The sequence below is a fragment of the Brienomyrus brachyistius genome, unplaced genomic scaffold (assembly GCF_023856365.1).
Source record: "Brienomyrus brachyistius isolate T26 unplaced genomic scaffold, BBRACH_0.4 scaffold98, whole genome shotgun sequence".
Lineage (NCBI taxonomy): Eukaryota > Metazoa > Chordata > Actinopteri > Osteoglossiformes > Mormyridae > Brienomyrus > Brienomyrus brachyistius.
The window spans coordinates 573,949-678,555 of record NW_026042373.1 but is presented as its reverse complement, the minus strand read 5'-3'; the positions used below and the strand labels follow the sequence as shown (position 1 = coordinate 678,555).

The following is a 104,607-nucleotide window of genomic DNA, read 5'->3' as shown; positions in this document are numbered from 1 at the left end:
GGGGTATATCAGACGTACTCATCCGCCTGGGCTGAAACAACCAAAATGAAGGTTGTCAGTTCAAGTCCCAGTGAGTTTGACCTAATTCTTGTACCCCAGAGTAAGGTCTAAGCTATATGTGTATGTATTAAATTCCGAATGGCTTTGATTAAAATTGTCTTAAAATGCATAAGTAAGGGTTTTTGCTTGTGTTTAGGGGCTTGCTTATGGCGATGGCGTCGGGACCTGGGGGGCTTGCTTATGGGATGGCGTTGCCGGGGCGGCAAGGCCCAGGCTCACTGGCTGCCTGTCCTGTTCTCCGTAAATGTCAGGCGTGAGGAAAGTAAAGGTCTCCTCCATTTATCTTCCCCTTTTTCTTGTGCCGAAATCCAACCGATTCCACGGTGTCAGCAGTGGGGGCGCCGAGCGGACCAGGGAGCCCGAAAGCCATTAATCACGGAGAATGGGAGCCCACCCCCTGCTCTACCAATCAGGAGCTTTTAATGTCAGGACAAATGATTTCATTAATGCGGTCGGAGGTGGTCAGTGAAGACGCTGTTATGTTTTGGAGACCAATCTCCTCACCTGACCTCTGAGTGGGGTGGGAATCACGGGGGGGGGGGGGTGGGGGGCTCTTGGCTGAAGGAGGAACAGTTCTCATCACCATGCTCAATGCTGGCTGGCTTTCCCAGCGCCTCCTCCGCAGCAGGAGTGCTGGAAGGGTATGGGCCGGGGGGGGGGGGGGGGCTGTCCCCAGGATCCTACTGCTCTCTGCCACACACAGGAAGTGTGTTTAATGGCCGGAATGATGGCGTCCATTCATCTGTAGTGGATTAATGTGGCACTCGTGCATTTTGGGTGCTACGTTTTCCCACCGTCAGGGATACAGCGAGTCCATCTTTCCTCTGCCGTGCTCTGCAGCGTCATGGTGTCATGCTGGCGTGCTGGAGGCACTGGGCCCCCGTCTGATCCCTCCCCCTTATCCTGGGCTGGCTTTGATTTGTACTCGAACCTCCCCACCAGGGTAAACTCGGGGTGTCAGAGGGGTGGGTGCCACGCGCTCACAGGAACTGGGTGAAGGTTAGGGCCCCACCCCCCCATCCCACCACTTCAATTCAGGTCCCCCTTATAACGTGTCATCTCCCCCCTCCCCCCCCCCCCAGGTGTAAGAATAAGCTGTACCCGGACGAGCTGCCTCGCACGAGCGTCGTGATTGTCTTTCACAACGAGGCGTGGAGCACCCTTCTGCGCACCGTGCACAGCGTCATCGACCGCTCGCCACGCCGTCTGCTGGAGGAGCTGGTGCTGGTGGACGACGCCAGTGAGAGAGGTGGGCACTGTGGGCGGGGTCTCCAATGGGGGGCGGGGGCACTGGACACTGTCACTTCTTATTGGATTACACACAACACACACGCATTGTTACATTCCCGTTTAAAGAGCTTCTCTACTTCAGCATATTCATACAAGCAGAATTATTTTCCTCATCCTAACCAAAATTACTGCTTCTAGTTTCTTTTTGACTCCAGTTTTTGTCAGAATGTTTCAGACTTTATCTCGCTACTGATATGCATGGTTTCCCTTGGAAGGAGGTCAGTCTCACACTAGCAGCCAGTGTCAGAGTAGTGGCAGTGAAGGGGGTGGCTACTCCCCAGGACTCACCATCACACCCAGAAGGCGCCACTGAGACCTGAATATAAATCCAGTTAATAAACCCAGATTTGAAAAAACGGTGCCAAAAAACTAGTAAAAAAAAAAGAAAAGGTTGAACTAACTAACTGAACCCCTTGGAAACATAAGCAGGACCACATGAGAGAGGCAGAAAGCCCTCATTATTATTAATACCCAGTGACTTTGCTTTGCCCTTGTTAGTTAAAAACAGCCAAACACGCCATTTTTAAAAAGACTGTGAAATAAACTAATCGATACGGACAGAAATTTGAACAGTCCCCGGAGCGGTCAAGCGGGGAGTGGAGCCCTTCTGGTGTCATGGTGCTCAGCATCGATGGGCTAAAGATTTCACCGCTCAGCTGTTTGTTTGTCCAGCTGGCAGTGTGTATGTTTAGGGGTGTAAGTGTACCATTTAAGCAGAGTGCACCAGAAAGGGGCTGTGCTTCACCCAGACCCCTCGTCTCTGTGCTCTTGGCGGAGCTGTATGTGGCAGAAAGCGGGCAGACGGAAGACACGTGGCCCCGCCCCTTTTACACTTCATACCTCTGCTGATTGGTCCAAAGTCCTTCATCGCTGCCACATTTGTTGCTGCACATTTTACTGACGTGTACACCTTAGGAAATGTCATGTCTTGGGTGGGAGTTCGAGTTTGAATGGATAAGTCAACCCCAAAAGCAGATGATCTTAGAATGTCGGATCAGGGGGACGTCAATGGGACGGCCATCATGCCAGGCCAGAAATTATTTCAGTTCAGTTAATAACCAATGATAGCATGGAGGCAGGTGGGAGTGGCATCAAATCTTGTGTCTGATTGGCTGCCACAAGTTCCAAGTCACTTATGCATGAATGCTCTGAACTGTATGAATTTTCCCTCATAGAGGATGGAAATTTCCCTCTGAAATGGTTGAGCATATTGAGAAAGCAGGTGTTGCTCTTTTCCCTTTTCCCTTTTCATCCTCTGCCTCAGCCTTCGAGGGGGTTGCTCCGCCCATCAGCGACAGCCTTTATTGAAACTGAAAGTCGCTGTGATTTCCCCTCCCCAGGGGCGAGTGTGATAAACAATGCAGCTTTGTGCTTCCTCGGGCTCCTCTTCCAGCCAAACCTTCAGCCGCTCGCCGGCTTTGAATGAGCTCCACGTTGGTAACGCCATGCGGGGAGGAACTCTCGATTTCAGCCCGCTGCGAAGCCACATTAAATAGGACTTAGATCCTCATTGTGACGCTGACTCAGTGAAAAGGGGGCGACCTGCTTGTCGACGGCCTCTAACGGGGAGAAGAATGGTGGATGTTGCTGATCCTCCACTCTGCAGCTCTGTCCCGACACCATGCGGTGATGTAAATCCCTGCAGATCACTGAATCTCAGGCTTAATGTGACTGCGGCAGGAATTAAAATCCGGGATTTGTCCCCTCTAGCAGAGCTCCTGTTCTCGGCATCGCTGGAGGTGTCACTGGGGAAAGACCTTCTCCATGTGTAGCGTAGCTGACTCGGAGGGTGAAGCTGGGTATGCAAATATTAGGTCATATGATGGAAGCTCTTGACAGCCCCACAACAAACTGATGATTGATCGGGGTCGTACCTGGGGGTGTTCCGGCTGCTGAAGACTCTTTTAAGTAGCGTTTTTCCTTTGGTTTGGTCACGTGTTCGCGTCTAACTGTGGAGTTGCTCCGGCCCCTGGAGGGAATGCAGAAATTAGGGCAGCACGGCCGGTCTGGGATGTAGGGTACCGCTTGACCATCTATGAACTGGATCCCGACGCAAGCCTGCACCATCCACTTCAGGAAGTGCCCCCCTCTCCCCGAAGCAGGGGCAGCAGGTTTCATTGGTCTCGTTACCCTCCCGTCCAGCAACCCTTGACGCTCCGATGGATTCCCGGATAGCATCTCGCTCTGGTTTTGCTACTGGGCTTCCCCCATGAATCCCGCCCGTTCGTTTCGCTTTACACTCGCCAGCACCCATCCCACGTTTCAGGGTCTCATTTGAATCTTTAAAAATGTACCGATAACCTCAGGGAAGTGGGACTGTCTGGTTTCAGCATGACCCATTTTCTAATGATCCCCCCGCAGCCACGCCATGACAGATGGGCTCTGACCAGATTCTCTCTTTCCCAGGGCAGTGCCACTTTGGAGGGTGGGGGGGGCATTACAGCAGCTGACAGTGGGCCCTCGGTGCTGGGTGGCTTTTCGATTCCACCACCTGAGCATGGAGCTTGCTTAAGTCATGTATACTGACTTCTCTGCCTGCCTTGGGTTTCTTAGTTGGGCCCCAGCTGCAGGCTCACATGTAAAGTAGGTCCCCCCCCCCCATGGATCTCACAGTGGAGGGGGTCCAGAAGGTCAGGTGGATCATTATAAATGCTCACTTTGTATGAGTGGGGTCTTTTCTGCCCCGGTGTCACATGCACAGAACATACCGGTATAGCTAGGTGCTCTCACCAGGAGGGTGAAACAGGATTTGATGTTGCCCAGGGATGTATGTCTCAGAACGTAATTCCTACACTCCCGCTGGCCATTTATGCACGGTGCAAAAATAATAAGACCCCCATTAACATCCTGTTTTTTTTTTCTTCTATTTTTGGAAACTTATTACACTTTCTTTCCCTTCACCATCTCAGTGTACGGGTTTGTGTAAAAAAAAAAAAATGTTTCCACTTGCACAATGGACCAGCATTCTTTCCGCTCGTGACTCACTCTGTGTTTTCGGCATGACGACAGGTTTACGCTCCGTCATTCTGATCCCAGACGTTTCCTTCTGTACTGTGAGCTTTTGCTTTGGCTCTTCGTCCTGCTGGCATGGTGCTGGCATGCGTTAATACGTTGACTTGGGTTCAGACAAGCCAGATTTCCTAAAATCTGGGTCTCACTGTGAGTGTGTTCGGACGCTTGGAGGAGTCCGCTTGGAGGAGTCCGCTTGGAGGAGTCCGCTTGGAGGAGTCCGCTTGGAGGAGTCCGCTTGGAGGAGTCCGCTTGGAGGAGTCCGCTTGCCTGCTCCTCCTCTTCACTAAGGGTTTAGGCCAAGAATTTGAAACTTCAGTCTTCCTGCAGAGACTAGAACTGCAGACCTTCTCGGGGATTTGAAATGTCCTCCACGTACTTTTTGGTGCTTTTGATGGCCTTGTTGCTGCTCTCTGTTCAGCATCAGCGCAGAAATGTTTAGGGTAAGACTCGGATCGTGGAGAGCCAGCTCAGACTCAATCGTTCTGTGGAGGGCATGTTTCTGTTCAACGTGATCGTTTTCGCGTCCCGAGTTCAGTTAAAAAGATAAATAAAAACAGAAATCCCTGTTTGCTGTGCATGCTGTTACTGGCACAGTCTGAAACGCACTACATGGTAATCCATGGTCCTGGCAGGAATACTAAAGCACAGCATGATGGGATATCTGAATGAGCCCTTGTCCTTGCACTACTTGCAAAAAGTCACAGCTTCGAATGCTAACAGCCCGCTGCCGAACTTGCTCCTAATCAAACGGTTATCTCCACCGCTGTTTGCTTTAGGAAAGCAAATGTTTAAAATTGAGCCACTTTAACTCCCTTGTACCTCATTAGCAATGGCGCCAAAGAGATAAGAGAGTGGGGGGGGAGACTTCCTATCTGAAGGCTCCCCTGAGGTGTAAATGCCCTGTTGATGTTTGATGGAGCTGGGCAGTCGTGTGGAGACGTCACTGCTCACTTCGCTGTTATTCTGCAAAAGTTCAGGAGGTTAAATGTCAGACAGTCTGCGTGATTAATGGACCTGTATGGAGACGCTGTCTTGTCGCTGTATGTTTAGGTCTGCCAGTTTTCTAGAGCACTTAGCGTACAGGTTCCAGTGATATGGAAGCAAAGATTTTTAGAGGTTACAGCTTCATGTAAATGGCAGAGTTGTCGGACATTCTGTAGGACAAGGGCATAGGTTTGGTTTAAACATTGGTAGGGGCCAAATCAGCCCCGGCCTGCCCGCCCCTTTAACAAACACTGTACTCTCAGTGTCATTGGGGAAATGTCCCCATCGTCCATACCCAAATCCACGCCCCTGCTGTGGGGATGTGTCATATCTTGTTGGGGGTGTATGCAGTAGAACATTGTGGGTCAGTCTGAGCTCGGGGACCAGCCCCAGACCTACTGGAGATGTGGGACATTCCCCAAGGCAGAGCTGCCTTCACATGGTCTCCATGACTTTCCACTCTTCTTGGAGTCCCCTCCAATTTTGGATCCCAGAATGAGGTTCGCCTCGTCCTGCAGGAAGCTACCAGAAAGCATCGCCGTCATGGAGGAACGCCGTTCAGCTTCTTTCTCATGGCATTGTGACTGGGCAGGTAAAGACATAGAAGATGCTCCAGGCTGTGTTCGCCAGGTTTATGACCTGGTTTTTAATTAGGGTTAATGAGTATAATAAACCTTTGGGGGGGGGCATATTTTAAGGGGAGGAGGGACACCATATCCACACATTATCTTTGACACGTCCTTCAGTCCAAAGACCGTCATTATCCTCACTGGTTATATCATGGTGTAGACCTCCCAAAAAAAAATGACCCAGATAGACGTCCGGCGATAAACGGAGGTGGGGGGGGGGGCGAGGACGCGCTCCCATCATGCTGCTTGGGCAGAGTGTGTCACCCCAATTTGGTACAAGCTTCTCTCACTGCAGGCTGCAAAACATGAGCTGGGTCATTCAGACTGGTGTTTTTACGTACTAAAGCCCCCTGTAGGTTTTAGTGCAAAAATAATTTCTCCATTTCTGTGGAAATACAATACTTGACATAATTGATTCCTTGGCTTTCAATGCATCGACGTATAGGGTAAATTGGCTCACTTTAGTCGGGATATCCTATAACAAAGACGTCAGTGTCTGCGCTTCCTGGGAATGAGGTCGTCAAGGTAGTTCGCTGCCTGTAGGTAAATCTTGTCAGTGACTGCAGTGAGCGTGTCGGGCTTTGCAGTGGGAGGCTTGGGCTGTCTGCGCATCTCCAGCTTGAGAGTGAGGAGCTCCGGGCCTTGGGATCCTGCTTATCTCACCCTGCAGCTGCAAAGCCCATCGATTTAGCCTGCAGGCTGCCGGCATGCTGACGCACGCGGGACGATCCGGGACGATCCGGGTCCAAGGAGTGCGCTGGTCATTCGGGGAATACGAGTTCCTGCTTATGCGGAGTGTTTTTATTGCTGCTCTTGTGTGGCGTTACTCATATGGTGCAGGCTGAGCTGGTGAGCAGGAAGCCAGCTGTGCTTAGTTATCTGATACCTCAGAATGCATCTGGCAATGTTGCATCATTGGTTTTTATCACACCTTGCTATAATAAATATTTGGACTTTGCTCACCCCAAAGGCCAACTTTGACTTTGCGAACCAGGAGTTTTCTCCATAGAATGGCTGTCTAAGGACTTGGTTAGCACCAATCAGTCTTTTCCAGAGCCTCGACTCCATGAAACGCACTTGCTGGAAATAGCAAACCTTCTCGATGCTGGTAGGTGTTGATCATGTGGTCTCTGCTGGTGCCGTTGAGGGGGGCAGGACGCCCCCCTAATATAATGGTAGGGGAAACACTGTGTCCCGTTCTTTAACTTCTGCTTTACCGGCTATTCCCAACACTCGGCTTTTGCTTGAGGAGCCTGACTGTCTACCTGCCCGCGACCCCAGCTGTGCTGCTTGACAGCTCGCTTCTTCGTTCATTTGCCCTCTCGTCTGGTCACTCGGTCTGCTGCCTGACCTCAGAGGCATCCTCTTTATTCTTGATGGTCCAACTCCAGTAGATTAATCGGGCCACTGGGAATATGAATCCAAGCTCTGTGACATTTCCACGTGCATGGAGTGCTGATAAGACGTCCAGTAGATGAAAATGTTGTGCGGCGGGGGTCATGACATAAATGACAGTGGAAACCTTCCCTCCATTCCTGTTTAACTCTGGATTCCTTTATGGCTTTGGGCTGTAAGTGGACTTGTGCCTGTGAGTAGTTGTTATTGGTTGGGTTGGGTAGTTCTCCTTGAATTCACTAAGCTCACTCTCATGGCGAGCTCTGCCGGTGTGCTCTTTGTTGGATTCTGTTCCCCATTGATTTCTGTCTGGAAGGAAACCGCCTTTGGCGCTAAAGGACACTACAGTGTGACCCTGGTGTCCTTGGTAGCAGTGCATTGTGGGTTAGCCTTGGGCTGTGACTTCTGTGCTGTGATCTGCTGTTTATACTTATAAAAATGAGTCTCAGCGCTTAAGAATATGGGTTCTTTATGATAATTATGCATCCATCAGAATAAGCAGCTCAGACTTGGCTTGTTCTACCCATCCTGAATATGCCTCCTAAACAGGATTCACTTGACACACTAGCACCATTCTTAGTGCACATGCCCATGAAGAGCCCACACATCCATGCAGCTATCCATATGTCCTACGGCCTGTCCGTCTGGTAGGCCGCCCACCCCTGTCTCCTCCCATCAGTCCATCTGGTAGGTCGTCCACCCCTGTCTCCTCCCATCAGTCCATCTGGTAGGTCGTCCACCCCTGTCTCCTCCCATCAGTCCGTCTGGTAGGTCGTCCACCCCTGTCTCCTCCCATCAGTCCGTCTGGTAGGTCGTCCACCCCTGTCTCCTCCCATCAGTCCGTCTGGTAGGCCCCCCCCCACCCCTGTCTCCTCCCATCAGTCCCTCCTGTAAGTTGGTCTTCTCCTGTCTTCTCCCATTTAATCTTCTGACTAGGCTATCTATCCCGGTCTCCTTCTGTCCAACTCGCCCGTGTCTTATCCTGTCCACCGTGTTCTTATGTGCTAGATTTCCTGAAGCGCCCGCTGGAGCAGTACGTCCGCAAGCTGGAGGTGCCGGTACGGGTGGTGCGGATGGAGCAGCGGTCTGGGCTAATCCGTGCTCGGTTGAAGGGGGCCTCGCTCTCCACAGGCCAGGTCATCACCTTCCTGGATGCCCACTGTGAATGCACCGTCGGCTGGCTCGAGCCCCTGCTTGCCCGAATCAAAATGGACAGGTACGTGGGCCCAGGAGCCCGGGTCTGCCTCAGCTCATATCTACTGCTTACCTAACCACTGCTTTCAGGTCTGCCATCTCTTTGATGTTAAAATTCTGTGACTTTCTGGTGTCCTGAATCACACTTCTCACTAAATTCGCGTGATCCTTTATGTTTTAGAACGGCATTAATTCTGTTTAAATCTTGGATTTAGGATCTAGACTTAAGAGTTTTCATCAGATGAGGTGGAATTGAGAGAGGCTGGTGGCCATGGGGATTTAACTAAAAGCGGATTTTTCTTTTGGGGCGGATGTCTACAGCATCCTGTTTCCAATCTGCCATGTTCCCTTGTTGCGCAGCTCTTCATATCTCTGATTCGCCACGCTTTACATGTCCCCTCAGGACTAGGCAGCGAAGGCACAGCCTTAACCACCTGCTTCCATTCATTTTGTTGCCCTAAAGACTACAAAACTCAGAATGCAACGCTTGCCTCTGTCACTGAGCAGATTGCATCATGGGACCTTAGTCATTCCGCCTAAGAGAAGGAAAAAAAGGCAAATGATAAAAGTGCAGGCGAAGAGTGGAGCGACACGGCGGAGGCCCTGATTAAAAGTTTCTGCCGAGTCTGTCATCGTCCCCTCCTAAGCAGTTCTAAGCCAGGTTCGGAGAGCGCCCTCCGGCAGGAGATGGAAGACTGAGGTGTTAAAGGTAGCTTTCATCTTCTTCGCTCCTTATAAGGAGCACATCCTGGCTTGCTTCTGACAGAAATGTTCGTCGTTTGTGGTAAAGCCAGGATTGGAGATATGAGCAAGGAGCACATCAGCGAGGAGGGCAGGCTCTCATCCCGCCCTCGCCTCGTTCCTCAGCGTGACTCGAGAGGAACCGCGACTCGCCTCTGCTTGTGTGGTAACAAGCGCGTCGTCGGAGCCTCCTGCAGGACTGGATGGCTGTGGGCACCAGGTCACATGGTACAGGAGCATTTCTCCGCAGGAGCCAATAGCCCAGACATTCTGGGGGGGGGGCTGCTGACAGAATGCAGATGACCCCCACCTTCTCACAACACAGTGAACTATTTTCATATGAAGTTTTGATTTTGGCACCGCCAGTGCTAAAATGTCACTTGACTTCGGTAATCAGAGAGCAGATTGACATCTTGTGCTGTGTGGGCGGGGCCTGCAGACGGTTCCCCCAGATGCTACATCCGCTGTGCTCCTCGTAACAAGCCTCCGCCCCCCTGCGGGCGCTTCGTGTGGCTGCCAGCATGGAGCCCCTCCTCCTATTTGTTTCACTCTGCTAATTACCTTCTCACCCTCTCGGTGTGTTATGCTGTAATCACCACCCACACTGTGTGTGGCAGCCTGTTCGCCCACAGTTTTCCTTTGAACTGACATGTTCTGGACTGGAGTTTGTGATTGGCTGCTGTGATTTCCCTGTTCTGGGGTCAGCCTGTAGGGTGGGACTGAGGGGAGCTGTGATCGGCTTCTGTTTTGGCACCGATTTCCCTATTCTGGGGTCAACCTGCAGGGCTCTGCTGAGGGAAGCTGTGATTGGCTGCTATTTCACCACTGATTGCCCTGTTCTGGGGTCAGCCTGCATGGCCCTGCTGAGGGGAGCTGTGATTGGCCACTGTTTCAGCCTATAGAACTCAGGTTGTTTTCTTAGCTTGTTGCTGCTGCTGTTGGTATCCAGGAGCATCTTATCCTCACTCTTAGCACCTCGCTCATGCGGATGAGTGTGTGTGGAGTTCTGTGCTGGGATCAGTATTAACTGGGATAGTGCAACTTATAATGACATTGGAAATGGTCTCACTATAGACCCAACCTCGATGGAATCAGTCAGTCCAGAAGACAGATGGAAAAAGTGTGGCCTTACATGGTGCACTGGTCAGCCATGCAGTGGGTGCGGTCACTCTATAGTCACATAATGGGGTAGCTTTGGTGGGGCCTTACATGGTGCACTGGTCAGCCATGCAGTGGGTGCGGTTACTCTATAGTCACATGATGGAGTAGCTTTGGTGGGGCCTTACATGGTGCACTGGTCAGCCATGCAGTGGGTGAGGTTACTCTGTAGTCACATGATGGGGTAGCTTTGGTGGGGCCTTACATGGTGCACTGGTCAGCCATGCAGTGGGTGCGGTTACTCTATAGTCACATGATGGAGTAGCTTTGGTGGGGCCTTACATGGTGCACTGGTCAGCCATGCAGTGGGTGAGGTTACTCTATAGTCACATGATGGGGTAGCTTTGGTGGGGCCTTACATGGTGCACTGGTCAGCCATGCAGTGGGTGCGGTCACTCTATAGTCACATGATGGGGTAGCTTTGGTGGGGCCTTACATGATGCACTGGTCAGCCATGCAGTGGGTGCGGTCACTCTATAGTCACATGATGGGGTAGCTTTGGTGGGGCCTTACATGGTGCACTGGTCAGCCATGCAGTGGGTGCGGTCACTCTATAGTCACATGATGGGGTAGCTTTGGTGGGGCCTTACATGGTGCACTGGTCAGCCATGCAGTGGGTGAGGTCGCTCTATAGTCACATGATGCGGTAGCTTTGGTGGGGCCTTACATGGTGCACTGGTCAGCCATGCAGTGGGTGAGGTTACTCTATAGTCACATGATGGAGTAGCTTTGGTGGGGCCTTACATGGTGCACTGGTCAGCCATGCAGTGGGTGAGGTCGCTCTATAGTCACATGATGCGGTAGCTTTGGTGGGGCCTTACATGGTGCACTGGTCAGCCATGCAGTGGGTGAGGTTACTCTATAGTCACATGATGGAGTAGCTTTGGTGGGGCCTTACATGGTGCACTGGTCAGCCATGCAGTGGGTGAGGTTACTCTATAGTCACATGATGGGGTAGCTTTGGTGGGGCCTTACATGGTGCACTGGTCAGCCATGCAGTGGGTGAGGTTACTCTAGAAAAGAAAACCGGCGTTTGTGTGTCTTACCGAGTTGTCGTCATAGCGACTGTAGTGCTGGGGTCGCACCCCATGAGTGTGGAAATGATGATGTAACTGTGTCCGACGTGATGGTGTTTAAGGCTCCTCCATGTCACGTCGATTGTACACTTGCCGAAGGTCATGTGCTCCTTGCTTGCAGGAGGACCGTGGTGTGCCCCATCATCGACGTGATCAGCGACGACACCTTCGAGTACATGGCCGGGTCCGACATGACCTACGGCGGCTTCAACTGGAAGCTCAACTTCCGCTGGTACCCCGTCCCGCAGAGGGAGATGGATCGTCGGAAAGGAGACCGTACCCTGCCTGTCAGGTACGCACAGTGCCGCCTGGTGGGGGGGGAGTGAGGTGGGGAAATGGACATTTCATAGAGTGTGTGTGTGTGGGGGGTGGAATGTGGAAAAGAGGGAGACGGGCAGAGTGGTAGCATGGGGGAGGGAGGGACAGACTGGGGGGGGATGAGAAATGGAGGGAATAGACTGAGCAGCTTTGCGAGCCTGGGGGGTCTAGCCAGGGAAGCCTTGGGGATGGGGGGTGTCTGTACCCGAGCTGGGCTGCCATGGGGGGGGGGGGATCCCCTCCCATTACAGCCACTTTTCTGTATTCTGATGATTCTGTTCATGATTAAATAATGACACTGACTGATGACAGGAAGGAGAGCAGGACCCCAGTATCATTAACTTACTCTTGTGGTGTTTGTCGGTCCTGCGGACTCCGATCCAAAGTTGGAGCCGAAATCTGTGCAGGCCTGTTTGGATACCCCCCCTTGGGAACAGGCGGCCACCCAAAGTTCCGGTACCCTACCTTCGCATAGCCTTCATGGGGGGGCCACGTGGCCCAGGCTGAACTGTCTGGGTTTGCCTTCAGCCTGGGAGCTGTTGGGACTAATTAATGGAATCGTTAGGCTGCTGGAAAGCCTGGACTGGAATAGGGATCCTGTTATTCCTCAGCATGGCCGTCCATAAGCTGGTCACACCACACGTAGGAGCAGGAAGTCTCAATGGCTCTGATCAACACGCAAACTGCACAGTGCTTAGAGCTTTGGGGTGTCAGTGTATGTGAGTTACTGTGACCCCTCTGACCTGAGGAAGACTGGGAAGCGGTCAGTCCATCAGTGATGTCCCTAAACAGCTGCTCCTTTGTCTTGTTTGAGTCCGGGGCCTCTGAGAGGCTCTGCGCGACCCCCCTTCCTACCGGTGCGTTGGGTAGCCCTGCTGTAAACATCCACACTTCCTCTCATTCGTCATTTCAAAGCTCCAGTGTTCCTGTTTGTCACAGTAACAGGTTGTGTGTGAGATTGAGCTCGGGAAGAGGGTTTGGGAAGGAATCGATTGGGAAAACCGGATAGGTGCAGGAACACTGAAGAAAGGTGCCGCTGCACTGCTGTCCAGTGGCGTGAAGTCCAATGAACAAAAGCCATCGCCCCGCTCTGGGCAGGGTGACATGGCCTCTCCCGCTGCCCAGAGGGCCACACGGGGGGCACCAAGCTCGGCACTTGAATGGGGGGTCCTGGGGTCGGCCGGCCCCCTCAGGCCGGACGTGTATAATCACAGCCTGCCCCGGTGCCCCGCGGCACTGTGCTGTGCTCAGATATGCTGTTTGTTTTTCTGTTTCTAAGCTGATGGATGTTGGCAGCTGAGAGAGAGAGAGAGAGCGTGAGCGAGAGAGAGATGCTGTTCTGAATATGGATGGTCTGCCGGCACTAATGAAGGCTGCTGTCAGCCCAGCCGGACTGGGGACACAGGCAGTGCCGCTGGGGGGCCACGGGGACCTGACCCTCATAACCCCCCCCCCCCCCCCCCACACACACACACACACACACACACACACACACACACACACACACACAGAGACCCTCCCAGGGTACATCTCTGCAGACAAGCACCTCCCAGATGTTCCAGGAGGCTCATTTTGGCCTTCTTTCATCCTCTGGTTACTCTGGAAATGGCCTCTGTGGTTGGCCAGGCCTTTTGGATAGGGAGTGTTGCCATTGGCTACTCCCTCCCGCCGCGGCCTCTCAACTTCTACTGATTGGCCATTGACCCACTGTCTCTGCAAATCACACAGACACCTTTACAGGCAGGGTTTATTACTTTACACTTTTAAGTTCCCCCAGTGTCCTGCCCTCATGAATCATTTATATGCTGGTACCTGCACGCCTCCACACCCCCCATTTTCTCACGCTCATTCTGAGCGGATACAGCTCAGGTAGCAAAACGCTTGGATGTCTGTGTTTGTGCAAACCTCAGAGTCTGCCGGCGATGCAAGTCATTAAGTTTCAACACCCTTTAACAGAGGAGGGAGACACACTGATTAAAGAAGCTGTGATGAGATCAGAGATGTCCAGCGCAGAAGTGTGTGTGTGTGTGTGTGTATGTGTGTATGTGTTCGTTCCCCCCATCTCTGTTCCACACAGAGCTATGATATGCTAACTGCACTGAAGACACAAACAGGTTAGACAAAGCCATGAGCCCCTGTGCTCTGCGAAGGCTGATGTCAGAATCGTAGATGTTGTGCTCGGATTAGGCCACTGTAACGTCACGCCTGAGGAGAGGAGAATCACGGTCTATCGCTGGCCACAGCGGACTTTCCTGGTGATTGGTTCGGTTAACGGGGACGAGGGGGGGGCTCTACCCTGCCCCCCATTCTGAGTACTCTTCTCTTTGGGCACCATCTCAACAGTTGATCGAGACCCAAACAGTAACTCTACGCAGCTCGAGCTTGAGTTGTTGATGATGCTTGCTCACAGACCCAGCAGATACATTCGCTAATAAATCAGGGTGTCCCTGGGCGTCCGACTGCAGAGGGGGGAAAGGCTGTGCCACGCTCCTCGCACCTGTCTGGTGTTTCGAGCCAGACTTCCAGCTAGAGAAGCTGCAGTTTGACTGTCGACTCGCTCTTGTCTCCCGGCAGGACGCCCACCATGGCTGGGGGTCTCTTCTCCATCGACAGGGACTACTTCCAGGAGATCGGCACCTACGATGCGGGCATGGACATCTGGGGAGGGGAGAATCTCGAAATCTCCTTCAGGGTACGTGATGTTTTTTTCCCCTCTTTGGTTAGGGGCCAAAGTGGAAGCTGCTTAGATTAGAGGACGTCCTCCAGATGAATTTCTGAGTGGGTTTATATAGACATCTTGGGGGGTGATGTTTGGTCTGCGGAGCTTGTCGGCCATCTCTGCCCACCTCATCGGGAAATTAGGCAGTCGCTGTTTTTTCATGCTTCTATTGGCTTCTGCAGTAAAGGACTGTTCTCAGTCTGCCCCCTGGGGGGCGGAGATCAAAATATCCCTGCAGTCCTCTGGAAAAGTGTCAGCGAGGCCGGGCTCATGGTGTAGCTCCGGAGTGCCCTGTGACAGTGCTGAGGTTCCTCCGAGGGGGGTGCAAGTCTCAGGAGGCTTCTGAAGACCTCCTAATGACATGTGCTCTATGGAGACACGGCGGGTGGGGGCACAGGGTGGGGGCACGGGCTGCGTCCCACTTCACAGCTGCTTGTGATGCCGCCTCTTTCTCAAGGGAAGCTTTTCCGTTTCATTTTATATGGATGACAGACCAAGCTCTGTTACATCTTAAAAATGTACTTTTTGGGTAATTATTTTTCTTTTGCAGGAACCGCCTGACTAATTTCTTTTTCCTACTCAAAATATTGTCATTAGCTTGTTAGAGAGGCAGTACACTATCAGTCAAAAGTGTGGACACACCAGCTTTTAATACGTTGGTCTAGTATTGCTGTTCTTCACCTTATAGCAAAAGCCCTTGACGCTGCAAGGGCCAGGAGAAGAATCTCAGAACCTTCTCATATTTTAGGCGCTTGGGAGTAGATCTCCAGTGCCTTGGTGACTGCACTGCAGGACCTCGGCCTTCCAGTGTCCAGAAGTAGCCACCTGCAGTGTTGCTGCGTCTCGCCTCAGTTGCGCTTTTCCCGTTTGCCCCTCGTTGGTGCAGATCTGGCAGTGTGGCGGGACCCTGGAGATCGTCACGTGCTCCCACGTGGGTCACGTGTTCCGCAAGGCCACCCCCTACACCTTCCCTGGGGGCACGGGCCAAATCATCAACAAGAACAACCGTCGGCTGGCCGAGGTGTGGATGGACGAGTTCAAGAACTTCTTCTACATCATCTCACCTGGTAGGAGTTTGGGTGGAGCTGCAGGGGCACCGTAACTACACCTTCAGAGACCCACCGCCTTGATTTTACACTCCTGTACCGCTGTAATGTACGCAGTGTCTCATATTTAATATCTTTCAAATTTCAGTCTCTTCCAGTGTCTGTGCTACAGAATGTTCTAGATTTGTTGGCCTTCATAAGAGGTAGAGGTTATTACTGCGGTACCTATCAGAGTCTATCAGAGGGCTTTTATAAAGTATTCAGGCACCATATGGTAACAGCTAGTGAATTTCTGCTGTCATCTGCCTCCCCACCTCTTCTGGAATATTGTGGTGAGGGTGGGGGATGTTCATTCAGATGAACATGTATATTTTTAGTCGCGTTATCCCGATAATGGTCACCCCATCTCTCTCATCCTGGCTGCTGCAAGCAGGACTCTTCGATTAAGGATTCCGGTAGCTTTGGCCTGTCGGTGGGGGTGGGGGAGGGACAGTATCGACTTGGTATACTATTCAGAGGATAATGGATATTAATATCCCTGCCAATAGTGTGTAGAGCTTTCCTGCACCCTCAAGCTCATTGAGGGAGCCTTGGCTGCAGGGCCCTGTGTGTGCTGGGCTCTCTCCGTGAACACGATCCTGCACAGTGTGCATTTGTGCCGGAAGTCAGCCCAAGGAAAATGCCAGAGGAAATTAAAAAATGCTTAAAAACAGACGTAGCCCCGTGCCCTCTCTGCAGCAGCAAACGGCTTCCAGACAGCAGCCGTCTGCAGACTCCAGGGCTCTGTGTCCTCAGCAGGTCAGGGGATGTAGTCAGACCTGCTCCTGAATCGCTAATGGTGCTCCTGGGCTGTGATACACTGCGGGGGCCTGATTAACTAATCAGCTGTGTTAATAACCGACCCTCCCTGACCCGACATCAACAATACATACGAGCAGCATCCATCCCCTCACTGCCGCCTTCATAGTGAAACGTTTTTATACCCCAGCTTCTTGGTAAAGGCGTAACTGTGCGGTGGGGGGTAATGTCAGTGTGACAGAGTGATGTTGCCACGGTGACATTACCGAGCAGAGTGGAGCTCCTAGCGACAGAGCAGCGATGGTAATTTCATGCTACAGAGCCTCTATTAACCTTCCCCGATGCACCCGGGTGGGAGCGGCAGACAGCTTGGGGGATTATGGGAAAGATCCGGCTGTACTCCTGCCGTTAGCCATGCCGTAGGTCCGCGCTTTGGCGCCCCCCTCATGCCGCTCCTGGTACCGACACTCATGGTCACCTACACCACACTACGGTCCGGGCAGATCTTGCTACATTTGTTATGGATTTATAGGGAAGAAACCAGCCTGTGTTGTGCCAGCCGTGGGTTCCAATGGACCAGCTGTCGGTTCCAATGGACCAGCCGTCGGTTCCAATGGACCAGCTGTGGGTTCCAATGGCCTTGGGGTTCTTGCTCGGTTTTCGGTAATTCCTTTAGTGGGAGGTGGCGTGGAACATCGGGCGAGGTGTCCGACTGGGAATAACGACCACAGGCAGAGTGAGGAAGATTGGATAGCAAGCCGGCCGAAGCCAGCAGACCTTGGGGATGGGAGATGCGACAGACAGGCAGCCCCAGGACCATGGCTGGTGGGGGAGGTTTCGCTTCCCGAGACTAATTATAAATCTTGTCTCGGCGTCTATTGAATGACTCCCAGTGCTTGATTTCCAGCGCTCTGGCTTGTCAGTCTGTAATTGAGTTTTTATTCTCGGACGGACATGCTTCAGACATGGTGTAGCTCTTGAGAGCCAAGGGAGGCATGCCAACCCTGGGAGGGGGGGCGTCCGCCGAGGGAACACGGCCATGGAGCTTGTCAATGGTCCTCCTCTTGGCTGAACTCCATCTGAACTGAAAGGCGTAATTCCCGTCAGCGTAGCCTTCCCGGGTGGCGCCGAAAATGGGTCGTGTCCATTGATTTGCCATGAGTCCCTCAGCCTGAATCTGATTCGTGAGACGGATCACCTGCCCAATATCTGCAGGTTAACTTCGTTGTTCTGCCCTTTGCTGGTTGGAGTTTAATCTAGGCTCACTGTCGCTGCTTTGGTGGAATTTGGGGTCCCTGGTAGTCTGAGGGATGAGGGAGCGTTGTAGCCTGTAACTGCAGGTCATAATTTTACATTCCTTAGAGTTGTCCGAATCCCAAAACAGAATGTTGACGACAATATAGAAAAGTAGCCGAATTAGAATCATTTGCTCAGTTGACAGGTAGTCGAAATGATTACTGTGGACAGCAGGTGGCGTACTGGTTAAAGCTCTGAACTTGCAGGTTTGAGGGGTAGGTGAATGAGTGGCATGTGAACCTCTTTCAGAGCCTCCCCTGATGGGTTGGTATGTGCTGTCTGTTCCCAGAATGCTCTGGGACCGTAGTTCTGCTGTAGTTTACTCTTGCCACGCTGCTTAAGGTTATGTAAGCTTGCCTGTCATGCTGTCCCTCCCCCTCCCTTGATACTAAATTAATTGGAGGTCAGTCAGTGGCCCATTAATGTTTGCCGCTGCTTGCAAACTGGGTCTCGCTAATTGAATTGAAACAGCACAACCTCCTAGCTACACCTGGGTGATTTTTTTTCTCCAGTATAAATTCATCTGTTTATTTTTGCGTGTGTTTAATAATCTTTTGGAATCCTTACTAAATCCCTATTTGTTCATTTCATTGTGAATGATTGTTGCTTTATTTTTGGTATTTTTATTGCGGGGGAGGATGCCTCGAAGTCTGGCCTCTTCCTCCAGTCTCCCCCAGTGAGTCGTGATGGTGTCCCAGAAGGCCGTGCAGTTATTGGCTGGTTTACCAGTGGCTGCACTACATGGCGCGTATCACACTCTTTACCTTGAGAAAATGGCCGGGTCTTGCTCTCCACTAGCAGGTCCCGAGGGACCAGCAGGGAAATGGGGGGGGGGGGGGGGTTCGGTTACCACATCGGAAACATCCTGTGACATGATCTCTCTGTTCTCGGCTTTCCCAACGCTGCTTCCAGCTCCTGCCAGCTCAGTTTCGATGGGGGGGGGGGGGGGAGTGATATGAAGTGGACGGGTTTAAAGGCGGGAACCAGGGGGGAGTTCAGGATGGGTATCATCTGTTTGCCCCCCTGCTCCCCCACCCTAAGAAAAACATCGTGGCATCACTATTTACTCCTGATTATCGATCTGCCTTGGAACCAGGCCAAGCACCCTGCCTGGGCCACGGTCTACCCCAGCCCTGCCCCCCAGCGCCCCCTCCTGGGCTGCTCGCCAAGTGGAAATCAATCAGCCCTAGGGTCTGTGAGTGGCAGCTTTACTGCCAGGTCAGTGTCAGGGCAGGCATCACGGGACATTAACAGTTAAAGGGTTTGCTTGTGTTTCGCATTTGTGGGTGTGACCGTCCATCAGGCAGATGGAATCTGTACAGGGATTAATATGTTGGAGGAGGAGAAGTGAGAAGCCCAGGAGAAGTGAGCACAGTGCTGAGGCTCCAGTGTGGCGTTAAAGCCTCGGCTGAGTGCTAAGGATTTGCTCTGGCTGGGATTATCTGAACTCACAGTTACGGGGCTCTGTCTGTATGGGTGAAAAATAAGCCCATGTTTGCTTTGGGTTGTTGGTTCTGATCCTCATCCAGTTGGCAGTATGATTAACTTACTTTTTAAAAAAATTAAAATATTTCATGGGGATGGTGACAGTGGTGGAGGGGGGGGGGGGGGGTTCGTTTTGGTCCAGACTCTGCCAGATTAGTACCCTTGATATGGTCAGTAGATTTGCCTTTACATGACTGACTGTTACACAGAATAATTTATTGGGCTGGTGGGGGGGAAATGGTGTATTTTCAAAGGAGGTTTTGTCATTTTTTTTTCTCTTGGGCAGGGGGGGCTGGAATCCATGTTAATCCTCTGATAACTCGAACCCTGGTTATATATACCTGGATGTGATAGAACCCTGGTTATATATACCTGGATGTGATAGAGCCCTGGTTATATATACCTGGATGTGATAGAGCCCTGGTTATATATACCTGGATGTGATAGAGCCCTGGTTATATATACCTGGATGTGGCAAACGAACGTTTAGCAGGGACGACTCACACTTTCATATGGGGGGGTTTGCTTGCCAGTTGCTGGGTCCAGGCTGTGCCCACGCCCTGGCTGAGGCCTGTCTGCCATTTCACAGGTGTGACCAAGGTGGACTATGGTGACATCTCCACGCGCACGGCACTGCGGCAGAAGCTTCAGTGTAGGCCTTTCTCCTGGTACCTGGAGAACGTGTACCCCGACTCACAGATCCCCCGACACTACTACTCGCTGGGAGAGGTGAGCCGCCCGCAGTCCAGGATCGCGTGTTTAGGTGGTGTGATTGATATTTGTTCTGCTGGCCTGGTAACTGCAGATTGGACAGAATCTCAGCTTAGAAGCTAAGGGCTTCTGCTGTACATGTCCATATTAGAACAGCTGCAGATGGCTGCTTATCTGATTTGGGGAGCCCAGGCACTCACACTCTCTCTCTCTCTTCAAGTATCTCCCCCAGGTCTGTCTGTCTCTCTCCCCAGGTCTCTCCCTCTCTCTCTGTCTCATTCTCTCGCTCGTTCTCCCTTCAGGTATCTCCCCCAGGTCTCTCATTTGCTCTCCATTCATGTATCTCCCCCAGGTCTCTCTCTCTTTTCAGATATCTCCCCCTGGTCCCTCCCTCTGTCTCTCTCTCTCTCTCTCTCTCTCTCTCTTCAGGTATCCTCCCAGGTCTCTCGCTCACTGTCCCTTCAGGTATCTCCCCAGGTTTCACTCTCTCTCTCTCTCTCTCTCTCTCTCTCTCTCTCTCTCTCTCTCTCTCTCTCTCAATGTCTCATTCTCTGTCTGTCCTCGGGCATCTCCCCAGGTCTCTCTCTTTATGTCTCGCTCTCACTTTCTCACTCTCTCTCTTATTCTTTCAGTATCTCCCCAGATCTCTCTCTCTCTCTCCCTCCAGGTATCTTATCTTCAGGTATCTCAGGTCTAAGTAGATAAAAAAGATATAAAACAACAGCTTAAATCAGAGGAAAAACATCCAGCAAACTGCCAGGTCACGGTAAAGCAGCCCTGTAATTAACTGCTGATTTCCTGGTGGGCTGTAGCGCTCAGAGACGGAGGATATCCCATCAGCCCCGGCACATTAACATGCACAGGACCGTTTTCTCTCCATCGCCGGTTTCAGTCACACAGAACAGTGAAAGCTTTCGGAAATCTGTTTAAAATTTTAATAGATTTTTCCTGAGCAGGGGGGCTGGCACTCTGTAAGGTGTGTAGATGAGTGCAGCTCATTAGCTGGTCTCGCTCTCACTCCCCAACACGTGGTAATTACAGCGCAGCTGTTCCCAAACGAGGGCCACGCAGAGAGCGCGCTCTGCATGGCGCGTACAGCTCACCCGGGGTGCCGGCCCACACCCCCCACCCCCCGCTCACGCTGGAGCAGCTGCATAATGCTCTTTTTAATGGCGGGATCCCTATATGCTCTGTGGAGAATCAGCTTTGATTTGTGTATGGCTGGGATCCTGACCACTTCCTCTCCTCACAGCCCAACCTGTATTCATAATGGGAAGCCACACATCTGCATGGTTAGTCCTATTAAACTGCGATGGGGGGGGGCACAGTGCTTAACAGGATGGGGCACTGGCTGGCTTCCTGTTAACCTACTGTGGAGCAGGTTATTACTGGGTGTTTAACTGGGATTCAGCATCTCCCTCAGCGGTTGTCAGGGGGGTTAATGGTGATACCATGGCATGCACACTATCTCATGAATGAGCCCCCTCTCGGGCAGGCCACGCCCCTCTCGGGCAGGCCACGCCCCTCTCGGGCAGGCCACGCCCCCCCTCTGCCCGTACAATCTCAAATAGTGTTCCTGCCTCACCCTCAGATCCGCAACGTCGAGACCAACCAGTGCCTGGACAACATGGCCAGGAAGGAAAACGAGAAAGTCGGCATCTTCAACTGCCACGGAATGGGCGGCAACCAGGTGAGCCTCCGCTTGCAGGCGCGTCTGGCTGAGCGTGCTGTGGGGGTGTGACGGCGGCGCTGGGGGTAGTGGGGTGTGCTGCGGGAGTGCCTGCAGTGGAGGGGGGACTTCTTCCCATGGGTGGACAGACTGAAATGGCATTAAACTGATACTGTAACATGTGACTGTGTTTAAGGGGGGAGGGATAATGAAGTAGAGACAGCATTCAACCTAAAATCAGTTACTGGGGTAAATGAGTCCTCACCTGTCCACACCTGGCCAGGGTATGTTGCATTGAGCTGCATGCTGTGATTTCCTGTGTGGCCAGTCTGGTTCTGCTCCCTTCACCACTGGGAAGAGCCAGAGGAAGCTGGTCATTGGATATTCACTCATGCCACTCATTAGTCCCACCCTCATTGTGGGCCCAGGCTATCATTGGCTGGGTTTTGATTTTATGGATGAATTATTTAGATGAAAAGCTAACTACTTCCACCCCCACCCCACCCACAGGTGTTCTCCTATACGGCCAATAAGGAGATCCGCACGGACGACCTGTGCCTGGATGTGTCCAAGCTGAGCGGTCCGGTCATGATGCTGAAATGCCATCACCTGAAGGGCAACCAGCTGTGGGACTATGACCCCGTGGTGAGTGCCATTACCCATAATTCCTTTTGCAGGGGGCAAGTTTGCCTTCAAAAAAGTAGCCAGTGTGATTCAGGGAAAACACAGCATGAGACCTAAATACCCTGAATGCACAGCACAGTATTGCAATAACTGTAGTATAAGTTTGCATGCCACATGGGCAGGGCACTGCTGCCAATTACATGGAGGTTAGGGCATGTGTCTTACTGCTATTCAGTCTTGCCGCAAAGGGGGTGGGCTTCCGAGGATGAGCATTTTTTTTCATTTACCTTTATTTAACCAGGCAAGACAGATTAAGATTAAGCACATGTTTCTTATTTACAACTGTGGCATCCAGGGATGAGCGTCTGGGGGGCGAGATTCCAGGGATGAGTGTCTGGGGCGAGCTTCCAGGGATGAATGTCTGGGGGGCGAGCTTCCAAGGATGAGTGTCTGGGGGGCGAGCTTCCAGGGATGAGCGTCTGGGGGGCGAGCTTCCAGGGATGAGCGTCTGGGGGGCGAGCTTCCAGGGATGAGCGTCTGGGGGGCGAGCTTCCAGGGATGAGCGTCTGGGGGGCGAGCTTCCAGGGATGAGCGTCTGGGGGGCGAGCTTCCAGGGATGAGCGTCTGGGGGGCGAGCTTCCAGGGATGAGCGTCTGGGGGGCGAGCTTCCAGGGATGAGCGTCTGGGGGCGAGCTTCCAGGGATGAGCGTCTGGGGGGCGAGCTTCCAGGGATGAGCGTCTGGGGGGCGAGCTTCCAGGGATGAGCGTCTGGGGGGCGAGCTTCCAGGGATGAGCGTCTGGGGGGCGAGCTTCCAGGGATGAGCGTCTGGGGGGCGAGCTTCCAGGGATGAGCGTCTGGGGGGCGAGCTTCCAGGGATGAGTGTCTGGGGATGAGCCCTTGCGCAGACCGTGCTGTCGTATGCTCCAGTGCAGCAGGAGTCCATCACATGCATGTTTATATACAGTGTAGAGCAGAAACCTTATGCAGTAGCTCCTGTGTTGTCATGCCTCTTGTTAGGGGAATGAAAACAGCAGCAGGATCTGCTGTGAAACCATTCAGTCTAGAAACCCAGGTGGATCCAGTATTTACACAGAACTACCAGAGCATCTGGGTGGAGGCGCCATCGAGCATCCGAAGCAGCAGAACAGACCTCCAGCCAATTAGCTGCTTTGTTTACAGATGAAAGCCTGTTGATTGGTGCATTCAGAGACTGAAAGTCACTGATATCACGGCGAAATGAGAAGGGGCGGTATTGTTACTGTGAGGGAGACCTATTGGTCACAGAAAGGATCTTTCCAGTCCTTCTGTCTTTAGTGAACATTCCCTGAGTATGAGAGAGCAGAAGTTACGCCTGCCATTCTACCCCTCCTCTGCATTAGCTGACATAGAGAGGTGCTTGTGTAGTACCGCACTCAGAATGCCCCACACCCTGCATTCGCGTAGAAGAGCTGAGCACTCATTCCGTACACTTTTTCTCATTTAAATATCCAAACTGGGAAGTAGTTAACCTGAGGTGGAATATCCCGACTGGCCCCCTGGGGACTTCAACTGGCAGCTTTCTTTAGTACCTAAAACCAGTTCTGTCTTCTGCCACCGTATCATTGAGGATGAACTCTCGAACTCTCACTGCGGTCACAGGAATGGCACGATATGAGGAGAAACAGACCGTGCCTCAAAAAAAGGAGAATGCACTGCTGCTGAACACCAGCCAGCAGGAGATTACTGGGAACGAGCCTCCGAGGCCAACAGGAGCCATCGCAGCTCTCAGGACGGGCTTCCGCTAACCACTCCGAGCGTTTCATTCCGTTATTTCCTCGGAAAGTCCCCTGGGGCCTGACTCTGCTGTGTAATTGGTTCTCTGTGTCTGCTCACCAACCTCCCCCTCGCCAGCATGGACCTGACTGGGACCGCTGGAGGCCTCCAGCACTCTCTCGGCACTGTCCCAGGCGCAAATGCTGTCCTGGAACGAAGACCGGGGATTAGGTATTCTGGAACTGGAATTTGGAATTCTCATAGTTTCAGAAGTGAGCCAAAAGCCACCGCCTAACGGCAGCTGTGGAGGTGGGTGTGTGGGGGTGTGGGGGGGGGGGGGGGGCCATGCCAGCCATTAGTGTCCGATCAGCACACCTGCGCTCATCCGGCAGAGAACGTGGTTAAAAGCCTTTGCTAGGCTCTAATGGTGTTAAAAATCACACCCTGGATGGTAAACGAAGGGCATCATGTTTCATGGAAGGCCTCCCCGCCAGCGCCTCTAGTGGTGATCTGAGAAGTGGCGCCGGCCCAATCAGGCGTGGCCGGTGCACACCGCGCGTGTGGAGAACTTGCCGAGGGGCTCTTAATGCCTTCGGGATCGCAGTCTCCCTGGAAACTGCCAGCGGCCCACATAGACACAGCAGCTCTTTCGCTCGTTCGCTGGCTCTCGCTCATCCGCTAGTGGCAGCTGTGCACACTGCAGCCTCAGGCTTGGTGCATTGACAGAGAAGCCCCTCATGAGTAGAGCCTCTCTCTGTCATCCCTCTGGCCACGCCCCCTCCCCTCTGGCCACGCCCCCTCCCCTCTGGCCACGCCCCCTCACTGTGTTCCTTAAGTAAGTCCCCAAACAGCATCATATGCAGGCTGTTCTTCCCCATAACATCTGAATGCTGTTCACAAAGCTGACACCAGGGTGGCGCCACTAGGGCCTGCCCTGTCCTGCATATTGGACCTTGTCTCGGGCCCGGAGTAAGTCCCAGACTACGCATGAGGCTCTGTGCCGCTTTATAAAAACCCTGATCGAGATCCGGTTTAACAGTGGACACAGCGGCTTCCCTAACACCAGGCATGATTTGGGATTATCCCATGTGTAGGATTGTCCGACCACCTGGCGCAGGGATGGAAAGTTCAGTGGGGGAAGCAGACCGGTGCTTAGACATGAGCGGGAAGTTGGTAGGAAATTTTGTGCAGTGAAATAGTGACGCCTTCACAAGATTATTTAAAATAAAATATGTAAGTAAGTGTCTGACCCTCTAACCCCTTAATAGGGATACAGGCTTTTTCACTTTTGGGGGGGGGGGGGGGGGGGGGCTAATGACCAGCATTAACGAGCCATTAATCTGTTTTCACTTGCACTGGAGCCAGGAGCTGACCAATCTATCTGAGGTAGGAGAAAGCGGACCTGCTTTGCTGGCCCCTGCCCTGAACCCCCCCACGAGAATCCGACCCTGAGTGATGGCTGCTGCTAGCATGTGGCTGCTGTTTATCATTGGTAGTGTTTATTTCCTTTTCGGTTTGATTAGCGGGTAATGGCTGCTTGGCAGTCGCCGAGGTCAGCCTTCCTGGTTCGCTTCGGAGCCATCCCCTCCGGCTTGTTTTTGGGAGGGGGGGGGGGGGCAGGGTACTGAGGACCGGCTGCCCAGAGCTCTCAGCTAGAGCCCGTGTGAGAGGGGTTAGGGTTAGGGTTAGGATTAGGATTAGTGCTGGTCTCTCTGGCCGCTGCTCGCTGTTTTACTCCGGCCCTCAGGCACATGAACGGCAGGCTCATGCAGAAGGTAGGAGCTGGGGCTCCTGTTTTCGCTCAAACTATTTAAGGTGCATGAGAATTTAAGGTGCCCCTTGAACCATGATAGCCTGTCCCCGAGAGAGTCTCTGCGCACCCTGGTAAACAGATCAGGGATTTTCCTACTGCTTAAGTTTGTGTTTTCTCACCCTGTTCCCTGTAGAAGGTCACATCCATCACTCTGTAACAGCGGCTTTGTGAGGACAAACCCTGACAGGTGTGGCTGAGCTGACTGACTCCTGAGTGACTCTCTCTCTCTCTCTCTGTCCTACAGAAGCTGACACTAGTGCACGTCAACAGTAACCAGTGTCTGGACAAAGCGACAGAGGAGGACAGCCAAGTGCCCAGTGTCAAGGACTGCAACGGCAGCCGGTCCCAGCAGTGGCTCCTGAGGAACGTCACACTCCCGGAGATCTTTTAGGCTGACCCACGGAGGGCGAGCCAGGGAGAGGCGAGGGGGGGGGGAGAGAGCCGGAGAAAGAGAGGGAGGCAGCCAGGCATGGACTGCTGAACGAGCGCTGGCAGGAGGGGGGTGGGGGGAGGCGCTGCCAGACACAGGACCGGCTGGAGAGGGGGGTGTGTTTTGTTTTTTCTCTTTTTTGACTGGGCTACCTCGGCACAAGACTCGGCCGCCCCGCGCCCCCCCTCCCCGCGCGCCCCCCCCCTCCCCGCGCGCCCCCCCCCTCCCCGCGCGCCCCCCCCCTCCCCGCTTTTCATGGAAGAGATGGACTGACGCTTAAGGAAGAGGAGGAAGAAGTCATTGTGCACTTGCCTTCCTTGGATGTGGAGTCGCCCCAGTGCTGCCACTGTTATGTTTACGTGACTGTGTCTTTGGGGGGGGGGGGCTTTCTTTTCATTTTCTGTTCTTGCCTGTTTATTGGAAGGTGAGGGACAGTGACGCTCTTATAAGAAAGGGCTTGCCTTTTGTTTATTTTTTTAAACCCCTACCCCTCCCCCCACATGCATATCGGAATATTTACATGCTTCGTGATATTGACCTATGAGGTGTACGGCACTGCCTGTCACTGTCCAATGGGAGGCCCTGCCAGCCGCCTACTTTGCTTGGCAGGCCTTCCTATTGGCTGAGCTGAACAGGAAGAGGTCACAGTGGACGGGGCAGATTCCATAGCAGGCTAAGATTAATGAGCTCCCACATCTTAAAATCGCAGACGAGGAAATGAAGCCGGAATGAAGAATGAAGACAGGGTTGACTTTAATTCCTAGAAATCAAAAAGAGAAACGATCAGTTTGTGATAACTTTGATTTTTATCGTACAATTTTTTACAAGAATGATTTAAAAGTTTTGCTTTTTTTTTTCCGGTTTTACATTTTTGAGTGCCACAGAATTGTAATTTTTAGTTTTATTTTCTTTTTCGTTTTTTTCGTCTGTCTTGAAGCACGGCGTCATTGTGGAGGACACCCAGCTTTCCGTATGTCCCTGGTCATTCGCCTTCATGAGCGTCTCCTCACCCACCTTCTTGCTTAACTCTGATATCTGATCATGTGGGCCGTTGTTCCAGCTTCCAAAGGGGGGAGAGGCGGGGTCCTCCTGCTGATTGGCTGTCCCATCAGCCCAGTGCAGCTCCTGAGACACTCCGAGGCGTCCTCCCTGTCCCGCAAGGCCAGCGCCGGTGGCCGTCCTCCCCGGGGGCCACCAGAGCTTCTCTGCTTGGCCAGGTTCTCTTCAGTTTTTGTTCATCTTTCCACTGGACACTGAAGGACCTGTAAGATGCCTGTGTCTCCTGCGGAGCCGACAGCACTGGCCAGCACCGGCCAGCAGGGGTCCCCCTGTCTGAAGATGTCCACCATAGTGGACATGGAGTTTGGACCAGGGCAGTTTGCTTCTGGCTTTCTTCCTGTAGATATCAAACCTTGACTTTGAGTGGACTGCAGATTCGGATGAACGTGACGGTCCAGCCCCCCACCCCCAAGGCGACCCGCTCGCGCCACATGGACGGCCAGCAGCTCTGTACTGGGGACTCTTCCGTTGCATTTCACCCTGTTTGTCGCATTTTAGTGTGGAGAACCAACCGAGGCTCTGCCTGCGATCCCTTTTAGCGGGGGGGGGTGCCGATATGTTGTTGGGTCATTGCTTCACACGCAGTATGTCATTTCCACTAACTGAGGGGTCTCCAGAGACTACACTGTCCTGGGGGAGCTGTTTGAGTGTGTGAGGAGTAAATAAAAGTGGAGAATGTGTTTACAGTCTCGCAGTCTCATTACCCACACCGGGTCTTGTCTGTGTCTGCGGTCAGATGAGGGACCGTGAAAACGCAGCATGGCGTGAAACTACGTACAGGAAGGAATCCCGCAAACAGGAAGTGGGTTGTGTCCGGGACGGTTTCCATGGAGATGAGGGATTACTCCAGAGAACAGAGGCGGTCAGGAACACGTGTGTGTGGACACGTGTCGGCAGATGTGACACAGCGACTCGGCGCAAAACGTGCTTGGCAGGATGAGCAGAGCACCAGCTTCACCGCGGCTGGTGATCGCAGGAGGGTGTAGCCTGGTCAGGGCGTATGAGTCAGTCATACATGTTTTAGCCGGATCATACTGGCGTGTTTGTACCGTGTCGCTGGCAGCTCGGCTCGCTGGCTCTGTTCCTCACTCAGGCTGCTCACGTTCTGCTTCTCCTGCCAGAGCGCAGTGGAGACGCCAGTGTAATCCCGCAGTTGGCTTTCATCACTGCCATGTCCTCAGGGATCACGCCAACGCGTGCACCATAAGCGGGGAAAGGCAATGAAAGCCCCAGAATGTATCCACCCCCCCCCAATATCACCGTGCTGTCTTGCTTCTCTGCCTGCCCCCTGCTGGCCAGATTATTTGTTGCACTTGCTTTCTCTACACTCTCCATAAGCTGTCCGCTGTTGTATGAACATGCTTTCGTAAAACAGCCAGCTTTGGGGACGAGTTAAGCGTGAAAGATGCGGAAGATCCCGCTTTACGGACGTCGCAGAGAACACTTGGTCCGCCGTTGTCCCTCGCTGGAAAGTCACTGCTGTGCTGTCATCAGCTTTGCAATAAATCAAGCCTCCATGGTAGAAAGGGAGATGACCGTCTGCGAGCAGTAAGGTGAAGCAGGGTGTGATGTTCCGGGGAGATGCACATAGGACCTGCTTTCACAGCTACGCTGTGCATCAGACTTTACGTCACGACAAACTTAAGTGTAAACGTGAGAGAGAGAGCAGGGTGGCATGTATCAGCAAGGAGACCGTGAAGTGGAACGTGCATGAACAGGCGGAGAAGCTTCCCCATGAAATGTTTACTGAAAGAGATAATGAGCGCGCTTTCAGACGTGGCAGGAGTCACTGCTCAAGGGAGATAGTTTCCCATATTTGGCTGCTTTTCCTCCCAGCCCCTCTTGAGGATGACGTCATCGCTTAGGTTTTATCATTCTCATGTCACTTTAATTGGGGGGGGGGGGGGGGATCCTGGAATTGTGGCTCTAACATTTAACACTCAGGCGTCGGGCGACTGCCACAACTTGTCAGGGCCTCTCGGGGACGGGCAGAGAAGCTTAATAGTAAGATACCACAAAGAGACTTTGAGGGGCCGCTCTGTGGGGGTATTTACACACTACATGTAAAGTGTATAATAAACTCCCAACGTAGCTGGTGCAGTTAAGCGAAGCACCAGCACGTCACCGCTATTGTGAGGAATGCGGACCCCACACAGAATCCATATGAACATTTTCAAATATGAAAGAGAATGTGATTAAATGGCATAGAAATGGCTGTGATCGACAGCGTAATGAATCAATGCTGACTCTGTGTCACTCATTAAAGTGTTTATTAGCGCGAGCCGCTGACGAGAAGCAAGAGCCGAGAACAGGGACAGGGGCGGCGGGTTAAAAACTCAATTAAGGCGCGAGGCGCGATGCCTCACAGCGTCCCTCTGCAGCCAGAAGCGCGATACGGCAGGATTTCCATGGAAACCGCTAAATTAAACACCAGTGGAAAGTGGGACGGAGGTTAATGAAATGTTATGCTTTGTGGGGGCAGGGGGCTTCATTTTATTAGGGTTATTAGTCAGTTTGATGCCTCCACCTGAAGCTCCCTTTTCTCCAGACCGAGGGAGAAACTGACCTTGAAGGTTCTGACCGCGGAATGAAACGCTGTCCAGCTTCTCGTCCAAAGCTGTTCCCACCTGGTGAAAGACTGAAGACTGGAATGAATCAGCAAAGTGATTTGGCTCCCACAGCGCTGTCGTTTCATGTGTCCGGCCCCCACACGCCTGAAAGCAGCAGCATGTCCTTCCTCCCCCGTGCATGTCCACGGCCAGCGAGCAGTGTGGCGCTCATGCATGCTTGCTTAGTGACGTCACCATGGATGTAGCATGACACCTGCGCTGAGGCTCCTACCCCAGGATTACTCCCTTTTTTTGGAGATTGTAATTGAGGTCTCTAAATTCCCAGTGGAAATATGTCAGTGTCCAACATTTTTTTAAAGGAACTTAAGTTATACCTTTAATTCAGGGTAGGGATTCCAGCTGGGAGTTTTGTTAAACTCTTAACCCCCTGTGTTGGGTCAGTGGGTAGCACTGTTCCCTCACGCGAATATAGGCTCTGCTCTTCGTGTGGAATTTGACTCCTCATGCTGGACAAAAAAAGAAAGCACACAAGTCTGCCTTTCTATCACAAACCATTTAATCTTCTCAGTGCATCTCAGTAGAAAACTCAACTTAAGGCGGTAACATTAAGTGTATTTTGCAGACAGCACCCCCTCCACGAAGACGCTTACACCCTGAAATGGACATTCACAGGAAATCACAGCAGCTGCATCTGCCCACTTAGGTGCTTGAATGGAAATTAAACGTTTATCTGGCGCAGGACCTACCAGAGCCCCCCCTGAAAAGTGCATCTAGTGTCAGTGAGAAGGCGAACCGGTGGCCAAAGGGGACAAGGCGCCAAGACGCTCATGTCTGGGATGTGCAGGTGTGCTTTGTTTAACAGTTCGGAAATGTGACGAGTGCAATGCATCATGGGATATGTGTTCAGTAACCATCATTTTTTGAAACCTCTAGAAGGCCATACCTTCATCTTCCAATAATGTGCCGTTTGATCATTAACAGAACAGACAGGCATACATCTGCCTTGGGGTGCGTGGTGTCAAGGTCCTCCAGCAGCCACTGACATTACGATTCCTCGCGTGGAAAACTGAAACTGCACAAAACGTAAGAACGGATTCCCTCAGTGGGGCGTGGTCTAAGGAAGCTGGTATATCTAACTGGGGGTGCAGACAACTGTCCAACATCAGAGGCTGGGGGGCAAACCAGTGTAAAGGGAGAACAGAAAAAAAAGACAAAAAATTACAGTAATTGATGAAATGAAATCCAGTGCAAGCAGGAGAGTCAGTCAGTTGGCCCCGGCGAGCCTAGCCCCTCCCCTCGGTCGGCCCCGGCGAGCCTAGCCCCTCCCCTCGGTCGGCCCCGGCGAGCCTAGCTCCTCCCCTCTGATACAGAACTGCACTTTTCTGGTTTTACATCTCAGTGTCACTTCATGTTCAACTTCAGATTCACTGATTACTAAGCTTAACTGGCTGCTCGTGGGCAGAGCCCATGTCTGTGTAGTGACATCACTGCCCTCCCCTGCATTCCTGGGACCTACTAGCAGACGGCACTGAAAGGGGGAGGCGAGGAGGGGAAAAAAGGCAGAGGAAGGGGACCCTGCCTCTGAGGAGGACCCGGGGAACAAAACCGAGAGAGGAGGACGGGGAACGACTCGCTTTCCTGGTCTCCAGGGAATTCCGGTCAGACTAATCCCCCAGCTGAGCTTGCTGAGTCAGCAGGGGCTTCATGAGCATGAGAGTCATGGTGCCAGGAGACTCGGACACCCCTGCGCTCCCCCCAAGCCGCTTGTCACGGAAACCCACTCCACCAATCGGCAGCTGGCTTGAAATATGCAGGTCCAGGGGTTCTGTGCTCCTGCGTGCGAGTTGTCACATCCTCCTCCTACCATAAGCGGGTACCGGGCCTGTGGGACAGACGCAGCGAGCAGCACTCTGGCTCAGAGTTAGGGATTCCATTTGCAGCTCTGTCACGTGGCCCTGAAGGAGCGCGGCGGGAGACGCGTGTTAAGCATTAAAAAACACCAGTGTTAAGGTGTTACAGGTACTTCAGAGAACTGCGTTTCTGCAGGGACTCTGAGGCACATTTAGCAAACGTTACTGCGCAAGACCGACCAGGCAAGGCAGGGCGATTAACAGTGTGTAGGACACCTTCCACTCTGCCCAAAGCAACAGCAGTAAGGACAGAACTCTTAATGGCACCTGAGGACAATTATCCTGTAACACTAACGTGAAGCATGGCACTGGGAAGCTCTAGTGGTCTCCTGCCAGCTCCATAATGCCCCCTATGGATTACTACCCCCCCCCCTGGGGTTTCTGCTGGGCGTCTCAGGCCCTTCCAGACCCAGATGGGGACAAAGCGACGTGGGATGCTCTCTCTTCTCGTGAGGTGATGTATGTATGGGCCCTGCAGGAAATGCGTGTTAAAGGTAACTAAAGCCAGGGTTTCGCTGTACTGCTGGACGTCCTGACTCCCCCCTCCAGGGCCAGCTGGCTGAAGCGTGACGTCGGTCTCCTTTCCGGGAAGAGCCAGATGCCGTCATCCCTCCGCCCTGGTGACAGCCTCGCCCAGTCACTCGCCTGTACCTTTCTGCTGACCAGTGCTGTCCGCAAATGGCCTGGGAGGACCAGCGAGGAGAGGAGAGAGGAGGGAGAGAGATGTCAGTCTGTCAGCATGACTTTCTCTGAGGCCACCAGCAGGGGGAGCAACGGTCGATGACCCTGGCTTCCGGCAGATACCTACTGCCCTGATTCTGTGAAATACAACCGAACGGTCTGAAATGGAAACGTCCAGACCCGACAAAACTAAAGTCCAAAAAAAAGGTCACAGACCGCGGGTTTCATATTTCCAGACGTTTCAGATTCTCCAAGGTCCAACAGAAAACTGCTTTCTGACCGACCACATTTCAGGGCAGCACCGACAAGATGAAATGCTTACAAGTCCGCATGCCACGGCAGGCCTGAAACAGGAAGCAAATCCTCTGTATCCATACAAAGACACAGAATCCTCTGCCTTTTCTTTGTCTTTCAGTCCTAATGAAAGCAGCTCAAACAGCAGGCACCGCGTCCACAACGTTAACCTCTACAGGAAGTCCGATTTCATGTGAAATGTCGTCATTAAAGAAACACGTAAAAATAGCATTTTCTCAACCTTCCAAATGGTCAAATAATCTGTAGAAGACTGCAGCCTTTGGGCACCCATTATTATTGCATCACGGAAATTAAATAGTCTCACTCTTGGAATAATATGCTGACTCATATATATAGTATGTGACCTTTCATCCACCAATGGGAGTGGAATAGGGATGAGTCGTGGTTTTAGCAGGGAATCAGCTGACATTCCTGCAGCCTATAGCATGGGCTGTAAACAGGTACTAGGGGAAATATATCATTCTGCCTGGACAGGTTCAAATCGCAGTGAACTCTTACTTCACCACATTAACACTGCAGTGATAACCAGCCACGAGACCATCTTGTGGTCTGCGCTGACAAGTTTACCAGGCAACAGGTCACGTGACCACAAATATGACCAACCGCTGCAGAGGTGGTAATTGATACTGGGAACAGAACGGAGCCTGATTGGCTGTCAAGTGAGGGGGCAGTGCTGGAAGGGTGAGGGTCTGTCCAATCAGGCTGGAATGGGTGTGAACCGGCACACAAACACTTCGGTGGTAATAAACCAGAAAGGCAAATAACATGGTAAGAAAAAGAGACTAAAAAGGGCAGTATTGGTGAGGTGTGGGGGCTGAGCTCACCGGGGGACATCAGGGGGCCAGGGGGGCTGCACAGGTGTGGGCAGAGAGCTGCTGGGGCTCATCAGCATGGCGCTGTAGATGTTGGACGCCACGACCAGGATGCAGAGCAGAATGGGTCCAATGATGGCCCCTTCCAGCCCCAGGTAGTATGCCCCCCCCGCCACCGCCAGGCCGGTCAGGTATGGGTGCCCGCCGCTGGGGGACAACATCAGGTGACATTCTATAGAGGTTCACTGCGATAAAGGCCATCATACACACATCTGCCATTTCTGAGGCTGGAAGAACATCGGTCCCCTTCGCTGCCAGAGACCGTGGCCTGGTAGCCGCCCCCAAGTTTCCTGTGGTACCAAGTCTGAGCTCAGATGCTCAAGGGTTCATTGTGTTTGGGGTCCGTGTCCTGGTGAAAGTGGACCTACAATCCTAGCCTGGGGACTTCTTGAGGTTCTGCCTGTATCATGTTCCTGTCGTCCTGCCAAACCTATCCCTCCCTTCCCCTCTGCGAGACAAAGTCATATGTTGTTGGTCTTTGAGGGATGCTGCTAATTTTTTGGCTCCATCCTGGATGCTAAGGGCTAGCATTAACGTTAGCCTAGTCCTTCATGGTCACAGAACTCCGAGTCTAACCTCACAGTGATCTCATCAGTCACACAGACACAGACAGACGGGCGTGTGGACTGGCCCTCACCCAGAGATGTCAGAGTAGATGGCGGTGTCCACAAAGTAGGTAGGCAGCAGGTGGCAGAGCAGCAGCAGCACGGCCATCACACCCTCCCCCTGTACCAGCCACAGGTCCAGCACGGCAGGCAGCGCTGCCCAATACGTGCCCAGGAAGGGCACCGCACCCAGGATGGCGGCCATGGCTGCCAGGAGAGAGGGAGGTGTGGCATGAGCATGGGGTGGGGGCCAACATTTTTCTCATTTTGGGGGTATAAAGCTGAAAGCCGCCCCCCAGACCACGGCAGCTTCAGAGTGACATTCCTGTGGATTTACACAAAACAGACAAGCAGAGCAGGTGGGAACCTGGATCTGCACACGTTTCTGGAACATGCCCTTAAAAAGCAGGACACCAGCCCCGCGCCAAGGACCTGTAGGTCCATGCAGGATCCGTCTCCATTCCTGTACATGCTTCTGGTCCACGGGCCAATGGCTGCAGTCACACAGCAGAGATCTCTGGGACAGCATACATGATGTCTGACTCCTGACAGATGGGCAGTCGGCCTCCCCTGGCTCCAGCAGACCGGCACCTTCAGGCAAAGGCACACGGCACGACGGCAGATCCAAGCCCGGTCCACAGAACCAGGGTTCAAGCACAGCCACTCTCAGAGACCCGACAATTGATGTGGGGAGGTGGCTCAGCGGGCAGGAGGCAGAGACGGAATGGGACAGGGTTCGGCGTAAAGGCGCATCGCCAAGATCTCCGGGAACAGAATGACGTCTGCTGTGGATGGAAGTGCGGCCCCTACCCTACTGGGGGCCATCTGATCAAAGTGCCTTTGCTCCAGGGTACTTGTAAAGCAAGCTGTTATTTTAGGAAGGTGGGGGGAATTTTGGGGCGGGAACCACACTGAATAAAACTCTGAGATACATGTTCTAAAATACAGAAAGAATCCGAGGAGAAAAATCACATTTTTTTTCAAGCATCAGTTTAATACGTTTAATTACGAAAAATTAAGATTTAAAATGCTGTTTGGCTTCTGCAGGACTTTCATTCCAATTGTACAGGATGTGCTGAAATGCTGATTTTCACTCAGTATGACAGACAGCCTGGGGACATGACTGGATAAAGGAAATTTTCAACATCTCATCCTAGGTAGGTGGGGGTCCAGTTATTCAAAGATGGGAAACGTAAAGCTTGAATTTATCTATGTGATTTCCTCCTGCCCCCCTGTACAGTGATATTACACCCAGGTAGGATGAGGAGGCGGCGAGATCTTCGCCCTGGATCAGCCCTCCGATGCCCCCCCAGGACAACGAGCTGATGGCGCTCGCACACAGACCACAGCACTGTACTTTTCTGTGGTGCAGGAACAAGCGTGCACATCAGGTGCTGAGGAGAGGATCACCATGGTGACCGTGGCGCGCCGCCAGGCCAGAGCCGACCTCGGACTGCGGACTTGCTGGGTGGGGTGATTTCACAGTAAATGTCTCCCAATGTATTTTCTGATGCCGGCTCTCGAGCCCCCGAGTAACGTCTTGGCTGGGACACACTTCCATGTGCATACGGCTTGCAAGACAGACTCACTTTTTAAACGTGTGCTCTACGCACTCATCCCTACATCATCTCACGGATCCCGGGGTGCCGATTCACATCCCGTCACCCTCATATGTACACGTCTGCTTCGGGACTCACCAGAGGGGATGAAGACGATGTTGATGCCAAAGATGGTATGGGTCAGCCACGTGTAGAGGCCGTAGAAGGCGGCCATCTTGAGCGAGGCGTCAAAGACACCCCTGGAAAGAGAGGCATGCGTATCCATGAACACGACGCTCATTGGAAGCTGGGAAATGCTGTCAGACCGCAACATTTATAGTCAGCCAGTAAGGCAAAGTTTTCACCTGAACATTATAGTAACGGCAAAGGACTTTCCTGACGGGATGCCCCTTCCACAACATCACAGTCTACAGAGGCTACATGAACTCGCACTCCACTGGAATCACACACTGGTATCTTATTCCCAGTTCACTTTCTGCCTGTTCATTGACTTCTATAAAGCTATTAACTAAGCATTCAGACACCAGTCCGGGAACACAAGGGCTCTAGTGTAGCTCGGTGTATTCTGGGACGTGGTATTTGGGGAGCTGACTTGAACCAGCGTTGAACTTTTACTTCAGCGCGCAGCCTGTAAGACCCCCCCCCCTGAAAGGGCACCAGTCCTGCATGGGCTTACAGGCTCAGTCAGGTCCCAAGAGCAGTGAGGGCGCCCTCTGCTGGGTGGAAAGACAACAAACCAGAGGCGTCTGTATCAGTGATGTTCCTGCCCGTATTAACTACGGCTAGCCAGGTATTTTAGGTTTTCCCCGCTGATTCTTAAACACTTCGGAGGAATGTCACCACACGGAGGACAGAAAACATCTAGTAGATGGAATACTCTACTTAACCTAGTTTCAGTTTAGCTGAACCCCTGCAGTGTGCTTCACCGAAGCAGCCATCAGGATCCTGGTTACCTGTTGCTTAGCTACCAGTCAAGACATTTATAGGGCTGCATGTAAAAGGGTTCTTGCATTTCGAAGAGCGTGTGCAAAGCCAGGTGGCCAGCGTCACGCAGCCGGCAGGACGACACACACACACGTTGGTCTTTCCCTAATCCCAATCACAACACCCTTAACCCCACCCAGCCCTAACCTTAACCATAAGTAACCAACCAAAATACAAGACTTTTGGCATTTTTACTTTTATGATTGCATTCACAGATTTTTATAAAACTGAGGTTATCCAAATGGGGACCTGAAGTAGTGTCCCCAAAAGTAAGGAAATTTCAGGTTTTATCGGACTTTGGGGACAATTTGGTCCTCAAATGTGGTCATTGTTGGGACTGGGGTTTTTCCCACAAACACATGGATACAAACGTGCGCGTGTGGGTGGGTGCATTTGTATGGACGCCCCCCTCCCGCTGACCTGATGGCCTCCTCCACCGACTGGCCGATGATGTTGGACGAGGGTCCGGACTGAGACAGAGGGGTGAGACTGATCACCCACTTGACAGGCTTGTAATATTCACCACTGGAGCTCAGCAGGTAGAAGAGGGTGGTGAGGAATATCACCTGGCAATGGAAGCGGCCATCAAACACACACACACAAGGCAGCTGTGAACCTCTGCTAAGCAAATAAATGAAATCACTGCTAGAGGGAGAGAGAAAGCGGGCAGGGGGGTGGCGGAGAGGAAAGGGGTGGGTGAGGCTCCGCTGGGATCATCCATCCTCCCGCAAACCACCAGAGGACCTTCCCTCCTTCCACACTGGGTTTCAGGCTGCACTACAGTCCCCTGGCTGCAAGAACTGTGCTACATTCATCAAAAGTTGCTTCTTTTCCAAAAGGAGGTCATGCCCCCCCAGCAGGTAGGGAGCAGTTCACACCGAGCGACACGTTGTGAGAAAACGTGACAAACGCCAGGAGATCAGGACACCGTTCCTTCAGAAACAAAGTCAGCTTCAGTGACCTTCCTGCATACTGTCCGGCCCCCACACAGATGTCAGCCTGGCACCACAAGAGCACGCCACCTAGAGGTCAGATGCGGGTTTGCTGTTGTCTGCATGTTTGTGCGCTAATAATGGCTTTTTATTTTTATATTCATTACAGTTTGTGTGATCTGCCGGTTCAAGGTGAATTTTGTGAAGCAAGACATCAACAAGGTGCAATTAATTTAGCCACACAGAAATTAGGTAATGACAAGCAGGGCTGATTTTGCTAAAGGGAGGAGAATTGGATGCACTCACAACGACGGCGACGACGACGGACTGCCCACACAGTCCTGTTTCACCTCCCTCCAGATCTCTACTCCCTCCAAATCTGTACTCTCTTAAGGTAGTCAGGTTCGCCAGATCTATGTCTGCGGCCGGAGCCTCCAATTGGCTGATCCCTTCTAGAATATTCCCTGCCTCATGGCAATAAAAACTCATGGTGAATCCGCTAGCGGGGGTGACGGGCTCACCAGTGACAGGGCGAAGTTGAGCAGCGCCGTGCCGCTGTGGAACAGCACCGTCAGCAGTGTGGTGGTGGTGGAGATCAGCAGGCCCACATTTCGGCTCATCACCACCCACAGCGACTCCACGATCTGCGAGAACAAGGGAGCGGTCGCCTCGTCACCCAGCATGCACTGCGGTGTGATGTCACCCCCTCGGCGGCGGGCGAGCGGCCACGTTTACGCCGGGATGACTTCGGTTGATCGCGTGGCCCGACGGAGGGGCCGTGCATCTGGGACCGCATCCCAGAATCCTCCTGACCATCTGGTCCCGGCGCGCTAACGGCCAATGGGAAACGGCAGAGAACGGCGAGCGCCACGTCCAGACACGGCATCACGCTGCTCCAGGACAATGGAACTCGCAAATGGGGCTCCGAGGGAGCAGTGGGTCCCGCTCATTCTCATTTGGCTGCTGCTGTAAGTCGCTGGCATGCCAGTGGCGGTCAGACCGCAGTGCCAGTGACCAGCTGGGCTGCGGAAGGGAGCGACACCAGAGCGCAGAACTGAAGGCTTCCACGCGGGTAATTAGGCTTTAATCCCCAAGGGGGTTTATCTGTCCACTTACATCTTATTTTTGAGTGTGAATTACAGTCACACATACCGTACATAGTGGCTCCTGTAGATGAACACGTACAGCATTGAAATAACGCAAAGGTCGTGGGTTCATATCCCAGGAAGCACACATCAATTGTAACACCTCTCTCTACTCTAAGTTGCGTTGGATGAAAGTATCAGATGAATGAGTAAATATTTTACAGATTTACATATTTTTGGGGAAAAACTGAGTAAGACAGCAACATCGGTAAACAAATTTCATGAGGATGTCCCCAAGAAAAGACAAGCCAACTTTTATGACAAGCTATTCTGGCAAATGCTAAGAGTTCTCGTTTGTTTGTTAATCTGGACGTTAACAGTTCCTGTTTGTTTGTTTATGTGGGAGGGGTGAGATGGTGGAGGGCGCGGGCAGGTTTGAGGTGCGGGTGAGGAGCCCGAGGGTGATCCACTCACTGAGAGCAGGGTCTCGATGTTCTCCTGCACGAAGGAAGCGATGTCCTGCCAGTCCAGGATGTCTCCCAACCAGCTGTTCTGCCGGTGGAGGTGCGTCTTGTGCCCACGATTCCGTCCCGTTTGGGTCACGTTCTGAAACACACAAGACGGTCAGCATGGGATGCCCCAGTGCCAGGAGCCCACCGGACCCTAGTTCCTGATGAAACCCGACGATACGAGTCCTCAGCACTCAGGACTTTCCCATTTTAAAGAGGGCCCCACCTTGACAAACCAGGAGTGGTACAGTCGATCCCAGAGCTCCAGGACCTGCTTCTCTATCACAGCAGTATTGTTCACTTTTTCACCGAGCATTTTGTGCAGCTGTGGAGCGAAAGAGAGGCTGCATCAAGGTGGCATCTCTAAGGTCTCCTACAACCGCACTCAGCATCCTGTCCAAATGTACCACAGTAACCAGCTTCCCCAATGCACCCTGGGAAAAAATTTAATTAACATTCCATATGTCTTATAGGTGCGGAGTTCAACAAAGCAGCACAGCTCAGATTTCAGGCTTGTATGCCAGGTATGCCAGCGCGTACAGGAACTCAGACCTCAGGCTTGTATGCCAGGTATGCCAGCACGTACAGGAACTCAGACCTCAGGCTTGTATGCCAGGTATGCCAGCGCGTACAGAAACTCAGACCTCAGGCTTGTATGCCAGGTATGCCAGCGCGTACAGGAACTCAGACCTCAGGCTTGTATGCCAGGTATGCCAGCGCGTACAGGAAACAGAGCTACAGCAAGCAGGAAGGATAAATCTGAGGGTAACCAGACAGCGTGGCTCCGCCCCTCACCTTGTTTGTTATCCACTCTCTGCCATGCTGGTAAACGTTGGTGGCAGCAGAGTTGAGGGCTTTCTGGACAACCTGGGCTTCGGGGAGCCAACTTTGTGTAGAAGAGAAGTATTAAGTGGATTGTTAAAGGGGAAGGAATGGCCCATACTGGAGGCCAGTACAGCCATCTGGGGTCTCTTAATGGCTGACAGTCTTTGTGATAACAGGGGACACATGCATTCGCCAAATCGGGTGACTTACTTGGCCCATTCAGGGTGGTTGGAGAGAGTCTCGTTGATCAGGTTGCTGGTCACCTCAATGATGTGAACGCTCTCGTGGTGAACCTGGAGAACAGGACACCACACAGGCCAGACATCAACCAAATGAGAAACTGCCACCCCCAAAATCCAAATGAGGATTTTTCCAACCCAAATCATCCAGGTGAGAATTCATCATCACGAAGGCAGCCCAAAACTGCACATCACATATTCAGGCTGGATGAATTCTGCCACCGTATTTAAATATGAAAATGACACACAAAGTGCGCCACTCGCCATCTCTGTCTGCGGCCCCTAGGTGGCCTCCTGGCAGGGACGGATTACGGACCGGGCCAGCGGGGCCGCTGCCCAGGGGCCCTTGGGGTGCAGGGGGCCCGTGGGGCCCCTAGCTCAAAACAATTTGCAACGCTTATCAACAATGTATTTTCGTTTGTCTATTTTAGAGGGCCTACATTCTTTGATCCTCTGCCTACAAGGGCCCCTGACCCTATAGGGAGGGCGTTTGGCTGCCAAGGGCCCTTGAATTGTGGTGGTTGTGGTGGTGCTGGTGCTGGGTGGGGGCCCTCGCAAACGTTTTGCCCAGGGGCCCACACAACCCATAATCCGTCCCTGCCTCCTGGGCGACCTTATTTGCACCTGCCTGATTTGAATAGCTCCCTTCCTGTACTATTGATTTGTTTGTCACACACTGTACAGCTCCTACTCCAGTGTTAGCTCACTGGAAGCTCGGCCTAGCTGCACTGGTATCCAGCTGGCTCCTTGACGGCCATCCGCTTGCAATCTGATATTTGTCTTGCTTGTACATTGCTAAAAGCAGCAGCTAAATAATGAGAAAAGTAAATGTACAATGCTAACACAGCGGGATGCATGTATTATCATATTTGATGTCATGTATATATTAATATTAAATCTCCCACTGGGTTGCCGTGCTCCTGAAAGCTCACTGCACAGAGCCCTTCTATTTTAAGCAATTCATCGTACTACCTGAATAACCTAATAACATTTCCCTTAACTGTGTGTAAGACAAACATGTGCTGTGCCTGAAAGCAGTGCAGACAGGGCATCTGGGAAAGGCGTAGGAGAGCGCCGAGGGGGGCGTGGCATACGGGGCGTGGCATACGGGGCGTGGCATACAGTTACCATGGCAGTGAGGAGCAGGGCCATCAGCAGAGTGCCTGTCACCAGCAGGAAGATAATGAAGATGCTGATCAGCTTGTCGAGAGACTGCTCCAGCCATATGATCATCTGTGAGAGAGAGAGAGCCGAGCCGTCGTGGGCAGGGGGGCGGCAGGGGGGCGGGAGGGACAAAGAGTCACCTGCCACATAGTGCCACCCAATCCAAACACACACCCGTGGCAGGACACATAGAGAAACCTGCATCCCATCTCCCCAGAGCGGTCCAGGGAAGGTTTCCACGACAACCACAGCGGGTACGACACAGCCCCTTTAAAGCCTGCCAAAAATCCCCTGTTTTCCAAAAACAGACATTCTCCTGCTTCCTGATTTAGACGGAAGATAATTTCATCAAAGCAGGTTTCTCTATGGCTCCCAGACACACAAAACATCTCCGGGCAAGTCGACCGACGCGGCCGGTGTCAGCTGGTTATCGGCACCGTAACCACGGAGAAGTTAGCAGTAGATTGTAAACTCCCATTGTTTTCCTGTACAGCTGCACAAAACACTGTCAGCATCTATCCCTCGGGGGCTCAGCTGAAATCAGAAGCATATCACTCCCACAATAGGTCTGATGCTTGTTGTGTAATACGCTTTCAGTCAAAGTGGCATAATGAATTTACGCTGCGAGTGGGTCACGTCAAGATTTAACTCAATTAATGGCCCCAATGGAGCACACAATTAGGGATATTAGTTTCTATAGGTATTAAAATGGATTGGTATTAGTCTAAAAAAAAGGCTGTTAAACAAAGGGGCCATCACTTGAGTTCATCTGGCCTGTATTACTGAGTCACTTTAGCAGAGTCATTCTGGGCTATATTACAGAGTAGCTTTACTGGACTGCATTACTGAGTCACTTTAGCGGAGTCTGTCTGGGCTATATACCTCACTTCAATCATTCACAAACAGATGGCTGTTGGTTTTCTACCTCACAGTTCCATGAAGAAGGGAGGCTAACAGGTGAGGCGGACAGGGCCTCCATCTGCTCCCCAAAGAAGAGCACCACCCCTGTCCTGACAGCAGAAACTTCGGACAAACATGGCGCTGTGAACCCATTCCGAATATCATACAGGAAAACAGAAGAGGGAAGGTTCACACAGCAGGGACCCCCTTCAACCAAGGGTCGCGCCCCCCCCCCCACCACAAATCACAGCAGGCTGAAGGGTGCCCCCGCTCTCCATGCACACACACCCAAGCCCACTAGCTGCAACACAGAAGCAGAAGCTATGGAAGGTTCTGACATTCAGCAGCCTATCAGCGAGGGACAGAGAAGAACAGCCGCTAAGAGTTGGCTGGACTCACAGATGAACGGACAGACTGTCCACCGCATGGCAATGCATGCGAGAGCCTCGGGACAGCAGGTTATCTACTCATCTATCCCTTTGGAGGATTTTTTCTACTCTAGATCATTGCTATGATTATTTCTTGGCAATCGAATAAAACCTGAAACACTTGGCTTACGTCAGGAGGACAGATTTAGCCTGTTCTCTCACTCGCGAGGGGGGGGGGGGGGGGGGGGGCGAACCTTCAATAGCCCACTCGACGAGATATGGAGCTGGAGGAGAAAGCGGGAAGGCCAACATTTCGGTCTGAGAGCGAGCGGGTGCCACAGGCCAAGCTTCCAGCGGCACGCAGACGGGAACAGGCAGGCCCTCTCACTCGCTCTCACGCACGGCAGGCCGCAGCCACAGTGCCATTACCTGCTTGTTAAGCCACTGCCACAGCTTTCAGGAGGAAGACGAGAAGACAGTGGGGAATTATTGGAGAGAACAAACATGAGTGCAGGTGAGAAGCAAACATCACAGGACCTCTAGTGAGGCTGTGCCCCCCCCCCCCCCCCCCCCTTGCCCTGGCTCACCCGGTTACACTCCAGAAGCAGGACAGAAATAACGACAGACTCAAAGTCAAAAGGCAGACTTCAACACAGTCTCTTCATTTCTTACCCAACAAAATGGACGTCGATGTCCAGCGAAAATAACCTGAAGGTGCAAGCAGCTAAACGGGCTTAAGCTGTAAGACGGTGATAATTAACTGGTGAAAACTGCTCCAAATGAGAGGAACAGAAGAGCACATGTGACCTGATATTGAAAAAAGGACGAAAGGAAACGTTTTAGCCTGTGACCAAATTCTTTGGCGTCCTGCAGACCTCGAGAAGAAACCAGGCTTTACGTTGGATGTGACGAAAAAAGAGAATCGAGCCGTTTGCTGGACAGCCTACGTCCCCGTTTTGGCCGAACTGTGCAAAGCCCATCCGAAAATGGGGCGAGACCCCAAAATGTTCAGAGGTACAGATGATGCACGCAAAGTGTTCAAGCAGCAGAAACAATCAGGTGGACATGAAGTCCATTCTAAGGGTCACTTGAACATATGTTGGCGCCCAGAGCAGATGTTAAAATGCTGAGGAAATCTGGTGTCATCCGCCCACCCCCACTTGCAAGCACAGCCCCCACCAAGACGGACAGACCAAGCCCCGGTCCCCTCAGAGACTCGTTCAGGGAGCAGACACACACCGGCAAACTCTTCTGTGCATTAAAGACAGGGCAGCCACTGCAGCGCATGCATCAGGAATAACCGACCAAATAAAAACAAAGACTGACTTCACATCCAATCAGTAAAGGGCAGGCATGTTCAACCTGAATCTCATGTCGGGGATAACGGACCAGTGAAACGAACATCACTGTAATACTACTCAACCTGACATCTGAACTGGATCCAGTTCCACACAGTGTGATGTGCATACCTTCCGCCAGGGGACTGGACTGGGTTGGTTGCCTTACCTTGGTGTCGACTCGGAGCAGGAAGTGGACCAGGCCTTTGATGGGCCCCGGGAGCAGAACGTCCTGTCTCTCCTGGAGGAACCGCGAGGTTACCGCCCACCACGATGCTAAGGTGCGCTCTGTGAAGGCCATCAGGCCGAACCGAACTGCCAGCTTCTTCAGGACCCACACTGGACACACACACACACAAAATCAAACTACTGCGATTCTGTAATTTTACTATTACAACGACCAACAAACCCTGACAGTGATAACCAGCCCCAAAAGGCACAAGTCAGAACAAATGCAGGCTTGAAAAATTCAAATAAAAAGGTGTTTCTCATTTCCCTAAGTGAGGTAAAACAGCGCCCTCTAGGGGAACGTGTGTACATGTAACTGGGAGGCTCAGCCCGTTACCTGCCACCGGAATGGGCAGCAGCTGCAGGATCCACACGTTCATCCAGATCTGCACCAGCACTATGGCCCATCCCAGCAAAACGAAGTAAATGTCACTGGCCTTCCGGTGCGACAGGGTCTGCAGCTGCGGCGGTGCCCGGCGGCCGGGGTCCTCGGCGGGGGAGTCTGCGAGAGAGAAGGCAGGGGGGTTACCGACCAGAGCAAGCTTCCATGCTGATTTACAAAGACCTTCTAATCTCCAGACCATTAAGTAATGTGATCAAACCAGCTGCAGTTTTATCTGTTAATACAACTGGAAAGTCACCATCATTTATTACTTTACTCAAGGGTACAACACCGGTTTCCATCCCAGGAATGCCGACACATTCAGCGCCTCAACCAGCACGCCATCTGCTGCACCTATAGCAGTGTTGCGGGGCTCCGTAACCCATGCATGCGAAACGTCATGCGATGTCAACCAAAGCTATGTAGATACCTTACGTGTTAACTGCACACGGACCCACACGCAAACTCCAGGGCATGCAGGGGGCAGGCACGCGCAGTGCTACGCGGACGCACATGACAGGTGCTGGCTTGCTTTCTAGCGCCCCCCCCCCCTCCCCTCCCCTCCCCCCCAGCTGCCTGTATCCCGGACTCGCCATTGCTGAGAGGCGTAGCTCGGCCATCCTCTTCTTCGAGTCTCAGGTGGCTGAAGGAGATGGCTGTGAGGATGGTGTTGGCAGCGAAGGACAGCACCTGGCCAGGCAGCTCACCTGAAGCAGAGAGAGAGGTCCTACAAGGGTATCCTAAATGGGGGGGGGGGCGTCTAACCACACAAGCGGAGCACAGCCGAAGCGCCACAGGAGCCCCACGTCTGCACGGCCAGGACGACGGCGGACTCCCTCCCGAGTCACTCACCCTTTCCTGAGACTCTGGGTGTCTTCTGCTGTGAGCCGACAACCAGCAGGACGACCACGACGACAAAGACCGGGACTCTCCAGCAACCCGTCAGTGACACTGGGCAGGGAGACAGGAAGGGCGGCCGATCACGTGACCACACACTTCCTGTGAACGGCCACCCTGAGGGTATCTCCAGTGCAGCAGACCTTCCGCTTTCAAAAGCTCCCGTAGTCACGCATCTCAAACCGCAAATCGACCAGTACAGCTCATCTGGACACGCATGTTATAGGTCTGAAAGCAAGCTAAGCCTGTTATGGAGACGTTTGATACAGCCACCTCAGCTCGGCTCATAATTCACCTTAAAACACTGCTTAATGCCCCTCACACACCCAACCACGCTCACACACACACACACACATACATGCATACACAAACATAGTGATGGCGATATTCTGTAAAGGCATTCTGCTGTTTCCTGTCAGAGAGGAACTGAGGAAGAAGAAACAGGATGAAAGTACTGAGAAATATTACTGTAACTGAGACAGCAGTGAGACTTAAACGGCAAGAGTATTACATTTAAAATTCATGAAAATCGCTAAGAATGGTACCATACGCAGATTACAAATGGAAACAAGGAATTAACTGTCAGCCCTGTTCCTCCAACGTGCTGAAGACGGACTGCGGTACGGGTTACTGCCAGGGTGGGAAGATTCTGCACCCGAAATATTGAAACCTAAACTGCAAGACAGCCGAAGATTTCACTGCTACAGCCCCAGACTCACCCAAGTAGAAGAGCAGGATGGTCCACACAGGGACAGAGGCAGTACGGAGGTAGCTCTCCGTGCCGGGTCTCCACTTGAAGATGACGGCCAGGAGATAGCCTAGGACGACAGTGCCAACCTGGGGGTGGGAGGCATGTTTAGACTAAGGGATGGGGGTGACATTTCTTCACTGAGGAATAACACCAGGTTTTCATAACGGAATGCAATTAAACTGAAATATATTTGATTATTTGGCTTAAGACATTAATGCTGTAAATGTAATATTATTCTAGATAAGCAGACAACAGTCCACCAAGGTGTCTTCCCTGTGTTTTCGGGGTCACATATATCTTCGCTTTAAATTCCCACTGGGTTTTTATTTGCTTCTATTTGGTAGACATGCTTATTTTAAGGTCTTTTATTTTTATCTACATTTAATATTGAACGTATCATTTTTATAATCCTCATAATCTTATTTAGGAAACTGACGACTTCATTCGACATTTAAAAATTAAAATTATCATCAGTTTGGTGACGAGCCCAGACCCCCTCTCACCCCCAGGCGGAGACCTTGAAACTGATTGAACCTGAAGGGTTGTATTAAGAGGTTTAAGGCACAGCTGCGCTCAGCAGTGTTGGGTAACGCGATGGCGATCAGACCCAGGGGCCGGACCGTGTCCCTCGGTGCTATCCAGCCGGACACGCGGCCGCCCGGGACGCCGGAGGGGTGTGTGTCCGTCGGCCACTCACCCACAGCGGGCCGAAGCAGTCCAAGGCGCCGCACACGGCGTCGCAGAAGTGCCCGAGGATCACCTGCATGCCGATGACGCTCCCGAAGTAATAGAGAAAACAGAGGAGCGGGGCACCGGCCCCCACCGCCAGCAGCACCGCCAGTCTCTCCAACACCAGCCCTCCCAGCGCGTCCACGCCGCGGTTCACGAACCACACCGGCAGCAGCACGGCGCCCAGCACGATGGGGGTGCCGCTGTCTTTCAGACCGCCCAGCCAGCAGCGGCCGATCCGGGCTAGCGAGTGCTTGAAGGGGTGCAGGAAGGTCCCGCAGAGGACGGCCCAGAGCAGGGGGCGCAGGAAGGCTTCCAGGATGAAGAAGACTAGCACGGCGGCCCCGAAGCAGATGGCCACGAAGATCAGGGCGCCCGTGTTGTAGAAGGCCTGCTTGATATTGCGGTCGAATTTCAGCGGCTGGCCGAAGAGCTGGCTGACCACCCCAGACACAGCCGGCTGCCCCACGTCGCCGAAGGACACCGACGGCCGTGTCCGAGGCAATCTGCTGGGCCTGTGATCCCGGTCAGGCTCCGGCTGCGGGTCCGGCTCCCACCCCCGCCCGGAGCCCTTCTCGGCTGCCATTTTCGCGGGGACTACCGGCAGTCAGTCCGGAGCTGTCACTGCGTGGGGTGGAGGGGGTGTGTCTGTCCGCCAAATGCATGACGGGAATTGCAGTGTCTGTCCGCCAAATGCATGACGGGAATTGCAGTGTCTGCAAGGTTTGTTTGTTTGTTTGCTTTAGAGTAGGTCGTATGGGAAGGTGATTCTCCGAGAAGCAGATCACTTCCTTGTGTTTCCTTTGGCCAGATTTATGACTGATAAGTGAGCGACAGTCAAGCTCGACTGAACTAATTTATCGGGACATGCATGTTACCCGTGGGCATCACTAAGGTAATGTAATCATTTGAACCTTTGCCTTATATCAGCTATTCCGCATCATTATATTTAAACTTACACACCAGAATATCGAGCAAATATAAAAACAACATTTAACTTTTCGTGTATTTTTTTCGCAGATTTTTGTCCTGAGCGACGGACAAGTCAGATGGTGCAGAAACAGTGGAGGCTTCGGGCAGCAAAATGAAGGAGTTTCGTCTCTTATGGGTCGCCGAAAGCGCGGTGGAAAAACATAATACTTATAATAATAATAAAATATACGTATGTGTATATATATATGCGCTGAGCATTTGGGTCGCAATTTGCTGACTAGGGAATAAAGAGGAAAATGAAGCTAAACCAATTCAGAACCTCCGGTTTACAACACCGGATATCAGTCCAGTAAATAACAGGATATATATATGATTTACATTTTTAGGTTATGATTTGACTGGTGGTCATATTAGTCTGCAGTTTATTCATATGCTGTCCAGGATAAATTTCAGACCCCCCAACCCTAAACAGGATACGAGCTTAGATGATAGATGAGAGCAAATACACCAAGTGCCCTGTCAGGAAAAAAGTATTTGCACCTTTGAATGTAAATGACTTAGTATTATCACTGGGGCTGCACCCTCGGGGGTTAGTTGTACTCCTAGCTGCAGGAAAATGCCCCTTTTAATGTACAGAAATTGACTCTGAGGAACATTTTTGAGGAACAAATTTGAGTTTATGCACGCTAGAAACATAACATAGCAATGCACAAACCATGTTTTGAGATTAATTACAATTGAGATTAATTAAATGATATTGTGAGAGAGAAAAACAGCATCAATGTGACACAATATGATTTACTGTCATAGCTGAAATTTTACATGTGATCGGTCATGTGGCTCCACATGACTGCAGTTTCAACCGTCTGGAGGCATTAATCAGGTGTTACAGGTCGCACTCCTTTTTACATCCCTGGGTGAAATTAACTTATTGCCCGGAAGATGGGGCCATTTCATTGACAACAGAAGTTCAGCACTGCTTACCATGGTGCAAAGTTAAAAGAATCCAGTGACACATATAAAACAAGTAACAGGTAAATCATTAAGTCCGAGCGATATTTAAAACCTCAGCATACAGTCGCATATCTGTAAGTAAGATTCAGTGTTAGTACCGTTTCCTCATTCACTCGATATGGTTGTGTCCCAGGTACAAAGCCACAAAATATTACGCAAGATATATCACTTTTATATATTGCTATTGCTCGTTTCTAATTTTTTTTTATGGTTTTCACTATAAAAGTAATTTTCACGGAGAAGCATTTGGGTTTGTTCTGTTTGGATTTGTAGTGCCCATATGTATCAGCAGGGGGCGTGCCGCGCTCACACAATCAGTAATCGTCCTTAGACCTCAATAAGCCGCTCCGTCAGCCTGCATTTACTCAGAATTTCCTGTACATTTCCACCGAGGAAGTCTCCTTACTGACTGCACCCACACCGTATTTGTTTGCCATTATACAGCGGAAGTGTGCTAATTGGCTGGAGATCTATTTGCACTGGATCAAGCTGACTGTAATGTTTATTTTGTCTGTGAAGGTGTTTGAGATTGATTCAAGTGATGCAGCTGGTGCCACTCGAAGCGATTTCATTAACTAAAGCAAATCTACGTGCAGGTAAACAAAGAGTTTAGCTGACAGATTTGGAGTGCCGAATAATACCGAATTAAATTGATTGCTTCCCTTTCCTGCAAGGAATCCCCGGAGACAAGCAAATGTACCCAATAGTGGTTAAGGGGCTGGAAGATGGGTGGGTAGAATTTATCGTTTTTAACAGCTAAAGAATATTTAGGCTGGTAGATATAATTGCAAGTCATGATGATTTAGGTGAGGAGCATTTCTATTGGACAAAAATTACTTCTAGTTTAAGTCAATGCAGCTAACTGAGAAATCCTGCTTTTCGTGACAAAGTTAAACAGCAATTCCCCCATAGGAGATACAAACTCCTACTTTTTTCACATTTTTCAGATTTGCAGCTCACACTAAGCCATTTTGAAGTTGTATTGTTGTTTTGTCGCTGCTATTATGATTATGATTATGATGATGATGATGATTATTATTATTACCAGGGGTCACTGACGTTGGATGACCTGTGTAACAGACATCACGATCACTAAAGGAGTGGCAGTCCCACTGCCCAGAAGTCATCCGCATTAGGAAGTTGTGAAGAATGAGAAAACACTATGCGGTTCCTCTTTGTACAGAGAGGCCTGGCGAGTGAGTCAATATGGGAAAATCTGACCAGTGCTCGTATGTAGATTAAACTACTGAACACAGAGACAATTAAAACGTGAATGTTGGCACACATAGAGCAGCGTAATGCTGTGACCAGCAGAGTGTGACTTCACAGGATCATGTTAAAGGTAAATCACAAAAACAGGCTTTTGGGCAGAGTAAAAAAACAAAAGGTTTCATATTTTTACAATTAATACTCCCCTTTGAATTGTCCAGGGTAGGTAGAATCATATCTGAACTGACAAGAGTAATAAGGAAGTAATTGTCCCTCTTTTAGTTACAGATAGAACATTTACTGTAAATAGCAGAACAAATCTGAATGCCGTTTGGTTACTTCATGTTCCGATCACCTTGGTTTGTGTTAACTTCACTCATTTTGGGGACTCTGCTTTCTCCATCCTGATCCTGAAGTCTACCGCCGAACTGAACTTGGTAAGACTCCTGCATTCTTTCCGGGGCGACCGCACCCAAAGATACACAGCTGCGGAAAAAACACCAGGACATTCTCCTATTATGCAGCTCAGTTTGCTCTGGTAATGTGTCATGCAGGTGTTCGATGTTTGACTTTCATAAGATGTTTATCGTCCAGCTAAACAGATAGGCCAGTGGTACTGTTCAAATATTTGAACAGGTTAAAAAGCTGTGTATGTAAGTAGAAATATCTACATTTAGAATTAGATGATATTATTCATGGAAATAACCGGCCTCTATTCAGAGAGCCTCCAAAGGATTCGCCGTGAAGAATGGGCAAGCAAGAAATGTGTGTTTATGGCTCCTAACTACAGTCACATGGGCAATGTACAGCCCACATTATGGGAGTAGTTTAATGGCCATGAATTATTAAACCAAGAAATTAGGAAACATATATTTATAATAACCCTGAGGTCCTGACCAGGTATGTGCATGTGTCTGTGTGTATGTCTGTGTGTGTGCTGCATGTCAGATCATGACCCCGCTGCAGGACAATGGCCATGTCTATGCTGCCCCCTTCCTCCTGCTTCCTGGGCTCCTGCTGCTCTGTACCTGCTGCACATACAGGTAATTCTGGCTTCCCTCCATTCATTGTTGCCCCGGACACCCTACAGACACATTCCACCAAACCAAAAGCTCCCAAGTGGGGAGAAAAAACACCTCTGGGGGTCCAAGGTCAGCTGGCTGCTCACGCACCCCCCCGGGCATACTGACATTACCGAAAATAGAAAAGAGTGTAGTTGCTTGCTAATGTCCAGGTATAAGCTGTGATTAAGGATAAAGACAAAGTCCATCAACAAGCCAATTTATTCTCTACATGGCTGCCTTGAAATTGGTTAAATTGTTATACAGAGATCCATAAATATTACTTTTCACAATGTTACAAATAGAAGTCAATGTCAATGGCACACCAATCCTACAAAAGATTATAATGATTCTGTGCTTTGCTTTCCGTAAAAAGAAAAATATCCACTCAAAGCATGTATGTATTAGCTGATGGAAAAAGGTCCAGAAGACCATCTTGGTCATGCAAGTTGAAAGTGATGCCTTAAAAGTATTCAGATGTCAGATATTATCCATTATTACTGCCTTTTCTACTTTTTACTTTTCATGCCACAAAGACCAGACTGCCATATTACACATATGTACACATTCATTGTGTTGTTTGCAGGAAATCGAACGCATCATGTGCAAAGCAGAAGTTCACAGATGATACTGAGCAGGTGTCCCAGGTAAGAAAGATGGTCTCACTGCTTAATAATAGTCCATGAACCACATTAGATGTGGAGTAAATCCAAACTGCATTTCAGTGATCTCCACTGAAAAGGTTAAGATGATGTGCACAATTTGAACTGCTGGACCACACGTAGAAAAAAATGACGATGTTTCAGGCAGCAACAGGAAGCCCTGTTGATGGGAAACGCACAGATGCAGTGGAAGCCGGTCACCAGCCCGAAAGGAAAGATGCCCCAAACACTCATACAGGTGCGCACGCATGTCCCCATTGTCTATTCTGGCAGATTACACCGTACGCATGTCTCCGTGTTCTGTTTTGGCAGATTACGCCGTAGCAAATCATGACTCAGACAAAAAGTAAATTGGCCAGATCTAGGCCTATAAACCACTCATCTTTAAAACAGTAATTTCCTCAGCAAATTTCAGGGACCTGTGTCACTGTGTATGCATTTTGTACAGGAAAAACAGCATTTGTCTGTGTCACAGAGGAAGAACCGGCAAGGACTGCGCCCTTGGCAAATCGCCGATTGCCATCCTTGCCTAAGTCCACCACGGGGCGCATGGTGGGATCTGTGGTGTACGATACAGTGGTGGACATACGTGAGTGGCCTGCCGCAGAGGCCAAAGTGGGACGGCGACAGACGTCCAGCTGCAGCAGTCTGTACGCAGAGGTGCGGTGGGGAGAGAAAAAGAGCGAGGACACGTCCATTTTCATCAGTGCCAAACCTCTCAGCACGCGACCCTCCACCTGCAGGGACTTGGCAAGCCCCAGTGGCGACGCAGACTTCCCACTCTACGCTAAAGTGAACAAGACTGGCAAGCGGATGGTCAAATCAGAGCTGATCTCCTGAGACCCTCTCCAGGGACCTGGACAAAGCAAAACGGAGGCAAACACACAGCTGGCAACCGAGCAACAATTCTTCTTTGTTGTATAAATTAAAAAAAGAAAACTTTCCTGGGATGGTTGAGCTTCAGAATGTTTCAGCCAGACATGCTCAGCTCATTAATTATGGTTTTAATTATGAATTTAGCCATATATAGTTTTATATATTTAGAGCACTAGAGATTGAGTACTGTGATTAAAGATTCAATAGCCAGGAATATCGCAGAAAATCCCAGGCCAATACTTTTAATGCTACAAGTCTGGAGGCCAGTATATTACCTGCTTTCCCTTTTAAAGCTCTTAATAAGACCGTCATACTACTTTTTTTTTGTTTTGTATTTCAGTCATTTAATAACAAGTGAAGGTACAACAAAAGGCTTTTTCAATAAGACGACGTATTCTCATTTATGAATGCCGCAAGTGTATCTGTGATTCTTGATTGTAATTGTTTATTATTAAACGCAAACATCTCTTGGTGAAAATAATGAATCTCTTGGTGAAATTCAATTCGCGCTTCTTTCGTCATATGCAGTACAATTAGCCACCTTCTTTGATTACGAAAACCAAACACTTTTAAGATAGGCAAAGAAAATGACGTTTGGTTGCGCCAACCAATAAGATGCATGAAAACAAGTCAAATTTCGGGTACGACAACTGTTCTGTCCAATCCGCGGTGAAGTAGTATGAAGGCGGTGTGATTGACACTTCTACCGGCCTATAGTAATAAATAATGGGTAGGATGTATTTTTAACGGTTAGCCCGACAAAAAGTACTTGGAAAACGTGTGTAACTTATTCGCTTAGCAAAGTTGTTTACGTTTCTTATGTGGATATTATAACAACTTTATATTGTTTCTTGTTTTATGAAAAGGTAGGATTCAGTTCTTTTTTGGGGGAACCTTTTGGTTTCTGACTGTAACTTAAAAAAACTTGCAAAAGGGTATTCTGCGAGACGCTGACTTGCTACAGGGTTGACATGTCTACAGTTGTGCACCACTTAAGTCGACGTGTTTTAAGTTTAAACCTCATCGCCGTAATCAGCGTCGTCAGGCTTGGGTTTGGCTTAGAGTTGTTGGACTTAGCTGTTAGTCTCGTGTAGCGGCGGTGGCTTTAGCTAGTTAGCTGACTGGCTGTACTCTTACCAGAGGACAGACAAAGTGAGTTTCAGACAAGATGCCGTTAGTTAGCTAAGTTTCTAACGGGTTACCCATTAGCACATGTATGTATATGGATTTAATAATAACGTTAGATGAGTCCTGGTGACCGTTGAGCTTACGTTTCCATGACAACGAGGCTAATTTAGCCCACCGGCTAGCTGTATTTCTGCATTTTAATGGAATTGAAGTTTGCTCTCATGACTTGTAAACGTCTTATTGTCGGTGAAGACAGACAGCTGACCGTGAAAGTCTGGTTGGGGACAGGATTCGAGTGTTTAATTGAAAATAGAGCATCACTTGGTTTGGATAGTACTCCAGAGTAACCTCCTGAATCCCCTAGACCACGTCCAGCAGCATTACGTTGTTTTCACTTCATTAGTACAATTTCTGAAATAATATACCTCAAAGCATTTAATTAAAACGTCTTTTCCAGTTTTTGCCGGTCCTTTTAAACATTTTTGGAAGCAGATTCCTCCTGCAGAGAGAGTATTCATGGTTTGGTGTATTGTTCTGAAACCTTTTCCCTGGTTTCCTGCTGGTTTGACTAGCAGGCATCACCAAATGTCTCTGGAGCCTCATTCTGCTGGAAATGCTGCTCCCTTTATTTTGATGGCCTTATTTTTTTTGGCCTTGGCACAGACGTCTCAGAAAACAAGGTGTTGGCTCAGGGCTGAAGAGAAACGTGTCCAGACTCTTTAAATTCCTCACCGAATTTCCACCTATGGCATGCTGCTGGAGATCATGTAATATCTCTGGGTGTAGGTGGCTTCAGGCCTGTCTCAGCCTTTTCCAGGTTTTTACTTGCAGCTCGCCGGTTGTTGTCACGGCCACCAAAACACAAGAGGAGTCGGTGATGATTAAACATGATGAAACATTCATAGTCGAGTGCAGAAGGTGATCTTTCAGAGATAAAAGTGGTCAGGCATGAGCCCTGGATGAGGTCTTTCTCCTGTTAGCTGTGCTGCTTTAACATTTTCACTGTCTCTGCTAATCTGAGAGCAGCTGTCTGTAATCTACTCGGAGCAAATGAGGGACAGCATCCAGTAACTTGCTGCTGTAAAATAGCTAACCTCTATGTTGGCTAGGCCTCCCCGTAACAGTGGCTGTAAATGGAATGTTCGCTCTTAGTCATTTTCCGGGAAGCTGAGAAGATCTCAATCATCAGTACATGATCTCACTAACCCTAACCCTTTTTTGTGTGCTTATCTGTAATTTTTTTCCCCTCAAGGCAGCTTTGTTGTTCTATGAAAAGTTACCGTGTGTCAGCTGTCTTGGCAAATTCTTTATAATTGTATTGATTTAACACTTTATTTATTGACTATAAGTGAGAGGGTCATGGAAAACTAGACAGACTGGAGAATACTGTGCCGGTCTTGTATCTGGCATTCAAGTAAATGGTGCAATTCTAAAATATCAGAATAAATATAAATGGTAAACGGACTGCATTCATATAGCGCATTTTCTACTCCTACGAGCACTCAAAGCGCTTTACGGTTTTTGCCTTGCATTCACCCATCCACATACACACAAAATAAGAAATAACACTATGTACACTACACTAACTAAAAATGTTGGTACGATGTAAACCAGTGCCCAGACATCAAAATGTTGGGTACCCCTAAGCTAGAAGAATGAATGGGAAATGACGGAAGAATCGGATTTGCTTTTTGTGCATTTTTTATGTGGCTGTTGTGATGTGATTTATTAGGGGCAGATATTTACCAGCGTTTTTTTTAAAGAGCTTTTGTTTGCGTAAGGGTGTTCCAGGATTCTCTACGGTTTAGTCACTGGCTGTTTTATCTTCCACAGCTGTCTCTTGTGTGTCACATGACCAGTTCACAGCTATACCAGGACTGGCGTTGTCAGCAGGCTAAACTGTCAGGTAAAGCCACTTAAGTATGGTGTCCAGTATAGAGTTCTGAGGAATGATGCAACATGGGTGTGCGTGCATGTATGCAAGTGTGCGTATGAGAGCAGTTTGTGAATGTCACCATGCCCCTGCTTGTGTTCAGTGTTTTTGTATTTGCTGCCCTCAGACAGTCGTGCTGGATTCCCTGAAATGGAGTGGCAGACTCCGGCCGTGTCAGACAAGGTCCACAGCCGGTTTGGCCGGCAGCCCAGCGCTGCTGACAGTGGAGATACTGGGCTGGGTACCACTCCATCTGACAGCATGGAAGGTAAGTGCAGGGCGTTAGGGTACCATTACGCACTGAGTCTTCAACCTGGATCTCCTTGCAACAGAACTGTTCTCTTTTTGTGTGTGGGTGGGAACAACCAGCTAACAGTTGTGTACTGTGACTTCTGTGTGTCCGGTTAGGGGCTCTCAGCTAACCGCTATATACTTTGGCTCTTGTGTGTTGGCTAACTACTGTGTAAAACAACCTCAGCAAGGCTTAGCTAAGTGCTTTAAGTGTTTTTATGTAATGGTCATAAATACTAGTACTAGTACTAGTAATAATGTTACTAGTGATGCTAAAAGACCAAGTAACACTGCAGGATATTTATAAACAGGGGGAGGTTGTTCTGTTTCCAGGCACCCTAGAGATTTAGAGAGTGGGATTATATTCCTGTCCAAGAATACCCCCAGCAGTTTCATCCTCGTTAACCGGCTTTATTGCTGTGGCGTCTTGGACTTCAGAAAGCAGCAATAACACTCTTCCCTTGGTTCTCCATTTTGTATTTCACACACACGAAGATTAGCCAGTCTGGTTTAGGATCACGGGTTCCATCTGGGCCAGACAGCGATGAGGGAGGAGTCTGAGAAATGGGTGTGGCTTCTGTGATGGACCAGCGATATTGGAGAAGTGGTCGTATCACTTCTGTGCTGCAGACCTTAATTCACAAAACAAACTTTAAAAATAAGGCTTTTTTTTCCTCAGTCATATGCCTGTAGCAGGAATGTCTTCATCGGAATCAGTTCTTATAACAGTATTCAGTATGCATTTTTTCTTATTATACTTGAAGATTACATAGCTACAGTTTCATACATGTACTCCCAAAGAGCAAGAGGGAAGGGCTGCTTGTGATTGGGTCAGTTCTGCTGATCTTTTATCAGGTTCCCCTGGGCAGTTTGCAGTGTTTCCCGTAGAGTTCAGTCAGCGCACGCACCTCTGTCCATTTTCCAGTTGCTAAATCTATTCTCTGTGTTGTAAAAGACTCAAGGTCCTGGGTTGAGTTTCTGTAGCTGAGAGCAGCAGTCTGCCTCCTCTCTCTTCTCTGATTCCTGTTGGCTTTCAGCTCACAAGTTTAATGTGTGTTTTGCAGTTTGGGGACTTCATGTCCTGATGTGGCTTTACTTTTGTGTCCCTTCTCAAAATGTTTGACAAGATGAAACCTGGAGTGGGGGACCTTTAAATAAGAGGCCTGTGTGGATCAAGGCATTCGGAAACCTGAGAGTGCTCTATAAATACACACACACAGAACAGAGTGGATTGCTGTATTGACAAGCAGACCAGGGGAGAGGGGATTGTACCTGCGTGTCAAACCAGGCTGTTTCCTTGGCTTTTGGAATTCAGGCCGACTGTTGTTTGGCTGACTTTGGACCAAGCTGCTAGGAGATGCCGGAGGGCTCTTGCCTTAGCATGCGACGCCTTGGAGGCCAGCGCTGGCTTGGGGGTAAAAATGTTTTGGCTGAGCTTCTCTGAGCCTGCTCAGACTAGGTGAGAGGGTCCCCTGGCTGGGTCCAAGTCGTTCAGTCACCTGTTCATTCTGTTTTCCATTATGCCTGATCTGTCCTATGACATCTGCACTTTTTTTGACGTGCTTCGTGGGTCATCTTCAGCTGTTTTTGTCTTGGTAGCCTGTGCATTATTGCTTGTTCATTTGTTTACATCTGTGTTGCCTTGTTTGGTAGTCTGTTTCACTCAGTTGTCTGTCTTAACTGAGGCCAGACATCCTGAACACATAAGTTGAAGGGTTTTATTTGTAGCTTTTATTGTTACCTCTCTTACAGTTATGATGTCCTACACAAAACAATAAACCCTTTATTTTACCAGAGGCTGGATTGTGCAGTGGCAGAACATCAGACTGATGGTCTTAATTGCACAGCTTAAAAGAAAAAACTTGAAACATGAAAGAGTGAATAAAGTCCCTTTGTCGCAGTTGTAGATTCTTAACCTCTCCGTTCTTGTTTTGTGGATAGAGGACGGCCTTCTGCAGCTTTCTGACTTAACGGAAGCGTCTATTTACAGATCACAGGCAGGGGGGTCCTGGCAGCCCCATGTTGTATATTTGTTTGCCAGCCTCTTATCTAGGGCCTTATGGTTGTTGCTACAGATGACGGTGACTTCAGGATTCTATCTCGCCTCTCTCATGCGCAGGCCTGACCTTATCATTGGGTCTTTGGGATTGTGATATTATGTTGAAGTTCATTGGAATTAACCTTTCTGGACCCTGTATATAGTATTTAATTGCTCCACTCAGTGTACTGTATGAATTATGAACAGCGGGCATGCCGCCATTGTAGCAGGCTGGTCACCCTTTCCATGCCCTTCCAGATTTCTGCAGCTCCAGTGGCAGCCCCTCCTTCCAGCCCATCCGCAGTCAGGTTCCCATTCCCACGGCCCATGTCATGCCGTCTACGGCCAGCGGGGGGGCTCCCAAGCCCCAGCCAGGCTCAGCCACTGCATCCTCCACATCTCGGGAGTCCAGCTCCTCCAGCACCAAGTCCTCACCCCTCCCAAAGTCAGTGTCCTCTCCCAATCTGGAAGAGCAGGTGCGGGCTGCCATGGCGACAGACTGCCTGAGCCGGTACCGGAGCCTGGTGAACGGCCTGGACCACTCGCTGCTGCCCCCTGCTGTTGAGCGCTCGTGCCTGGATGACGGCCAGGGCTTTGCAGCGCCCACTGTGGAGCCCACGCTAAACCAGTCAGCGCTGCTGGGCAGCTTCTGCCCTGACCCACGTTACCGGTTGCAAATGACCGGCCTGAGTGGAAGTCCCGATGCGGGGTCAGGTGCTGGGTCGGCGTACAGGCTGTTACCAGAGGCCAGACCTGTACTACATGGCGCCCCCCAGAGACTCCCAGAGACAGTAGCCCAGGACTATGAGGCTTCACGTGAGCGACCCTGCAGTGGAAGCGGTTGGCAGCAGCTGGAGAGCCTGCGCTTGGAGGTGGAGCAGATGAAGGTGAGTAGAGCTCATTCACCTTGGGGGGGGGGGGGGACGGACATAATGTCACTCTGCCGACACCCCTGTGCTTCCCTCCAGCTGCTGGCTGCCGGCTCGGGGCAGCTCCCCCCTCTGTACCCGTCCAGCTTGCACACATGGGACGCTGTCGCCAAAGTTAACGAGGGCCTGCTGAGGGAGAAGGAACTGATCATTGAGAGGTGACTGATGCTTACATGGCAGCTTAAATAATCACACAGGTCGTGTGTGCTGGAATTCAGGAAACTCTTACATTGGTGACGTTTTTGTTTGCCTCCAGATCAAGGCTCCTAAGATCTCGCTGAGACTACTTCAGTTCTGTAACAAATTTAGCACCTTGATGTCAAGCAGTGCGCAGTGTAGCAGCAGTTTGTTGGCGGTGAAGCTGAGATGCCACAGCATGCTAACTGTAATCCTGGCTGCGCAGGCAGAAGCAGCAGATGGTGCAGCTGGAGCAGCGACTGCGTGAGAGTGAGCTGCAGGTTCACGGGGCCGTGCTGGGACGCGGTGCCCCGTATACCGACGTCTGTCTGCTGAGGCTGCAGGTGAGGGAGTCGCAGACACAGGCGCGCATGTGGATGTTCACTGGGTGTGGCTGTTACGGGTCCTCATCTCTCCCGTCCACGCCATGGTGCCCGCAGGAAGCCCAGCGGGAGAATGCCTTTTTGCGGGCTCAGTTTGCTGAGCGCAGCGATGCCCAAACCAAGGAGGTTGCCGCAAGTGAGAGGCGTTTGGCGGCGGCTGAGGCGGAGGCCCGCAAGCTGGGGGACACGCTGCGTGACACCACCCATAAGCATGCAGAGGAGAAGAAGAAACAGGAAGAGAGGGTGAGCATGGGAACTGTAGTTCATGTCCAGAGTAAGAAGTCAGGTTCAGGCACAAAGCCAGCCTTGGAGAGAAGTATTAACCATGGCTGCTGTTTTTGCTCTTGCTGTCCTCCTCCTTTAGTTTGTCTTCTCCATCGTTTCCAAACCATAGATCCGCAGTCGTGACAAACACATCAACAGCCTGAAGAAGAAATGTCAAAAGGAATGCGAAGTGAGCAGGGAGAGGCAGCAGCGCGTGGAGACACTGGAGCGCTACCTGGCCGACCTGCCCACCCTGGAGGACTACAAGGCCCAGAGCAAGCAGGTAGGAGCTGATAGAGCCAGTGGGGGGGAGGTTTGAGCTATCATGCGGCAAGAGATGTTCATCATGTGACACTTGCATGGGAGATCAAAATGCCCAAAATTCAGAAGCCCAGCCTCCAGCTGTCTGCAAAATGCTCAGTGTGTGTGTGTGTGTGTGTGTGTGTGTGTGTGTGTGTGTGTGTGTGTGTGTGTGTGTGTGTGTGTGTGTGTGTGTGTGTGTGTGTGTGTGTGTGTGTGTGTGTGTGTGTGTGTGTGTGTGTGTGTGTGTGTGTGTGTGTGTGTGTGTGTGTGTGTGTGTGTGTGCTTGCGCCCGTCCATCTGCATATCACAGCTTGAGGATGCGCAGGAAAAGGCTAAGCAGCTGCAAGAGGCGGTGGCTCAGCTGCAGGCGGCTCTGGAGGAGGCGCAGGGGGCTGTACGGGACAAGGGGAGGCAGCTGGAGGAGCAGAGACAGCGGGAGAAGGAGCTGCTCACCACCGTCACCAGGTACCCCCCCCCCAACATGTATGTTCTTGCCATCTGTTTAAGACATGCCTCCCCTCCCCCAGGCAGAGCTGCATAGTGTATATTTGCAAAATTAAGCATGTGATACACTTGTAGAGGCAGGCCCTCCATTCCATGCAGTGTGGCTGCGTCTATCATGTCCCCCTGACTAATGTCTGTGCTGGGATGCTGAGTCACAGCGGGGAGCGGAATCTGTCTGCTAAGCACTGGAATTTTCCTTTGCATGCAAATGTATGCTTTTTTTTTAATGTTGCTGGTACCGGCCTTGGGAGGGCTTTGCCTCCATGGGGTATGCCCCTTGCCCTGGGGAGATCAGGAGGAGTGCTATCTTGGGCCTCTTGCCATCAGCCTGCAGGAGCGAGTCCGTGAAGGCCTGGAGGATGGAGTCCGGCTGCCCACTCTGGACGTGGCGAAGCTGCGGGATGAGAATGAGGCCTTGAGGGAAGAGGTCCAGAGGCTCCAGAAGGTACAGCTGTGTTCCGGCCCGCTCCAGTGTCTGGGTCTGTCGCTGTGGCATCATCAGAGGGTCACTGCAGTGAACGTGCTCACCTGGGCAGTGTCGGTACCTCTTGGGTTTCGTGCGTCCTCTTTAGTAAATGTACAGAAAGTCAGCAGTAAGATGCTCAGCTCTGACACGGCCTATTGACTGCTCTGTTTTCCGAAGGTTGTCGACAAGGAGAGGCGGGTGATTGAGCAACTGGGATCACAGATACAGGTGGGTGTCTGGGTGCCTCAGTGCGGGAGCCTCATGACTTGTGTCTCGCAACGTGATTCATTCCTTTTCTGTACACTTGTTATAGACGCTGGAGAAACAGCTGCTTCAGGAGGAAGGCGCCAGCCAGGCGCTGAGGGAGGAGCTCTGTGTCAAGGAGAGGAGCTTGCTTCAGCAACGCAGTGCCATGAAGGAGGTCAGCCAGCCAGCCAAGCCCCCTTTAACACCGATTAATAACTGTGCCTTTCGGGTTATGAGTTCTTAGTGATGTTCTGGTAAAATGTAGGGTCTGTTTCATTCATTAATGTGAAAAAGTACCGTATCCGAAAGTTCCATGGAGTTTCTAAACCTAAACATGCTCAGCAGTAGCTGTGAGGGACTGATGGACTGGCTGCTCCATGTTAATTCATAGACAAGTAGTCATATGATGGATGGTCATGTGACTGGGAAGCCTCCTGTGTTTCAGTTGTCAGGACAGAACCAGGAGCTTGTGGAGCAGACCCTGACCCTGCAGGAGCGCCTCTGCAAAGCGGAGACAGACGGCGGGGCGCTGGGGGCAGGGGTAGGGGCAGAGCAGGCACGGCATCTCCACGCAGAGATGAAGGCGTGTCTGGGGGACCTGCGCTCGCTCTGCAGCGTGCTAACGCATCGCGCTCAGGGCCGAGACCCCAACCTTTCCCTGCTGCTCGGAGTCACCCGTAAGTAGGATGTTATTGTGGGTTATTTATGCGCTTGCGGCTTTTTCCCCCACTTACACAAATGTATATTTTTACATGCGTGATTCAGTCTTATTGCTTTGCAGCACTTGTCCCATTGGACAGGCTGTTACAGAGCAGGTGGTGGTGCAGTAGATAGGCTGCTGGTGACCCTCTCAGTATGCAGCTCAAGGGACACTCGCTAGCAGTCAAAGCCTGTCTTGAATGCTAATGCAGTGTCTCCCCCCCCAGCCACTCAGCCTGGAGCTGAGGACGCAGAGGAGTGGGGCACACCAGAGGCCTTGGGCAGGAAGCTGGCGGAGGTGCAGCTGCTGCGACATGACGTGGAGGAGCTGCGCACGGCCATCTCTGACCGCTACGCCCAAGACATGGGCGACAACTGCATCACACAGTAGCGCAGGCGCGTCTGCTGGTCGGGCGGGGGCCGGGCTACCGGGATGAGGCTTGGTGGAGGGACTTTGGACTCATGGCTCTGTCACCCTGCTGAAGACCAGCACCAGCCCTACCAGCCCCACCTTGCAGAGTTTGTCTTCCTAAAGAAGCAGCCTTTGGAACTTTCAGGCACCAGCTTTCATTCTGGTGTTAAGTGCCCCCTGGGAAAACATGGATTCCCACCTTTGGAAGTGCCAGCGTACAACAGCAAGTGCCTACTGTCCTGAAGGTGCGGGGGAGAGGTCAGCATCTGGAATGATCCACCTGTTCTCGTGGGGGAGTCATTTGTTGTGGTTGACAATCAACTGAATATATATATATTATCCGTGTGCCCTACGGTGTAGATGGTATTGCCTTTTATCACTGGGCTGTAATGGTGGGACGGCTTTTTGAGCTCTGATACAGGCTTGTTCTACACTACGCTCACTATTATTTCCGCTGCCTGTTATAAAGTTAAACTACCACAGCAGTACAGTGTTTCATTACGCAGGTCCTCTGCAGTTTTTCCAGCTTGTCTTTAGAGTTTGAGCCATTGTGACCTTGAGTCCTTCTGCGGTCCCCATTTGCCGGTGTCACGTTGCTGAAACACGCGCTCCGTACCCGCATCAGTAACAATGCTGCATGGTCAGAGCGGTTCTCTTCTGCTGCAGTCTGCACCAGCTTCCGTTCCTTTTAATTTCTCCGCATTTCATTGCTCTCTGATGCCGTGATATACCCCGGTCAGCATTACTAAAGGTCTGCTTGCTCTACCTCATTAACTCTGTTTGCATGTGTTTACAGTTTACAGACTGGAAGCGGACTGTTGAACGTTTGGATGCTTGGATGTCATTACCATTCTATCTGGGTTCATTATTCAATATTCATTATTAATGTGACGTTACGCTGGCATGGACAGGGAATTTGGCGAGTCAGCGGACGCCTTCTCCGTTTGCTTCCATGGCTAAATGTGTGCTCAAGTTGGGTTTGAAGCCTATGACATATTTACAGTAAATAGCACATTATACTCTTCTCCACTGTGAATCACGGACATTTACTGTAGGAGGTGTTCACTTCCAGTATCAGGGCATATATCATGGGGGGGAGGTTTGCGGAAAGACGAGCCGAACCCCCAGCGGGTGACGCGAACTGTCCGTAGCGTCCTGTGAATTGGCAGCTCGGCTCTATGAAGCTGTCTGGGGGTGTGGAAGGGTGACCGTCAGGACTGCGGCTGAGGATAGACCACCTGCCCCTTTTTTTTACCAGGCTGTTTGTTTGGGTGGGGGGGAAATGCGTGCTAATGTGTTAGCATGTTGAGAATGTCCACCCCCTTGTTTCTCAAGCAGATTTCAAAGGCTGACATTCGCGTTTGCGATTCTGAGGTTATCGGGGGCCTGAATGGGCGCAGTTCTCACTTTCATTTCCTGTTGTGGGAGTGGCTCGCTGCCTGTGGCTGGCCGCCGCGCTTCAGGCTGCTTGCACCACGTTGCCTGGATGCTCCCATTTCTCTGGCTGTGCTTCCTGCTTGCCTCAGCCTGTCTGGGAAGCATTCTCGCTCTGCTGGAGCCTCCGCCTTTGTTTGGCCTAACAGAGAATTCCCTCCGCTGTAATACGGTCAGCACAGGGTTTCACCTGAAGTCTCAGATGCCGTTTTCTGTCCGTTGAGTCATAACTGCAGGAATAACTTGTTTCATCTTCAGTGTTTCTTCCAGCCAGGAAAGATGGGAATATTTCTTACCTGCTTTTGAAAACTTTATTTTTTTCATTGTCTACTGAAACTAAAATAGTTTTTGTGTGTGAGAGAGGTTTAACCTGCAATATATAAAATCATTTTAACGCCCGAGGTCTTTACACCGTATTGTATCAGCATCTCTACTATGAGTAATTAGAAATCGGCCAAACCAGCCTTTCTTACATTTTTGCACAATTAAGAAATGTACAGGAAAATGTACCTTTTTAGTCATCAGTTGTATTTGCACTTTAAAAATAAAGGTTGTTTTTCAAATGATTTTCTCTTAATGCGTGAAACATAGCCATTAAATCTTTCTTGGATTCTGTCAGATTTAACTAAACTAGTTTATTCTGTAGGATAAAGTTCATTAGATGGTTACAGTCCGTGTAACTCCGCCTTGCTATCCAAACCTGTTGCCTAAATTAATAAGTTGTGGTCACGATTTCGAAAAACTATCAGTTTTGCAGTAAAAGCAGCAGTCCGTGGTTACTTAATTACTGCTTAATCTCTTTTATCTAAGGGTAGGGAAACCGCCTGTAGAATGGCAGACAGGCGCCGTTGTCTTTTACGTCACACCAGATAAGCAGAGAGGAGGCGTGTCATGCGGATACTGTGCCTTTAAGGGAAACAGCGCGACGTTGCCATTGGTCCCTTAGAATCACGTGGTGAGTGGAGTTTGCGGCAGAGGCCGGACGGGTAGCGGAGGGCAGCGAGCGGCACTGGAACAAAGGTTCGGTGGCTACGATGGGCGTCAAGCTGTATTACACCACCGTCACTGCATCCCGGGAGGTAAGGGGCCGGGGCCCGGCGAAGCTAGGCCGACGCCTCCTGGAACCGAGTCTCGAGCAATTTCACTACTTGCTAAGTGCGTTTTGAACTGTGCAGAAATAACGGGCTCGGACACACCCAGCTTCCCGTCAGCTGGCTGCGCAGCCCGTGTGCGGGGCGTCGGCAGCGGGTGATGCAGCGGGGTGTCCCGGGGTGCGCGATGGCTAATTATTTGGCGTCTGTTTTGTGCACAATGTGTTTTTGCGCCATGAACGTGATTAAGGAAAAGTCCAGGATACGATGGGCAGCTGAGGGGCGGAAGCTTGGCGTCTCAGTGCGTCTCTGTCTGTCTCTATGTGTGTGTGTGTGTGTTTGTTTGTTTTTTTGAGGTGGGGGGGGGGGTCCACTTTTATTCACATTCTGATCCGGTTCTGGACCCACGCAACCACCTTTTAATATACTTTTCATTTGGGTGGGGTACGGCGCACGTCAGGTACTTTCACTTCCCCTTTGGGTTCCGCAATAGGAGCGATGCGAGTCCCCAGCGCCGCGCCTTGTCAGTCCCCCCCCCCATCATTAATTGCGTTTTGATGGACTGTTATGAAGCCGCGATTTCAACATAAGGCCGCTGCAAACAGGCTGAGTCTCGGTGTCGTCCGACTGACTCTGCTCTCACACCCAGGCCTTGTGCCTTTAAGTCCGGTCCGCACAGGCTTCATTTCACAAGTTCATACGGTCTGTCTCGGTATATCTCTTCCGTTCAAGTCCCCCCGTGACTGCTGGTAATCTGTACGTTTCTTTCTTCGCATTTGTCATCATGCCAGCAGTACGCGTCCGGACACGTATCATTAAACATCCGTCTGTTTATCTGAAATATAAAAGTTGATGGATGCAAAAATAATGTATGCAAAAAAGTCTGTATGCCATCTAAAATAACTACAGTGACAGTATATTTGGGGAAAAGATTCCCTGCAGCTGTTTTTATAGTGACTTCTTCGGAAAGTTTTTTTTTTATCCTTTTAATTTGGGAAATCACTATACTCACTGCAATTCCAGTGTGTCAGAATTGCACCAGGTTCTGAGTAAACGAGGCTGGTGAGGTCATTGATGTCCAGCTAGAAAACTGGATGCTGTTGCTCAGCTCGGTCTCACTGCTGGAAGCTGGGACTGGAGCAGCATGTTCACTTACGGGACAGGCGAGTCCCACTGTCCCGCTGGATGTGTACCAGTTGAACCTTAGGGTTCAGGCTGCGTTGATAGGTGGGTTAAAAACGGTAAACCGCGAGCTTCTCTGGAACAGGACGAAAAGCCAGGTCCTGTTGGAGAAGCCATGATGGGTGTAGTGCTCTGCAGTTTATCCCTGAAGCTTGCTGATGAAGGTGTAAATAATCTGATAAAGAGATCTCCGCCTTAGGCGAGAGTTCCGTTTGTGGTGGAAGGGCGGGCCTGAGGAGAAGACGGCGGGGGTCCTGTCTGGGGTCCTGTCTGTTTACTCACTCGGTAAATTGGGAGCTGAGTAGAGGATCGTCATCTCTGTGAAGCTCACGGTGACCAAAGGCAAGGTCACATGAAGGGAATCTGGCTACACGAGGACATGAGTGTTTAAGTTAAAGCACGTGGAGTGACGCCAATGCACCATGCATTGCTGCGACCTGCTGCGGCTGCATCTAGCTGCCTGTCGCTTGCTTGCATGCTCTGAGCAGTATATTGAATATTGAAAGGTTAACTGAAACTTCAATAAGTGCACTTCCACTTTATTTTTTATGTTGGCACATGTTTACCAGACAGGGATCAAGAAAGATTTCAAATGACGCCATATTTGTTTGGACAAAAATAATCCAGGTGGTTTGAATAGGCCCGGCTGGGGACATGTGCTGTTTCAAAGGGGAGTGGGGGGGACGAGGCCAGAAACCCACTCTGGTGGCAAGTACCGAAGACGGCCGTGATCATTTAGTGCCCCCCCCCTCCACAGGTGAAATCCCAGCAGGCAGAGGTGATGCGCATCCTGGAAAGCAAGAGCATCCCCTACGAGCTGGTCGACATCTCTGTGGGTAACGAGGTGCGGGAGGAGATGAGGAGCAAGGCGGGGAACCCTACTGCCGTGCCCCCCCAGATCTTCAATGGTGACCAGTACTGCGGGGTGAGGACCTGGGGGGGGCGTCCTCTGGCACTCAGGATGTTGCCAAGACTGATTTTACCTTTATTTAAGATGAATGTTATCCAGATACTTTGAATGCCATTTGTCATTGAAATTTTGATGGTTGCAGAGAACTACTTAAATCAGGAGAAAGGAAGAGTTCAAGGAGTCTGTGGTCTTCAGATGCCCTGTTACTAATGAGGTGCATGTGTGCTGTTCTCTCAGGACTACAAGATGTTTTCAGAGGCAGTGGAGGCAGACACAGTGGGGGACTTCCTGAAGATGGCATGAAGACGCCCTGTTTCTCCTTGCTAGGACAAATGCCAAAAAACACCAACCAAGCACACACACACACACACCATGTTCGCAGTTAAATCAAGGACGCGCCGATAAGTGGAATTGACCCCAAATCAGTAACCATTTCCCCACCCTTGTTATCGTCTGTGGTCCTTAACAAATGTTTAAATGTCTTAATTTTCTACTAATATGTCTTAAGCTGTAATTATTGGTTGACTTAAAAGCTAGATGTATGATAGATAGAAGAACATGGACCACAAGTTGACCTATTTTTGGTTTACAAAGAGGAAGTCAAAAGCCAAATTAACAGGAAAATAATACTGCTACCATTGTACTTTTCATTCCTTGGAGATTACAGTCCTCCGATTTTTCCAAAGCAGCATTGAAATTGCGGACCTTTTCAGCACTTAATGGTGGAGCTTAGGGTTGCTGTGCTTCTCCAGAAGGACAATCCGCTGCATTTTGAGGAGACATAGCATCCCATCCCCCAAGCTGTTTTGGCGAGCAAACAGTTCTACTGGACTTTTTGCCGCTATGCAGTGAATCCCATCAGGTGGGGGTGGCGTTAGTTTGCATTTATGGTCCTTATTCATAAATTCAGTGGGAGCCTGATCTACCCATATGAACCAGGCAGGAAGCAGCCTTTCTGCTGTATGACTTAGTGCCAATGACATCTGTGAAGGCAGCTCCTCCTCTTCTTGGCTGCAGCTGTTTGACCCTGAACAAAGTTTGGTTCCCTTCGCCCAAAACGTTCCACGCTGTATTGGAAAAATATTGTTAATGGGCTTTTCAGAGTCCTGCTTCGCAGTGGATTTTGTCTAATAAAAATATTTGAAATGTAACATGGGTAACAGAGCCAGAGTCTCCCTCTGTCCTGGTTATATGGATTCATTTACAGTTACGGTGTTTGATAAGCCTGTGTGCGCGTCACTCTTATGGATGGGTCTGCGTGCGCGTCACTCTTATGGATGGGTCTGCGTGCGCGTCACTCTTATGGATGGGTCTGCGTGTGCGTCACTCTTATGGATGGGCCTGCGTGCGCGTCACTCTTATGGATGGGCCTGCGTGCGCGTCACTCTTATGGATGGGCCTGCGTGCGCGTCACTCTTATGGATGGGCCTGCGTGCGCGTCACTCTTATGGATGGGCCTGCGTGCGCGTCACTCATGGATGGGCCTGCGTGCGCGTCACTCTTATGGATGGGCCTGCGTGCGCGTCACTCTTATGGATGGGCCTGCGTGCGCGTCACTCTTATGGATGGGCCTGCGTGCGCGTCACTCTTATGGATGGGCCTGCGTGCGCGTCACTCATGGATGGGCCTGCGTGCGCGTCACTCTTATGGATGGGCCTGCGTGCGCGTCACTCTTATGGATGGGCCTGCGTGCGCGTCACTCTTATGGATGGGTCTGCGTGCGCGTCACTCTTATGGATGGGCCTGCGTGCGCGTCACTCTTATGGATGGTCTGTCTACCAGCAGCTTGTCCATCATGGAGCTTCAGTGCAGCCTGGGCTTGATGTGAGTCACGTTCAGCACCTGGGATTGCCCGTGCTGGGTTTTGAGTCTTTGGATCAGCACTCCGGGTGATGCCTTCCCTGGTCATGCCGGCTGCTGGTAACATATGCCACAGCTGTCTCTCATATACACACCAGTGTCAGGGCGTTTTCCTAATCGCTCAGGTCCCACATCTGTCTCCCACGTTCCAGCAGCCACCCACAGGGGTTGTTTTTGGCCAGACTCACACTCAGTCTGACAGAGCAGATGTGAAGTGAATTGAGGTCACAGGACTCACTCTAACACTGGATGGGTCTGCACGCACTGCAAGGCTCTCCACAGCCTTTATTACCAATTATAATGCTCAGTGAGATGACCTTTAAAAAAGGGCCTGTCATGGTCACACTGCAGCAAAGCTTCCAGCTGTTGGCCACACCCCTTTGTACTCGGGTATGCAGCGGTATGAGCTCAGATACAGGTTAAAACAAGCACAAATGGCACAGGAGAGATGGTGCACAGCCTTTGCAGAAGGCAGTATGGGTGTGGGGTGAAGGAAAAGCCATGCTGTCCTTTTCCTGAATCACTCGCATCACCACGTCTACGTTCTGGCCCAGAACATCACATGCACCTCGTCGGATTTAAAGACCATTTATTATTCATCATTTGTAGTGGAATAAAACCCTGAACAAATGCAGGCTGACAGCAAAGTTTCCGGTACTCAAAAACAGAAATGCGTGGTGCGATTTAAAAAGTAAAAATTTCCTTTTTAAAGTGCGACGTCACCATTAACCCTAAACTTGCCGTGAGATTCCTTGATGGCGGAGGGTCTGGGCATCACTGGCTGCGGCTGGATCCTTAGCAGCAGGACGGCGTTGGGCGTTAGGCCACAGCTGAGGAGCGTTTGGTCGTTATCGTCATGGCGACGCAGCGGGAAGGCACTTATGATGTCATACGATGTGCAGCGTAGCCCTCTGTTAGGGGACAGCAAGAGGAGGATGGAGAGAGCGCAGCTGCACACTCAAAGGCTCACAGCATGCAGTGTCCCCCCTGTCACTGCCTTATGGTACTGACGTGCATGATAACCACCTCTTATGAAGAGTGACTAACTGGAGGGTTAGGCGTATGTATGTAATTCAAAATCTGAAAAATGTGTCAACATTAAGAACTATACTGCAAGGCTCACTGGATGTGTTTACAGTTTATTATGGGATCTGAGATTCTGTCAGCTGTTTACTACTGTGTATCTACTGCCACCTTGTGGTCAAATGAAATTACTAAATCCTCATCCTTTAATTTTTCTTTTTGCACATATGTCAGATGCAGAGAACAGTCTTGCCTCTTATTGGATATAACAGCCATGAAATGGGTCTTTGTTTGGGTCATGCCAGTCTGCTCACCTGTGCATGTCCAGGTAGCAACGCAGCTGGCCAATAGTGTCAGAACATAGCATCTTGAGGAGAAAGGTATGGTCTCCGTCCTCGGAGCGGACACGCAGGGACGTGACATCGCCGGGGGCGACTGACCTGTGGGGTTCGGCTAAGTTAATGGGATATTCGCAGGTATGAGTGCGAAAGTCCTCCTTTGGCACTGATAGTGCCTGTTGCCTTATTCCGGCCCATTCCAAATGAAGCCAGTTAATGCATGAATAATTATTCACACAAAGGTAAAGCAGCATTCAGGTGTGGGGGGGATCCTACCGGGTTTTTAAATCCTGCAGAGTGGGCGTATCTATGACGGTCACCTCAGGGCGGACCGACGAGGCCTGTGGGTCATGTGACAACGTTTGTGAGTATGGAGGACAGACCCTGCTCCTTCAGCTCCGTTGGATGTTTAGATGGGACTCCATCCATCAAGATCTTAGAGAACAGGTACATTGATGCTGAATTCACAGCAACGTTCTGAGACCTTCGTCTCACCTGCAGGCCGGACCGGACAGTGTCCCGGACGTCTATCACTTTGCCCGCCTTCACCACCTTCCTCGGCAGCCTCCTGAGAAACCGTTCTGTCTGCCCGCTGCCGTCAGCTGCTGTACCACCTAGAGACAGGAGCAGAGCCGCAGACCCTCGTCTCTGGCTGTTTCCTGCTTAGGTGTGTGGTTCATATGAGGTCACACTTCCAAGCTGCAGTTTCCCTGACAGGGCAGCTAGCGGGCAGTATAGTTAAAATATGGGAACCTTTACTGCCTAAACCTTGCTAAGGTAATATTCTGATTTGCTCATATGTACCATGCTAGTCTGCAGCTGTGGAGAGACACACATGTGCACTAATCCTCCGGAGAGGAGGAAGAACAGCGGACTGCGGACCTGTCATGTGACACGCTGTGTGCAGCTCGGCTCTCTCTGGGTCTTGACCAGTGCCGTCACCAGTGGCTGCTGTAGCCCCGCCCACAGAGTACCCCGTCCCCGGGAACCCCGTCTGCCTGGGCTTCCCTTTGAAGACCTCCTCACGCCTGTCAGTCACCTGCAGACATCACATATACACTTAGCGATCCGAGTTCTCTTCTTGCTCAGCGAATGGAAATGCTAAATAACGTGGAAACAGCATTAGCATGTTGGTACATGCTAATGTACAGACAGACTGGTATTGGGCAGGACCACCTACGCAACACCGGTGTTCCGATGTCTATATAGAGCACTACAAGTCTTACTGCAGGCGTTCCTACTGTTTCAAATCTTTGCTGGACTTTCATTTGAATGTCCTATCTGAAAACACAACTGACACAACTGACAAAGTTGTGGATGGACTTTAAAATCTGTTTAAAGGCATATTTTTCAAGGTTCACCATTGCATTGTGTGGCCACATTCCTTATAAGGAAAAAATGTACAGAGAGGCACACCAACCTGAAAGGTGACCCCATCTGGAAACTTCTCCTGCATTTCAGACGGGAAATACCCATCCATCAGGTCCATGACGATCTGCTGAAATTAAATACCGGGGGGTGGGAGGGGGGGGGTCAGGGAAAAGAACACCGTCTAACGTCAGTGACGTCATAGCAACGTGCAACCCCACAGCAATCATATGATTTATGTGACCCTTTAACATTTCATTTTAACTTTGGAAGTCTGACCCTTTTACAAACTGGATATTCTATAGCTCAACTAACAGGTCAGTCTTAGTCGTCATGGCTGATACATAGTGTCCAATTAGAGCAGCAGTCCAAGATCAGAAGTACCTGCGTGCTGGGCTCCTGGAAGGCGCGGAAGGGGCCTTCAAACACCAGAATACCATTTTTATAGAGAGTGATGGGGACCGAGGGTACAAGGGCTTTTCGTGTCAGACGCGCCCCCCCCGTAGTGACCTCCACACGACACTCCCCCTCCCCGGCCAGAATGTTCAGGTCCCGGATGCTCTGGAGGACCAGGTCAAAGTTCACACAGAAGTTCCTGGTCACAGTGGTGCCTGCTAGAGAAGATCGGTCAGGTTATGGACCTGGTAGCCAAACAGCAAGCCTTTATAACAAAGCACTGCTAACAGCACCTCACCCTTCTCTGATGACCGAGCCGGGAAGCCGCTCAGCAGGTGTTTTAAAGCACAGAAACGAAACTCGTGTTCACACAACCAGCAGAGATCCATCCAGGAATCCATGAAAATTCTACTACTGAGGAAAATGGTCCGCTTATCTAGGTCGGCTTATTAGAAAAGCCAAAGCTCAGCCAAAGAGCTTTGCCCGAGAACTGAAATAGCACAGTCCTACCAGAGCGCCAGATGGAGGCAGCACAGGGCCCCGCCTGGCAGTCTCCTCGGCCTTCCTCTCTGCTTTCCAGCTCTCTCTCCTGTCTGCTGCCCACCCAGATCATGCCATAGTCATTCAGGAAGCGCTGTGCGGAAGACCACACACTATTAGCACTTAGTGTATCTCGTGTGCAGGCGAGTGATACTGCAACGAGGCATTAAAAATAACTTGGGTTTTCATCATTAAAAAGATAACCTTCGTATAAACTGCTCTGTGGGTTTGGAGTCAGAAGGTGGCGGGGTCAAATCCCTGCTGGACCCTTGATGGAAGCCCTTAACCCCAAAAACTGCAGGTAAATACTGGATCCCACATTGTGACTCCAAGCTTTGCTGTCACCTCTCACTTGTACAAGCGTCAGTGTATTACATAAAAAAAACAGATGTAACTTTCGCACGTCTGTAACCTGATTCATCCAATCAGATGATTCGGTGTAACTAAAACATGAGACCCTCGTGGCCCAGTGAACTTTAAACACACATTTCAGAGGAGCCTCATGATGGGTTCTCCTCTATACCTCATGACCTCCTGGTTTTTAATGTAGCTTCTCTAAAGCCATGTTTCCCTACCCAGTCCAGACCCCCAGACAGTCCAGGTTTTTGCCAGGAACTGGGAGGGATTAAAAACGAGGACCGGCTAGGGGCCCCCAAGGACTGGGTTGGGAAATATGGCTCTAGAGAAGCTACATTAGAAGCTCACAGGTGCAGACCTCTGGGTGCTGGACCCAGGCCCCCCCGGTGTGAAACTTAAGCATAAGGGAACCTTCTCCCTTTTCACCTCCATCTCCCACACTTGCTCCTGAAGGCTCAGACACGTTCTCTCCAGGTCCTGCACTCGATTGGGCTCGCTGGCTTCTTCTGCGGCACCACAAACAGGACGAGCTACGTGAGCAGACTGCATTCTGTACCAACGGCTCCCCGAGGTGGGTGTGTGTGGGGGGGGATGGGTGGCAGGGGCTACCTTTTGGGCTTTGCAGGAGTTTCAGCTTCTCCTCCAGGACAGATATTTTTTTGTTCTGCAAAGAAAGAAAGAGAATGAAAGAGGCAGACAAATAATCCGAGTCTCGACATATTAGGGAATATACTGACAAATACTCCGAGTCTCGACATATTAGGGGATATACTGACAAATTCTCCGAGTCTCGACATATTAGGGGATATACTGACAAATTCTCTGAGTCTCGACATATTAGGGGATATACTGACAAATACTCCGAGTCTCGACATATTAGGGGATATACTGACAAATACTCCGAGTCTCGACATATTAGGGGATATACTGACAAATACTCCGAGTCTCGACATATTAGGGGATATACTGCGCATCCAGGCGTTTTGCTCAGAGACCAAAACATTATTTTTTATATCCCGGTCACCTTGTGCTGGATCTCCACGGCCTGGCTGCGAACTTTGTGCTCCAGTTGGCCCAGTTTCTGCATCATGGTGGACATCAGTGCCAAGTCACTGAGGCCGGAGCCTGGGGGCAGAGGCGGGCAGAGGCGGGCAGAGGCGGGCAGGCTCCCGCCGCATGATAAAGTAACGTGTTTGAACTCACCATCCCCCAAAATTCCTACCAGTCAGGCAGGTAGCATGTAGTAAAATGATTTTCAGCTCCCTTTGTTACAGAACCGGCCAGCTGACTTTCTGTCAGCCCATCCACACTGTAATTTCTGGTTCCACTGTTGTACAGTAGTCACCTCAAATGTAAAATCTAACATTACCATTGCTGGCGCTCACGTTCCGTGTAGTCTTTGACTGCGACGTGGACAACCCAGTGACCCCGGGGGCCGGCTGACGTACCCCTGGGGGGGGGAGACGCCACCCGCCGTCACAGCTCCGTGCTCAAATCACACACAGCACCATGTCACTGATGTTCAGAACAGCAATTACAACTAAATCAGAGTGTAAACCATGTAAACACCTAGGATTCTTGCATTGTTCCTGAAAAGTCATGTGAATGAACAGTAAGACTGTGTGCTTACGTGCGTGGTTGTCTCTCGGAGGCAGTTCTCTGTTCCTATTGCAGAAAAAACTCACTGGATCACAGCCCCGCCACAGCCATCAGATGATTATATATATTTTTCATTGTTCCAAACAAGCCACGTTTCTTACCAGTTGCCCTGGACGTCAGGGAGAGGAACTCTCCTGCTTTTAGCCAGCAGATGCAGCGGAGAGCTCATGGTCCTGACGCTCACATATGGGAAACGCAACAGCAAACACATTTAAACACGTGACTGTGGGTAAACAAAAGCATCACCCCAGCAACCCGAAGGTGCCGAAGGGGGCCGAGAGACGCCGGACCGCACGCCTTGTCTTCGCATTTACAGGGCATGCGCCCTGCGATACATCCGCGATCGGCACCACGTTGCTTTAAATCCGTGGTGACGGACATTGCTGTATACCTCCCGTTGCCATTGGTGGCCAACCGGGCCGTTTCTTATTAATTCGGCGAAAGCTGATTTTCCAATGGGAGGGCGATTCTTCAAAACTTTCAGCAGAATTACTGTTAAATGTTATGTCAGACGCAGCTCATCGCTCTGTTCTGCAGCAATACAGCGAGACACAGATATCTATTATCAGCGTGCTACGACAGGTGTGAAAGTGCAGAACGTCATCAGAACGTTGTGAAGGTCTTCTGGGCATCCTATTACCTGCATCCTATGTACCTTTCGTTACCCGTCGTGCAGCTTCGGAGCTTAACCGTTTTCTGTATTCGCTCTCATCCTAAACACGAACACTTATTTCATCACTGATAGAAATCATTTATGAGGTACTGTGATCGGTACTGGGGGCTGGAGTAAAAGCGAGAGAGAACAATGATTGCAGTTCAGAAAGACATTTACAATATTATTCTCATCAGATTAACATATATTACGTTTTCCAACACATTTTAACTTACTTCCATAATACTTTATATGCTTTATTGTTACATGAATCAGTTTTTTTTTATTATTTAAAAAGAGAATCTCTTTGGTTACAACTACAGATCTCATTCACAGTACAAACGATCTGATTGAAGTCTGAAGAATTTTGAATTAATTTTGTGTAATGCAAAGCACGTGTAGCAGATAGCGACTTGTGATCCTGCTCTGTCAATGACACAAAATATGTAAATAAGGTTTCAAAACACCTGCTTACATACTTTGCCCTGAACTTAACCAAAATTACTTCTAGATGACCCTCCCCCATATGTAAGAAACATAGAAAAAGTTGTGCCACCCCCAATTGTACATCTCCCAGCCCAGAGCCACTCAACTGTGTCCCAGTCTGATCCTATTGGTCTCATTTGATGGATGGATGGATGGATGGATGGATGGAGAGAGTCCCTAGAACAGGGGTGTTCAACAGCTGGACTGCAGGCTGCATCTGGGCCTTGCGATCAAATTCCCAGCTGATCAGCAAAATCCAGTAAGACAGCTCCCCATTCCATGCTCACATTTTAGTGCTGGCTGTGTATCTTGGCTTTCCATCACTGAAATTTGGACCTTGGAGAAGAGGGCCAGAGAGCAACTGGGAGTTAAGGGCCTTGTTCCAAAATGTCTGACAATGAAAACTTCAGACCATAGGATCAGAACCGGTGACCTTCCGATCTGAGGTAGTGTGTCGTGACAGATGGAACCAAAGACCGCCTCCAGTTTATGGTGCTTCCTTCCATGACGGGGGCTGCGGTGGGTGGTGCAGACCACACAAAGAGCTTATCTGCACGTGCAGCATCACAGCATTGATCAGCTTCACAGTGCCTCCTCTCTTTTCCTAACCACTTACTGATGAACTTCCCAATGCTAGGCTCAGCCAAGGAGTCAAGCTTACTGGGTCCACACTATGTACTGGGGTTTGAGTCATCTTACACAGCAAATGTATAATCACAGCTGGGCCCAGTATGGCCAACAGTCAAGTTACTCAGAGCTGAAGGACAGGTGTTCAGACAAAAAGAATACAACACATTTACATTTGATTTTTCCAATTCATACAAGATTTGCAAAGGGATTTTTATGTCAAATTAGGCACAGAAAATTTGTTTTATGGGTATTAAATAGCAGTCCCTGATAATTTCAACACTAATAAAATTGTTCAACTCAGCCATGTTGCATTTTCACCAGTGCATTGTCGCAGAGTCACTATCAAAGCAGCTGTTAGGGCTGTTATGAAAAACCAAAAATGCACCTGCCCAGCACAGATTGGGGGGAAAAATACATCACACTGACAACCATGGTTTAAGATGATTAAAACCCCTAAAGCAGGAGCCTGTTGATGTTCCTCAAAATCCATTTATCTTACCTGGATGAGAATATTTAACACTTTGAGGCTTTGACACACGCAGGATCGAAAGTGAGCATTCTGCAAATTAAACTCCTTTGTGAAACGGGCTTCCCTTGTGCAAGGTTGTACAGCACAAAGCAAAATTGTTTAATTTTTTTATTTTGAAGTTTAAATCCACTCATTTGAAGAAAAGTTTCCAGCACTTATACAGAGCAGTACTGTGACTCCCCCCCCCAGTCCAGCCAGAACCACATATTCAGATGTGACTCCTTGGAGAACAGGTTGTCCACCATAACCATTTCATTTCCTCATGGTCTCCGTTTACCATGTGGCTCACCACTTAAACATCCTCTGCTGTGGGAGGAGATCATTCTGCACAGGCTTCTCAAGGACAGAGACTGGGCCATGGGTCGATTGGCCTTCCCAGTACATTGCTGGAGTAGGGAAAACAGAAGCCTCATCATCATCATCATCATCATCATCGTTACCTCCACACTGGAGAATAAAGGCTACCTGAGTCAGCCAGACGTCTGGCCTTCCTGGGGCTGCAGTCAAAGTCACAGCAGGAGCACACACTGCTGTCCCCGTCAGCAGCCATCCACCTACAGGGACAGGCAGTGGGTGTCACTCACAGTCAGCGAGAGCGACCCTCAGACCTACCAAACACACCTGTTAGCTGGGGCAGAGAAGAAGCAGGCCTTGTACTGGGAGTCGCTGGGAACAGAAGCTGCAGATGCCTTCAAGAAGCAAGTAAGGTAAACCTGGAAGGATTCACACGTCAGCCGCCGTTCCAGAACAGAATGAGACGCGTACCGACAGGCCGGATTTTACTCACTGAGCTGTGAGGGGCCTGAGAGAACCTGAAAGCATCCAGCTGCATGTGCAGCTTATCGTCTTGGGTTCTGGGCATGAACCGAGAGCGCGAGGCCGTCATCTTGGCGTCAGTCAGACAGCTGAAGGAGAAGCAGCAGCATGTTACGGCTGGAGCTTCCAGAGGTCCGACTCGCCCCCGGGCGGCCGCCACACCCACCCGTGGTTCTGGATGAAGGTATATCTGGGAGCGGCGTTCACGTCTGGAGCTGAGGTTGCCACGCAGCTATCCACGAAGATGCGGAGAGGTATGTGGTTGGCTGATGAGACCGAGACTTCGATGTTCATGACATCTCCCAGCACGTAGACTTTGGAAGCCTTCTCCGACAGCCAGTCATCTAGAAAAGAATACAATAAAATACAAGGCCACAAGGCTTTCTACAAACGTCTCACCTACCATTCATGAACCTCAGGGAAAAGACAAAGAGCTCCTCTGCAGACACCGACGTGTAGAAGGGGATCCAGGTTGGCTTTAGGGTGCTGCTGCTCACCTTGTGTTTCCTACAATTAGCCACATTAGGATAATCATCTCCCAGATTTCGCATGCGACAGGCACTGATGCTCCCCAAATATATCAGACATGACATTTCCTCACCTCGAGTAGGTGCACTCGATGCTGACCGTCATACTGTCCGTCCTCACAATAGGAGCAGAGAGCAGTTCTCGTGGTTCGTACTTCAGGGTGAAGGTGTACACAAGGAACTCTTCGGTCATCTGTAGTTGGATGGGCATTTTACTACAGTTAGTACCCACACAACTAGTGGAACAACGAATTAAGCAATAACGTGACAAAATGTAACAAATTTATAGCCTACATTATAATTTCATATCACAGCATTAACCAACCATCATCATCATCATCATCATCATCATAATCATCATCATCATAATCATCATAAGCATCAGCACATCTTTGGGACACTTTCGGGTGACTTCTGGCATCTGTGACAGAATAACTGGTAAAAGCTCAAATAAAGAATGACAGAAGATAACCAGTGGGTCAGATCACCCATTAATTTTGGAATGAAGTTACTTCAGTTAAAGGGTTTTGAGAAACACTCATTTATCAAAAAATGATCTTAAGTGCGAGGTAACAAACTACTTTACGGAAAACACTTTGGCAAACACACCCCTGAAAATGTAAACGTAGCTAATGAAAATAGCTAGCTAAGCTAACCCCCGTAGCGCCAGGCTGCCTACCGTTAGGGTGCTGCCACAGCCATGGAGCTCCGACTCGAACAGCAGCAGCTGAGCAGAAGCATCCTGCCCCTTTGGAGCACAGCCTCCCAAGTGCACCTCAGCGGGCTGGATCAGCCGGCCGAAGCCCAGCAGGTCCCTCTGCACCGCCACCAGGACGGAGCTCTCTTGGCACTCTGCCAGGACAGGCTGTACTTCAGCTTCAGGTCTTTTCATATGTTCAGCAGCAGGGTTGCTTTGCAACCTCAGGACCTTCTGTTCAGATGTGGGCCTCTGGGGCTGTTCAGCCTGAGTCCACAGGGGCATGCTGGGCTGCAACTGTCTATGACATTCCGGATCCCAGGGCTGCGGTTCCACCACCTGATCTTGCAGCCCCTGGTACTGTTGCTGTGGGACCTCATGCCATAGTGGTACATAGGACTGTGGTATAGGTTCCTGGGAAAACCCAGGTTGCTGATCCATGAAAGGAAGCTGCTGTACCTGAACATGCTGCCACTGGGACACAGGCATTTTCTCAATTCCTGGTGTGACCAGAGGTGCCTCTTCTGCTCCGGGCATGACTACAAATGGCCTCTCCGCAGGCCCCGCCGTCTCCGCAGGCCCCGCCGTCACCGCAGGCCCCGCCGTCACCGCAGGCCCCGCCGTCACCGCAGGCCCCTCCGCAGGCGTCTCCGCAGGCCTCTCCGCAGGCGTCTCCGCAGGCCCCGCCGTCACCGCAGGCGTCTCCGCAGGCCCCGCCGTCACCGCAGGCGTCTCCGCAGGCCCCGCCGTCACCGCAGGCGTCTCCGCAGGCCCCGCCGTCACCGCAGGCGTCTCCGCAGGCCCCGCCGTCACCGCAGGCGTCTCCGCAGGCCCCGCCGTCACCGCAGGCCCCTCCGCAGGCCCCGCCGTCACCGCAGGCCCCTCCGCAGGCCCCTCCGTCACCGCAGGCCCCTCCGCAGGCCCCGCCGTCACCGCAGGCCCCTCCGCAGGCCCCGCCGTCACCGCAGGCCTCTCCGCAGGCCCCGCCGTCACCGCAGGCCTCTCCGCAGGCCCCGCCGTCACCGCAGGCCCCTCCGCAGGCCCCGCCGTCACCGCAGGCCCCTCCGCAGGCCCCGCCGTCACCGCAGGCCTCTCCGCAGGCCCCGCCGTCACCGCAGGCCTCTCCGCAGGCCCCGCCGTCACCGCAGGCCCCTCCGCAGGCCCCGCCGTCACCGCAGGCCTCTCCGCAGGCCCCGCCGTCACCGCAGGCCTCTCCGTCACCGCAGGCCCCTCCGCAGGCCCCGCCGTCACCGCAGGCCTCTCCGTCACCGCAGGCCCCTCTGCAGGCCCCGACGTCACCGCAGGCCTATCTGTCACCGCAGGCCCCTCCGCAGGCCCCAACGTCACCGCAGGCCCCTCCGCAGGCCCCGACGTCACCGCAGGCCTCTCCGCAGGCCCCGATGTCACCGCAGGCCCCTCCGCAGGCCCCGCCGTCACCGCAGGCCCCGCCGTCACCGCAGGCCTCTCCACAGGTCCCGGCGTAACAAATAGCACCTCCTCAGTTCCTGGCATAACTACAGGTAGGCCTGCAGGTCCCAGCATGACCAAAAGCACCTCCTCAGTTCCTGGCGTGACCACAGGTGCCTCCGCAGCTCCTGGTGTGAATGATATCACCTCTTGAGGCAGCTCCTGAGACTCTTGCATCACTAGCGGTGCATCTATAACCTGTTTACTAGGTTCTAAGATGTCCAGGCGTCCCTTATGTGATTTTGATACCTCCTGTAGCTCTTGTAGAGGCAGCACAGGGAACAGTTCATGAGGTGACTGCAGAGCTTGGGGCCGTCGTGTATCAGACCACAGCCTCTTCCAAAGTGAAGGTGTTTGTGACTGACTTTCTCTAGCAAACTGTCCATTAGACAAAGAACTAAGAACCATGAGTCCCCAAATACCTAGAAAAAGCATTTTATTTCAGATTAACCACAAAATCCACTTTACCTGCTAGCTCGTCTACTGCCAGTTTTATACAGAGATAAGCGACCAGCCTTCCGCTCCCTCCTAATTAACACCAAATGCTTTCCAGACCTGCCTGCTTATCAAGCGTTTCTGCTTCATGGGAAATTAATTAGATGGTTAAGCTGGTTGGTAGCTGGGACTAAAGGTTTTCTCAGTGCTCTTTTCTTCTGAGATGACTGTTGTAGTGAAGAATTCGATGGTGATTTCAGTAATAATAGCGCATTTTTGTGTGTTTGTTGCTATGATGGAGGGTCGGGTAAATATTATATAAGGAAAAGGCCATCTGCGTTTGTATGTATAACTAAATGATTGCAAACTGATTTTGAGTACATCTATAGTGATTTTAAGGTACAACATTATGTACTGAATACCATTACAGCTGTGGAGACAGTTCATGTAGGCAAACAAGTATATAAGCAAACAGGATCCTCCTCTATCCCAGACAGTGGATGTTCAAAACCCACAGGCAATGGGGACCGATGCTTGGAAAAAGCCAGCCAATCATTTAACACGTTTGACAAAGGTCAGCCAATTGCATTGCGTGTTTTAGAATGATCAGCCATTCAAGTTACAAATATAAAAGGAGTCGGCCCATCGTGTTACATTAATTAATTCATTCATTAATTAATTCAATACGAAAGTCTGAAGCTTTTTCAGCAGTTAAATACTAAAGTCACAAAGCTGAACTCTCATGTTCCGCAGTATGTATGTATGGACACATTTGACAAGCTTTCTGTCGTTTTGTCATTTTTCATCGGGTTTTATTTCTAAAAAGTTAAGCAGCCCACTGTCCCCCCCCCCCCCCCCCAATTCCCAATTCATTTGCCCAGCAGTTATTTCAAATGTAATGTCACACAATGAAAATGAATTCAGGTATAAGAAAGAGTCACATAAAAAAATATAAGCTTTTATTGGAAGTGCATAGGTGCCTGAAATATATACTCAACTGCACTGTAGGGGAGGGAGTGTAGTGGATTTAGCGATAGACTACAATATAATAAGGGCAATCAAGAATTCAACATAAATATGGTACAAAACTGTACAAGGGCTATTTACAGTATTTACATAAGACAATATTCCTCCAATTAAAATATAAATATGATAAGCAATATACAGTATATTGTCAAATGAGCCGCATTTAAAATGCTCGTTGTAAAATGCTCATGTTCATTGGATAGAACTTATTAAACTCGTTTTCAGGCATTTTAGAGGGCAGCCCAAAGGGTCCTGCATGCTCATGGAATCTGTGAGTGAAATCACTGCTGTGCTTTCCAGGTCCATCCTTCCAAATCAGCCCCTGCACCAGTCTTTCTGGAGACCCAACACCCCTCAGCTCCAAAGTCCGATACACAGCTGGGGTGCGTCATCTCAAGGCTATCAGTGCTTTTTGCTGTGTGGCGATGACTTATTTATAAGTTCTGCATGAACAGACTGTCAGTACTTGTGCACTGATAGCAGGGTCTCCTCTCTGGAGAGACCTGGAAGATCTCTGGTCAGCACACAACCATGCACAGAACGGCGCATGTGTATGTCTGTGTGTCACAAGTGCAGGTAGTGCTAGCGTGTGTAGAGAATGCATATTGTATGCGTGTTTGCAGTGAATGCCAGCACACATGGGCGTGGCCCTGACATGGGTATGGCCCTCACATGGGCGTGGTCCTGACATGGGCGTGGCCCTCACATGGGCGTGGTCCTGACATGGGCGTGGCCCTCACATGCCGCTCTCATAGTCCCCGCTCATCTGGCGGAGGTGGGTGGTGAGGAAGATGTCATTGTCATGGGGGCAGTTGCGATGACAGGAGCAGGACTTGATGAACATCATCTTGCGGCGGAAGCCATCGCCCTCAGGGCAGCGGAACTCCACCTCGCCGGTGACTGTGTCCTTGGGCGTGCAGCACCGGCCGTCCGTGCACGTCCCGCAGAACCGGGGCCTGTAGGCCCGCACGCTGGTACAGCCCGACAGCTGGAAGTGCACGACCTGCTGGGATTTTGGGCTCCGCTGACACCGCTTCCCCCTCTGCAGACCGAGACGAACGGCGCTGACAGTTTGCAAACACACGGAGAAAGGCTCCCTTTTGAAATCCTTCTTTCTTCCGCAGCAGTTATGGCCTTTAATCACCCGGTTCTATGTGGTTATTCGAGCATTATGTGGCGTTTAGATTCATTTGATCCTGAAACCCTGAGTTACAAAACTGCTTGTATTCTGAAGTGACCTACAGTGCTTAACGTGGTGCCTTAAACATCTCAGCTGCGAAAACAGTAATTGGCTTTTTGGAAACTTTAATATGTGTAGCAGCTTAATCATGTGACTAGTGCCCAACCAATGGGCAGTGGCGTTGGCATCACCCGCAACACACCTTGGCAGTGGCCCCCTGTTCAGCTTGGCACCTTCGGATCATGCAGACCCGGCTCTGCTTCTCCAGCTGGCAGCCCTCGTTGTCGTTGGTGACGCGGGTGGAGACCCCCATGCCACAGGTGGTGGAGCACACGCTCCACTCGGTGGTCTGGGTGATGCAGTTGGCTTGCGGGCCTTCATCTTCCAGGCCATAATCTGGGGCGTCTCTGTAATCTGGGTGAAACAAAATCTGTGAGGCAGAGGAGAACATCTGGCAAGGTCTGGGCAGCCAGGGTCTCCTTCCCAAGAAGCCTGACCCTTTAGCTGGGCATAATATGTCTCTTATCCCAAGCAAGTAAACAGGTCTGGGGTCAGTGCAAACTAGGTGAAAGGAATTTGAAGTGAGTCTCCCAGAATATGCAATGCCTCTGAAACATTTGGGAAGGTTTACTTTAATTGGCTGGTGAGCAGGGTTAACTTTTTCCGCTTCCCAGCAGTGATTGTGGCGACGGTGACATCATTCCTGGGCGTTTGCAGCAGTTAACAGCTCCGCTTACTTTGGCTACACGTCAGCACAGCCTGGAACAGCAGCCAGTGTCTAACCCAAAGACGTACCGGGCAGGCTGGACTGGAGGCGGCCGTCGCTGGGGACCGGGTCGCACACCCACTCCTCACAGCACTGTCCGGGTATGAGCGCGCGCCGGGGGTGTGGGCAGGCGGGAGACGGTAGGCGCACGTTGACTGCGCATGTTGGAACGCAGCCGATCTCGCCATTCATGCAGACGCACTGGTGCCGGCAACTCGGCTGGAAGCTCTCGCCGCTGCGGTACAGGACCCCACCCAGGGCGCACGTCTGACCTTCACGGGCTGCGGCATCGGGGCGGAGGCACAGTTAGACCCTCCCTCAGAGACACATTCATCGTTTATTGTGACAAAACACTGGATACACTGTCACTGGGGCTGAACCCTCAAGGGGCTGCCAACTGTACCCCGGCTTTTAAGGTACAGAAATGGACATTCCGAAGGTACCAACATCATCAATGTAGCCTCATGGTATAAAAATGTTCCTCAGAGTCCATTTCTTTATCTTAAAATGTATATTTACAATTAAGTGTACAGCCCCAGTGACAAGTGAAGGTACAATTTGGTACTTTTTTTCTGACGGTGTAGGAATCCACATCCAGAGATCCTGCACCTTAGAATGGTTGGTTGAGGCGGGATACCTGGTAAAAGCCCAGTGCAGAATCGAGAAATGCTATGTTATTGAGATTCACTTGCTCACCCATGCAGACCCCAGTGTCGCTGTTGCCCAGGGCGGTGGAGAGACAGTACAGCTGCCTATGGTGGTCACAGGGCTCCAGCGGAGAACAGGGCTCCCCCACCTGTCTAGCACAGACCTTGCAGCAACCACAGCCATCCAGGAGCAGGCTGGTGCCTATGGGGCAGGTTGGGGTCTCTGAGGGACACTCACAGGGCTGGGAACAGTCTTGGCCTGCTGCCTGCAACAGGAAGAGAAAATGCAACTCCATTGGTACAAGCGTGTTGCAGTTCCGCGTGTGTCCACCGCGCGGCCCCATTCAGCGTCCATTCCAATCGGAAATTCAGACATGCTTCATATTTTACGAGGAGTATTTCATGCAGGCTTCGGGCTATAAAATACCATTTACAAAAAGCTGCCATGTTCTGAAATGTCGCACAGCAGCTTTAAAAGAATAACGGTACACCGCAAAGTAATATCTTACAATCGCTGTTCGTGTTTTCAGACTATTATTAAAATAGTATACATTACAATGTGAAATTAATCTAGTCTAAAAAATACAGGGGAAAAAAATCGTATTCGGTTGTAATTGGTTCAGACCACCTCTATCACCAAAATCTCACGCTTACAATCACGCACTACGTACAATTTTACGATGTCAAATCACGTGCATTTTTGTACTTAATAAAAAGAAAAAAAAGGATACGGCTTATTAATTATTTTTAAGGGTTGGTTTATAAGGTTAGGAAGCCAGTTTGTTTATTTGTGACGCAGTCCAGCACTTAAAGCGAATATATTCGTCATAAAAAAAGTTTCATAAAACTATATCAGTCATTTCCGCGAGTGCTGCAGTGAAATATTTCAACACCAAATGTAATTATTTTAAATTAGATTATATCTTGGCGTCCGTACTCCTCACAGATAATTTCACCGTTACGATGTGCAGTGACAGTGCCATGTGTATTTACTGCGGGATGTATATAGCGCCTTTCTTTCGCTTCAGCTGCAGTACAGTGCGCAGTATCACCGGTATGCAAAATGCCACATGGGGAATTACCTAAAGAATTCATTTACCGACGTACGGTTATATATTACATCGAGATGCGAGACGCCTTTGATAAACGAGTTTATCTTAATAAGAAACGGTTAGATGTGACGTAAACGAGCCGCCTTTCCGAAGCTCACCGCAGGCACAAGCAGGAGGAGAAGGGAGGCGGCGGCAGTCAGGCTCCCGAACATGGTTCTCAGGTTCCGTTTCTGTTCTCCGCGGCGTTACACTTTCGCTCCGTGAAGCTTGTTTTGCTCCCAAAGTGAAGAGCCCCACTTTAAATAAGATGGGAGGGGGTGTTGGCCCGGAAAGGAGCGACATGCCGCACCACCAGGGCTGCGAGTATTCATATTCCAGATGGGTTTTTTTTTTTAATTCCCATTAAAAATCTCCAGGTGTTTCATATTCTTCTTTTAGAAACAGAAGCAGCTGCTGTTTCCATACTGTTTTTGGAACCGTTTGCTCCAAGAGTCCAGACTTGGAAAACGAACGAAGGTGAGTTTTGTCTTTGCTCTGGACCAGCAACAGAGTCACATCCAAGCCAGCGTTCGGGGCTTTGATGTGAGCAAAGGAATCAAAAGATGACAGAAGAAAAATGTGACCAACTTACATTATTTTGGTTTGCATTCCAGGTGCTGATCACACACATTTATTCATCAACCTAAGAAGCAGGTTTGTCCCATTAAGGAATTAAATGATAATTTTCCTCTGAGAAGCATATTACATAGTTTACATCAGACCATATTTTCCTCCATGTTTTTGCGATAAGTGATAGATATTTGTGGAAAGTGGATGGAGAGATTTTACTGCTGTGAAGGTATTTTTTGTTAAGATTTTCTTTCCCCATCATCCCTTAACCATGAGGATGTGATATATTTTTACTGGCATACGAGTTGAAGGTTGCTAGTTCGAGTCCCCAAATGACCCAGCTACTGTTGGATCATCACCCTGTCCCAATGCGTCAGAATGAGTCGAGTTTAAGTTCACTTTTGAGCAATAGAGTGATGTTTTAGGTTTAGAACAGCTAGGTCTTGTGCTACAGTACAAAAGCCTCACACTGAACTTCAGTCACTGAAGGTTGTAGAGATGCTGTGTATTCCATCCTGGATCTGATGCATCTCACGGGTCAGGTCAGGTTGGGGAGCAGGCACTGCTACAGCGCGTTGCTGCACCCACCACACAACAAAACATTTTGGGATCCCAGTTTACGATCCCCCAGGCAGATACGCGGTCCAGTCCCACCCTCCAGAAATGGCCATCCATCTTAGTGGGCTGATGACCTGAAGATGGGAGATGAGTTTGTTTACCTTGATTGACTGGATGAAAAGACAGGAAGACCTACAGCCAGTAATACAAGGCTGGGTTGATGCCGAAATCCATTCATTTGTTAAATAATTTGAATCGTTGACTAATTTCAATGGATTCAAATGGGTTTGTTTCTTTCTCTGGCGTCTAATACTGCAGACTGAGAGCCGGTTCTCCACACGTTTTCTCCTGTCCACACTTATGCATTTTGTTTATTCCTCTTCCCACTCAGAAGGCAGCTTCTTTTACATGTAATTGCTGAGCCGTCAGTCTCATCCACGTGCACAGCCTGCATCCCCTGCAGACCATTCCTCAGCGTGCGATACTGTTTTCTCACCTTGAGTATTAAATAGGAGTGAATTACTTCTGTAAGCACTGCCTAACGGGAGCTGCCTATTATAGCTTCACTTAGTAATTGTGAGGGACACGCAAGCTTTGGAAAACCGGAAAAATGCAGCTTGAATCTCTGCAGATGGTCTGAATGAAGCAGGCGGACCTACCGCACCCCACAAGACGGCCGAACAGGACACAGAGCAAACGTCTTGAGCAGATGAACGCTCACTACTTGAAAAATCACCATGGAAAAATGCAGGGCTGTGCTTTTCCTCTCCTGTCTGTTCCCTGGATCGCTTTGGAACTCTGCTTATAGTATAACCCTATGATGCATGCTCTTAATTCTGCTTATAGTATAACCCTATGATGCATGCTCTTAACTCTGCTTATAGTATAACCCTATGATGCATGCTCTTAACTCTGCTTATAGTATAACCCTATGATGCATGCTCTTAACTCTGCTTATAGTATAACCCTATGATGCATGCTCTTAACTCTGCTTATAGTATAACCCTATGATGCATGCTCTTAACTCTGCTTATAGTATAACCCTATGATGCATGCTCTTAACTCTGCTTATAGTATAACCCTATGATGCATGCTCTTAACTCTGCTTATAGTATAACCCTATGATGCATGCTCTGAGATTGCGATCTGAGGTCCTGGAATGCAGTGGCATTACGGACTATTCCAAGCTCCTTGGGTAAAAGTACCATCTTGGTAGAGCTGCTGAGCAAAGCAGGACCATCTATATGTGCTAAGCAGCTATAATCATCACAACTGTGAGCTTCTCTATTTCCACCCAGAGGAGCCGGTCCCTTTGGACAGACAGAGTCCTGGATGCCTGTCTCTACACAGCAGCCATCTGTCCCGTGCCGAATTAGAATTCTTTCCATGTAATGTGTCTAAGATTATAGCATGCCGTGTATTGCTTAATCTGCCTGTATATTTGTACTTTGACTTCAGGATTCCGAAAGTTCTGCCCAGCACTGGCCTATTTCTGTTGGTCACGCTGGCAGTTGAGGTCCATTAATTACCTCCTGAGCTCATAATGGTTGGGGTTGGTGCTGGGAACAGATGCTAAGCTGGCACTGAGTCCCCTGTTGCAGTGAAAAGGTCACAACTGCATCCCAGTGATGAGTTCAATGTGTGGTGCTGTTTGGAGATGCAGGTTCCTCAATGGGACCCAGTTTACTTTGTAACTTTGTAGTGGCTGTGTGAAGTCTGAGGAATTTCACTCACCGGGTAAAATGACTTAACCACTGGATGCTGGCGGCAAATGAGATGTCGGGTTTGGGACAGAGAGGAGACACGGGCCGCAGCTCGTAAACAAGCTCTGCAGCTCCGGCTGGGTGATCCAGCTCGACCGCCGGCCACAAACCGGCCTGACTGAGCGCTAAGGACAAACTTCCATCCGCTGATGGCACTGAGGCCGTTACCGCGGTTACATCATCCTGCAGATGCAAAGGGAAGTGTCAGCTTCTGACTTGCACACTCCAGAGAGGGAGGCCCTTTATCTCAGGTACAAAACAGTCATTTATGCAAATGTAGTATAACTGATGGTCAACAAAGTGAGAAATTTAATAAGAAATGCTGACTGATTTGGCTAAATTCTCCATTGGGGTGTCTGTTTGTCCTGGGGAGCCAGCAATGTAGATACTGTTCTCTAAGCATCAAAACTCCCCAGTGATAAAAAGCTACATCTCACATTAATTGAGGCTCGGTATGTGACAGCAGAACGTCAGAACTGATACCGCAGCGCCGGTCACCAGCAAACTCCTCTCTGCTCTTTTGACCCGACAAAGACAAATTACTGGGACAAAAATAGAAAATGGGAAGAAAATAAATGTTTCAGCTGCCTGGAATGTTCTTCAGTTTGGCTGAGCCTGGCGCTCGCAGAAGGAGGTGCCAAACGGGGACCGCAGGAATGTGAATTACTGCAGCGGCTGTTTTCCACTGGAAAGGGGAGGGAGGCTGGGGAGATGGGGGGGGGGCGATGTGTGGCTCAGGAGGTCAGGCTTCTGTGCCTGTGATCGGAAGAGGACCGGCTTGAGCCCTTACCTCCGCAGAACAGCCACACCTCCAGTGGGCCCTTGAGCGAGGCCCTTAACCCTCCAGTGTGCTCCATGGGCCCCAGATTAGACCCCCAGGTTCACTCTCTGCTGTGTGTGTGTGTATTTTTTAGATGGTGGAGATGAATAGTGGGAGAGAGACAAAGATATTCAAGGTAAACATGACAGAGACAGAAGGAATGAAAAGAAGGATTTCAATAGACACTTTCTGAGGGGTGTATTTAAAATGAGAAATTATAGCAAATTTCACTGTTAGCTTAAGAGCTTATGATCCCTCTGGACGCACATCACCCCAGACAGGCGGCTGCACCTGAGCAGGGGGCCGTGGAAACGATGTGACAGGCATGCGGTTGGCACCCCAGGCTATTCACGCTCAAAGTGATAGCATTGCTTGGTTAAAAGGGCGTGACCTTGCAGCCCGGCTGTCAGCTTGTGACATCAACAGGAAGGAAGGACTTACCAGAGGTACCGGCCTCGTAATTTTACATAATGGTGCTGCATACCGGCACATAATGATGACATATCACGTGTGTCGTCTCCCCTTCTACTGCTGAGTCGGCTTGAAAAGGTGGGTCTTCTCTTACTATGACTTCAGGAGAACCAGAAGATAACTAAAGTGGTGTGAGTAGTGTGGTTGAACACTGTCTGAACATCTGATGATGAAAAGATTCCCTGATTGGTTCGGCCTTTTGGATGCGACTTACTCTTGCTGATACTGACAGTCCTGAGGGCAGGGCTGGCATTGTTTTACTGGGCTGTGGTGTGTTCAGGACCAAGGCTCTGTGTTCTCACCCCACGCATAGACCTGCTCATTTTGGGGTTCGATCCTCCTAGGGCTCTGCTCTAAATGACTGTAAATATGGAGAACCATTCCTGGAACTAATATGCATGCAATTTGTTTACTGAAGTTGCACTGAAGTCATTCAGCATGTGCTGTAGCAGAGACAGAGGACTGATGATGTAAGACACAGGTATGCTGGGAGTGGGAGGGGCTTTTAAAGCAGGGTTGGACTTTGTTTCCTGCAGTGTCCTGTTTTGTTCTGGGTATTCACCTTGATGCCCAGATGGAGCACTAAAAGCTGACAGTCTATGGGGGCTTTGATGATTTGACACCCCAAGGACTGCATGCTTTCAGGCCCCTCTGAGTTCAATGTATAGTATTTCTGGGAAGGTTTAAAAAGGGGGGCTGATTTTCTCGGAATTGGTGGAGACACTGCCATGAATTTTGGGCCACACCTTGGACTAACCACTCATCTCGCACATGACTGCCAACACTTATATGTAGTTTTATTCTCTACTGAGTGTTTTTTGAGATGGGGGAGGGGTTGTGATGCTTATAGACACTGGATGAGCGCAAGCAGAAGGCGAAGCCACGTGGGCTGAGATGCCTGCAGCCTGTTGCCACAAACACAAGTTGCCCATTTCCTGGCCAGTGATGCTTGAAGGCTTACACGCTCCTCCTCATCATCGCACATCCTCCTCCTCATCATCTCACATCCTCCTCCTCATCATCTCACATCCTCCTCCTCATCATCTCACATTCTCCTTCTGGGCGTCTCGCATTCCCCTTTCTCTTCATCTCACATTCTCCTTCTCTGCTATCTTTTAGAAGGCCAAAAACAACAGCAGGTAGACGAAGTCATCGAAGCATATGATGACTATTACAATGATATGGATTTACGTTGGGATAAGACATCTCTTAGCAGTCTGCACAGAGGATGCTAGACATGAGTCTAGGCCAGTGCGTTGCGTAAATGCAGAGTGTAGCAGAGCGAAATGGCCATCTGGCATTAATGTATCCCCCGTCCCAAGACCACCTTGCAGTAACAGTCCCCTCCCTCGCCCATCTGAAATCCACCTCACATGCCTGCCTGCCCAGGCATTCAGGGACACCCAACCTACTCCTTTTCATCCACTTGATTAAAACAGCCCTGATCTTTCCCATAAGGATGCTGCACATTCCTGTCTGCATCCGGAAGCCTCGCACAGGATGATTCTCCAGGGACGGTCTTCAGACAGGTGACTGAGAATGGGGGAGGTATCACGCCTGACAAATGGGTCTGCCAGCCAGCCCCCAGCCTCATTCCAGGACCAGGAAAAATACAGGACTACCCCCCCCCCCCCCAGGCCCATATCCTGCTCTTCTACTCCCAGATCCACCATGTGTTCCTCTTTTTAGTGACTGGATGACGGTTCATTCTCTATATGTCAAATCCAATGAAAAATAATCACCCTGTAGATGTATCCAGCTTGCATTCAATATTTTTGATTGTTATAAATTCTTCTCCTGAAGGCATGGCAATAACATCTATGAAATCATGAGTTTTAGTAGATTTGTAAAACAGTTGTTAATGTGCTGCATCTCCCAGTCCCTACACAAGTTATTGGGTTGTGCTTATATTCCTTTTCTTATGTTCATCTGGGCTGTTTTCTGACCTCATAACAGGAAGCAGCCTACAGAGATACAGTTGGCGCCATTTGGGTTAAATTTGAGATGTCTGCAGAGATATTCCTGCTCTGAAATGCAGGTTTGCTCTTTCCAACCCGCACTAAGAAAGCTAAAATCTCCATCGTATGGGCTTCCCGTCTGCCACCAGCACGCCCAGAATTTCCCATGGAAGCCAAGGTGTCCATCAGCGATGTCAAGCATTCATCTGAACTCCATCCATTTCTGTGGGAAGGTGCCTCACATGCTTCAGGCACGCTGTTCCGTCTGCTGTAGGTAACCATTGCTGAGGGATAGAATGTCTGGTATGTCCAGATGAGGGAGAGGAAGATACGAAACACAAAATACTCTGCTATGGTCACATCTGCAGGTTTGTCTTGGCGCAACGACTCAAACCACAGCTGTCTTGAAGTGTGAAACGTCGGCCTTCTGTATTTTCCATCATGTAGCACAAGATATTACATTCAGGGGTAACAAAAACGAGCGCCAAAGCAACTGAAACACAAATACAAAGGGAACCAAGACGTGGATTTTTTGGTGGTGCCCGAGAACCAGGTTAGGAGATACTTTTTTAGTCAATACTTGTCACCTTTAAAGGTAATGTGGCCGGCCACCTATCGGGTGTAACAATGAATGTCACATCCCATCTCCCGCAGCATCCAGAAACCAAACGCAAAGTGCTGTGAGAAAGCCCAAGGCTGACCTGCAGAAGGGGACACCAGGGAGTGAATATGAGAAAGCAATGAGGAGAAGCCAGCAGATCTCAGCGAGAGCCGGTCCTGGTCTTCCGGAACATTCCAGGACAGGATAAACGGGCATATTTTCATCGTGACGGTCAGGGTTCCAAGACTAAAGCACTAAACAGGATCTCCGGGGAGAACCACGAGGAACCGTCGGTCCAGGGGTCAGCTGATCTTACAGCATCTGATTGCACAACCCAAGCCCTCTACTCAGCGTCAGTACCAGTAAAGCTGTCCGAGGAGGCTACCTGAGTGCACACCTCTACTGTGATCCCAGTCAGAAATGCATTTGTGCTGTAGTAAATCGGTAAAGGAACTGAGCTTACAGCCATACTTTTGCATGAGGTCCTTCTTCTCAGTCCCCATACAGGTGTTGGTGACGAATTGGCCTGCAGGACATACCGGAGTAACAAACCCATTCTACACTGCACTGAAGGGGGCAGTAACACCCAGCAGATCACATGGGGCATTCGTGAGGTGTGGTGAACTGCATTGGTCGTGGCACGTTTCAATAGAGTAGAATGAGCAGGTCTCACCCAGTCACTTCCCACCCTACACTGACACCTGCTGGTCATCTGCTGCTGTTACAGACACCTGCTGTGTGACCTTCCTGTCTGCAGTTTTTCTGGATAGTTGACATGGTGGCCAAAGCAATAACCATCATGCGCTGGCTCATCAATAGGAGGCTACATCTACTCCACAAAAAATGCTTAAGAGACAATGACTTGAGCAGAAAAGTAAAGCTCCATAATGAAGAATGTTTTATTAAAAACCTTTTTTACCAGGCTGACAGCAAGCATCGTGCCACGCTCACCCAGCGGCCAGTTACAGGACGTGCCACAGCATTCCTGCCCCCAGACTCGCTCTTCAGTACATTACATTCTATTATATTAATGGGTTAAAGTGAAGAAGCATACCCTTACTTTCACATTATGTGTAGCTTTTTCTAAAAAGTAGGATAACATAAATTAAGTAAAAATATCAAAGCGACAGCCAGCTTTGTTCTAGCACTCATATTTACCACTATTAAACAGATTTCAAAGCACTGCGTCACTGGAGTGCGTCCCAGAGCCATAACATTTGACAATAAAATCAAATGTCATAATTGAAATGCGTCACTCATTTGAACCTAAAGTTCAAACGTATAATATGTAGGGCTAATATAGGCCCGAACCGAGGGATGCAGGTCTCCAACACACATGAGAACCAGACGGACAGTCACAGACAAATATTCTCCTGCAAAACACACACCTGCACCAATAGAAGACAACTCTGTTTTCAAAGTGAAATACATACAGTTTAGTGTTAGTGCAGTAAGTAGGTGGGACTGATGGGGGGGGGGGGGGCAATGTCTAATTACAGCCCAAAGCTCATTTTTACCATCATCTCCTTCAGGGGGTATAAATACATAAGAGAATTACTGTGGTTCTAATGGGACAGCACCAGGAGGAGGAGCCCCCCCCCAGGCCAGCCCACTCCTCCGGGGACAGAGACGGCAGGTTTGGCCTCATTTAGCGGCCAGCCAGATAATGAGAGCCAGGATGGCGACGACCAAGGACAGCACCAGGGCTAGGATGCACATCTTCTTGCGGGACTTTTTCTGCAAGATGACAGGGGACAGAGTCAGGAGGTCAATCACTCCCCTCCCCCCCAAAAGAAAAAGAAAAGAAAGCATGTAGATTGAAGACTGTCGGTGACCCTGCTGTAATCCTTCACAGAATTACAGGTACAGAGCACTACTTTAAGCGTCGCTAAAATGAACAGACACGAGAGCACCAGCAGGCTCCCAGAGTGCACCTGATAGTAAGCTGCCCTTTGCAGCTGCTCCGCGCCCCGCTCCACGTGGACCTCTGCGCTCTCCACGTTGGCCTCGATGCTGTCTGCAGATCACACGAAACAACAGCAACTGGACATCAAATTACTGCTCTGTACCCAGCACCGACCCAAGCCCTGCCTCTGTACCCAGCACCGACCCAAGCCCTGCCTCTGTACCCAGCACCGACCCAAGCCCTGCCTCTGTACCCAGCACCGACCCAAGCCCTGCCTCTGTACACAGGGCACGGCCTCGTGGAAGGGTGCTAAAAGAGCGAAGGGTCATTCTCACCGATCATTTCTCCCTGGTCGTGGATCATCACGGCTAAATCCTTGAAGATCTGGTTCACATCCAATATGTCCGACTATGATGAAAACAGACAATGAGAGCTGCTCAAATCGACCCTTAAAACAACAGATCTAAGCATCACACAAAGACACCAGAACAAATGAATACAGCCTGTATATAAAAGGATTCCATCACATGCTGGCCAGAAGAACCATCTCCGTTCTGCCAAGGTGTCGCTGGAAATTCTTTCAAGAATCTTTGACTTTTAAATCTCCTTCAAGCAGGTACTTGGACGTACAGGCCTAGTAAGTATAAAACAGGGCGGCTTTGAGCAGTTCAGTGTTCCGGCAGTGGACTTACCTCCAGCTGGCGAAGGCTGGTCTCCCGTTCCTTGATGAGCTCCAGGTCCTCCTCAGTAATAGGGGGCTCCTCTGTCTGGGCCTGGCCCTGCTGGCCCCAGTCATCACTACAGCCAACAACACAGCCAAATTAGGACACGAGGGTCACAGAACTGCTGCCCTCTAGTGGACGCTCCAGTGGAACGACACTTCATGAAGAATGGAAGGAACACTGCAACTATAGACAGCTAAATTGAAGTTAAGGAACTCACTTCTCAAACGAGACAAGCTGTTCATCGCGGTCTTCGGCCTGTGGGAGGACAGAAGCTTTCACAGCCGCTTACACAAAGATCGAGAAGAAAAAAAAACACATCTGGAATATTTAAATGATTATATATATATACACTGCGAACGTATCCAATCCACATCAGGAGTGTGGTGCAACAGCAGTGGTATGTAACAGGCTGGTTAGTGACTGGCAAGAAAAAGGTCCAATGACAGGAGAGCCTTACAGAGAGGCGGGACCCGGCCCGGGCACGAGCCACTGACTCCTTCTCCTTCTCTGCTGCCCGTCGCTGCAGCACCTGAAAGCTGTTGAGCGCAGCAGAGAAGTCGTTCATCAAGCGATCCTTCTGGATCTTCTGCTGACGCTGAAAGCAAGAAAGAGAAGTTGGAGATGCCCTCAGCTATATGTCTTTGGGAATGGCTCAAGACAAGAGATGCATGATATACTGGTTAATATAACAGTACTGGCTGGCAGTTGTTTAAAAAAAAAATTCAAGATATGGGTGTTACTCCGATATATAAATCTTGACCCACACTTCCAGGTAATATGTTCATCAATGGCGCGTTCCCCCCACCCCCAGCAAAGTTCACTACCACTAAAAGTGGCTCGAAGGTTAGCCAGTTACTGGTATTAGCAATATTAGACAAAAAGATATCAGCTACCTGTGCACCACTTATCAAGGTCAGGACTAAGTCCAAGCAGTATCCCTCCAAAGTCTAACAGCGGTGTACTAGACTAAACAATACAGTACAAAGTGCTCTCAGCTCTTCCACTAAATAGAATAAATATGCAGCTACTGTGGGTCTGTATCTGGTACATGATCAGGCACCGTAAGTAACTCTGTGCTCACCTGCTCTGAGGGGGAGGCTGGCTGCGGCAGCGAGCCCAGTTCCTTCAGGTACCGGTTGGTGTCCTTGGCCAGCTGGTTGGTATGGTGCTGTACCTGCTGCCTGTAACCAAAAGAAACCACATGTAACCCACACGACAGGCGTCGGTGACAGGAAGGAGGTTTCCTTAGGTGACACCGGATGGGAATGCATAGCAAGGAGAAGCTCTCACAGCTTGTCGTGCAGTTCAGCAGTGTCCTGCTTTGTCCCAAGCTGGTACAACATGCTCTTAATCTGGGCAGCTGTGAGCGAAAAGACATAAGGGAGTCTGAGACAGGGGAGACCTGAACATTACCTGAAATGTTAAGTAGAATTGTGTATAATTATCAACTACCTGTCTGATCTCAAGTAAGTATTCAACCCTGACTAGTACAATTACAACATCAGACAAACTAAACTCACTGTTCTGCGTGATCTTCAGGATGTTCACGCTGCATGTCTGAATGAGGGAGCCAAAGTCCCGTGGCTGCGAGTGATAGGCGTCTGTCTTCCCGTAAGACATGGTGGATCTGTCGTCAGGAGCCCTCCGGCCAAGCAGGGAAGACGGGCCGAGGCAGGTGGAGGGCGGGGCTACTCAGGAGCTCCCTGCGGGAACACAAGCGGAGACGCACATGAGTCAGGAGCATTCGCGGACGAATGGCAGGTATATGAGGAAGTCAGAAAGTTTACCAATTACATAAACCGGAGAAATGGTGAAACAGATCACCAGTTCTACAGTAAATCTTTTATAACCATTTTAACCTAAGCCTTACTAGACAATTTCCTCCACAGAAACCCATTTAAAGAGCTAGATAAGTTAGATTATGTACTCCAGACACAGCTATACCGGAAGACCCCCCCCCCCACCCCGGGGGTCTGACAGGCAGAATATTCTTTGTGGCGGAGCCACTCGATGACCCACACCTCGACTTTTCAAGTGGACAGGAATATGGGACCCTCCCGTATAACAGCTCAAGAACAGAAAGATTAACACCTTCCATGGACATCTGTCATGTGACACTCAACCCCCCCCCCCCCAAAAAAAAAAAAAAATGGTTCCATATTACTAAACCTACCCTGAGTCTTAAAGGAATACAGCAGACGACACGGTACATACAAGGCCAACGGTATTTCTATGCTTTTAAAAACTATTTCACGAGGCTTGTACAGTAAGCGATGCAGACCCCCTTACTGGGCCATCTGCCCTTCCATACCGAGCCCCATGGCAGCCCGTCCTTAGGGCAGCCTTCGGTATCACGTACAAACCCTGTGACGTGGGAACCTTCAGCCACCCGGCCCCTGTCCGACAGGCCGTCTCACGGCTCCCCATCACGCGGCCCTTCCGTTCCTGCCCAGCGCACTTTAATATAGAGAATCATACGAAGACTGATGTCAGCAGTTAACCGAACTGTTTCTGCCGCATCAGATGTGAAAAACGGCAGAAAGCGAACAAAGCAGGCGAAGCAGAGCGGGGTCCCAGCCGCCCATCCGGAAGGCAGAAGGCTCCGAGGTAAACACGCCCTGCATGGCAGCAGGCAGCCCGGGCTTGAACACAGACACCACAGAGGACGGCCATCATCCTCACAGGCCCGAAACACGGCGGTTACACACGCAAAACTGCGGGCATTATTTTGCAAATATATTTCCAGGCAGATCCCATATTTACCATGACAGACACCGATTATTTCTAAACATTCCTAGATACGACCTTACGCTGGATGCCCAGCCTGACAGCCGCACGTATTCGCGGTAAACCTCATGTCTGCGGACAGCCCACGACGAACGAAAACCTTACTTTTCCGGGAGAGTGGGGTTCGAGCGACACGGTAGCCTTCCGTTATTCTCCCACCGCTAGTCCAGGTCGATGGGTGGGGCACCACTGAAGGCAGCCAATGACCCGCATATGCGTCAGCACGTCGGACGTCCGGGAAGAACGTGGCGACGCATAGCGTCACCGGATTTTGCTGGTCCGTATTGTCGACTACGACGAAGTTAAATACGTCATTAACTTGCCGTTGTATGCTTATATATCCAATGATGCACCCGAGTAGTTCGTTTTAAAGGTAATCAGTAACTAATAGTATGACATTCGTGAATTTGTCAGTTATACTCATTATCGTTTAGGGTTCGAGTTAGTGTGTAGGGTGTCTGTGTGTAAGGTAGGGTGACTAAGTGTAGTCATCATTGGATCCTGTGCAGCATCAGTCCCTGCAGCAGTTCTATCCCATGACTATCACGTGGTCCTGGAGAAAGATTCCAAGCGCACTCACATGACCACGAGAGTGAGAAAGTGAATGAGGCCCTCAATTTCACTAACACCCCCCTTACACAAACACACCTAATCCCTCTTGTAGCTTTCATGTGCAGTTTTAAGCCTGGTTATAGGAACTCCTTTTGAGCAGAGACTGACACACAGAATACTAGCATCCCTGTCCTAAAACACCTGACTGTAGTGTACCTGGTGTCAACTAACAAACACCACGGACAGAACCATTTGGATCAGAAATATACTTTATTTCCTTTTCAAAATATTACCTTTGAACGGCAGGTATTATCAGGATTTGAATTTTAAACTATTGTAACTTTAAATTGCCTAATTTTCCTATGGGAGAACAACTCTATAGAAGACGGAAGGTCCAGTGCAACTGATTTATAAAAGTCAATGAGAAAATGCACTGAACATACAACAGTGACGGACTAAACAACTGTTCATAAAATAAGGGGTTAACTCCTGAAAAAGATGTACTTCTGGGCTGAAGGGCCCTCGATGCTCACACAAGCCTATAGCTGACATTACTCAATATACTGTGCCTTAACATCACTAAAGTAAACTGGAGTATTTGCGCAACTAATCTGCAATTGTATGCACAAGAAAGGAACAATGTTCTAACAATACCGCAATTCAAAAAGGTAACAGTACAGGATCAGGGAATGACAGAAAAAATGTCCGCTGGAGAAGAAAAGATTTCCATGAATCTTTGGAGATGCAGAAAAGTGCAGAAAGCCCTGGTCTGCACAGACGCGCCTCAGGGGCAAAGGACCTGGCTGTCAGATCTGCTCACGTGGCAACAGGGTCAGTCACATGATCGAAAAGCTGCCCCCATGAAAGTCTATGTGTGGCCCTAAGCAGACACAGGGAGTTCTGGGGATCCCTGTGACGGCCAATGGCAGTCCATCAGGGCGTCGTACAGCTCCTCACTCTCCTCCATGAACTGCTGGTTGGCCTCTACCACATCTATCTCAACATTGGGATCTGGAAATCAGGGTCAAAAGTCACAATTCACAACAAGGGACAGACTACTTGTGCTCCATTATGCCTGCCTCACAGAAATATGTAAACTGGTGAAACGCCTGGAAACCTAAAGATGCAGCCATTGGGACTCACCTTCCAAACCATCATCTTCAATCTCATCATATGACTGAAACATACAAGATTAAGATTAATTCCTTTTGGATACAAAACTGGACAGAAGTAAACTTCTACTGGATAATGATTTACCAACTTACCTGTGAGGAATAGTCGTACTGGTTATAGTTGTAGCCATAGTTTGGTGAATTCTGGTCATAGCCCCAGTTTGAGTAGTAGTTGGGATATTGCTGGTAATACTGGTTATGGCTGTAAGGGTAGGGCTGGGAATACCTGTTGTCCGGGTAACCGCCTCTGTTTCGGGACATAAAAAAACTGACAACATGTTCAATAATGGTAAATACCCAGCCAGTGGGTAAACTACAGGTTCATGCTACATTTTACAGGACATTTATTGATCCTAAATGCCCTGTAGACGATGCTGAAGAGGTGCAGTGAAGAGTGGTTTTCCTGGACCTAAATTCCCTCCAGGCATCACTAAACAGGCAGAAGCTGTTGGGGGAGACCATGAAGAACACAGACAGTCTGCCTTCTTCTCTGGGGTAGAAAGGCGGACATCAGCATGCCCCCCCCCCCACTGCATATGATTGGGGGAGACCATAAAGAACACAGACAGTCTGCCTTCTTCCTTGGGGGGGGAAGGACGGACATCAGCATGCCCCCCCCCCCCACCTGCTGCATATGATTGGGGGAGACCATGAAGAACACAGACAGTCTGCCTTCTTCCCTGGGGGGGAAGGGCGGACATCAGCATGCCCCCCCCCCACCTGCTGCGTATGATTGGGGGAGACCATGAAGAACACAGACAGTCTGCCTTCTTCCCTGGGGGGGAAGGGCGGACATCAGCACGCTCCCCCACCTGCTGTCTCCCTGACGGCCGTATGTAGCTCTGTTTAGCTTGAACCTTTTCGGCTGTGATGGAAAGAGGAAAGAGAACCAGTTTTGAGTCCAAACAAAAAATATCTGCATTGGCTAGCATGTCATGAGCGTCTCCTCCAAGAGAACGTGCAGTACCGGTGTGGCCCCTGGAAGGGGCTTCCCGTTGATCTTACGGAGACATCGTTCTGCTGTCGCCTCGTCTGCCAGCTCCACGAAGCAGTAACCTGCAGCACCCCTAGAGGGAGCAGGAGAGAGCATCATAGATACAAGGCTGGTAGGTCAGGTCAAACATGGGTCACACAGCGGGTTTGGGGGGGGGCGAGAACAGGGTGGGTGTCCTCCGCATGTTGCTTAACACATCCAAGATCAGAGAACTTATCCCGGGTCTTTAAATCATAAATACGCTTATCTGGCTAGTTGTCTTCAAAGCCACAAAAGAAATGGATTAGAAAAACTGGATTAAATCACCTGAGATAACGGCATCCTCCAGTGGTCACTAACTAGGCTACAAGTATGAACATTTGAATCCATGATCAGCAAGTCTGTGATTGGCTGTCCAAAATGGTGGAAGCGAGGGTGCAATTCTTCTCCCCCAGAAGGGCAAGATGTTTTGTTGGAAGGAAATGAGGAATAAGGAAATGATTCACATGAACAGCAACAGAGCAAAAGCAGTTAAAACGAGAGCGAGGGCCAGGCAAAAACTGCCTGAAATTAAGCTCATGACTGTCCTTTTAAAATGTTTACTGTCGCGACCTTTGCATTTCCACTGCCTGTATGTGTTATTTTGTCCATCATATTCCGAGCAATTACCAGCACAGCCAGTACCTGGGAACAGGTTACGGTAAAATACAAAAATATTCTTCAAACAGGTGTGTATTTAGAACCTAAATAAAAATAGTATTTGCTACAGTGCAATTATTTTTCTTTCCAGTTAAGGAAATCAGAAAGAAAGCAGAACTTATGGCTGGGGGAGGACGACCTGTGCCTGACTTCACTTCGCTGATGAGCTGGCTATCCAGCAAAATGCCCATGGCCCCGTTTTAGGGGCGTAGAAGCGGGGAGCTCATCCTCAGGGCTGCCGGCAGGGTGCCACAGCGGTCGGTTCATTTCAGGTAAAGGAAGGTACATATTCATGCTGCATGTTCATAAGTGTGTTATCACAGGCTGTTTGGGGGGGGAGCTGCAGGGAATGTCCTCACACTGCTACCACTGTACCTTATTACAATCAAACCAATTGCAAAGGGTTGCTCTATTAAGAATCGTGTGGCCATGTTTGGACATGTTACCGGAGTGTAACCTCAGTTTCAAACTGTGATCCGTCTTGTTTACATGGAATAAACCTGCTGAGAGCAGGTCTGGGCTCAGCGATTGATGTGACAACCAGAGTTTTAAAAAACCCAGAAATACGGGATCCTGTTAAATCGTCAACAATTAAATCCATACAAGTGGTTAATTCACTAACAAAGAAAACCCCCAGATGTGTCTTGTTTCTATTCAACCTAATGATTTAACATATACCAAGCGGTTTTGCCAGCAATACTAAATACCTTTAGATCAACTGTCAGCTAAGGGGGAAAACAAAAACAAATGATATCAGAAAAGTGAGAAATCAGAAATAGACATAAATCCCCGACAGAAAACTGCCCATCAATGATGGTTCTATGGATATTAACCGCGGTTAAGACCGTTTTCATCAGCGATTCGGTTTAATGAACCTGGACAGTGCAGTGAGATACACTAATAGACAGGGTGGCGTTTTGTTACCTGTGGTTTGTGGATTCCAATGCCGTCACCCTCACCCTAATATCTGCTGATATTTGCCTTTTTATTTTCAAACGTGAATAAGAAAACTTCACCATATAAACAGGTGCAACCAGGCTCATACTGACCAGTCTGATTTGAGAATATTTTTTTCCAAAGTCCAGTCTGTCAGTGACTGATTTGTGTCTGAGGCAGAAGGGTTTAAAAAGACTGCCAAGTATGAGCTTGGTTGGACCTGTTTATATGGTGAAGCTTTTTGTTATTCGAGTAACAAAACACTACCCCGTTTATTAGCGTCTCACTGCACTGTCGAGATACATTACAGCGAATCCGAATCGCGGTCCGAACCCACGGAGCCCGGAAGCGGAGAAATGGCCGGTCTTACCATGTCCCCCGGTTGCGGATGATCCGAACGCCCACCACTAGCTCCCCCATGGTGGCGAAGGCCCGGGAGATGAACTTCTCATCCATGTAGGGCTCCAACTGCGGAAAGATGGAGGTCAGTCGGAAAGCGTGGCCGTTAACCCTAAGCCCGAGGTCTCTGCGGCACAAAGGCGCCGGAATATCAGCTTTGACTCCCGGCACCTTGGTAAATTAGAGCGACTTGCAGGTTACTGCCGTCTGCCGCCCCGAGAAGCTCCTCGTTACATCCATGTGTCACAGTCCCGCAGCACGGAACAGGCCGAGCTGCCCTCACTAGCCTCGGGCTATTTACACCACAAAAACCTCATTGCTGTCACACGCACGGCGCCTCTATGAACTCAGCGTTATAAAGATGCGGGTCTCCAGCAGAAACACGAAACCCAAACAATTACGGCGAAGGAAGGCCGAGGCTAATCTCATTCATCCATGTTTAGATATTTAGCCTGTTAGCACACGCGTAAACACGACGGCTATGGAAGTTAGCTCACATTGCCCATCCAAAGACAGCTCATTCTGCTCGACACAAGTCTCCCACTCGTAACGACGCAGGTAAACGGAATTATTAAGAACTTCACAGTGTTAAGCCGAAACAGCGTTAAGATCCTGCACCACGCCGACTGGATCTTCTCTTTTCCTGCCCGTCGGTTTCGTTTCACAACAGCGACACCTTATGGTTAGGAGGTCCTGTGAATTCATATTAATAATGATACAGTGGTACCTCGGCTCACGAACTTCATTCCTCCGAAGACTTAGTTCGCAGTTTCAAGTTATTGGAATTCAGATTCAAACTAATAAATTCAGACAGTTTTTTAATGCAACAACTGCAGATTCAAAGTTAAATTATTCATATTCAGTTTCTAGTGGCACAAATATCAGCCCATATTCCCGACCCGAAAAGTTCGCGACCTGAATCAATTTTTCCCATTTAAAATAATGTAAATACAAATAATTCATTCAAACCTCAGAAACGCAATTTTCTCAATTTTTTTAATGTTTTTCTATGACCAAGAATATAGACTTAAATTAAAATAACACGGAAGAGCAAAAAAGGGAAAGAAAGAAAATACGTTTACGGAAGGCGGACCAATACTTACGCTTGTTGGCGGACTGGTCGCTCGCAAGACGTCAAAACACGGAAAAGAACCACAAAAGATCCCCTAAAAAAACTAAACAATTAACATTAAAAGACTGAGTAAAAGTCAAAAACAACACAGTAATTTCTAAAATGTGATTTTTTTATTATACGGTATATTATTTTCATATGCCTAAATTTTTTATGTATATTTCGTGATGCCACGCGTTGTACGGCGATGAACTTCTTTGTTTGTACTGTAAACAAACAATACGCATTTGGCACTATGTGTGAATGGAGAATATAGCACTTAAATGGGAGTTAATTTATGTTATTAATGAAGTACGGTAATTTTATGTATAGATATGGAACTGTTAAAAACCATCACAAACATGTTTATCAATCACTGAAAGGTACCGCTATAACAAAACGTTTTCTCTATTTTTTTCTTTTTCAGATATTCGACCTCTGAAGAGATATAGTAAAGACATACATGTACAACAAGGTTTTTTTTATATACATTCCATAACCGTTATCGGACATAATGTACACTTCTTTACGTTTCGGGTGGTTCTTTGGGACGCTTTTGGGAGATGTTTGCGTGTTCGCAGCCTGAACCACGATTGGTGAACCAGTACAAAATTTTTGAACATCTGGTTCGTAACCCGATTTGTTCGTGAACAAGACTGTTCGTGGGTCGAGGTACCACTGTACTTCATTTGTCATTTTACCAGTGCCTGTACATTGGAGTTTTTTGGTTTCAGCGTGTCTCACTGCGCTTTTCTATGAGACACATTACATATGAGGGTGAAGCTTGGGGTTAGACAGCATATCTGTCATCATTGTGGCATCAATGGATGGAATTTAATCCAGTGACCTTCTGGACACAGACAGACTCT

At 50.1% G+C, this 104,607-nt stretch overlaps 10 protein-coding genes across 26 annotated transcripts; 4 read left to right on the top strand and 6 right to left on the bottom strand.

Annotated features, from left to right (window-relative positions):
• Positions 1-651: 651 nt before the first annotated feature.
• LOC125727450 (polypeptide N-acetylgalactosaminyltransferase 1) lies at positions 652-26,384 on the top strand. Its single transcript, XM_049004154.1, has 10 exons — positions 652-701; positions 1,143-1,309; positions 8,379-8,586; positions 11,661-11,831; positions 14,432-14,549; positions 15,463-15,643; positions 19,791-19,930; positions 21,504-21,602; positions 22,092-22,226; positions 26,016-26,384. The coding sequence occupies exons 1-10, from the start codon at positions 652-654 to the stop codon at positions 26,160-26,162; spliced, it is 1,416 nt and encodes a 471-aa protein (XP_048860111.1). The 3' UTR covers positions 26,163-26,384.
• Positions 26,385-30,364: 3,980 nt separating this feature from the next.
• LOC125727460 (transmembrane protein 245-like) lies at positions 30,365-47,748 on the bottom strand. Of its 3 annotated transcripts, XM_049004168.1 has the most exons (18): positions 47,071-47,748; positions 46,342-46,459; positions 45,578-45,676; positions 45,319-45,432; positions 44,681-44,845; positions 44,285-44,454; positions 43,208-43,231; positions 41,475-41,579; positions 40,318-40,400; positions 40,078-40,168; positions 39,509-39,607; positions 39,248-39,379; positions 38,210-38,332; positions 37,177-37,322; positions 35,911-36,011; positions 34,246-34,420; positions 33,561-33,755; positions 30,365-32,423 (listed from the first exon to the last, which is right to left on the bottom strand). In XM_049004168.1, the coding sequence occupies exons 1-18, from the start codon at positions 47,686-47,688 to the stop codon at positions 32,378-32,380; spliced, it is 2,604 nt and encodes an 867-aa protein (XP_048860125.1). In that variant the 5' UTR covers positions 47,689-47,748; the 3' UTR covers positions 30,365-32,377. The 3 variants fall into 3 exon arrangements, with proteins under 3 accessions (XP_048860125.1, XP_048860126.1, XP_048860127.1); XM_049004169.1 differs by lacking the exon at positions 43,208-43,231; XM_049004170.1 differs by lacking the exon at positions 45,319-45,432.
• LOC125727461 (uncharacterized) lies at positions 47,656-53,338 on the top strand. Of its 5 annotated transcripts, XM_049004173.1 has the most exons (10): positions 47,836-47,997; positions 48,123-48,264; positions 49,569-49,645; positions 49,724-49,778; positions 50,098-50,245; positions 50,675-50,796; positions 51,207-51,301; positions 51,906-51,966; positions 52,126-52,219; positions 52,430-53,338. In XM_049004173.1, exons 5-10 carry the CDS (start codon positions 50,212-50,214, stop codon positions 52,819-52,821), a joined length of 798 nt encoding a protein of 265 aa, XP_048860130.1. In that variant the 5' UTR covers positions 47,836-47,997; positions 48,123-48,264; positions 49,569-49,645; positions 49,724-49,778; positions 50,098-50,211; the 3' UTR covers positions 52,822-53,338. The 5 variants fall into 5 exon arrangements, with proteins under 5 accessions (XP_048860129.1, XP_048860128.1, XP_048860130.1 ...); XM_049004172.1 differs by lacking the exon at positions 49,724-49,778 and adding an exon at positions 47,656-47,744 and having other exon boundaries at positions 47,914-47,997; positions 48,123-49,645; XM_049004171.1 differs by lacking the exon at positions 49,724-49,778 and adding an exon at positions 47,749-47,825 and having other exon boundaries at positions 47,914-47,997; positions 48,123-49,645.
• Positions 53,339-53,574: 236 nt separating this feature from the next.
• On the top strand, positions 53,575-64,630 carry LOC125727463 (centrosomal protein of 85 kDa-like). 4 transcript variants are annotated; one of them, XM_049004179.1, is made up of 14 exons: positions 53,575-53,723; positions 55,819-55,891; positions 56,046-56,186; positions 58,506-59,134; positions 59,216-59,334; positions 59,580-59,697; positions 59,794-59,979; positions 60,131-60,283; positions 60,614-60,768; positions 61,135-61,252; positions 61,451-61,501; positions 61,587-61,694; positions 61,965-62,196; positions 62,446-64,630. In XM_049004179.1, the coding sequence occupies exons 2-14, from the start codon at positions 55,837-55,839 to the stop codon at positions 62,607-62,609; spliced, it is 2,229 nt and encodes a 742-aa protein (XP_048860136.1). In that variant the 5' UTR covers positions 53,575-53,723; positions 55,819-55,836; the 3' UTR covers positions 62,610-64,630. The 4 variants fall into 4 exon arrangements, with proteins under 4 accessions (XP_048860136.1, XP_048860137.1, XP_048860138.1 ...); XM_049004180.1 differs by having other exon boundaries at positions 53,617-53,635; XM_049004181.1 differs by lacking the exon at positions 53,575-53,723 and adding an exon at positions 53,739-54,903.
• A 356-nt stretch (positions 64,631-64,986) lies between these two features.
• Positions 64,987-68,398, top strand: LOC125727464 (SH3 domain-binding glutamic acid-rich-like protein 3). Its single transcript, XM_049004183.1, has 3 exons — positions 64,987-65,143; positions 67,095-67,262; positions 67,485-68,398. The coding sequence occupies exons 1-3, from the start codon at positions 65,099-65,101 to the stop codon at positions 67,548-67,550; spliced, it is 279 nt and encodes a 92-aa protein (XP_048860140.1). The 5' UTR covers positions 64,987-65,098; the 3' UTR covers positions 67,551-68,398.
• A 651-nt stretch (positions 68,399-69,049) lies between these two features.
• Positions 69,050-75,152, bottom strand: LOC125727485 (UBX domain-containing protein 11-like). Of its 5 annotated transcripts, none has more exons than XM_049004251.1 (14): positions 74,890-75,152; positions 74,760-74,794; positions 74,499-74,579; positions 74,154-74,254; positions 73,739-73,793; positions 73,556-73,635; positions 72,743-72,866; positions 72,221-72,450; positions 71,889-71,963; positions 71,351-71,507; positions 70,964-71,082; positions 70,745-70,809; positions 70,445-70,570; positions 69,050-70,018 (listed from the first exon to the last, which is right to left on the bottom strand). In XM_049004251.1, the coding sequence occupies exons 1-14, from the start codon at positions 74,997-74,999 to the stop codon at positions 69,814-69,816; spliced, it is 1,563 nt and encodes a 520-aa protein (XP_048860208.1). In that variant the 5' UTR covers positions 75,000-75,152; the 3' UTR covers positions 69,050-69,813. The 5 variants fall into 5 exon arrangements, with proteins under 5 accessions (XP_048860208.1, XP_048860207.1, XP_048860206.1 ...); XM_049004250.1 differs by having other exon boundaries at positions 71,889-71,966; positions 72,221-72,447; positions 74,890-75,146; XM_049004249.1 differs by having other exon boundaries at positions 71,889-71,966; positions 74,890-75,145.
• Positions 75,153-77,178: 2,026 nt separating this feature from the next.
• Positions 77,179-79,675, bottom strand: LOC125727465 (zona pellucida sperm-binding protein 3-like). The gene is made up of 8 exons (XM_049004184.1): positions 79,108-79,675; positions 78,503-78,621; positions 78,305-78,408; positions 78,068-78,245; positions 77,873-77,990; positions 77,707-77,798; positions 77,551-77,639; positions 77,179-77,471 (listed from the first exon to the last, which is right to left on the bottom strand). The coding sequence occupies exons 1-8, from the start codon at positions 79,660-79,662 to the stop codon at positions 77,371-77,373; spliced, it is 1,356 nt and encodes a 451-aa protein (XP_048860141.1). The 5' UTR covers positions 79,663-79,675; the 3' UTR covers positions 77,179-77,370.
• Positions 79,676-81,964: 2,289 nt separating this feature from the next.
• LOC125727483 (CCN family member 2-like) lies at positions 81,965-85,971 on the bottom strand. Its single transcript, XM_049004248.1, has 5 exons — positions 85,857-85,971; positions 84,696-84,912; positions 84,029-84,280; positions 83,436-83,647; positions 81,965-83,095 (listed from the first exon to the last, which is right to left on the bottom strand). Exons 1-5 carry the CDS (start codon positions 85,908-85,910, stop codon positions 82,790-82,792), a joined length of 1,041 nt encoding a protein of 346 aa, XP_048860205.1. The 5' UTR covers positions 85,911-85,971; the 3' UTR covers positions 81,965-82,789.
• Positions 85,972-93,359: 7,388 nt separating this feature from the next.
• LOC125727466 (syntaxin-12-like) lies at positions 93,360-98,154 on the bottom strand. Of its 3 annotated transcripts, none has more exons than XM_049004186.1 (10): positions 98,002-98,154; positions 96,630-96,812; positions 96,400-96,469; positions 96,191-96,290; positions 95,567-95,704; positions 95,327-95,364; positions 95,077-95,182; positions 94,720-94,792; positions 94,413-94,495; positions 93,360-94,215 (listed from the first exon to the last, which is right to left on the bottom strand). In XM_049004186.1, exons 2-10 carry the CDS (start codon positions 96,727-96,729, stop codon positions 94,123-94,125), a joined length of 801 nt encoding a protein of 266 aa, XP_048860143.1. In that variant the 5' UTR covers positions 96,730-96,812; positions 98,002-98,154; the 3' UTR covers positions 93,360-94,122. The 3 variants fall into 3 exon arrangements, with proteins under 3 accessions (XP_048860143.1, XP_048860144.1, XP_048860145.1); XM_049004187.1 differs by having other exon boundaries at positions 97,915-98,015; XM_049004188.1 differs by lacking the exon at positions 98,002-98,154 and adding an exon at positions 97,873-97,891.
• A 545-nt stretch (positions 98,155-98,699) lies between these two features.
• Positions 98,700-103,290, bottom strand: LOC125727467 (tRNA selenocysteine 1-associated protein 1-like). 2 transcript variants are annotated; one of them, XM_049004189.1, is made up of 7 exons: positions 103,125-103,290; positions 102,599-102,696; positions 100,588-100,687; positions 100,433-100,485; positions 99,714-99,888; positions 99,592-99,625; positions 98,700-99,459 (listed from the first exon to the last, which is right to left on the bottom strand). In XM_049004189.1, exons 1-7 carry the CDS (start codon positions 103,146-103,148, stop codon positions 99,329-99,331), a joined length of 615 nt encoding a protein of 204 aa, XP_048860146.1. In that variant the 5' UTR covers positions 103,149-103,290; the 3' UTR covers positions 98,700-99,328. The 2 variants fall into 2 exon arrangements, with proteins under 2 accessions (XP_048860146.1, XP_048860147.1); XM_049004190.1 differs by having other exon boundaries at positions 99,714-99,867; positions 103,125-103,288.
• Positions 103,291-104,607: the final 1,317 nt, after the last annotated feature.

What these genes read in the sequence shown, in the direction of transcription:
- LOC125727450 (XM_049004154.1), top strand. Translation starts at nt 652, where the DNA reads ATGCTGGCTGGCTTTCCCAGCGCCTCCTCCGCAGCAGGAGTGCTGGAA. An exon ending in ACTACTACTCGCTGGGAGAG is followed by an intron (nt 19,931 to 21,503) that starts GTGAGCCGCCCG and finishes CCTCACCCTCAG; the next exon opens with ATCCGCAACGTCGAGACCAA. An exon ending in TGTGGGACTATGACCCCGTG is followed by an intron (nt 22,227 to 26,015) that starts GTGAGTGCCATT and finishes TCTGTCCTACAG; the next exon opens with AAGCTGACACTAGTGCACGT.
- LOC125727460 (XM_049004168.1), bottom strand. Translation starts at nt 47,688, where the DNA reads ATGGCAGCCGAGAAGGGCTCCGGGCGGGGGTGGGAGCCGGACCCGCAG. An exon ending in ACTGCTTCGGCCCGCTGTGG is followed by an intron (nt 46,460 to 47,070) that starts GTGAGTGGCCGA and finishes TCCCACCCCCAG; the next exon opens with GTTGGCACTGTCGTCCTAGG. An exon ending in AACCACCCTGAATGGGCCAA is followed by an intron (nt 40,169 to 40,317) that starts GTAAGTCACCCG and finishes TTCTACACAAAG; the next exon opens with TTGGCTCCCCGAAGCCCAGG.
- LOC125727461 (XM_049004172.1), top strand. Translation starts at nt 50,212, where the DNA reads ATGCGGTTCCTCTTTGTACAGAGAGGCCTGGCGA. An exon ending in TGTACAGAGAGGCCTGGCGA is followed by an intron (nt 50,246 to 50,674) that starts GTGAGTCAATAT and finishes CTGATCCTGAAG; the next exon opens with TCTACCGCCGAACTGAACTT. An exon ending in ATACTGAGCAGGTGTCCCAG is followed by an intron (nt 51,967 to 52,125) that starts GTAAGAAAGATG and finishes ACGATGTTTCAG; the next exon opens with GCAGCAACAGGAAGCCCTGT.
- LOC125727463 (XM_049004179.1), top strand. Translation starts at nt 55,837, where the DNA reads ATGACCAGTTCACAGCTATACCAGGACTGGCGTTGTCAGCAGGCTAAA. An exon ending in TCTGTCTGCTGAGGCTGCAG is followed by an intron (nt 59,698 to 59,793) that starts GTGAGGGAGTCG and finishes TGGTGCCCGCAG; the next exon opens with GAAGCCCAGCGGGAGAATGC. An exon ending in AACTGGGATCACAGATACAG is followed by an intron (nt 61,502 to 61,586) that starts GTGGGTGTCTGG and finishes CACTTGTTATAG; the next exon opens with ACGCTGGAGAAACAGCTGCT.
- LOC125727464 (XM_049004183.1), top strand. Translation starts at nt 65,099, where the DNA reads ATGGGCGTCAAGCTGTATTACACCACCGTCACTGCATCCCGGGAG. An exon ending in CCGTCACTGCATCCCGGGAG is followed by an intron (nt 65,144 to 67,094) that starts GTAAGGGGCCGG and finishes CCCCCTCCACAG; the next exon opens with GTGAAATCCCAGCAGGCAGA. An exon ending in ATGGTGACCAGTACTGCGGG is followed by an intron (nt 67,263 to 67,484) that starts GTGAGGACCTGG and finishes CTGTTCTCTCAG; the next exon opens with GACTACAAGATGTTTTCAGA.
- LOC125727485 (XM_049004249.1), bottom strand. Translation starts at nt 74,999, where the DNA reads ATGTGTTTGCTGTTGCGTTTCCCATATGTGAGCGTCAGGACCATGAGC. An exon ending in ACTCCTGCAAAGCCCAAAAG is followed by an intron (nt 73,636 to 73,738) that starts GTAGCCCCTGCC and finishes GTGGTGCCGCAG; the next exon opens with AAGAAGCCAGCGAGCCCAAT. An exon ending in TGCCTCCATCTGGCGCTCTG is followed by an intron (nt 72,451 to 72,742) that starts GTAGGACTGTGC and finishes GATCTTCTCTAG; the next exon opens with CAGGCACCACTGTGACCAGG.
- LOC125727465 (XM_049004184.1), bottom strand. Translation starts at nt 79,662, where the DNA reads ATGCCCGGAGCAGAAGAGGCACCTCTGGTCACACCAGGAATTGAGAAA. An exon ending in ATCGAGTGCACCTACTCGAG is followed by an intron (nt 78,409 to 78,502) that starts GTGAGGAAATGT and finishes GGCTAATTGTAG; the next exon opens with GAAACACAAGGTGAGCAGCA. An exon ending in CTCAGGCCCCTCACAGCTCA is followed by an intron (nt 77,799 to 77,872) that starts GTGAGTAAAATC and finishes GAATCCTTCCAG; the next exon opens with GTTTACCTTACTTGCTTCTT.
- LOC125727483 (XM_049004248.1), bottom strand. Translation starts at nt 85,910, where the DNA reads ATGTTCGGGAGCCTGACTGCCGCCGCCTCCCTTCTCCTCCTGCTTGTG. An exon ending in CCTCCAGTCCAGCCTGCCCG is followed by an intron (nt 83,648 to 84,028) that starts GTACGTCTTTGG and finishes TGTTTCACCCAG; the next exon opens with ATTACAGAGACGCCCCAGAT. An exon ending in AACAGGGGGCCACTGCCAAG is followed by an intron (nt 83,096 to 83,435) that starts GTGTGTTGCGGG and finishes CTCGGTCTGCAG; the next exon opens with AGGGGGAAGCGGTGTCAGCG.
- LOC125727466 (XM_049004186.1), bottom strand. Translation starts at nt 96,729, where the DNA reads ATGTCTTACGGGAAGACAGACGCCTATCACTCGCAGCCACGGGACTTT. An exon ending in CCTGAAGATCACGCAGAACA is followed by an intron (nt 96,470 to 96,629) that starts GTGAGTTTAGTT and finishes TTTCGCTCACAG; the next exon opens with CTGCCCAGATTAAGAGCATG. An exon ending in CAGCCTCCCCCTCAGAGCAG is followed by an intron (nt 95,705 to 96,190) that starts GTGAGCACAGAG and finishes TCTTGCTTTCAG; the next exon opens with CGTCAGCAGAAGATCCAGAA.
- LOC125727467 (XM_049004189.1), bottom strand. Translation starts at nt 103,148, where the DNA reads ATGAGCTGTCTTTGGATGGGCAAT. An exon ending in CCCTTCCAGGGGCCACACCG is followed by an intron (nt 100,486 to 100,587) that starts GTACTGCACGTT and finishes TTTCCATCACAG; the next exon opens with CCGAAAAGGTTCAAGCTAAA. An exon ending in TGAAGATGATGGTTTGGAAG is followed by an intron (nt 99,460 to 99,591) that starts GTGAGTCCCAAT and finishes CCTGATTTCCAG; the next exon opens with ATCCCAATGTTGAGATAGAT.